The following is a 131519-nucleotide window of genomic DNA, read 5'->3' as shown; positions in this document are numbered from 1 at the left end:
GCAGTCTAAAATGATTCAAACCAAGAACATTATCCCTGGACTTCACCACATGGATCGCCTCCCACCTTGAATCATTCCCCTTGTGCGGCTTCGTGGTGGCGCTGCTCATGCTGCTGCAAGAGCTCTCATCACTAATGTCACTGCCAGTGCTCACACGGCACATGCTACTCTTCCCACTCTCAGTGAAATCAGCCCGTGTATTCATCGTCGCACTACCACTGGTCTTCCTCAAACTACTTGTCCCATCACTCACTTTAGCAGAAGCGAAGCCGTCACTCGTACTGCTCTTCTGAGATGTTTTCTTTTCCTTATTCCCATTGCTATCCATGTTCTCCTCCACTTTCAACTCCCCAGAACCCCCATCTAGGACCGGCGACACATCACCAGGAACTGAAGAGATGCCTGAAGAATCCTTGTCCATCAGAGAAGCTGGATACTCTTCCTGCTGGTGAGATGGCAGTAGCTTCTCTTTCATCACCTCAGCTCCAGGTTCTTGTCTGTCGTCTTTCCCTGACTCCTTTGCCTTTGCCGCTTGCCCGACCATGCTTGGGGAGACAGATTCAGCAGATAAGAACCGGGCAGGAGCAGATGATCAGAAACAGAGAAGTGCAGAATCGAACAGGCAGGTCAACACCACAAGCTCTCCACCTTCTCCAAGCATTCAGCGGTGTGGCAGCGCACCCCCAAACTCCTGATCTGAAAATCAATACGGCGCATTAGCAACAGAGTGAGTGAGGAGTATAAACTATAAACTTATGCAAGAATCAGAGGCTGAACAAGAAATAAAACGTGAAAACAGAAGAAATCAGCACAGAAGAACCGATCCGCAAGGAACAGTACAAGAAGAAAAGACGCATGGCCAGGAAACACACAGCAGATTCCTACGAAAAAAAGAGAAGAGGAACCTTTTCGGGATCCATGGCCAGGAAATCACCTTGCAGGTTCCCCCACAAGCTACGACCTCGCGCTGGACAACAGATCCAGCAGCGCCCCATAACGCCGCATCAACACTCCCCAAAAGGCCAAGCACTAGAACGAGGGCTCAAAAATCACAAGCCCCCACCCCCGCATTCCCCCACAAAAATAGGGCTGGGAGTGGGCCAGCGCCAGAGAGATTAGCAACAAAAGGGAAAAAAAATTTAGATATCCCCCAAAGCTAAACTAAAGCAGGAGCAGCACGGGCATTGCAACCTGGAACAGCTGCAAGCTCACAAGGCGCACAGCTCGCTGCTCCCCCTTTTCTCCCCCGGAAAAAGAAGAGGCAGGTATGATGGCGCACACCGGAATCATATGAGGCGGCAAGGCAACAGCACAGCACATCCGCATGTGGTGTGCTCCGGCCGCATCCGCGTCAGGACATGGGGGCACTAACTCCGGTGGCCAGTGAATGCGGCAGCGGGAGATTTATAAAGACGCGGGGAGGAGGAAGGAGGTGGATTGGATCTGGAAAGTGATGGCGATGCATTAAAGCAACAGATCAGGAATGGACATCCCCACCTGGGGAAAATGACACCTAGATGAATCAGTCAGTCAGTCAGTCAGCCGTCGAGCGGGAGAAGAGAGGTACCTCTGCTACGACCAAGAAGCGGCCATGGCGCTGCCGGTGCTGACCGCAGGCGGCGAGAGGTGAGAGATGGAGGCTCCTACAGGAGACTCACATGGCTGAGCCATTGCGACGGGAGGAGGCGGAGCCTAGCTGCATACTTCGGTGTGGGCGGCGCGAGACGGGACTGAGAGCGAGCACTCCGGTGATTGGTGTGGGGGCTTGGGGATTCAGGATGCGGAGTGCAAGGAGACAAAAGGGTGCGCGAGCCGCGAGGGTGGGGCGGGTCAAAGGCAAAGGTTGGTGGTAAAAGGATGGGCTTTTTGGGTGGATCGACAAAGCGGTTACTCACTAATCCTACTCTTATGGCGATGCGCTTGGGGAACCGCCGGGCGGAGCGTGCAGGGCGTGTGGGTGGGTCTCCCGTTGCCCGAGAGACTCGCGGCCAAGGCAACAACCGCAGGTCTGTGTGTGCTTGCGCTGGGAAAGAATCTGGCAGGTGGGGCATGACTCTCTTAGTATAGGTTCAGTCCTGCATGAAACATGAGAATTTTTAACTTTTTCCATTGAGAATTGAATTACTGGCAACTGAATTGGTTTCTAGAACAAAACTTAGTAGAAACTGTATTGGTTCAGACATTCTGCGATAGAAGAAAACTTTACCCAGAATATACCTACTTATTTTTGTCTCTGAGAACAACTACAGTTAAAGATTTCACATGTGCAAACCCGTATCAGTAGGAAATGTTCATTGTTCTATTGTTGGCAGACCAGAGTGAAGTTCGTGTGTTCTTTTGCCAGGAGCCGTGTAGCAATACCCAGGAGGTAATCACACAACTGGCTGGTCTGCACTCTGCAGTGCATGGCCGGCAGTTTCGGTAACGGAGGGATAAACAAGGGTGCCACCACCATTAGCGCTCGCTAATCTCGAACGCCCGAAAGCGGCCTTGGAATTACACCTCGAAATATCGAGCGGAGCGATCAAACCGATCGCCCTTGATTTTGGCGGTTCGGCTGATCTCGGTGCGGCTGCGCCGGTCTTGAGCTGGGCTAGCAGCAAAGCTAGAACCACGAGACCGAAATCATAGCCGCTGCGATCGAGGCCTTTCTCCCCAGCCTCGCACAAGAACAAAGCGACTTTTATGTGGTAATGCAGTTAGGACTCCCTTTCCCTTGCAACGCGAGATATTTTTCTTCGTGTCAAAACGCACGCACGGGGATGGATTCAGTTGATTCCTGTAGAATTCCTCATCACAGTCTCCGTCCTTTGTCAACTTTTATGTGATGCAGTTAGGCTTCAGGAAACACTGCAGATTCAGTTTCATTCATCATCAGAGATCAAATAATAGTCCGAAGGAAGACTGGCTGCGTCGACGTCCTCCATACCTCCATCGCTGTCCTGTCGTCCTCCCCGAGCATGGCAGCCGATCATGGCGCCCCCGGGCAGACAGCAACCTGAAACCTGCCAATCGGCCAGCACTACGGCGACACTCCAGGACACACGCCACCCCTTTTCCTCCGCCTTCCCCCCGGTCTCTCTCCCTGCCGCTGTAGCCTGCTGCCCGCCTAATCCCTTTCCGGCTACAAATTAATTCTTCCTCGACGTGGTCCATGCATGATTGGATGGATGGATGGATAGATAGATGCATATATACATCTACGCAGCTTGTCCCATGGAATCTTTCGAGCTAGCGCTAGGTCAGGCCAGTGTTAGTAGGTTACGCTGAGCGGCGCACTTGGCCGTTCCCCGGCGAGTCGCCGGCCCGGCCGGTCACTGTTTGCCGAGCAGTGCGCCACGCATTGCGCCAATGGTGCCTAGGCGCGTAGCAGCAGCGGTAGCCAAGGGCGTCGTCCCCGTCACGTTGTCCCAGACTCCCAGCGAGCCAGGCAGTCGACGGCGAGGCGGCCGGGCCGGCATAGACAAATGGCGAGCGACTTGTTTAGTGGCGATGGCAACAAAGCCTACGTTTGGAGCCATGGGCAGCGGCACATGGAGCCCCTCATGGCCAAAAGCTCCGCGCCCCCATTAAACTATCGCGCACTGTTTTGAAACTCTGGAACCGGCATGTGCATCTGCAGTGGTGGCGCAAACAGATTCCATTAAAAAAAAATTGGGCGAGCAAGCGAGGCAGATTGGGGTGTCTGTGACCTGGAGCTCCGATCGCGGCGGGGAGGCTGAGCCGGTGGCCGCGTGCGGAGTGGCAGCACGGCCGTCGTGTTCTTCGGCGAGAGGATGCGGAGCCTGGGATGGTGCTGGTGGATGAACGGCGCCACGCCGACGGCCGGACGGGGTGAGGTGACAACGGTCGCCTGCCGGAGGGGGATTATTATTTTGCTCCGGGAAAGCGACGACGGCGACGGGCAACGGGCTAGGCCGACCGAAGTGAGGTGATGATGGTGATTGTGCAGGTGTAAAAGACGCTCAAAGACAAAACCGCCAGCCTTTACCGGCCACCTGCAGGTAAAAAGCCGCAAAGACAGACGGACGATTAGCAAAAGATAATAAAGATGTTTATCTTCCACGCGTAACACGCATCAGCAGGAACAGAAGCTAAAACCCGGCAGCCGGAAGAGAAGAGCAGTTCGCCGCAGTTCGCACGGATGATCCAAATCCAGTCCGGGGAGGCAGGACGGGAGAGCAAAGAATTCCGGCAGCTTCAGCCTTCAGGAGCAGGGCAGCCGGGGTACCATCAGGTTGAGGTCGGTGCCACGCCACGCCGTGCGTTCCCCTGGCCCGATCGGAGGCGCAGGCGGCAGCGCGGCCTGGTGACCGACGGACACGACACCCTGCCGGCGACACGGGTGTTCGGCGATGACATGTCCCCGCTGTCGCTGCCCCCCTCCCGATCTCGCCGGACCCCGGTTGGGTTCACCTCACGTCGACCTTTTCTCAGTTCAGTTCCACGCCCTGCTGATACGCATCACATGCTGTCGATATGCAGCTGGTGGCAGTGTGGCGACTGGCACAGTTGCAGCTCACTGGCTCAGGTACACAAATCTCATGAGCTGGGGACGCTGGAGCAGGGGGATATGCAGGATATGGAGGCCAAAGATTGCCGGCAAATTAAAGGGCGATCTGCCGATCTCAATCTCACTTGGAAAAGCACTTTCGTTCGTTTGCCCGTAAAGCGAGACACCATTTTAGTCGTCAAAGTGTATCCAAAAGCATAAGCTTTGGCTATCTCCAACCGTCGTTCTCTATATCCTTCTCTATATCCGTCATTTACATACTTCTCTATAAGATTATCTCCTCTATATCTTATTTCTCTCTAACAACGTTCTCTAAATCTCGTTCTCTATACATTAAACCCTATATTAGAAACGTATTTTGTTCCAAATTTTTGTAAGTACGTATTTATCATACCTCAAATGCTATGGACATATTTTATTTTTATTTAATCCAGTGTTTAAAATGTAAAGAGAAAATAGAGAAGAGGAGAGAGAATCTCTATATATAGAGGAAACCTGTAGCGTTCTCTATTTTAGAGGACCATTTAGACAACGCTGCTGGAGGATATAGAGAACGGAATCTTCTCTATATATAGGGTAGAGAACTGTTTACAGGACATCGCTGGAGATAGCCTCGTCTCGAGGGTTGGTCAAAAATGAACGCTGGATCTAGTTTTTAGTAGCAGCTTTTTTTAAAAAAAATACTTTTTAGAGGCAGGTTTACAACATTCGTTTTAGAACCAAAAAAACTTTTGAGTTATTAGTGATTCTACAGATAAATGGAAAGAAAAATGGAAGGAATTTAAAGAAAGAAGCCCAGGCACACTAATCGAACTACTAAAACGGGCCGAGATCCCATGGCCCAGGGCTGCTAGTTTTTTTCAAGGCTTCATGCGCAGCCCATTGGTGTCCATTTCCTTCCCTCGAGTCGCCGGCGGGCGTGGAGGCGGCGGCGATGCTGCGGTCGGCGCTACGGCGGGGAGGGGCGGCCGCGCGGCAGGTTGCGTGGGAGGGGGGAGCCTCGCCGAGGGACCTCCTCCGGATGCGCGTGGCGGAGCGGGAGCGCTTCAGGCGGCGTCGGCGCGACCCGGGGCGCGACGAGTTCTTCGTGCCGACACCGGAGTCGCTGGCGTGGCTCGACACGGCCTCACTCCCCATGGTGCTTACCGCAGCCGCCGTGGCCCTCTTCACCAAGCTCCTCATGATGGTATCCCTCCGTGTCCTAGGCCTTTTAGCAGTACCTGGTTTATCCTAGCTAGGGTTGTCTTCTGTTGCAATTGCAACTACTGTGTATTTCCTTGAATACTTCAACATTACGCGAATCGTTTGGTGAATGCGCTAGTATAGCATGCATGATGGATCATGGCGCGCTGTGTAGAATCTTCAGATTGTTAGATTTGAGCATGTACAAATCTTGTAGGAACTAGAGAAATTTGTAACTGCTTGTTCTTACAATGGTCGTGTGAAACTACGGCAAATAAATAGTCTTGAAGAGGAATTGCGGGATTTTCCTCTGGTTTTCTATTTGCTTCTTAGGGTATAAAATGCTATCATCATGGGCCTGTGTAGATTTGTGTTATCCCAAGCATGACTTTGTGATGTTGAATCTGTTTGACATTTTTTTCCAATTCATCTTTTCTTCCCTTTCACATGGATGAATTCTACAACATTCCTATATAGTTTTATAGTTTCACATTCCTTACTAGTAGCTGCCTAATGTTTCGTGACACTATGTGTACATCCTTCTCGTGTAAAAACTAAATCATCAAGATTCAATAGTGTTGTTTTAAGTCAGGATTAATTTTTAACTATTGGCTACTGCATACTCTGTATCGCCATCAAAGAAGCATTTAAATTTGATGGGGGTTCTTGTACTGTTTGCTGGGGCATACAAATTATGTCATAAATCTTATTTGCTGTTTTGTGGGCAGGAACATGAATCTACAGATCAAGAGAGGAGAGAGCGCAAGATAAAGAATAGCCACCCTGATCAAGGAAAAGTAAGGATGCTGAGTCGTGAAGAATGGGAAGAGGTTCAAGAAGTCAGGCCAAGGACCCCATTTGAATCGAAATTAGCTCGTCCACATGCTCGTATAAGAACTGGGGAACCAGTGCGACTGGTTAGTATGCATATTTCTTATCAACATTTTGCAAAATGAAGTTTTGCAATGGTAATTCTTTTACAATTTATAGCATTCTCTATCTCTGATGTGTGCTAGTACTATTTTATGTTGATCCGCAGTAGACTGTATGTTCTACTTTTAATTACTTCCTGCCATAATAATTCCCAATATCTAGATATTCATGGGGTCCTCATATTGTTAAGTTCTGTACTACCTAACATTGACATGATACCAGACAATTTATTTTTATTTTTTTTAAAAAACCTAGCTTGAGAAAAAAATTGCAGATTAATAGAATCAGATGCATGAAATTTTCCATCACTGCTGGTGTGCATTTTTATGTTTTTGACCATCTCTTTCTCATAGTTTGTATTACTACTCATCTTTGTATCCCTGGCCTGTAGGAGGATGTCAAGGATTGGGCTACTGATGTAATAACAGATGCTTTTACCAGAGTAGAAGAAAGTACCAAGGGAAAATGATTCAGAAGAAACAGCCAGTTCATATGCTTTAATGTCTCCCTGAATGCATAGTTGACAAGGCTTTTAAAAATTTCTACTTCCTGTAAATGGTAACCTTGCTTATGCATTGTTGTGGCCATGTTGTAGAATAATATTTTCTGCACTACAGAAAGCTATATGAATATAGATTGGAATCAGTTTTCCGTGAGCAGTTAGTGTCTTAGTGACTTCTCTATTGGCCTGAAGCCTGAATAACAATGATTACAAGTTGTTGCCATTTTCCATGTGCTCACAACTAACTCTAACTTCAGATCATATAACCTCAATTCTTCTCTACTTTCCTGAAAAGGTGTACTGGTTCTGCTCACCCTTCCGCCCGCCCTACCCCCCTTCAGCCCCCTCGTAAGAACTGAGTTATATTTTAAGATAGAGGGCGTATTTTTTTTTTTGTAATTTTAGTTACTCAAACACTGCACAAATGTGATTGCCCAAATCTTTTTTCTCTTTCACTTTGAGCCCATCGACTGGATCTGGTCCAGATAAAACAACTACTATGTGTGATCAGGCTTCTTTAGGCCCCACACTGTTCGTGTTGAGTTGATTTGGGCTCTAGTACATGGAGATACATCAGCTACATCGACACGATCCCGTTCAGTATCACCCCAAAGTCTCCTGCACTTATCTGCGAATTGATCCCGGTCCTAGCTGCCGCTATCACTTACTTCACTTCCCAGCTCTCCTCTGCTCAGCTGCTGGTCTACGCAATCACGGCGGACTGTGATGGTGAGACAGTGACAGTAATAAGTAGTGGTCCGATTTAATTTATGGCGATCGAGATTACTTGACGTTAAGCGGGAACCTAGCTAGCAGCTATTACTCATACAAACGGGAACTGCTCTAGCATGGGCCTAAGTTGATGGTGATCGCAGGATTCGCCGGGCCCAACCAAAAATAATGCACGAGCTCTCAGCACGCACCGGACTAGCTAAAGGTAAGTTGTGTTGTGCATATCCAGAAATAAACACGAATGGACGTGTGCCGGGCGAACGATGAGGACGTATAAGGTTGCGTACGTTCAAGCTACTCAAACTCTACTTGCACGGACACTCCTCTTACTTTGGCTTATGAGAGTCTGCATACTCCTCTACCGGAGTATTGTTAGAGGAACGGAATCCACTGATTTGATTTGGATGAGTGGATAAGCCCAACGGAGAAAACCAACATACTTTTCTATTTCATAATTCCAAACAACCTCTCATACAACTTTCCTGCATTCTTCCAATTCTCTGTTTTGTCACTGCCTTAGTGCCTTCCTATCCTATTTCCACATTTTTTCCCCAAACAGACCCTCTTAACTGTTGTATAAGATTGTACAGCCAAAACTTCAATTTATTTTTAAAATTGATAACTTTTTCATAGACTTACTGAGGTCTATTCCTCGCGTGAGCGAGTGGGGGGCGACGCATCGTAGAAGACGCTCGCCCCCGCCGCTGGTCGTCTTCCTGATCTCTGACGGCTCCCGCCGACGGATCCCACCGCCCGTGCCCAGCTTCCGCACCCCACCCCGGTGCCTGGCCCACCGGTTGTCCAGCCGCCACCCCCGGCCGGCGGCTCCCCGCCGCCGACCGCCGCCCCGCAACCCGCCACCGCCACCGGTCTTTCCTACCGTCCCCAACTCTCTTTCTAAGTCCGGCGGACATCACATCTCCCAGTAGCCCCCCCCCCTCTCAACCCCGGCGGCCAATCACCACCACGAGTCGGAAGAGGAAGAAGAACAGTACCTTTTGCGATGCATGGCCCCCACTCGCTCGCACGATAAATAGACTTCCCGAACTTGCTCCTTCCATCCTAAATTATTAATCATTTTGACTTTTCTACATTCATAGATTTTGCTATCATATAGACATAACGTATATCTAGATGCATAGGAAAAAACTGTGTACCTAGAAAAGCTAAAATGACTAATAATTTGGGATGGAAGGAGTAGATAAGAACAAACTCTAACTACTTCCATTCTTAAATTCTTGACACCATTATCTTTCTTTTATCCAAGTTTGACCAACAATATTTACTTACTCAATTAGTTAAGTAAATAGGTGGCACTAGATCTATCATTAAATTAAATGTACTCTAGGTTTGACTTACATATTTATCAATTTGTATAATATTTATAGAAATGATCGAAAGCCAAATAAATAAAAACAATAATAATATCATATATTTAAAAGCAGAGGTAGCATGAAACTATACGTTTTGATGAGATCTATAACTTTATGGTTAAATTTTTTTGATCCTATGTCATTTACATTTCAAAATAGTTGACCAAAGTCTCTTAGACAAATAGAGTCAAAATGTATAAAACTCATCGCGCTAGTAATGAAGTGTGGATGGAATGGTGGCGAGGGGTTGGATTTGAAGCCTGAAAATTGCACATGTGAGATGCGACTATGTGTCCTGGGTCGCTAGCTTTAGGGGTGGCCTCTGCCACCGCTCACCTGCTCACCTCTGATTTGCCAAAAACATAATTATACTCAAATGAAACATGCTATATATTCCGAAACTGTCCAACCAAACCTGTCAATCTGTCATCATCCATGAAGACCACTAGACCAGGGTAGTTTTTCCACTTGGCTTCTCATAGGCTACTTTTGAACTGCAATAATAGACACGTCGATCGAACGGATCCGTGACCCGGCTGCTACGTGCTAAAATGCTATAATGAAGTGGACAAAACTGCTAACGTAGGAGATGTTTTGTTTGCGGTAGTTCTCTCTTCCACCTTTGGCCACTTCAATCTCGAGAAGCTAGCTATCTCGCCGCAACGCGACACTCAACAAGAAGCCAGAACGCGACATTGTTGGCGAGCTAGTAGCTCCCGAGACGGCAGTGAGATTCTGACGGCGACCTGTGCTGTGACTGTGATCAATTGGCTCTAGCTAGGGCGCTCGTAGTCGTAGTGCGAATGATCTACCATGGGTTATCGGACCAGGATCGGAGGACCCAATCAACGACGACTGCTGCTGCGAGAGTGGAAGGAACGACCCGCAACTCCGGCTGCTCACCTCAGCTGATGTTCCTCCGGTCACCGTCACCGCCGGCCGCGCGCCGCCTGCACGCTCCGTTGCGCACCCGCGGCCGAATCGGCGCACGAGACGAAGACGACTCCCAAGTCCCAACGATGGGTCGGATCCTTACGTGGACACTACCACCTCTGCCCCGATTGGTCGCTGGTACAGCGACAGGATCTCTGTAACAATTGGCCTTTCCCTGCCACCTATCGACCAATTATTACAGAGATCCACGTAGTAATAATATCAGAAAGGGCCGGGGTCACGCCGTGGCTCCGCCGGCGTTATAAACGCCAGTGCTCTACTACTCTCGCGTAGAGCCTCCTCATCAACCTATGCCGTTATGTAAAGATGACCATTCAAACCGTCGGGCACGGTCCGACACAAGCCCGGGCTGGTCCGGGCACGAATTGATCGGACCAGGCACGATACGATCATGCTAACGGGTCGTGCCGTATCGTCCGTCATGCCGTGTTCTTAGCCCAAGCACGAGCCCACAGGCTCATTCTCGTGCCGTGCCGACTCGGAAAGCACGAGACTCCGCTGTGCCAGTGCTGTCCGCCGCCCGCGCGCTCGATGGAGGCTGCTGCCCGCCGGCCGCTGCCGCGCCCACCAGCCGTGTGCCTGATGCCGCTGCCGCGTCTGCCGCGCCGCCCGCCCACCGGAGAAGGAAAGTGGGGATGGGAGCGTCGCCTGCCGTCTTCCCCTAACTATGTCGCCTATCTTGTTGTCGCAGCCCTACGCGCCGCCGTGGCCTGCTCGTCGTCTCCACCCCCAGCGCGCTTTCACCTTGCTTGCTGCGGCCGCCACCTGTGCGCCGCCACTTGCCTGCTTGCTGGGGTCGTCGCGTGATGGGAGGACAAGGCACTGTAGCAGCCAGCAGGAATCGGGAGGGTTGAGGGAAGCAGGGAGGTGGAGGATGAAGAAAAGCCGGCAGGGGACGTCCGTTAGTCATAAGGTTAGGAGCGATAGATAAGATTTGTTGTGTGTGTGTGTGGGGGGTGGGGGGGGGGGGGTAGGCCGGGCCACCGGGGTGCCTTATATATGGGTTGAAGTAGAGTAGAGTTAACAAGCTGTTTTGGACCAGACTCTAAAACTCGTGCCGGATCGGGCTGCCTGCCGTGCTATGGTGACGGCCCAAGCACGGCATAGAGTACCGGACCCTGTGCTTGGGCCGGGTTAAAAAATTATGCCTAGTGCTGGGGTGTTTTTAACACATATACCGTCACCTCAGTATCTCTAGACCGGCAGCTTGAGTGGTGGAAGGAGATGGAGACTTTTTAAAAAAAAAGGTTAAAAAAATTTAAATTTGAAAAAGGGGTGCCGGTTTGGAACAATTCGAAAAATAGGTACCTCCCGCCCGATCAACGGGCGGGAGGTAACATCCCGCCCATCCAACGGGCGGGGGGTCAAAAAAAAAGCGAACAGGCCCCTCTCCGGGGGCCTCTTCGTGAAAGAAAACTTTTCTTATTCGCGAAGAGTCCCCTGACGCGGCATCCCGCCCTCCCAACGGGCGGGAGGTTCCCCCAAGGAGCATCTCGCCCTCCCAAACCCCCCCTCCACTATTTAAGCCCCCCACCCACCCCTAATTCTCATAATATTCAGCAAAAATCAAAAAAAAAAAGAAAGGAGGGAGAGGAAGAGAGGAGAGGAGAGGAAGCGGCGAAGCCTTGTCCACGCGTCGGTTTGGAGGTATATTCTCGTTATAGTCGTATAATTATCAATTGTTTTTACGAATATTTGTTAGGGTAGTTATACGTAGAATAGTTTTCAGTATTTTCAATAGCTTATAGAAATATTTGTTAGGGTAGTTCTATTTTAAATAGTTTTTAGTATTTTCAATAGTTTGTAGATATATTTTTTAGGGTAGTTATATTTTGAATAGTTTTTATAGTTTCAGTAGTTTTCAGATATATTTCTTAGGGTAGTTATATTTTGAATAGTTTTTAGTAATTCAATAGTTTTTAGATATATTTCTTAGGGTAGTTATATTTTGAATACTTTTTAGTATTTTTAATAGTTTTTAGGAATATTTATTAGGGTAATTATATTTTGAATAGTTTTAGTAATTCAATATTTTTTAGTAATTCAATAGTTTTTAGATATATTTGTTAGGGTAGTTATATTTCGAATAGTTTTTAGCATTTTCAATTGTTTGTACGAATATGTGTTACGGTACTTATATTTTTCATGTAGATATGGCGCAGACACCGGAGCTCCTTGACGCGAACACTGACGAACGGCACAGGTCGTACCTGGCAGCGGTGGAGGGGCAGGAGCTTCACGAGTTGCGCCCTCGTGTTGCAAAGGAGTTGCTGCACCTGGACGACCGCTGGCTTGACAGGTGATACTTTGTATTTTTTTACGGAACTAATGTATAGCTTGTACGACAATTGTAACCACAATGCAAAATATACGGGTTACGTGAGGCTGGTTTGCTGCCACTCGCACGTATGCTTCAGGCCGGCGACGGCCAAGACGGTGGCGCCAAGAAGCGGATGCAGCTGGACCGCTCTCTACTTGCGGCGTTGGCGGACAGGTGGCGTCTGGAGACGCACACGTTCCACTTGCCGTGCGGGGAGATGGCCCCCACGTTGCAAGATCGATAACAATATTACTCTGCTTCCCATTACGTATGCAGATCGATCCGATCAACTTCGCGGAGGTCGAAGCTACATCTCAGATCACGTTGCTTGAACGTGGAGTACGTGTACCGGAGGCACAGTATAAAGACAGCTTGCGTAAGATTCAAGACAACTTGACGCGAGCGTTACGTGCACTGACGTGTCGCGGCAGAGACGACGTGGGGGCCTCCAGTTCATCTCATGCGTCAGCCCACGTGTACACAGCTGGCCCGTCGACCTCTGCAGCACTGCACGCAGCGTCTAGCGGTACTGCCGCTAGTTCAAGCTGTAAGTCCTTTATAATTACCATTTCGATCACCTTTGATTTACACGACTAATTTCGTTTGTTTTTATAGTCATGCATTCGACAGCAATGGGACCTCCTCCTGCAAGAATGGAGCCTCAGACGTTTGGCGCCTATACTCCAGGAACGTCTCTCCCGTCGGTTTCCACGCCAGCTACTCCGTACTCTCAGGGCTATACTCAGCATGCATGGTCGATGGGAGCTTCTGCACACGGTGGTCCATTCAGTGTGCCGGACTGGGACGACTGGGAGGGCAGCTCCGCCACTTGGTCGGAGTTGGTGGGCGGCGGCGCCGGGCCTGACATCATTGGTCCCTCCCAGACATATGACACTCCAGGTGCACAGTCTCAGGATGACCCGTTCACGCCTGCACCTCCTCCGCCTCGTCCTCACCGTGCTCCAGATGCATTTACGTACTCGGAGGACCACATACGCCGACGGGTTAGGACTAAGGGGGGAGGACGAAGAGAGCGCGAGGACCAGGACAAGCGGGATAGATACTCCTGATTCGGTGGACTTTTTATATTTAAACTGTTTTTGTATGATACTATTTTCTTTTTAATTGGTTGACATATCGTACTATCGTAATATTTGGATTGTACGTTGCAAAACGTTATCGTTTAACCATCTTCGTACGAGTTTTAGATATAGTAATTTTCTTCGTAAAATTGAATTAAAATTTTATATGTATACAAAAGAGTATGGCGAATAAATATTGTATTTGAAAAAATTCTGAATTTCAAATAGTTTGTAAACCATAAATTCCAACAAAACATAACAATTCCAACAAAATATAACAAAAATAATAAGCTGGGGGACCTCCCGCCCACTGGCCGGGTGGGATGCCTGCCTCAGGGACTTCTTCGCGAATAAGAAACTTTTCTTATTCGTGAAGAGGCCCTCGGGAGGGGCCTCGAAATATTTTTGGAACCTCCCGCCCGCTGGTTGGGCGGGAGGTCCCCGGCCCCACGCCTCCCGCCCGATCAACAGGCGGGAGGTACCCATTTTCCGAATTTTTCACATCCGGCTTCCTTTTCCGAAATTTTTTTATCTTTTTTTTGAAAAAGTCGAGAGATGGAGAGGCTGTTCGCCACGGAGAAGCTCGTGGGCCGGTCGCTGTACCGGTTCCACGCCGTCACGGTGTTCGCCGGGATATGCCTGGTGCTCTGCTACAGGGCGACGCACGTCCCGGCGGCCGGCGCGGGCAGGGCGGCTTGGCTGGGAATGCTGGCGGCGGAACTGTGGTTCGGCTTCTACTGGGTCATCACGCAGTCCGTGCGGTGGTGCCCCATTCGCCGCCGCACCTTCAAGGACAGGCTCGCCGCCAGGTCTGTGCTGCCGTATTACCCATTCGCTAGGCTCCTAGGCTTGCATATTATCATGTACTTTGGTCAGATCCTTTTGAATCCACCCCGAAAAAAATATTCGAGAAAGATAAAAGAAACTACCTCCAAAGATAAACGATACTATCTTCATCCTTAAATAATAAATGGCGTATAAGACAAGCTAATTAGTTTAAAAATGGACTAATTAGTTTGACATAAATATGCAGAAAATGAAGGGAGTACCTTTAACACTGTGCTATAGAGTACAAAAGTTTTGCAGCCACACAACTGGACAAGAGGATGCCAGGACGATTTGATGATATGCACACATCCATCAGATCAGGTTGGGTCCATGGTCTGGTACCACGAAGAGGCATCACAGCTCGTGTATGGCATGGCTGGCTGGGTGCTGCTGCACCAGATCTGACCAAAGTACTTGCCTTACCTCCTAAAACATCCCAAATAGCTCGTGTACTTGCCTTACCTCTCCATGGCAAAATAAGAATGGATGGCTGGCTAAGTTGAGCGCAAGAACTGGCCCAAATCATAGAGAACGAATGGTCTCTTTTAAATTAACATGTTGTTGCGCACAGCAATCTTTGATCTAGAAGAATGCTGAGGACCTGTTTGGATTCGGTGACTAAACTTTAGTTCTGTTACATCGGATGTTTAACACCAATTAAGATTATTAATGTAGACTAATTATAAAAATAATTACATAAATGGAGACTAATTCACAAGGCGAATCTATGAAGCCTAATTAATCTATCATTAGCATATGTTTACTGTAGCACAATATTACCAAATCATGGACTAATTAGGTTTAATGGATTATCTCGCGAATTAATCTTCATTTATACAATTAGTTTTATAATTAACCTATATTTAATACTCCTAATTAAAACCAAACATCCGATGTAACAGGCACTGGACCTAGGGATAATCCAAACACCTTACGTACTAGCCTCAGCATACTTACTATGTCAATGTCATCTGTAGCAGGTACGGAGAACGGCTACCCTGCGTGGACATCTTCGTCTGCAAAGCAGATCCGCAGTCGCAAGCCTCGTGATGGCCACGGTCCTCTCACTCATGGCGTGCAATTACCCACCTGGGAAACTGAACGTGTACCTCTCCGACGACGGGCCGGGGGCTCGATTCTCACTTTCTATGCTCTTTGGGAGACCTCCGCCTTCGCGAAGCACTGGCTTCCATTCTGCAAGAGATACAACATTGAGCCAAGGTCACCTGCCGCTTACTTTGCAGAGTCAGATAAGCCTCGTAATTCTAGATCCTTAGAAGAATGGTCGATCGTCAAGGTGTGCATGCATATTTCTCGAACATTGTTAGACGTAACACCAGTGGCCAGTGGAAAGATGCCTAATAAGCTGATGGATGCTATTATGTTCTTATGGGCAGGGCCTGTATGAAGAAATGACAGAGCGCATTGATTCCGCTGTTCGATCAGCTAGTGTTCCTGAAGAAATCAGAGAAAATCATAAAGGATTTTCTGAATGGAATACAGGAATTACCTCAAAAGATCACCAACCAATTGTTCAGGTACCTTTCATATCCTCCACATTGGAGTAAGTGTTTTCTCAAAGTTCTGGAGTCGAGAACTCCACAATGTTTGAGACTCCAAGCCCTAAATTCTTTGCTAGGTTCTGATAGATGGGAAAGACAGAGATGCAGTTGACAATGAAGGAAATGTACTACCTACACTGGTTTACGTGGCACGAGAGAAGAGGCCTCAGTACCACCATAACTTCAAAGCTGGGGCAATGAATGCTTTGGTACAGTTGCCAATCTCCATCACCTTTTAAACATACTTAACCAATACGTCATAAAACCCATGCTTCATATTGGAGAAAATACCCATACTTCAGATTGAGAAAATAAATTCTGATTTCATAAATCAGGAAGTTTCTAGTAATGACAAGACTAGCCAAAGATCCTGAACTAGAATTTGGCTGGGAGAAGTGGTTGTGCTTCCCCACCACCCAGTTTGAGAACTCATCAACTGAATTTGGGTTCCAATTTCTTTTGAATATGTTAACTTTCAAATTGAAATGCAGATAAGGGTGTCATCAGTGATAAGCAACAGCCCTATCATCTTGAATGTGGACTGCGATATGTATTCCAACAACAGCGATGCAATCAGAGATGCGCTGTGCTTCTTCCTTGATGAAGAAATGGGCCACAAGATCGCATTCGTGCAGCACCCTCAGAACTATACCAATATAGCCAAGAATAACATGTATGGCAACTCATTCAATGTTCTCAATCAGGTCCGCAGTTGCAACTTCAATACTGTTCTCTCATAGCAGTATATGCAAGCATCATACATGCAATGGCCCTAACACTACATTGCTACTGAATCTGCAGGTGGAGCTACGTGGTTTCGACGGTGTGGGTGGCCCGCTCTATATCGGCACTGGGTGCTTCCACAGAAGGGAGATCTTGTGTGGCAGGAGGTTCACCAATGACTATAAGGAAGTCTGGGACAGAGGAATGAAGGAAAAAAGAGAGCTGTCCATATATCAGACCGAAGAGAAAGCCAAGTCGTTAACAACCTGCACTTACGAACATAACACACAGTGGGGAAACGAGATTGGAGTGAAGTATGGTTTCCCGGTAGAAGATGTCATCACTGGGCTGGCAATACATTGCAGAGGATGGAAGTCGGTCTGCAACAACCCACCAAGGGCAGCGTTTATGGGTGTAGGTCCAACAACACTTGCACAGACAATCCTGCAACACAAGAGATGGAGCGAGGGTAACTTCTCGATCTTTCTTTCAAAGTACTGCCCCTTCATCTTTGGGAACGGAAGTATCAGCTTACAGCATCAAATGGCCTACTCAGTCTACGGTTTGTGGGCACCCAACTCACTCCCTACGCTGTACTATGCTGTCATCCCTTCACTGGGCCTTCTCAGAGGCACCCCCTGTTCCCTGAGGTATGCTAAACGATCAGTATCAATTTAGTTCCAAACGACTGAACTGAAACTAACATGATGCTCTTTACTTACCATCTAGATTATGAGTCCATGGATCATGCCTTTTATATATGTCGCAATTGCGAAGAATGTTTACAGCGCATACGAGGCGTTGTTCTACGGAGAGACACTAAGAGGATGGTGGAACGGACAGAGGATGTGGATGGACAGAAGAACAACCTCGTACCTCTACGGCACCATCGACACCGTCAGGAAGTTGTTGGGACTGTCAGAGATGGGGTTTGCAGTTTCACCAAAGGTAAGTGACGAAGAGGAGTCGAAAAGGTACGAGCAAGGAGTCATGGAGTTTGGAGCGTCGTCGCCAGAATACGTGATCATCGCAACCGTTGCATTGCTCAACCTTGCGTGCCTGGTGGGAGGGCTATGCAAAATCCTGACAAGTGGCGAGGCGTCGAGAGGATTCTTCCTCCAGGTCGTTCTGTGCGGGCTGCTAGTGATCATCAATGTCCCAGTCTATGAAGCAATGTTCATCAGGAAGGATGGAGGGAGCATGCCATTCTCAGTCACGCTAGTGTCCATTGGATTTGTGATGTTGGCCCTCTCTGTACCATTATTTTGAGGTCTAAATTTTTAAAAGGCGCAAATGAATAACGAATACTTTCTGTATTTAATCATAGGTCATCTGAACTTAATTTCTCTTATATTATACAAAATGAATACAAACGCAAAAAATGATTCTGCTTACTTTAGGAATTAAATGCTTTTCCAGCTGCCCTCTGTAAAAACGTACTAGAGCAGAGCAATCAGGATGTGTGTGGTACGTGTGGATCTGATGGTAGGCATGACGATTGACGACGCTGTACGTAAGCCTGTGGACAAAGACTACTTTATGTTGGTATAACCACAAGACTAATATAATCTGGCCTGCCCAGGAATAATGCGTTAGCTGAGCTGTCTGGGTGATCACCAAATAATGCACCCGAGACATGCATGCCGATAGAGTGAGGCTGGCGGGCACGACTCGGTAGTCCCCGGCTGCCGTAGCTCGGACGCGCACCTGTGGCGTCCGGCCGGAGTCGCATCTCGAAAGGCGACACGCAGACACCGAGCGAGGTCCACGGATCACGCGCGCAGCCGTGTCATCTTGGCCACTTTGGCTTATCTATTAGTGAGCGTCAGGGCTTAGGTAATCTCGGCTAGTCTGCCACCATGGTGCAATAATATAGGCGCGCGACGCAATCAAACAGATTTGCTAATCTTTATCTTTACCTATTTCTACACGTAACATTTTCATCTTATTTTTTATTAGTTTGATCTAACTTCCACTATCAATGTACGAGGCTTGATATATCCCGTATGCGAGTCGGACCAGCCCTCCGTTCACGACTTGATCACGTAAATCTCTACAAATTAACGTAGAAGCAACTATACGTATCCGATACCTATAGGTCTTTGTCCGTACCAACGCACATGCTATACGGTCTTTGTCCGTACCAACGCACATGCATATTTAATATTTACGTAGTGGCAGATATATTAGTATTGTTCCCTCATATTCGGAATAAGCTGCATCTAAGGCTGTTAAGCCTCTATCATAGGCTGCCTTTATTTTATTAATCACGGTTCGAGGGACGGAGTCAGTAAATAACAACACCGGTTAATTTCTAAAATAAATCCATAAAAATACGAGCACCTGTACCCAAATCGAGAACTCGAATCTGTATGGGTAGATTCTATCATAAGGAGTCTTATTAACTAACCTACGCTTAGTTTGCAACATAACTTGCATTTTATTGATGGTATATACTACCTCTTTTCAAATATATGGCATCATTGATTTTTTTATTCAATTAACTAATATTCTTCTATAAATAATTATGCAAATAGATAAATATACAAGTTTAACCTAAAGTACTCTTATAGTAGATCCAGTTATGATTAGAAGAGATAAACAATATGAAATATGTGTTAACCATGAATCTAGTAATTAACCATGAATCTAGTAACGTTAAATTATGTTATCAATACACGATGTTTTGAGTTACTATTAGAGACGCACGTGCCGCAGGCACGTGTATTGAAAACCTATTAAATATAAATTTTATATCTATAGAAAGTTTAGTAAATAATAATTTTATATTTTTCGTAAAGATGTTCATGTGGCGAGGATATACTTTTAAGAGAAATTTTAAACAAGAATATAGTAATTAATAATTTAGTATCACACAAATTAAAAATATTCGGTAATAAAAAAACTTAACACATACTATAATTATTTATATTCAACAATTTAGCACATGATTTTAAAAGATCTAGTAAAAAAACTTTATATTGATATATGAAAATACTTAATACAATGAACAGTAACAAAGAAATTTTGTAGCATTGAATTGAAATAAAGAAAAATATTCATGCTCCATGTATGTCTCCCATATATGCCAACATATACATTAGCAAATTTTATTAATGATTACATAATAATTATTCAAGCATTAATTATAGTGTTAATTAAGTTCCCGTAGTTGTTGATGTATTCATAGATATCGATCATAACCACTATAAGAGTAATCAACAATCAAAGAACAAATATTTCGAATATGGACAGAGCAGCAAATCCAATGGAAAGCAACATTAATTTTGTATTCCTGCCATTACAGGGGTTCTTCTCTTTATAGTAAGGAGAAAAATCCAATTTATTGCATACATGCTATTGTAACCCTCTCTCAAAAAGAAACATTTAAAGGAAAGTTAAATGCTCATACGTTGGTACAGGAAAAATAAATTTGTTGCATAATGCTATTACAATTCAGATTTATTTTACATGGTTACATGAATTGAATTAACTTATTACAATCTATCTCATAAAAAATATTTATTATCTATTCTCGCGCTATAAGTTCTATTCACGATCTTGCCCCTAATATGATCATCAACATTTACATCCTTTATTAGCTTGAAATGTTGCCTTATCACTGAGCTAATCATGCATTAAAACGTCAAAAAAAGAGAGTTGAGATTATCAATCCATACATCAAATTTGCACATGAAAGGCTAACTATCAACAAAACTATTTCAATGTAAGAGGTGATTCTTGTTATCATGAAAATGAAATCATGATCATAAAGCAAGAGTAAGCTATCAATTCCCTTAATTGAATTCTATTATGCATGCATAATGGAATATGGATCATGGAAGCAGGCATTTTGCCTTCCCTGACCAACCCAATCAGATCCTGCAAGATTGCTAGTAAAAATATCTCCGGTGTAAAATCAAATGGCGATATGGAAAAAACAATGCTAATATCTCTCAGATGGGATAAAAACACCAATCATATCTTACATATTTATGATTTAACTGCATCAAACTATAATAAACAAGAAACCTTAATATAAATAAGACAAATGCACCAACCAAGAAGTAATGCTAGAACCAAACTTCCAAGCAAAGATAAAATATCCGGAATCTGCTTGAAAATCTGTAAAATCATCTTATACTCACAAAGATTTAGGACATCAATGGAAAAGCACTTTTTGAAAAGAATGAGTCAGTTTGCCATAAACACTAAGTAATTCATTGAGGACCCGAGGAGAGACACTTCTGCTTCACGAGGGTGTGGATCACCATCACTGCATCTGCCTTCTTTGCCAACGATGCGGCCACATCCACTTGGGATGGGGTGGGCGTGTGGTGGCTATCGGCTCGCCCGGGATTGGGATGTGGGTGGATGTAAAATCTCAACCTGAAATTCATTATGAGAAGGAAGAGGAAGGAGACTGCACCTAACTGGTAGAGTGGTAGTAGGGAGGGGGCAATTCATGGTGGTGGTTCCTCCGTGCGGTGCTTGGCATCTCCACTGCTCGGGCGTGGCTCCATCTGTACGGAATGGGGCTGCTGACGTTGTGTCTTCTTTAGCGGAGAGGGCGGGGCGAACAGGGCAGGGAGGGGCAGGGAGAACGGGGAACGCCGATGATGATGATCAGGGAAACGTGGACGATGTGGGACGCTGGTGACCTAAGACATGATTTTAACGCCCTGATGAACACCACCTCCTTCCTAATCAACAACATAAAATTGCTATCACAACAAACATTGCAACATGGGCAGGATACAGACCTTGGCATTGGATGAGACGTCCTGTTGCTCTTGTGGCAGCAGATGCTTGGCACAGCTTTAGCCCACTTTAGATCGGCATAGATGGGTGCTACCTTGGAAGAAGAAATCAGATGATAGCAGCTTCTTGGCACGGCAACGGCAACAATAGGGTAAATGATTAACTATAGAGGTGTATGATTTTATAGGTGTGGTGATGGAAGGCAGGGAGACATCATGCTTTTGGAAAGGCTTCTTGCGGCAATCAGACCATCTGCAATTAGCCCCTTGATTGATTGATAGGGATATCTTGATTTAGTATGGAAAATATTTATACTACTAATTTATGCCCTTCCATTTATACTACTCTATTTCTATTTGTTTGTATGAGTGATTCATAAGTAAGGAAAGAAATATTCATAAGTAGAATTTGTGCATAAGGAAAGAAATATACGGGGATCAATTTTCTCTCTTAATTATGTGCGTCTTGATGTTGCAATTAGCCCTTGATTGATTAATAGGGATATCTTAATTTATTTAGTATGGAAAAAATTTATACTGCTTAATTTATGCCCCTCCATTTATACTACTCTATTTCATATTTATGCATAAGGAAAGAAATATGTGGGGATCAATTTTCTCCCTCAATTGTGCGTGTGAGGGTGCTCCATGCTATGGGTACACTGGATGGGTACGTAGAATGATTTGGTGAAAAAAAATTAGCTTTTGGGTGGAATCATTTTCCTTCTATCAAAAAAATGGGTCTCCGCCCTCTTTCGTCAAACCTCTAGAGCTGGCAAGTGGGACCTCCGTGAGAAGTACGGTGGGCCCAATTTTAGTGAGAAAGTGTTTTAATTATTTCAAATTTTATAGTATGGATATACAGTCAAAGGTAAAGGGATACGATTTACATGAAATTAGAAGGAATCTTAATAGAGCCATCGTCACCACAAGATTCAAAACAGTTTTCAAAAGTTAGTTTTAGGAGGCCGACAGGGCTTGAACTGTGCATTGTTTTCTCCAGCTATTGGTCGACGGTGCTTTATTATGATCGGTCCATTTCCTATGAGTGAAATGAAACTGCCGACGAAGATTTGCCGACCACATAAATCTGACGACTCATAAAAAATACAAGAAATCGTATCTGAGATTGGAGGGATATACTGAAATAGGTGGTGAAGAACACGCTCAGATCACAACGGATAATTCTTCTTGCATAGTTTCCCAACCACGGAGAATTCTCCGCCGCGCCTTGAGAACCCTCCGGGCGACTTGCGGCGCAACCCGGACCGCCTCAAGCGATCGACCACCTCGACCGTGGAAAGCTAGCTATACTGGACATTCACGTCGCACTTCTTGTGTCGACGTCGCTCGCTCTCTTGTGAGTTGTGACGACGGATCGGATGTGCATGCATGATCCGGTACCTGCCGCGCGCGGAAGGGCTCTCTGGGCGCTAGCCGCGAGCGCCCTAGCTATCACTAGTAGCTAGCTAGTCTAGTACTACTAGTCATCGTCGTCCGATCCAGCTACTTGATGCGTACATAAGGACAACGCTCATGGTCTATCTTTGGAGCAGGAGTAGATAACAACCACCCGGACGATGGATCGATTCAGAATCTTATTGACGGGGCGGGACTAAACGGCGGCTAACGCGCGCGTGACATTGCTGATAGAGATGCGGGGGCCATCGATCGATCACAAGAACCGAAGCACAGCGAGCGCTGGTCCATAGACGTTACACTCTCACGCACATGATGCAGCGGCGAAGCCAAGCATCCATGAGACCATGACGCCATCCTACAGCTCCATCGATCCCACAGGCCACAGCTTCAGGTAGCTGCTGCTGCTGCGAGAGGGTTGGTGATCGAATTAAAAGCTAGGCTACCAGCTGGCACGACCCGCAACGTACCCCTGCCGGCGGCCAGTGGTAGCTGCATGATGCTCATCGTCGGCCGTCGCCGCCGCCACTCGCGCGCGCACCCTGCCCCCGATCGATCGGAGGCGCACGAGACGAGTCGCGAGGCGACACCACCGAGACATGCAGGCAGAGACCACGCTTGCACGCAACCCGGTCATCTTGGCCGCAGTTCGTTCACCCATAGCCACCCCACCAACCACCACTGCGCGTGATCACGGGGGCACGCGCTGCCTGCGACTCCATCGGGTCGGGGACAAAGCTGCCACAGGGACACGATAGCTAGTGTCACTCCGTCTGTGGTGGCTGCAGGATGCGGCTACTTGCATGCTGCTGGATCTTTACTTGGAGTCGTGGACAGTGGACACCGTCCCTGCTGCGTCGGTTGATCGCTGGCTGGCCGCGGCCGGCCTGTGGTAATGGAGCAGGAATATTAATTGAGGACCCACGACTTGGCACCCCCAGCAAATTGGCATTGTGCTGCCTCGCTCATCATGACTGTCGCCGACGACGACGGCCATCCAATAGCGTCGCGCGGTAGTGTAGCAGCAGCAGCGAGGGTTGAGATATCTCACGTGCGCCTTCCCCTGCAGCGAGCAGCCAGTAGCCACTGGTCGCGACAAGCTACCAGCTTGTCGGTCTCAGCAGCGATCCTACACGATCGGCGAAAGGGCGTGGCGGGCTCGGAAAGGAAGTAGTGCTCGTAGTTTAGGAGGGGGTTGGAGATAAATTTAAAAACTTAATCTATATATGGTTTAAACTAAATTGTATAAAATATAATTTAGACCATGTTATTTAGATATGCAACTACGGTTTATCTAGTGTGAAACTCTTGTTCCAAAATAATTTTACAATCTACAACCAATCCTAACTTGAGCGACTCTAAGAATGTAAAGTATACAAGATGCAAAAAGAAATGCGAAAACGTAAAGAGGCAATGAGAGGAAGTAAACTCTTGACACGTGATTTATCCTATGGTATCGGTAGGCACTAAGCCATCTCTAGTCCACATTATTAAAACACTCACAAAGAGCATTGCTTTCCGGTCACCAAGTCTCTTTCAGAACTCCCCTTGACTTGCCATAAAAGCTCGGCCACTAAGGCTCAAGCCAAGTACCTAGTCATCTTGATGCCGCCTTCATTATGGAGCTTCCCACGAAGGAGGGTCTCCTCGTCCCCCGCACAAAGCCGTCGTCGCTGCTCCACACCAAACCGGAGGGTCGAAAACTTGCCGGCAAGTCACCAACACTCCAAAGCGCCGATATACCAAGATTACGGTGGTGGTTCACCAGGCCCGTACCTAAGATTTGGAGGCCCGGTGAGAGAATACCAAATGAGGACCCTATAATAAAAATATATAGATTACCAAAAGTTAAAGCACATACTCTATTATTAAATAACATATTTTCTACAATACTAAGAACCACAATAAGCATGTTTTTTTTTACAATACTAAGAAGTACAATGGGCATACTCCATCCATCCCAAAAATAAACTATTATAATATCCAGAAAATAAATTATCTTACCCTATGTAGAAAATGCATGTGTATGTAAAATATTGCACATAAATATGAGAAAATATGGTAATTTAACCTTGATGTTAATTTTTTTAGAATTTAATAATTTGTATTTTGGAACGGTGGAAGTAGACGCTAAAAAAGTAAAAGGATAATTATTCTTATTTATATCTTTTTAATTCCTACCAGTATCACACAGGGCCGCGAAGGGCGGCGAGCCGGGGAGCATCCGTCCCTGATTCAAACAGCTGTGCACGGGCTAAGGCGTGTGGCCTGTCCACCCATGGGCTAATTTGGTCTTTGAAACTTTGAAGAACGTGGCCCGGTGCAGTAGCTAATTCACCTACAAGCTAATTAACTACTACGTAACTAATAATTATTAACTAAATGGGGCCCTTCAAAATTGGAGGCCCGGTGCCGTAGCCCCACTTGCACCGTGCGATTGGTTCACTCTGAAACCATACACAAAGCACAACACTTTGCTCTCTCACCCTCTCTCTGGAGCTAAACTAGCACAAACACTCTCATAGCATCCGCTAAAGTCTATGGATTTGATCAATAAGCACTTGCATGGCTTGGAGAATTTCTTTAGAGTCTTATTGCTTCTCACGAACTTTAACAACCTCAAAATACCCGGGGTGAGGTCTTATATAGGCTAAGGATCCACCCCCAACTGTTGATACTTTTCCCTAAAAAGCTTAAAGCGTCGGTTTAGCTGGTCGTCATCGTCGGTTTATCCGGTCACTTTGAAATTGCGTGCTGGCCATTAATTTTCTTTCTGCCACGTCTTCTTTTGCCTGCGTCATTGCACCGACGCCTTCAACTGACGCACCGTCGGTTCAACCGGTGGTGATGACTTTTATTGAAGAAGCCATCTCCAACTTCAAAAATCATTCTGCAACATTGAAGTACCAATGCACCGACGCCTTCTTTTTTACCGTCAGTTCAACCGGTGTTTTTACCATCGGTTCAACTGGTGCTGAAGGTACTTTTGTCCAAACCTTTCTGGAGCTTCTGTGCACATCACAGAGTAATCTGATATTGCACCAACGTTTACTGTCCATAGCGTCGTTTAACCGGTGGTACTGAGTTTTCCTACACTTGATCGCCATTGCAGTTTCCAATGCACCGAATAGTTCAAATTCCATGCCGTCGGTTTAACCGTCGCATGTAATTATGCTGGACTATAACTTGGATACCTTGACAACGATTTGAATCATTGACTATGTATTGGACAACTCCATCCATACGACTCAGAAATCATACAAACTTGAGCTTATAAATTTATTAGTCCCATTAACTATATAGTCATCCAAATTACAATTATAATCTAATAAGGCCGTATTTTTACAGGGCCCACGCCGCTGCTCGGATCCACGGGCGCCGATGTTATATACGGGAGCAGCTACTGCTACTGCTCCACATCGACGGGTTCGAGAGAGAGAGAGAGAGAGAGAGAGAGAGAGAGAGAGAGAGAGAGAGAGAGAGAGAGAAATAGGGGGGGAGGAGATGGAGAGGCTGTTCGCCACCGAAAAGGCCGGGGGCAGGGCGCTGTACAAGCTCCACGCCGTCACGGTGTTCGCCGGGATATGCCTGGTGCTCTACTACAGGGCGACGCACGTCCCGGCGGCCGGCGCGGGCAGGGCGGCGTGGCTGGGGATGCTGGCGGCGGAGCTGTGGTTCGGCTTCTACTGGGTCATCACGCAGGCCGTGCGGTGGTGCCCCTTGCGACGCCGCGCCTTCAAGGACAGGCTCGCCGCCAGGTCTGTGCTGCTCTCCATGCATGTTGCCCATCCGCCGAGCTTTCCATGCATACGGCCCGTACTACCTAACATGCACCTTTGTTTGTATATATATCAATATATATGCATGTTCCTAATTGCTCTTCTGAAAGCAGATGTATTCATCAAGGTGCTAGAAGCTTGTGTCAACGCAGTATAGTACTTGCTCCGTTTCTTGATCGTTTTGGCAAAAATTATATGTATGTGATTTGTCAAAACGATCATTAATTTTGAACGGGGAGTAGCTCAGTGTATCTAGGTATAGCTAGCGGGCAACACGGCCCTGAGACGCTGGTGACCTTGCGCACGTGAGATTTTTTAAGAAAAAAAACGAACAGACAAGATATCTGCCTACTGTATCATTAAGAAGAAGAGCCCAGAAATGGAAAAATTACAAAAGTGCAGTGAATGAAAAAAAATTTACCGAACAAATAAAAAATTTGTCAGACGTTTATGTCCTGCAAGGGACCATGTACTGGCCTCTTAGTAGGTGAGAATTAAATAGCAGCTCGCCGTTGAATAATTTGTAGAGCATGCCAACAGCTGACATGGATCAAATATTTTCAAAGCACCAGGACCGGAGAAGTGAGAGGACGGGGTAGGGCGATTTGATGACATACACGTCGGATTTTGGTCCATTATTTAATTAGGCGATGGAAATCGCCGCAGCCTTTATGGTCTGGGCGCTGCTGCACCGTAGGCCATACAGGATCCCTTGACAACCTAATTAATCATGCACGAGGGTATTAGAGCATCTCTAACAGTGACCCTCAAATCAGACTCTCGAGTTCTTAAGTAAGAGCTCCCTCTAAAAATTAGAGCCAGCAGCGACCTCTAAATCTCACCCTCTTCTTTTAATCTGAAGGGTGGGACCTATAGAGGCTCTTTTGAAACCCTCTATGAATAAAATGAATAAAGGGTAGAGGAAGAGATTCGAAGATCTTCGTAAAATAAGAGATCTAGTAGAGGTTGTGCTGGGGTTTTAGTTTTTTTATTCCATCCAACAAATTTAAGATGAGAACTTATTTAGAGTATCTGATGGAGTTGCTCTTAGCCCCCTAAATTATATTGCAACAATCTATTATTTCAAATCATTTTATCTATCGTGCTCATGCCATCATTGAGATGGATGTAAACATGGTATCGGCACCAAGCATTAACATGAGTACCGTGCAATCTGGAGCAGGTATGGAGACCGGCTACCCTGCGTGGACATCCTCGTCTGCACCGCAGACCCGGAGTCGGAGCCGCCGAGCCTCGTCATGGCCACGGTCCTCTCGCTCATGGCGTACAACTACCCACCTGAGAAACTGAACGTGTACCTCTCCGACGACGGGGGCTCGATCCTCACTTTCTATGCGTTGTGGGAGACCTCCGCCTTCGCGAGGCGCTGGCTTCCATTCTGCAGAAGATACAACATCGAGCCACGGTCACCAGCCGCTTACTTTGCAGAGTCAGATGAGCCTAATGATCCGCGAGCCTTAGAAGAATGGTCATTCGTCAAGGTATGTGTGTCTTTCAAACATTGTCAGATGATGAAACAGTTGTGACCACCGCAACTGACATTCTTTTGAGCAGGACCTGTACGATGAAATGACGGAGCGAATTGATTCTGCTGTTAAGTCAGGCAAAGTTCCAGAAGAAATAAAAGTAAATCATAAAGGATTTTCTGAATGGAACACAGGGGGAACCTCAAATGATCACCAGCCAATTGTTCAGGTAGCTTTCCAATCCCCTGAACCGCAGCAAAGATTTTCATAATTTTTTATTTGAAGAACTTCACAGATATTGAGATTCCAGAGTACTAAATTTGCTCATTTCCCAGATCCTGATAGACGGGAAAGACAGAGGTGCAGTTGACAATGACGGAAATGTGCTACCAACACTGGTATACATGGCACGTGAGAAGAGGCCTCAGTACCACCATAACTTCAAAGCTGGGGCAATGAACGCTCTGGTACACTCGCTAATCTTTATCAATCCATCACCTATAACTTTACAAATATGTGTAAACTCTGCGCTTGACATTAGCTTATACTTGCGCGACAAGATTGTTGAAATACAAATTCTGATTTTCATAATAGTAGCCAAAAGGTCAGGACCAGCTATCATTTACATTTGAGAAAAGCATGACATGGAGTTCACCACAAGCCTTTTGTGGAAATAGATGTGAAATGTACACTTCAAATCTGTTGTTGCAGCATATATATATGGCTATTTGAGATAACCAATTCACGATTGACAGACACCACAGGGTTTGTATAAGGACTGCAAGAGTCTGACATTTCTCATAAACAAACTCGCAGTAATAAGTATCAAGCTCACTAAATACAAAGCGCACTCCATGAAAAAAAATGGCTTAACCACAATGCGTATTTCTAAGTTCCAGCTTTTCATTTGAAATGCAGATAAGGGTATCATCAGTGATAAGCAAAAGCCCTATCATCATGAATGTGGACTGTGATATGTATTCAAACAACAGTGATTCAATCCGAGAAGCACTGTGCTTCTTCCTGGATGAAGAAATGGGTCACAAGATTGCATTTGTGCAATACCCTCAGAACTATAACAATATCACCAAGAATAACATATATGGCAACTCCCTCAATGCCATCAATCAGGTCGGCAACATGAATTGTGATTTCAATACAGTTCTCCCACAGCAGAGTATGCAATCATTATGCATGTTGTGACGCTAACACTGCTACTGAATCTTAAGGTGGAGCTGGCTGGTATGGACACTTGGGGTGGGCCATTGTATATTGGCACTGGATGCTTCCACAGAAGGGAGACCCTATGCGGTAGGAGCTTCAACAAAGACTACAAGGAAGACTGGGACCAAGGAATTAAGACACAGCAGCGGATAGACCAGACTGAAGAGAAAGCGAAGTCATTAGCAACCTGCACCTATGAGCATAACACACAGTGGGGAAATGAGATTGGATTGAAATATGGTTGCCCAGTGGAAGATGTTATCACCGGACTGGCAATACATTGTAGAGGATGGGAGTCAGTCTACAACAACCCCCCAAGAGCAGCATTTGTTGGTGTAGCCCCAACAACAATGGCTCAGACAATACTTCAGCACAAGCGATGGAGCGAGGGTAATTTTTCAATTTTTCTCTCAAAGTACTGCCCCTTCTTCTTTGGACATGGAAAAATAAGGTTACCGCATCAAATGGGCTACTGCATATATGGTTTATGGGCACCCAACTCACTACCTACGCTATATTACGTTCTGATCCCTTCACTAGGCCTTCTCAAGGGCACCCCCTTGTTCCCTGAGGTATGTTACATGACAAGTCTTATTTCAGTTTCGTATGATCTACATTGACATTAACATGATTCCCTTATTTTATTTAGATTATGAGTCCATGGATCACGCCTTTCATATACATCACCGTTGTGAAGAATATTTACAGCCTATATGAGGCATTAACATCTGGAGATACATTGGGAGGATGGTGGAATGGACAGAGAATGTGGCTAGTTAAAAGAATAACCTCGTACCTTTATGGTGTCATCGACAACATCAGGAAGTTGTTAGGATTGTCAAAGATGGGGTTTGTCGTTTCACCAAAGGTAAGTGATGAAGATGAGTCGAAAAGGTATGAGCAAGAAATCATGGAATTTGGAACGTCTTCACCAGAATATGTGATCATTGCAACCATTGCATTACTCAACCTCGTGTGCCTAGTGGGAGGGCTAGGTCAAATCTTGACAAGTGGCCAGAATATGCTGTTGAATGGACTTTTCCTCCAGGTTGTTCTATGTGGGTTGCTTGTGATCATTAATATCCCAATCTATGAAGCAATGTTCCTCAGAAAGGACAGAGGGAGAATACCATTCTCAGTCACACTAGCTTCTGTTGGCTTTGTCATGATGGTCCTCTTTGTACCAATATTCTGAGGTCCCAAAAAGTCCATTCAATTGAGCTGCTTGTACCAATATTCTCAGTCACACTATCTACCTGAATATCTCTTGTATGATGTTACAAAAAATACACAATGCAAAATGGATACTTGTATTCTAGCACTGCTTTCAGCTGCATCGCGTAAAAGGGTAAGCTCTCAGCCAATTGAGCTGTCAGCTGTGTATAGTATGCATATGCGTGGATCAACGCTGGAATCCCCACAATGTGATATCATCTGCCATTCACTATAAATGTGCCTATGGCATGTATGGCAACGTCTGTCTATCTAACTATCTAAGTAACTCGAGACCAATTTGAGAAATGAAGACATGAAACTTACATGGATAGCTTGTTTGCTAACTGTTACTCCCCTCCTTTCCTGGCTGGGTTGTCTCTTTGCTGGACTGGGGTGAATTCCTTCGATACTTCTTTTCTCTTCTTTTATTTTTGAAGTTTCTATCTCATATTATTTTTTCGTCACTTGTGTCTTTTGTTTTATTCTTTTTCATTTTAGTGTGTTTCGTTGGGAATTTTTTGTTTTTCAATCATTTTGTTGTTAATTTAATTATTTAGGATTAAATTTTGTTGTTTAAGTGACATATTGGTTGTTCTCTGCCATTTTCTAAATATTTCAGTGACCTTAAGTTTTATTATTTAACAGTATGTTTTTTTATTCCACTAATAAGGAATATCTTCTATGTTACATATTTGAATTTTTCTAACATTTAAAACTCGTTCGTTCACCCTTTTTTTCCAATAATCAAATTGAATTTTTCTGTCATATATTTTATATGTTGCATGCTATACTTTGTATTATTTGGATGCTGAAAATCTTATTGTTCCGGTAGTTCAACTCAATTATTTTTTGTATTTTTTTTAAAAAAAGTGCCATGTTGCATCTTTCACATTTTGCAATATTTTCTATTTTTGACTTATTTCATTTATATTGTTGGGAAAGAAATAGACTGGATATTTCATTAAGCTTGTTTCCTTGCAGTAAATTATTGATTTATTTTGATACCAGTTTTGACTGAAAGAAACAATCAGAAAAGGACATGAATGCGCAAGTGGTGAAAATGATGAGACAAGGGCTTTGTAACTGCAGATGAGATCGATAAACAAGTGGTGGATCTTAGGTTGAATCTCAAACAGTGGACGTTACCTTCTTCACCATCGTTTTCATGTGCTAATGGTGAGTTGGTGACAGGCATCAGGAACCAACGATTCCTCCCATGGAATGAGGCAGCCAATGACGCTCATCGCAAGGCGACACTGAAGAGGCCAGAAGGTAGTAGCCAAACAGGCAAACATATGTACTCCGTGACTGGTCGCTTAGCTATATGTGCTGGTGCATACTGTCCTGCTATAATCCAATGAACCGGAAACAGTAGGATAGATAAGTTCAAAGAAAGCATAGATAAGTTTATTTCGTTCATGTATTGAGCAAAATATAAAATATATTATCACAAACATAAGATGGATCAAAAAGAAACACTAACCAGTCTTGTAGACAGTAGAAAATGCCGAAGGGAAGAAGTCCCAGCTTCATCTCAGAAGTTCCAACCCAGAAAATGGCCTAGCAGCTGCCATAACTGTTTGCCAGAAGGCTAATCTGATGTGTGTGAACGAGAATATGTGATATGTATGGATCAGCACTTAAGTGCCTCCAGTAGGATGAAACTCACTAAACATTGATAGCATGCTCCCCATAAATTCTCCAATCCTCAAACAAAAAGATTAGCCCTGCTTGCTAATTATTGAACAATCTTTTTTTAAAAAAGGAGAGAACATAAAAAGGGAAGTTAAGGTGATCATAATCAGATATGAACAGTATGTGACATATGGCTCACAAACAGTTTACAGGAGGTTGTGCAGCTTCTGCAGTGACAAGCAATATACACATGATTGTGTAAATATATGCAAAAAGCATGTGGCTATTCTTCAGCATCTCACTCCTCAATCACATCCCTCTGTAAATACTTTGGTGCATGCCTACATGCTGCATTTTAATTACTTGTTGGCTTGTTGCATAAAATCTTCTTTCACTCGAGAATTGGCTGTAAGGCCAAGCCAATTATCTTGATAGCATTCACTGGTAGCAATTACACAACCCGAATACATTAAAAAAATTGTTTAATCATTGCAAACAAGGAATGATATATAACTTCCATGCTGGTAATAAACCTTGTTATATCTGTTTGAGAAAAATAAACCTGGTTATACCCACAGTAGTGATGGTTACACTTGCCTGGTAGTGCCTATAAAATATAAATAATTTGCATTGCAATTTCTCTTCCTTTTTGTTTTTTGAGAATGCCATATTTCTAAATGTATGTGTGTTAGGCTACATTTGGATGCGAAGATTCATTTGGAAAATTCTTGTCACCGCAAAACTCTACCATCCGAGTCATGCTACATTAGGATCCAACTAAACAGACATGTGCAGGTGCAGACCATTCAGGGAAGTGAAGTTCCAGGTACCTTAGCTTGCAACATACATTATTATCGTACACATCAACAAAATTGAGTTTGTCAGGGAAGTTTCAGCATTCTTGTTCATGATTACACTAATCTGGTTGCTGTACAAGAAGCAATATCGCATGAATTTGACCATGCTTCTTTTTGTGAAGTCAAAGCACCATGCTTCTTAATGCAGACTGTAAGAGGAAAGCAAAATTTCAACACTACGTGATAAAAGGATAATGGAGGAGTGATTCAGTGCACTTTAACATTAGGGTAATACATGTGGTTCCTGGTTCAACATAATCTCACCTAGTTGTGGCCTTGTGGCACTCCTAGAATCTTAGAGCATTGACCGCACAAGACGAGCAGCAAATGCCCCATCCATAGAGTGCTTAGTTGGATTTGAGGAATAGAAACCTTCATCTGTAACAAATTCTGTAGGAACATATCCTCGTACACTTTGTATAGCAAATTCCTACAGCATAGCATAAACTAATTAATATCCAGATGTCACAAAAACATTATCAAAATACGATTTTTACTGGGCTATAAAAGATTACAAATCATTCCGTCGTCAATGTTGTAGACATGAATCATGATGCAGGAATTTCAGTTCTAAAAAAAAGAGTGGTAGAGCAAGTTCAATTGTGCACATTTTTTAAGAGTACTACATGTGCACAAAGAGCTATATCAGTTCATAGACCTGAAATACTAGGGCAAGAATGTAGTAGGAATACACAGCTCTCCTGCGTGTTCGAAAAAAATAGAATGTAGTAGGAATGGTTGGTTATTCAGAATTTCCAGTTACCAGACGAGGATCTTCAAGGGATAAAAGGAATTCAAAAGTTCCTTGTGCTATTGTTACTTGAGTGGAAAAACTATGCACAGACTTAATAATACCAACAGTCTCCAAATATTAAGGACAGACATATTTTTATAATTCAAGTTGAATATCGAGTTTATAACTTCAACTGAAAAATCCATGCTGGTTGTTATCAAGAAGTACCGGATGCCTCTGGACAAAAGTGGTAATCCTCTTTTCGTTTTCTTCAGGGTCAATCGAACATGTACTGTAGATTAGTATACCACCAGGCTTTACCAACCTGCAAGTAAAACAATTGTAACTTGTAAGTAACCTCAGCTGCTGTTCAGAAAAATATTCTTTCAATGTTGCTGTTGCAAGGAATCTCACTGTTGGAGTATATTGAGCCCATGTGTATAGAGGCCCGTAGAGGCCCATGTATATAACTACTATATCCTGTTTAGGGTTTGCAATGGGAAAATTACTGTTCATGGTATCGCCTGGGAACGCGAGCGCGCCACGGCCGACGCCCTCGCTCTCCGGGTCGCCGAGGCGGAGCGCTACCTCCGCATCTCCTCCGGCCAGCCCGTCGACGCTGAGCACGGCGCCTCCTCCTCCTTCCAGGCCCCGCCCGCTAGATCTGGAGCCCGGTACGACCCGACCGACCCCATGGTCGCCCAGCTCCACCTTCAGGCAGCCGGCGTCCAGAACATCAGGGCCCTGGTCTCCGTCCTCCTCGACCCCGCGTCCTCCTCCTACGGCCGCTGGCGGGACCAGGTCCTCCTCACCCTCCGCCGCTACACCCTCGACGACCACGTCCTCGTCGACTCGCCGATCGAGGCGCGGGACGTGGCGTGGCTGCGCCTGGACAGCGTCGCCATGTCCTGGATCTTCGGGACCATCTCCCTAGATCTTCAGGACCTCGTCAGGACCCACGGCGGCACTATGCGGCAGGCTTGGGTGGCGCTCGAGGGGCAGTTCCTAGCAACGCCGAGTACCGCGCCCTCCAGCTTGACGCCACTTTCCGCACCTTCGTCCAGGGGGACCTCTCCGTCGGTGAGTACTGCCGGCGGATGAAGAGCATGGCTGATGCTCTTCACGACCTCGGGGATCCGGTGTCCGATCGGGTCTTGGTGCTCAATGTCCTACGGGGCCTGAGCAGCACCTACGACCACCTGAAGGGCTGGATCGCCCGCCAGAGGCCCTTTCCCACCTTCCTGCAGGTCCGGGACGACCTCGCCCTTGAGGAGATCACCAGGGGTCTCGCGCCCGGATCCTCCTCACCAAACCCTGCCGCGCTCGTTGCTGCTCCACCGGCCTCCTCCGCTGCTCCTGCCACCTCCCTCCTTGGTGCTGCTCCCGCCGGGCAGACCGGAGGAGGGGGGGCCGTGGACGTCGCCGGCGACGGGGTGGTGGTGGTGGCACTGGTGGCCCTGCTCCTTGGGGTACCGGTACCGGTGGGGGCTGTCGGGGCGCGCCGACCCCGGCTCCCGCTCCTGCCCCTGCCCCTGGAGGTACGCCCTGGCCATCCTTTAGCAACCCATGGTCAGGGCGCATCTCGATATGGCCGTTCCAGGGTCCGGCAGGGGGGCTTCGTCCTCAGCTCCAGCCGGCAGCCATGTTCACTGGTGCTGCTCCACTCTTCGCGTTGTCCTGGACCCCGCCCGCTCAGCCCAGCCAGCGGCCGACCTGGCCTGGGGGGTGGGACCAGGCCGCTCTGGCACAGTCCTTTAGCACCATGGGACTGACGCAGCCGGCCAGCACTGAGTGGATCGCCGACTCGGGTGCCTCGTTCCACACCACTCCTAATGCCGGTATCCTCTCTTCTGTCCGACCCCCACACCCCTCTTGTCCTTCTTCTATCATGGTTGGTGATGGGTCTTGCCTTCCTGTCACCGCCGTGGGTTCTGCTCCTCGTCTTCCTAATGTTCTTGTTGCTCCTCGAATGATTCACTGTGACCTGTGGACATCTCCTGTACTCAGCATGTCTGGTTATAAATATTATCTGGTCATTGTCGATGATTTTTCTCATTACTCTTGGACTTTTCCTTTGCGCGCCAAGTCTGAGACCTTCCCCACCCTCCTCCACTTCTTTGCCTGGGTGTCCACTCAGTTCGGCCTCACAGTTAAGGCCGTCCAGTGTGACAACGGGCGGGAGTTCGATAACTCCACCTCCCGGTCCTTCTTCCTGTCTCGGGGTGTTCAGCTGCGTATGTCTTGTCCGTATACCTCTCCTCAGAACGGCAAGGCTGAGCGGATGATTCGCACGACGAACGACGTCGTGCGCACCCTTCTGATCCAGGCCTCTCTGCCCCCGCGCTTCTGGGCTGAGAGCCTCGACACCGCCACCTACCTGCTCAACCGTCTCCCGTCCACTGCTTCTCCTGCTCCCACTCCACACCACGCTCTCTTCGGTACCCATCCTCGCTACGACCACCTTCGGGTCTTCGGGTGTGCGTGTTACCCTAACACCTCCGCCACCGCTTCTCACAAGCTGGCGCCCCGCTCGACTCCTTGTGTGTTCCTCGGGTACTCCCCTGACCACAAGGGGTACCGATGCCTTGACCTCACCTCTCGCCGCGTTCTGATCTCCCGACACGTCGTCTTTGACGAGTTGGATTTCCCCTACTCTACCTCCTCTACACCTTCTCCTGACCCCGAGCTGGAGACTCTGTTTCCGACTGACCCGGTGGTTCAGCCACCGTTACCTGTCTGTCCTTTCCCTGCAGGTTTCCCCGGCACGCCGGCACCGTTTCCGGTGATCCCTGCTGCACCGAGCGCGGCCCCGGTGCCCACGGTCGCGCCACGCGCGGTCCCCGGACCTCCGGTCGTGCCGCGCGCGGACCCGGTGTCTCCCGCTGCGCCACGCGCGGCCCCGGTGCCTTCACGTGCACCTGCGCAGTACGCCCAGCCGGTGCAGGTGTACCGGCGTCGCTCGGCGCCGACACTGGCGCCGACACTGGAGCGCTACAAGGCTCGCTGGGTTCTCCGGGGGTTCACTCAGCGGCCTGGTGTGGACTATGATGAGACCTTCAGCCCAGTCGTGAAGCCTGCTACAGTGCGCACAGTCCTCTCGCTTGCGCTCTCGCGCTCTTGGCCTGTGCACCAACTGGACGTGAAGAATGCATTTCTTCACGGCACTCTGTTAGAGACTGTCTACTGCTCTCAGCCAGCGGGATTTGTGGATTCGAGTCGTCCGGATATAGTCTGCCGGCTCAACAAGTCTCTCTATGGACTAAAGCAGGCTCCTCGGGCTTGGTACTCTCGGTTCGCCACATTCTTGCTGACATTGGGGTTCACCGAGGCCAAGTCTGACACGTCTCTCTTCGTCTACCGCCGTGGGGATGAGACTTCCTATCTGCTGCTCTACGTTGATGACATTGTGCTCACAGCCTCTAGTCAGCAGTTGCTTCAGAGTGTCATCTCCTCTCTACAGCAGGAGTTTGCTATGAAGGATCTCGGTCAGCTCCACCACTTCTTGGGCGTCACTGTTGAGCCTCGCCCGTCTGGTCTTCTCATGCACCAGCGGCAGTACGCACTCGATATCCTGGAGCGGGCTGGGATGACTGATTGCAAGCCCTGCTCCACTCCTGTCGACACTCAGGCGAAGCTGTCCGCTGATCTGGGTGATCCGGTGGCTGATCCTACTGCCTTCCGGAGTCTGGCTAGTGCTTTGCAGTACCTCACCTTCACCAGGCCGGACCTCACCTACGCTGTCCAGCAGGTCTGTCTCCATATGCATGATCCCCGGGAGTCACACCTTGCTGCGCTGAAGCGTCTCCTCCGCTACGTCCGTGGCACTGTGGACCTCGGCCTGGTACTTCACCGCTCGTCCTCTGTTGAGCTAGTGGTCTACACCGACGCTGACTGGGCTGGCTGCCCGGACACTCGTCGCTCCACTTCCGGCTACGCCGTCTTCCTGGGCGGCAACCTGGTCTCCTGGTTGTCCAAGCGGCAGCCGGTTGTCTCTCGCTCCAGTGCCGAGGCGGAGTACCGGGCTGTCGCTAACGGCGTAGCGGAGGCGTCCTGGCTACGACAGCTCTTGGCGGAGCTCCACAGCCCGCTCGCCAAGAGCACGCTCGTCTACTGCGACAACGTCAGCGCCGTGTATCTCTCCACCAACCCCGTCCAGCATCAGCGGACGAAGCACGTGGAGATCGACCTACACTTCGTGCGTGACAGAGTCGCAATCGGCGATGTTCGGGTCCTCCATGTCCCGACTACCTCCCAGTTTGCTGACATCTTCACCAAGGGGCTGCCCTCCTCGACCTTCTCGGAGTTTCGATCCAGCCTCAACGTAGCCGGTGGCTAGTTGTGGCTGCGGGGGGTATTTGCTTTCTTGTTGCCCAGTCTTGAACACCGCTGCGCCGGTAGTTCAGACTGCGGGGGGGTGTTGGAGTATATTGAGCCCATGTGTATAGAGGCCCATGTATATAACTACTATACCTTGTTTAGGGTTTGCAATGGGAAAATTACTGTTCATCACTCACGTTGATGCCGAATCAAGAAGCTCGTCTTGTAAACATATCAATTCTTCCAAATCTTCAAACTGTCTATTCCAACGCAAGTCTGCCCTCTTAGGAACAATAAAAAAAATATAATGCAACAGCTTGTCATTCCAGATTCAGGTTAGTTCAACTGAACGCTGGAACGGTGAAATTCTGGAGAACTTGATGAAGAAAGGTACCTTGGAAAGGACTCCCAGCCCAGAGCACGGAGCATCCAACAATACTTTGTCGTATTTAGCTGTGGTTTCCTTCTGCAATATATTTCCACATGGGCAAAATTCCTTATCATACATGTGGAGAAATCATTAACCATAATAGTCAGTACTTTTTTTAACGAAAATAATAGTCACTAGCCATATTTCTAAAATATTTCCATTGGACAAGCATTACAAGGAAAATTTTCCTTTTTCCTCTTTTTTCTTTTCTGGATTAGCAACAGTGAACTTTCATGAGAACTTACAGCATATAGTTGAAGATCAGCATGGATGTCAGTGATCATGTCATCGAGACTGTGTTGCTTTGCTGCATCCATGAGTATTCTCAACCTACCTTTGTTTACATCTAGAGCCCTTATCTTCCCTGTATCAGAGTACACTATCATGATGATTCTCCAAGCTACTATCCATTTGAGACATGAAATTCAATCCACATGAAATTACAGAATGCGTTGGTTAAATAATGAATCCTGAAATGATTTTCAGAGCTCTATATACTTGATGTCGAATACAAGCATTAACAAATGTTAATTTTGGGGGAAGTCTCAAATACCATATGCCTGAAGCTGCATATGATCAGGCTATCAGCAGTAAGAAATGGAAAGTGATTCACGAATATTCACTCACATATTTTTCATTGTAATCATAAACATGCTAACGAAACACATTACAAATGAGATGGCAAACTAAAGAAGTATGAGATAGTAGCAAAACAAGTTTATTACAGTTTGCACCAGTTGAACATTGAAGCCCACTCTCCATTCCATTTTCTTACCTTGTCTTGACAATCGTGATGCCATGAACAGAGTCTTTCCGCCAGGGGCAGCACAGCAATCGATAATGGTATCCCCAGGTTGTGGATCGACCACAGAAACTACAAGACCTGAAATAGATCCTTCATGACTCAACAGAGGCTATCAATAACCTCCTCAAATGAAAATTACTATCACTCAGTCACTCTCAACTAAATGGATGTGATAAGAGAAGTTTAATAGCTTTGTAGAGCCATGAGCAATATTATTTGCTAAGGGCATCATTTAGTGCAGTAATCTCATTTTAGAGAACTAAGGTACATGGCTTAGTGAGCAAGAAATAACTATATAACTTGCCTGCGCTCTCATCTTGCACGGCACACATGCCATCTTTTAGTAATCCAGCTTGTAAGACTGCCTATACAGGGAAGAAATTAAGTTATCCAGTTATCAAACATAATTGGCAAAATCAAGAAGAAAACAAAAGGTAGATAACTTTATTAATGAAAAATGAAATCAAGGTAGATAACTTTGTTAATGAAAAATGAACTCAGTGGATTTCGTGATGGATAAATGACAAAATTGTGCTTCCTCCTTCAAGGAAAACAGTGAACCCATACGAGGAAAAAGGTTGCTTGCAAAAAATGGTGTTTATAGAGGAGATCAGTAGATCATGTTATTTTAACAAACAACACATGAAAGGTACCTAAAAAAAAGTAGAAAGAGCGATCTATTCAGCTTCCTTACCTGCATCCCTTCCCGAATGCGGACAAATTCATCCATAACTGACTCTTCATAATGAACCTACAAAAGATCATCCATCAGATTAGCTTGCAAAATTGTCGTAGAATTGACATTAACATGGATATGATACTATAAGTAGACTAACTAGCTCTATATCGGTATTCTCCCATGTGAATTAAAATGGAGTAGGCAAATGCTATCCATGAAGCACAAAAGGCACATGCGATACTCATTCAGTTATTTTGTGGTCCTGAGAAATTATATTTGAACCCACTCGCAATGGAACATGAAGTAATAAGATTAGTGAAAACACCTGTAAACTCTCCAATCGTTTTACAAGGTCAGCCCTCGTATAGCCTTTCGATGTGTTCACCCTATGAAGCAAAGTATATAAAGTTCAGTCAACAAGGCACAGATGCATGAACAGATCAGGTGGATTGCAGTACAGAACACCATTGGGTAAAACCTTAGACTGAAACGGGGATCACTGTTATTCCAATTCATCAATCTTTGAGCTTCATCTTTTCCATGGAATCGTATCCATCTTCTCACCATCCACTGCAGAGCAGAACAAATATTATAGTTTAAAATTTCTAACAGATAATTATCTTGTATGTATTGGTTTCCTGCAAAGATTTTTGAGATAGAAGGAACAAGCATGCTGAACACCCCATAGCTAGACTACTTCAGGCAATAGAGATATTGGTCGATAAAAAGAATTACTTAAAAAAAATGTGAGTATGCTAAGAACACAGCAAAATAGAAAAACATATAAAAGAAGATATATATTTCTTAAAAGTAGAGAAAACTTACAACAGGATGAGAATAAATTATGGAAAGAGCACGAGCCTGGGCACGATCATCACCTTCTATCTTTGGTAGAGGAAGAGAGTTTTTTTCCTGAATTATCATGAGAAACAAAACAATATGTTGCAACACTGTCCTATTGAGCAGGTTCATTAGATCAAGTCTACTGTCCATACCTTTAGCAATAGAAGTTTGCGCAGAATCGCATTCACCATGTTCCCAGCACCGGCCCTTAAAGCTACTTTAGCAAGCCTTACATTCTAACATTCGGAATTGCATGACAGATTGTCATATCGATGTTTTATAAAACAATGATAAGCATGTATACAATTGTCTGTTGAACATTAATATTAGTATAGTGACAAATATATAATATGCATCCCAAAAAAATGGACACAAAAAGGTCGAAAATTAGTTAATGAAGATGAGCAAAAAAGTGAATTGTTTTTAGAATATTGAAACAAGAACATGACCATAATGTTTCTTTAGATATGTTGAACATACTACATGTGATCGTTAATATAAAAAATGTAAGGGGGTGTTTGGTTCACTGGGGCTTATTTTAAGCCATGTCACATCGAATGTTTCGATGCCAATTAGAAAGACTAAACATAAGCTAATTATAAAACTAACTGCATAAGCCTAGGCTTGTTCACAAGACGAATCTATTAAGTCTAATTAATCCATGATTAGCACATGTTTACTATAGCATCATATGGGCTAATCACGGACTAATTAGGCTTAATAGATTCGTCTCGCGAATAAGCCTAGGGTTTTGGAATTTGTTTTGTCATTAGTTTATGTTTAATACTCCTAATTAGCATCCAAACATCTGACGTGACGGGGCTTAAAATAAGTACCAAACACCCCCTAAGTTGTGCAAAAAAGAAGTACAGACAACTTCAAAAGATTCCTTTCATCACTGTTATCCATGAACATATAATAGATATTGCGTACAGGAGAAGTGAAACAACTAAAGTTGGCATTTGATGTTTGAATGGGCGCAGAAAAGAATGTGCACAATTGGCCAATAGCATGTAGCCATCACCATATATCAACATCATGTATAATAAGTTCTCTGTTATGGAATCAATATGACAAGAACAATGCATTGTTAGCTTGTCATATTTGTGCTGTGGAACTTACATGGAACAGATAATACACTCTTTGACTGACAAAGAATCATTACTAACGATTAGATCAAACAACAGTAAAAGCTACACGAAGAGCTAACATAATTACAGATCATCGAAAAAGGAAAAAGGAAAAAGGAAAGAAAGAGAAATCAAAATACCTCATCGACAGCAGCATAAGCTGGTACATCAAGCTTGAGAATTTCAAAAAATCCAATTCGCAATATCTGAAATCACAAAGTGCTAACATTCTAAGGTTTTATAAGTGTGGAATTAACTACTGTAATGAGTATTCAACAAAGAGCAAGAGACTAAGAGAGACCTGCAGAAGCAGTGGCTCCATCTCCCTGAACACCTTCTCCTCACTACATAGTGACATGATAAGATAATCAAGGTAGCGCTTCCAACGCACAGTTCCAGCAACTATGACAGTAACCTAACAATGAAAGCATACGAGAGTGAGGTAGAAGCTTTGAACCCATTTGTACAGGCATATACAAGTCTTGAAACATATTTACAGGTCATTCTCACAACATGTTTATCGTCACAGTATCACACCCTATACATGCAAGCAGTAACAAGTTAAGATGCCAAAAAGACACGAGGACTGGTTAGCTATATGTTTGTCAAATATTAAAGGGATATATGGTTGCCATTCTACAATGCTTTGTTGTGGTAGTAGTGGTAGATAAATAATTTTAGTTTCCCAGCAATCCCAAAAAGTGTGTGTTTTTTGGGATAAATTAAAATCAGTCACCAGCAACATAATTCAATATGTCCAATGTGTAACTTCTATCAATCTTATAGTGTGTGCCTTTCAAACAAATAGAAATGTGTAAATAGAATCACCGATTCAACATGTGCAACATGAAACTTGTACCAGTCTTATATCCCTGTCCTCCAAATACCGTGTGCTGAAACCTAGTGTCCTCTCCACATACCCCATCTCATTATCTCCAGAATCATTTGCTTTCTCATTCAAAAGGTCAACAAATGCCTTCCCCTTCTCAATTCTTAGCAACCTCACCGCTGCAACTGCTTTGGTGACATGATAAATTAATGACTAAAAGAAACCACCAATAAATTATATCATCGCTTAGATTTTTATGAGAAAACTACTTGTGAATAGCAAAATTTGAGAACTGTGACAGTAACTTTTTACCCGCTCTATGATGAGAGACCTCCAAATTAATAAGTGGATCCTTACGCCTCCCTAAGAGGGAAAAACATATATTTAAACTATACAAGTGAGTAACTAAGTTAATAGGTATTCAAATAGCACTCTTTACCTGCTCTTTTAGTTGAAACTGCAGGGCCAAGCTTTGGAACTCTAGTGATTCCTAAAAAATATTTGAAGATTTGGATTGGTAGTTAGAATCACATAGCAATTAAGCACAGTAAATCCTTTGTTGAGCACAGGTAATATCCTTTCTGAGAACAGGTTTTTTCCCTTGTTTCACGGCAAGTCGATCAAAAAACATGCCTCCAAGCACTATGAAACAAAAAGAAACATTTCACGAGGCACAGGTGCTTGAGGGGTTTTCATAAAGTAAGTTTAAAGCACAAGAACTAGCAAGATCTTACTGCAGCAGTCCCAGAAAGACACTCATAACTCCAGGAACACAAACTCCTTGGCTCAATAGTGTGATATATCTCAAGATGTCACTTTCAAGTTTCAAAATTATATAAGAACATGTAGTAGGAAATGAGATATTTGAAAATGTAGCCGGATTAAGATCATGGTAGTGGTAAACAACCTTACAGTTACCACATGAGAAGTCTAAAGGCAGTCAAACTCAATAGTCAACAACAAAGTAGGTATAAGCATATTCTAACTATCTACACGCATTCAATATTATGGAACAAACATTTTAAAATAATTGTCACAGATATTCCAGATGCATTAATGTTTCACCGAAGGAAATGCATAAGTAGATACAGCAAATTTATTGCAATATTGAATCATTCAAATCGGTGAAAATTACATTGGATAGGAATATGCTTCGAATTTGATCCTCATTCCTTTACTGCCTCATTTCAGACATGCATTACTGCGTAATAATTGGTTAATCAGCCAATCAAACCTTATTCTCAACACAACCACGGTGGTCGTCAACACTTTTTACCTGATCGGCGAGGCGCGACCCCAGTACTGCCGTGCTTCCGCACCGCGCTCCTCCCTTCCAATAAAAGGGGGAAATCTTACACGGACTGAGATGAACAAGCCGGACGGTCCAAATTAACCAACCAAATAGAAGCGGCAAGTCTGTCTCCCCACTTACCTCCTCCAGGCGGAGACGCCTCAAGGCTACGCCTCGAAACCCCGCTCCTCCCTTTCAAAAATCCAACCCAAAAAAAAATCCCCAATGGTCAAGCTACACGAGCGCTCGTAGTTAACCAAACAACGTACGATTCGCGGGAATTCGAATTACCGTCTGCACCGGGTCTCCTGCGGGCGGCACCGGAATCCGCAGCGAGGAGCACGGGGGAGCGCACGGAAGCGCGCGGGCGGAACAGCGAGGCGGCGGGCGCCACCCCCTCCATGTGCTGGGGTTTTGCGAGTTGGCGCGGCTGGGCTGTGGGGAGGATGCGACGAGCGGAGGACGAGACGACAGACGAGGGGGTTAACGAAGGCGTGGCGCTGACGATAGAAATGCTGATGCACCGAGGAGAGGAGATAAAGATAATACGAAGGTTGATTCGGGCCGGCCTTCTCTTCACAGAAGCCCATATGCGAGTCGCTCACTAAGGCCTTATTATTGCCGGTTCCTAAAAGGATTATTGGTTTTTCAAAAAAAAACTTATTTGTTGTCTCAAAACGAAGGACGAGTTTTGCATAGGGACTCGCTTTCACTGATGTAAAAAAAGAAGTTGTCTACGGCCAACACCTGGACGCTCCTCACAAATCACAATAGCCTCGTGGAACAGAATAACGTAGTCTCCGATTGCATCGCCATGGCTGCCCCTGAAGCACACACAGAACTGACTCATGGCCCTTATTGGACTCGGATACTCGATAACAGGACTCCACTTAGACACCCCTACTTGCCACGGACTGAAAACACACGACGAACAGACGAGACCTGGACCCGCTGAAACCATTGGCCCTCAGCTAACTTGAACAGCATCCTGCTTCGGCCTTCCTGCTGCTGGTTCCATCTGCTCACCATCCAGTGGTGAAACGATTGCACGGCTCCGCGAGCTGTCCAGCGTGATGTACCCGTTCTGGATCATCCACTGCATGCTCCAATGGTGGTTCACGTTCTTGAGCATCCAGTACGCCCACCCAAAGGTCGCTCGCCCGTAGACGTCCTGCTGCACCTGCGCGAACCTCTGGTAGTCCCTTTTACTCGCTCCTCGCACGTTCCACTCGGCGACCCACTCCCCTGCAAAATCACATAGAAATCGCATCGCGCGAGAGGAAGAGAATCATCGAAGGCGATCGATCGAGCTCTCTAGACTCTTCGTGATCGTGGCGAATAAATTAAGAAAAAAAAGGACACTGCCACCGAGAGCTTACGCACCCACGAACGTGAGAGGGCGGCCGTTCCGCCTCGTGACGGCCGCGAGGTCGGAGGATCGGTTCTTCCTCACGAAGTCGATGTTCTCATCGGCGGTGAGGCCATCGAACTCGTCGCTGAAGAGGTTGTAGTAGTGCACGTCGAGGACGGCGCGGGTGAAGCGCCCGGCGAACCGGAGGAGCTCGGTCGCGTCGGCGGAGAGCCTGGCCGGCATGACCACGTACGCCGTCCGCGTGTGCCGCCGCACGGCGTCGTAGCCGTCCCGGTAGTACTTCGTCAGGCTGGGCAGGGTCGCGCCCGGCGGCAGCGGCGAGTTGAGCAGCGACACCGCCAGGAGACTGGGACTCTTCGCGTACCTGCGCATCGACAACGAAGGTGGCAAAAGAGATTCATGCGTGGAGTTTCGTATATTAATTAATGGATTGTTCAGTTTTAATGCGAGAATGGAAGATGAGTTTATTATGATTTGTATGATGCAAGATGACCTTGACGCGAGGAAGTCGATGACTTGCACGGTTTGGGCTATGTTTTCATCCGTGGTGCCCCACTCTTGCGAGCCGTCTCTGGTTGCGCTGTGCTCGTAGGGGTTTTGGGCCCCCGGTGCAGCGTGCAGGTCCACAATGACATCCAAGTTGTACTTCCTGTGCATGGACACAATTTAATTAAGGAGCAAATGAGAAAATTTGGTTGATACATATGTGTGCTCCTTGTTCAACTGAAATCCGGAGAGACGTGCATGATACTTTCTCTGCCCAGCGGAATGCATTATCAAGGGCCTGGAGAGATCCTCCGACGAAAGGACGAGGAGGGTGCGGGTCGCTGGCAATCCACCACCCAACTGGGATTCTCACCGCGGTCAGTCCGCTTGATGCGTTGAAACTGAAGTCGCTCTCGGTTATGAATGTGCGCCAGTGAGTCTGCAAAACAAACTACAAAGTTCAAAACTGGCCTGAAAGCTAAGCTAGCGACCAGCAACACGTAATCAATTATCCATGTAGCCTTCACATGTGTTTTTTTGTTTGAAAAAAAAATAAGAGTTTCTAAAGGGTAAACAGGGCAGCCACTCTACGCAATCACTTAAATTTATGAAGCAAACTGTGTAACATCAATGGATGCGCAAGCTGCCAAAGATGAAAGATTCAGGGTGTGTTCGTTTCGTAGGGTCTAAAGTTTAGAGGTGTCACATCAAAGAGAATCTTATCATTTAGAAGTATTAAATAAAGTCTAATTACAAAACTAATTGCAGAACCACAGGGCTAATTCGCGAGACGAATCTAACGACGTATATTAGTCTATGATTAGCGGATGATTACTGTAGCATCACTGTGGCAAATTATGGATTAATTAGGCTCATTAAATTTGTCTCGCGAATTAGCACCCATCTGTGCAAAAAGATTTATAAACAGATTTTATTTAATCCTTCTAAATAGCAAGATTCTCTTTGATGTGACGGGTCTAAACTTTAGAGGGGAGGAAACGAACACACCCTCAGATAAATTTATAGAAGCGCGCTAGTAGCACTTTTCCATCGAACAGAACAGGTGGAAACTGACATAAGAGCGCTCTGATTTCTTACCCTGAGCACCTGTCTCGCCTTTCTTATGCCATAGCCATTGCATAACTGAGGGCCTGTTTAGTTCCTTCCGCAAAAACGCAAAAAACCTGTAAACGCAAAGATGCTAAAGGAATCTTGCTAATTTGAAATACTAAATGAAGTCTATTTACAAAACTTTTTGCATGGATGGGCTGTAAATCGCGAGACGAATCTAATGAGCCTACTTAATCCATGTTTTGCAACAGTGATGCTACAGTAACCATCCGCTAATTATTGCTTAATCATGGATTAATTAGCATCATTAGATTCGTCTCGTGATTTACAACCCATCCATGCAAAAAATTTTGTAAATAGACTTCATTTAGTACTTCAAATTGGTAAGATTCTTTTGAAAAAAAGTTTTTGCGTTTCCGCGTCCTGATCTAAACAGGCCCTGATACTCCCCTTCTAGATGGGCAACACTGTTTGTCACAAAAACTGATGGGTCATCGTCACCCCAGTTTGTGTCTTCACTGTGGTCGGCTGTCACCGATTCCATGGTCTTTGCCTGACAGCACAGGAAAAATCAACACTATATTGTCAAGCACAGACCTATATATTTTAATTCTGACTGTTAGATGTGCTTCTTTGAAAGTTTAGACGATTGTAATTCTGACTGTCTTAATTCCTTAATGATGCACAAGCAGCTTGTGTAATTTCGTTGTTGATAAGCAATGAAATTCGGGGCCCGACCCCGCGTAGAAAAAGCAGCTTGGGTCAATTATTATGTACCTGCAAGAAGAGCCCGTTTGGCGCCCTGATGCGCACCCGGTTCTTGTCGCCGTCCCGGCGCACGAGCTGGAACGTCTCCGACGGCCCCGGCGTGGTGGCCGTCGCGACGACTCTGCCGGCGCTGTCGACGCCCACGAACTGGTTGCCGAACACGCGGAAGTTGAACGTGGTCTCATTGATCCTCCATAGCTGCATGGACGATCGTCGGGAGCTAATAAACGTGATGAATATGTACAATGCAAGTTTGGTTTAAGGCGAAACTGGCTGTGTGTATGTGACGGCGCTGATGCACATTTCAGACGACCCATCAACTGACCTTGAAGGTCTCCCAGCCGGACGGCTGCTCCCGGTCGGCGACGATGGCGGCGCCGCCGCCCTGGTCGGCGGCGAGGTACCTGTTCCGGGCCACGGACTTGAACTGGAGCTGGGTGCCATCCTACACAAAGGCGCACGCACGTTCCACGGGGTGCCCATTCATGATTAAACAGTTTTTTTTTACACAGGTACTACATCGAAGTTATTACGTACAAGGAGGTCGCTGTTGGGGATGCCATCGAAGAGCGACGGCTTGATCCAGCCCTCCGTCACGAGCCAGCCGCCGAGGCTCACCGCCCGGACCCGCGGCCGCCGCGCCGCCCCTGCCTCCGCCAGCGTCCTCCTGGCGTCGGCGGCAGATTGGAGGAGGACCCACGACGAGCAGATGACGAGGAGGAGGAGGAGCGGGAGTAGTCTCATGGTCATGGTGACGACTAGGATGGCCACTAAACTAACCAATCAGCTCGCTGCGGCGGAGCGTGGCCATGCATAGCCCACTATATATAAAGACGCGCGCGCGCGCGGAGGAGCGAGCCCGGCCACAAGCAAGCCTGTAAGGATTAACGAGCATACCAAGCACACCGTGCTTTGCTGGCCGGCTGCTTATCCTTGATCGCGTTGGGTAGAGCAGGGATCATGCTGAGTAGACCCGACCGGCGACCGGAGTGGCAGGCACTGTTCTGACGTGTCCATGATGAGCGCATGAGGCCCTTTTTCTCATGCGCGTGTCCGGTGGCCGGATCGCGGGCTGCATGCCACCCCAGGCATCAGGGACGGTAAAGCTCCCATGCATGGTATTGATTGGTTCTCTTCCGTTTGTAGGCAACAGGCATACCTGACGGCACGGGTAGAAAGTTGCTAAACTAATGTGCAATGGTGTACTCTTGAGACTGATGGTGTGGCAGTTACCACGGCTGAAGAGGCTACGGCGCTGCATGCGCATACGGCATACATACGGAGTGTGTGTGTGTGTGTATACGACTACTGCAGGAGCCTGTGGAGTAGCGCCGAGTAAGACGTATACTGACGGTGCGTTCGGTTTGCGTCACATGATCTAGAATTATCCGATGCGCTAAGAAAAGGAGCCGTAAAATATTTACTGATGATTCGCATTGGGGCCGGAATGCCGGATACATGGATGATTCGAGATGCACCTGCCGTGGAACAGCGCGTCAGAAAAGGCTCAGGCGGGAGGGCTCTAGAGAGCGAATCTGGCAGCCATCATATCGTGGGCAGATGTGCTCGTCGGGGCTTCCAACGCCGGTGGGTTGGTTGGATGGTCGTGCGCCCAGTCCTGCCGGAAATGGCGGCAGCTGCGCGGCACAAGTCATCCGACTGTTCATCAGCAGTCCATCCTCCACACAACACCTCCCTCCCAGGTGTCCATGTCTAGAACACTCACCTACCCCTCCGTCTCGCTTTTGCTGCTCCCCAGTCCCCACATTGGCGTGTTTCACGCGCATGGCACGGCGTGAGCTGTGTGTGTGTGTGTGTTTTTTTTTTTGCTTTCAAGACGTGGTAAGTTCTCCTTGCTCTACAGATTATTGCGTTACTTCTACTGGATCCGGAGGATCAGGCGGAGAACGGGGAGAAATTTGAGGAAGAGCAGCAACAACTCGGACGGAAACAGGAACGGAACGGGTTTCGGATTCTGTTACTCGACGGCTCGTTCAGTTATAACGGCGAGAAATTTATACACGCCGTGCACCGGCTCACAGGCCGCACCTCCACACCTTCGTGGGCTTCTATTACAATGGCCCAAGGCCCAACAACTCACTCTCGCGTTTTTACCTTCGAATGGGAGAAGGTTGATCTCCATAAAATTCAAGGGAAAATTGGACCATACCACTAAAAGAATCCACATTTAAATATCTATCATTAAAAGATTCAACTTGAGATATTTACCATCAAAAGATGACAACGTTATAGCTATCTATCATTCTGTTTGTCTCCGTTACTGTGATAGCTAACTTTTAATTTTTTTTACCGAGAAATTACCAAGTTCCAATTTTATCCATGTGCCAAAGATGTTCCCTATCCTTCAGAGTGGCACGTTTCCCCGGCAGCTTGATGAGGGCGATCTCGGCGGCTGAGATGGCTTTCTTGGTGTCCGCGCCCGCCCTCCCGGGCGTCCCATGGCGGCGGACCCAGCAAGGAGGTGGAGCGGTCAATCGACATGCTGTGCTGGTGCCGCGGCCTCGGGGGCAGGGTCGCCGCCAGATGCGGATGCGCCGAGGGTTCCGGCGGCTCGGGGAGCGTGCCGCTGTTTTAGGGTCCCTTTACTTGGGCGTTCTGTATCCGATTCGCGTCCAGAACGCGAAAATCCGAACCAAACGGGTTCACGACGCGCAGCGATTTTGGTGAAGCAGCCGCGTTTCCCAGTTCACGGAGAGAATCGCCCCGTACCCCGATTTCACTGCGTTTCGGATGAAATTACCCGCAATGCCATCGGTTATGTGAGTATCGGTTCGCGTTTTCTTTTCCCCGCCGGCCGCGCCGCCCCCGGCCGCGGCGCCCCCGCCCCGTCCGCGTCCGCCCCGCCCCCGCCTCGCCCCCGGCCGCCCCGCCTCCGTCCGCGGCCGCCCCGCCCCGCCCCGTTCGCGGCCGCGCTGCCCCTACGCCGCCCCCGGCCGTCCGCGGCCGCGCCGCCCCTGCGCCGCCCCCGGCCGCGGCCGCCCCGCCCCCGCCCCGCCCCCGTCCGCGGCCGCCCCGCCCCCGTCCGCGGCCGCGCCGCCCCTGCGCCGCCCCCGGCCGTCCGCGGCCGCGCTGCCCCCGGCCGCCCCGCCTCCGGCCGACCCTCAAAACGAGTTCCCCTCGCGGACCTAGTGCTCCCCCACCACCCCTCGCCGCCGGCCGAGCCTCCCATCGCCGGAATTTGAAGCTCCTCCGGTGCGCAGCTGTGCTCAAGGACCACATTGCAAAGATCAAAATCTTTTCAGGGTTCTCGGTACATAAAGTCAGGGACCTAGTTGTAATTAAAAACTGTATAGAGTTGTATAGAACTGCAACCTGTAAATTCGTTTAAAATTCAAATCATAAAAATACAACGTAAAATGTATGGAGTCTCTCTACGAGCTTATTGGTTAGTTTTAAAATAAAATTTGTTCTAAAATAAATAATAGTTTTGCATATTGCTACTTAAGTACGTATAAACATTAATACTCAACTCAGGGACATAATAGGGGCGTAACAGACATTTGTATCTAGAATCCACAGTTGACAGCTGTTTCGTCAAATAGCTTTCAGCTTTCTCACAGCTGGCTTTCTCACAGCTGGCAGCTCACAGCTGATTTTCCACAGCTGCCAGCTGAAATCAGATTCTCAGAAATCCACCGCTCAACCAAAAGTACCTTAGAGGAACGTCTCAAACATCTAGCTCTCGCCCGCGCTGCCGCCCTGTCCTCATCCTTGTCGTCGTCCTCCTCATCTTCGTCATCGGCCCCGCAGGCCTCCCAGATGACGCCGAGGTCGGCTTCGAAGGTGAGGTCGTCGGGGAGCTTGCCGTCAATGTTATCCGTGACGTACCTGCAGCATGCTCCCTAGCGGCGCACTCCCCAACAGCGGTGGCCATGTCTTCCATCTCTCTCGCATCTCAGGCAGGGTTGCAGCATGGAAGCTCGTGGGAAGGTATGGTACAAGCAAGGATAGTTTGGAAGGTTGGAAGCTGACTACCTCAGTGGGGGTACGGGGGACGGGGGGAGGGGGAGTGCTCCATGGAGGAGATCGACAGGGGGGGAGAGAGGAGACCATGCTTTGGAATCTTGAAGCGCGTGCAGTGCGGAGAGAGAGGGAGACCGAGCTGGGAAGCTCCGGGAGGCTAGCAAGGTGCGGGCCTAGGATTTGAAGTATGGGTATTCAAAAATTTGAAAGGATAAATTTTTTATAGCCAAAAGTACAGATTAATAGCACATAACTAGTATCAAAATAATAAAACTGTATTATAACTTGAAAATGTTTGCTAATTTATAAATATTCACAAATTGGGACCACAAATTCACAAGGATGCACAAGTGGCTCGTCTTAGATGCTGAAGACGTCAATTCGATCGGAATTGAAAACGGACGTAGTGCGAAGGTAGAGAGGCAGAGCGGCAGCGCGTGCCGTCCGTTGGGGCGCTGGCCACGTACTGGCGCTCGAGTGGCTCGACCGCCGCTATCGGCACTCGGCGCGCTACTACTTGAGCCCCTGCGGGCTGCGGCGGTGCGTGCGCACGGTCGAGCGCGCTTGGCTTCCGACGACCGTACTCCGCTGCCGCCTGCTCTACCGCCGGCCGCTAGCGCTAGGGTTTGGAGGATGAGGTTGCGAGGAAGGAAGGGCGACTAGGGGAGTTCGTGAGTGCCGAGTCTAGCGTTGAGGATAGGAACTGGCGAGTTTGGGCAAGTTAGGCCATTTGGGCCGTCAGGGAGAGAGGGGAAGATGGGCCTCGTCCTCACCCTTCGCGAGCCCATCCACGCTCGGCACCAACGAGCACCTGAGGCCCGGCACTGAGGTTGGTGTCCGCACGAGGACCGCGACGCTGAAGACCGGGGAGGTTCTCGTGTTCTGGCTTAGGGCGATGATCGTGTCGCCCGTCCATGGAGGCTACGAGATCGTCTACGACGGCAACTGGCCGCCCGGTGACCCCTACGGCACCGTCCACGTCCCGCGCCAACACGTCAGGATGATCAAGCCCTCGCCGTCGCCAACGACTCTGCCGCCGTCCCTGCCTCCGTACAGCGCCCCCAGCTCGTCCGCCTCCGACACCACCGCCACCGTGGCCGCCGCGTGGAAGAAGGAGATGCGGCAAGCGCCGAGGCCGACTACCGGGGGGAAGAGCCTGCGCCTCATCCGCAGCCTCTTGCCGGAGATGGAGAACCAGGTCCGGGCTGCCTTGCCGAGATACTAGCTGCTGCTCGATTCCGCCGGATCCGTTGCTTGTTCGTTCATGAACAGTCTCTGTGTTTTGTCTGATAGTTCATGAATTGTCTCGAGTCTCAAGCAATCATATGTTATTTGGCTGGGACAACAAATTTTCAGTATGGTTAGTGTAAGTCCTGTTAACTTTCTAATGATTTATATGTATGTTCGAATGACTAATTGTAAACGTTCTGGCAGAGATCATCAACCGGTTGATTTGTTTGAGCGTTTCTCATATTCTTCTTGCTTCCCTGTTATCTGAATTCTGAAACATGCGATTAGGCAGTTGGATGTGCTGGTTGGGATTTATCATGAGGTGATCTGCAGGTATTGTTGATCTAGCATTCGTCGCTTCTTTTACGGAGAGATTACTGTACATAGCTATCTCCATTTTTTCTGATGCTTGATTTTGATCAAATAAGTCAAGAGTCGTGCTGTTGCTGCAGTCATGAACCTGCCATTTTCTCAGTTTTGCTTAAAGTATCTGAAATTATCCAGTTATTCGTCTCAAAAATATTTCTGCTATTTGATCAAAGACTTCAGCTCTTCGGCTCTTGCCGAGAGAAAGAGCTGGTCACTGGCTCACTCTGCTGTTGAATTCTTGACAGGTACTAAACCCAAACCAAACAAGCTGAAACAAACATGGCCTTTTAAATTCTGAAAGGTGCCAACTACAAGTCTCCCTCTTTTAAGTTTTAACGACAGGCCCTAGCGAGAAAGGTGGTGTTAAACCAAGAATCTCAAAATGATCGTAAGGTGAGAGTATCGGTTTCATCCTGCAAAGAGTTTTAGCCAATTGTGATTCAGTTACTATTCTATCTGCATTAACCTGAATTCTGAAAGGGAAGGCCTTGGTCTACGGTCTACAGTGGCTGAGGAAAAGAGCATTCGTTTCTTAGCGTCTCTCTATCTCATCGTTGCCACAGTACTGGCACAGCATGCTGCACACCCACAAGGCCACAAGCCACAAGGGAACAACGGCACAGCTCACCCAAAGCATTTCAGTTATTACTACTAAGTAGTCAGCAGAGTTAATACAACGTCGTGTCACACTTGTTCCATTTGACCTGACCACGTCACATTGCGCCGGCTAGGGCCAGGTCACGAGACAGACGGAGCAGAGGCGGTGCAGACGCGAGGTGGCGATGGCGGCGTCCTCCTCTCAGGGGGGCGGCGGCGAGCTCATCCTGGCGGCCCCTCACGGCCGGCCGATCACCGCCTACGACGCGCTCACGGGCGACGTCGTGGCCGAGTTCCCGGCCGCCAACACGCCGCGGCACGGCCTCGCTGCCGCCACGGGTCCCGGCACGGCGTTCGTCGCGGCGTCCCACGTCTGCCCGGCCACGGGCGCCGGGTCGATCCGCCTGCTCCAGTGGTGGTCCCCGGCGCCCGCGCGCGAGCTGCCGGTCCCCGAGCCCGTCGCGGCGCCCTACGGCTCCCACCTCCTGGCCGGCGGCGGGTCCGGATGCGTGCACGCGCTCGCGCTCCCGTCCGGCGCCGTCGCTAGCTCGTTCCGCGCCCACGGTGCTGGCGCCGTCTCCTGCCTCGCCCTCAACGACGACGGCTCGCTCCTCGTGTCCGGCGGCGACGACGGCGGGGTGGCCGTGTTCCCGCTCATCCGCGTCCTGGACGTCGACGACGCGAGCGGCGCTTCGCCCGCCGCCGACCCCGCTATCTACCGCGTCGACGCGTACGTCGCGCCCGTGACCAGCGTCGTGTGCGGGCGCGGGGGGTGCAACGCCGTCGTCGCCTCGGCCTCCGCGGACGGCACGTGCAAGGTTTGGAGGCTGGCGGACGGCGCCCACCTCCGGACCCTCGCGCTCCCGTGCGCCGCGCTCTCCCTCGCGCTGGACCCCACGAGCTCCAGCCTCTACGCCGGCTGCTCAGACGGCCGCTTCCACGTCGTGTCCCTCAACTCCCCGGGCACGAACGCCTTGACGGCCACAACCTCGCACGCGAGCGACGACAGCGCCAGCGCCGCGGCGCTCGTCGCGGTGTCCCTGGCCAACGGGTGCAGGAACCTGGTGTCGTGCTCCGAGGACGGCGAGGTGAGGGTGTGGGACCTGACCCGCGGGCTGCTCCTCGCCAACGCCTTCTGGGCCAGCGGCGCGGTCGGCGGCGTGCTGGTGGTCAGGAGGGTGCCCGGCGAGCTGGCCAGGGGCGGCGGCGAGCGGTTCAGGCTCCGCGACGGCGTGGCGTGGACGAGGACCCGCGAGCTGGCGGAGATGGGCCGGCTGCTGCGCGCGGAGGAGGAAACGGCGACGTCCGTGGAGCTGATCGAGATGAACGCCGGCGTCTACAGGAGGTGCCTCCGGCTGCTGCTCCGGGAGGTCACGACCGTGGCCAACGGCGGCCGCCGCGGTGGCGTCAAAGACGGCAATGCCAGTGACTGATCATGGAAGAAGATGTCGGTAGATTTTCGCGATCCGTCGAGATTCGGATTACCTAATAAGCAAGTCTGTAACTGAACTCGGTGCCTTCAAATTTTGCCACTGAATGCTTACTGCAACTTTGCGTATCAGGAACGAGTTTCAGCAGTGTTTCATCGTTGTATACATCAAAACTAAAGAAACTATGCAGACCTATATGCCTGTGAGATACCCCACGCAACAGTTCCTACACGCGGCTGCTGCCTGCCTGCTGATCAATGCGCCAACCGATGACGCAAGAATCGCATCACCACGCTCAGCAAGCACGGGCACGCAGGTGGCATGCGCGCATCCGGCCCTGATCCACCTACAGCACCGAAACCACGGCCGAGCGCGGCGCGCGACCGCTGCTGCGTGCGTGCACGCATGGGCCATGGCGCCGCGCGCACGCTTAGGCTTAGCCATAGCCTGGCCGCGCCGCGAGCGCGACGTGCACGAGCGCATCCGCAGCGCCTGCAGCCAGGCGGCCATCGCGCGCGGACCCCTCCCGCCCCCCAGACTGAATTTACAGCCGGAGTTAACGCGCGCCTGCCCTGCCCTGCTCTGCTCGGCCTCTCCCCGTCGCCGTCCCCCGATATGGGGCGCTGCCGCGGCGCGGCCGCAGGGCCACGTTCTCGGCGCCGTTTCGGGGCGGCCCCGAAGTAAACACGCCTCCCGCGTTCCAGGCCGCAGCAGAGAAGCAGCGCCCCCGTGGCTCACCGGCCCGGCGCGCGCGGCGCTTATTTGAGCTGCGAGCGTTTCGCAAGCACGAAGCCACCTCGCTTCCAGTAGCTACAGGAGCCTCACGCCCACCACCCTCGCACACCGCTGACACGCACGCGCGCAAGCGAGGGCATGGGAGTCCTGCTCTGCAGTCACCACGCTTCGTTCTCCTCCTCGCCGCGAAGCTAAGCAACTCCGTCCGCACTTTTCTGATTCGGGGGCAACGGAAACCATGGCGGTCGGCTCGGGAGATCCTAGATGGATTGGCACCGAGGCGGACGGCGTCTCTGATTGCTTCGTTTTCTCGGTCTGCAGGGTTCGCGGCAAGGGGGGCGCCGGGTCCGCCCCCGGTCATGGTGAACGATGGAGTGGGCCGCGAGAGTGATGACAGAAGAGAGAGAGCACAACCCAGCACCAGCGAGGAAAAAGCCTCGCTTCTGCGAGGGCCGTGTGCTCTCTGCTCTCACTGTCATCGCCGTCCGGCCACCCAGCCATGACCTCTCTGCTGTGCCCATGCAACTTTCTTCTTCTCGTGGGTTGGTTGGTTCAACGTAACGCATTCTGTGGTTGTTATGTTTCATGTGCACTACTTGCCGCGTGCAGGTGGCGCTGTTGGTTGCTCGGCCGGCGGCGAAGATTCTGCCAGGGATTAGGACGAGCTCCGCGGGACCAGTGAGCAGCGGCACACGGCGGTGGTTCTACCCGAACGCGCGGCGGCGATCATGGAGGCGAGCGCCGACGTGCTGTGCGCCGGCTGGCCATCCTCAAGGGCATCCTCCCTCGTCCTCGACCTGCTGCGCCTGCATCCAGCCGTTGTCACGGGCCTCGTCTTCGTCTTTGCATGGGAAGCCATGGCCGCCTCATCGCCGGAAGCCAGATGTGCTGCGTCGCAACTTCCAAGGCGCACGAACGCCACACACCAATTAACTTCTGGGGGGATACAATTTTTTGACTGCAATATTCTCATGAGTCGCAACTCGTAACATACTCTGTGTTCCATATTGTAAACACTCGTTCCTTTTCCTTCTAGAGAATATATCCAGTCCCATTATTCAGTAAGAAAGCTTTGCTTCCTTGATCCAACCCGATTCAACATTCCAAGATGTCGTTTCTTCGAGTATAAAACTAGCACATATTTCTTCTTTCGTGTTTAAAATTACTTCATGGCATTGCATGCTACAGAGTCTGGACAGAATGCACACACACACACACACACACAAGTAGCTTTACTACTACCATGCTGCTCCTTTGAGCACAGTGCCCAGACAAGAATGCTACTCTTACCAACGAACAGATTATCTCCTTGCACAAAGAATAGTGCAACCGAAACAAAGTCTTTTGTGAACAAATAAAACTATGTACAACAACGATTGTTGCCGCAATTGCCTGATAATACGAGAATCTTCTTCTACATAGTTAAAACGAGTGAATGGTGCGATCAGCTTATACACATGCTGCTGACAGAAAGCCAAGTGGCGATGCTGAAGAAAGACAGCAGCATATAACCAACAGTTCGTCAAATGGAAATTCATCTGGAACCCCCTTTTTTTCTAAAAAAAAAGAAACTCATCTGAAACCACGTTGCGGAATATGGACTGGACAAACTGCAAAGGAAACAACAATGTAAGTGGTAGCAACTTGCAGAGCAAAGTTAATCGACTGGGATATTGATGGATGGGAGATTACTTTCAGATAGGTTAGAGGAGCATTTTTGTGAAAAGATTTTTCTATGGTCCAAAGCATAATTGGATAGTAAGATTTTTTCCAAGTTCTCTCCCCTGCAAATCAGAGACGAAGACCATGTCATTAGCAGCCTTAAGGGAAAATGAGAAGTATAGTCAAGTAAAAAAAGCAGTAAAGAGATGCCTCCATTTTCTCAGTTACATCAGAGTGATGATCAATTCATTTATGCAAAGAGAATCATCCCAGGGCCTCCCCTCACGTTGAGCTCAACAGGAAGGCAAGTGCAATTTATGTAAACTTTGCAAGATGGCAAAAAGGAAGCTGTGGCTCCTGAGCTTTGCCATGCCGAATAAAGCATCACATCAACATAACATATTTAAAGAACAGCAGCTAGGTTAATAGGGGATTCTGTAATTGTAAGGTAGAGTGGTAGACACAAACCGAGCCCATGATGGAATCAATTTCCTTCTCCGTCTTGATTCTTCTTTAAGTTCAAAATCATCATCCTCATCATCAGAATCTTTATATGGAGTCATAATGTAAGACTACAAAAGTTCAACAAACCACGGAGCAGAGAATTCGTAATTAGAACCTTTGTCAACACTGAAGTGAAATAATACTATTAAATGAATAAAAATAACCAATTTTGGCCATCTACATCATTTTCCCGTCCAAAAATTAAGGTGCAGTCTGTGCATTCCAGCATTTTGCACAGTTTCTAAGATCTATGGCCTCAGTTAAAAAAATATTCAGTGCACCCAAGACTTATTTTAAGATGTTGTAAGCAATCCGTTGAATTTGATATGATTAGTCTAAAAAACCTACATGCTTCTTAGGTATTTACAGGCAAGCCCCTCAACCCCCCCCCCCCCCCACCACAAAAAAAAAGATGGAGTTACATAAATCTATAGAACATACCTCTTCAAGACTCTGGGGGATACTTTCCTGAGATTGAGATCCAAAACTTGCAGGTCTCTCATCAGCTGCCACAACCTTTTCATTGTTGCTTTTAGTGGCCTTACCTCCAAGACTTGTCATTTCATCAGGTTTCACTTGGCCTTTCACTGATTCAGCCAAATTCTTCTGCAATGACTAAAATACATCATGACAAATATATATCTTAAATAATACTTGGATAGAGATCAAGCATATAGCTTTTACTCACAAAAGCTTTTGGGTGAGCATCTTTCTCACTGTTGGCGTGCCTTCTTTCCATAGGCTGCTTCTGTTGTTTTCGAGCTTCTTCAACACATTTCCTTTTTCTCTCCTTTTCCCTTCTTTCCTCCTCATCCCTCTGCCTCTTTCTAGTTGCGACATCAGCATCTCTTTTCTTCTTTTCTTCCTCTTCCTGTTTTTGCTTTAATTCTTTCTCTTGCTTCAGTTTCTCACGCTCTAGTTTTGCAGCTGCTTTGCGCATTTCACGCTCATTTCGTTTCTTTTCTTCAAGACGTTTTGCAGCTTCAGCTGCCTCAAGTGCCTTCACTCTAACATCCTTTTTCACTACAAGACAGAAAGTCATTTGTAGAGGCCTTTTGTGAGTACCACTCAAACAAATACTTGTGACTCAAAGGATCATTTGCCAAATAGATTTAGCAATTAAATAAATATTAAATAGTGCAAGTAAACAAATAAGACTTACCACATGTTGCTGCGTTTTGCGCCTTTTGTTTTACAAGAGGTATAAAAGATGCCACATTAGCAACAATATTGCTAGGCTTAGAGGGTTTGCCAGTATTTGTATCACTCATGTGTCTTGCTTCTGTCTTGCTTAATCTCTTACGGAGAGAATGAGACATTTTCCCTCCTTTCTTTACTAAAGAAGCATAACTTTCTTTGGGCTTCTTGTTATCACCATCATTCCTCAGACCTGGATGATGATTGAGTTCACTGCTGCAACTTTCTGTGGTGAAATCTGTGTCACTTGTATCCATGATACCTATGGAACAAGCCGCAGAATTCCCAGTGTTTTGACATAATCCAGTGATATCCTGAAGTACTTTTCTGCCAGATTGCCTCTGGGTACCTGCAGATCCAGGTAATATGTCTTGGTACTCATTTTCTTCTGCAATGTCACTGTCTTCATCAATTCGGAAGCACGAAAGCTCAGGAATTGAACCCATATGCTCGGAAACAGATCCATTTTTTCCTGAAAGTTTCCCTAGACTATACTTTTCAACTGCAGGGGTCAATGGATTTTCACTACTCTCCTGTTTGTCGCTATCATTTGAAGAACACGAGGCTACAACATCAGAGGTAAAAAAGGAACCATTATGTCCCAATCCACATGGACCATAAATATCTGTTATTCTTCCATCAATACTTTCATTGCTTTGTTTTTCATCATCATCAGATGAATAGTTTGCAGCTTTCCCTGACATAGTTGCCAATAGCTGACGCATGCCACTCAGACTGTTCATCTTATACTTCTTGGAGATATCAGAACTAAAGGGACCAAATTGTCTGGAATCATGAAGGCCCTCAAATGTCCTTTCTTCAGTAGTTGGACTGTCAAATGGAACAGAAAAGTCAAAGCTCTCGAATTGGGGCATTGTATCATTACAGTCCACAGATTCATCATCCATTTGTCTTGGTATAGAGGAATCAGATAGCAAACGTCCTGTTAGATCTTCACTTCTAAGTTTCCTATCTTCTATGCCAGAGCCATAACTTAATTTCTCATGAGCCAATACAATTGGAGCAGATGCCTGTTTACCATGTTCTTCCGATCCATAACTCGGAAATGTATCAGTGCTGGCATAATTTTCTGGATTTACTATCACACTCTCAGACAATATTTCATCCATCTGAAGAGACAGTTGCTGATGTTCCACACTGGAAGTAGAAACACTTAGGCCCTCACCTCGTAAGTAAGGATTTTCCTGCCAACAAAGAAGAAAGGTTGTCAACGCTCTGGAATTCACTAACACATTCAGAAAACAGTAAGTTAGATTTCAGACTGAACATTGCAAAACTCAACCATCTAAAAATGTAACAAATGAAACTCAGCTACTCAATAAGGCAACAAGACTAACAATATCTTTAAGAATTAATCACGAACCAAATTTCCACTTAGATAAAACTGAAATCATCCAATTCTCTAAACATGCACTTGGGTAATCCGAAGTATTGTCTTTTAGATTGACATTTTTCACAATTTCAGAATGGAAGAGTTGTAACACTTGCTGAACACATACCTCCTGGATGCAGAGTTCCATGTTATCATGTGCAATATTACAGCTGCTAGGCAAAGGAGTTGTCGCGACATCCAAAATATTTTGTAACTGTGCTTGACAGTTTTGGAGGTCCATTTCTTCAACTGCAATCTTGCTGCTGATACCGCAACCAAAATGAGGTGATAAAGCCTTCACACTAGAAGACTTACAGAGGGCAAGCTCAGATAGGCTGGACCTATTTCGTAATGTGGGAAAAGAATTCCTATTTTGTTGAACATCACTTGCAACTGATATCTCGCAGCTCATGGTATCATTCTTTGTCCCAGACTTGAGAGGCATGAACTCACCAGATCCTGAACTCCTTAAGAAGTAACGACCTGAAGGTCGTGATTTCCCTGAGAAATTTTCTGCGGTTACCACATGGGTGTCAACGACATCATGGTGGTTCAGAGACAATGGCTTTGTGTTATAAGAACTGGGAAGCGCAATGTCTTGGCATTTTATTCGTTTTCTCTTGGATGACGTACCCTCATTTATCTGAACACCATCTGCAACTGACCTCTTCTGAGCACTTCCTCTATCCTCCTGTTGCTTATTGCTCTTCTCGCATGATTCTGAAGTACATGCAGACTTTCTTTTCTCAACATTCTCGGCTGTGCATGAATTAGCATTTATTTGCACATCATCCTCAGCATGAGGGGTCTCTTGTTCTTTTCCTGAAAGATCGCAAGTTATGTAAGAATATATCAGAGTGCCATTTGCTAGAAAAAAGAAGGATGATGATTTACAAGGAGGAATCACGATACCTTGTCGCAGGCTTTCAATGCATTTTTCTGACAAAACCACACTGTTCCTTTCTGTTCCATGCATCTCGCTGGTTCTTTGAGATGAATTATTGGGCATAACTTTCAGAACCACAGACTCGTTGTTTCTGTTATCAGCAGAACCACCATATGATTTGCTGATCTGAGCATCATCATCCAACCTTCCTGAATAACAGTTGACCAAGTCAGATACTGGGTTTGCTTTGAGCATCTCATTTTCCATGTCCAGAGGACGATGGCCTAATGGAATTGCGGCATCCGGAATAGTCCCATTCAATTCCAAAGATGATCTGACTGATAAATATGGTTCCTGAGAAAGCTCATTATCTGCAGACCTAAACTTATTCACAGCAGCGCAACCAGTGGAATGTTTGTCATTGCTTTGCATTCTATAAGATAAGAGGCTTGATTGACAAACATCATTGGAACTAAAATTTTGAGGTGGAAGCAGCTCTAGGTTTAAAGCAGACCTGCCTTGGGAGCATTGGTTATTTCTGTCATTTATTCGCAAATTTGAAAGCTGTCCATGCCCTTCCTCCCTTAACAAACTGTTTGGTGATGTTCCTGATGATGCATGAGCCCCAAACCTTGAGTCAGCTAGCTTGGTAGGTAGCTGCAAAGGTCCACTGTATGGAGGTGAGAAATGAGAATTTGAACTCTGCAGTTTTTCAGTATCCTCAATAGCCTGCAATGTATCATTTTCAAGCAGCGGGTTGACCACAGAACAAGGCCTTTGAGAACAGTTGGTTTCATAACTATTTGATCTATCCATTTCAAGAGGTCGGCTGACTCTGGGACATGCTCTTCCCAAAGAATTGGTTTCAGGAATATGCCCGGTATCCTTTTGAAGCAATGGTTCAGCGATAGAATCCGGTGCTTCAGCAGGGCACGTCAGAGATGGTTTCTTATTTGGAGAATGCATATCAGTGGGCTCAGGATGGCCACATTCTAAAGCATATTTGTGATGATGCTCCACTGGTGCACCATCAGGGTTCAAGTGTCCCCACCTAACATGATCAAGCAACAACCTGCCCACAGAATAAGGTCCCTGAGAACTGGTAGAAGATGGGTTTTCACTCGAAGGAATTCTACCAAGGTGGTCACCTTCAACACCAGATTCCTGTTGCTGGCCTGTTCGTTCACTGGTATCATTCATACAAACTGATTCAACGCCATCAAAATGAAGTTTTTTTGGCTCAATCAACATGTGAATTTCAGGAACTCGGTGGCACACACTATCTGCAACGCTTGGCTTAGAGAGATCTGGAACACTCAATGGATCTCTAACAGAAGGTTTGTTATTGACCCCGACATCGCTATCAGAAGAGATAATTTTGCTCTCTACAATCTGTGGCTGGAAACCATCTGATTGAACTCGTTCATTTTCAAGATTGTCATCACACTTCAAGAAGTAAATTGACCTCCCATGAATGGCACAAAAACCACTACCCTGACCTGGAGCTGATGACGTTGTTTCAGCATTGTTTGCAACATCATCACATGGTATGGATGATGATGATGCATTTGCTCTGGTTGACCCCAAAGTCCCAAGGTCAGACTTATGCATACCATCAAGGCTTCCACTCTTTGCATCCTGATCCTTTCCATGTAGGCGATCTTCAATATGCCTTTGCCTTGACCTGGAACGCTGAATCCTTGAAAACATTTTGGCTGCAGTACAAGTCTCAGAAATGTCCTGGTTAGGTGAAGTCTGATCTTGCTGCTCCTCTTCATGTTGGCTAGTATCCAGAACAGTACAATTAGTGTCTGGGTACGCACATCCATTTGGAACCTCCGAATTTCTGGACAAAGTGCTAGGAACAGCTAGAGGCAGGAAGACAGTCCTATTGACTGCTGGTGTTGTAATATGTCTTCCAGTGAGAACAATTGGTTTGCCATTCAGCTCTGCACATAAATGGACTACTTCAGTATATGAATAAAAAGAAAGATGATAGCAGCGCATAAAAGGATAACATGAAACAATTTTTACAGCAAAATGGTTAGATATGACATACAAACATTCAACAATGATTCAGGTACTTATGCAACCTTAAGGTAGTCCAACATTTCAAAAAGAACAAACAGAATGCAATTGTTTTATTTCTTTCATTTAATTGCAAAGTTGAATCATTGAAATTTCAGTATACTGCAACAACAAACTATGGCATGTATATTTAGCTATGTTATTGTTCTGATATAGTCATGACAGCAGGAAACATTCTGTAAAACTAAGTAATCCCCAACCACATTGTTTTCCTCAGGCAATTACCGCCCCATGATTGTTTTGACACCACACTAACACCGCACCTTAAAATTTCTCCGATTTAACAAATGAGTTAGCCAAATCAATCCTCCACAAAATGCTAGCACTAGAAACAAATTCCAGTTTGCGACAACCAGCTGTAGGGCAATCTAAGCTCAAATCACCACTAACCACCAACCCTTCCAGTCGAAGTACGCAATCTCTATCCGAATCGAAATCAGCCCCAATCGGCCAAGCCAATCCACCCCGCTCCGCTCACGAACCACCCGAATCCGACGGCACCGACGTGGGGACGGAGGAGAAAGGGAGGGGGAGGAGGAGGAGCGCACCTTGGGGCAGGGTGGCGGAAGGGAGAAGCCATTCCGGGGGCCTGTGGCCGGCGGCGAGGAGGCGGCAGGCGAGGGTCTGGGAGTAGGAGTCGACCTGCTGCTGCACCTGAGCTGCCAGCCAGTCCCCGCGCTCGAAGGCCTGCATGAACAGCTGCTCCATGGCTGACCGGCTCGGCTCTCGCGGAGGTCGCTGCGTGGCCGCCTAGGGTTTGGGCATGGAGGTGGGAGAGGAACGGCTAATGCCGCGGTGTGGAGACGGTGGCGGAGGGCTCCAAAATTTTGAATCGGGGCAGGAGGGCGGCCGGGGCCAGATCGGGTGGGGAGGGGGGCGGTGAGGTCACCTCCCAGAGGAGGAGGAGCGGCGATTACCGCTTCGGGGCGGGGTAAGTGATCCGACGGCCTGGATGCCTTGATCTGTCTCGCTGTGTCTTGAGCCGCGCGTGAGGACGTCAGGTGGGTCCGTCCGCCCGTTGAGTGGGTCCCACCTGCCAGTGACGCGACCCGACAAAGGCTTTTCGTTTGCCACTTCCCCCCCTCCTGCTCATTCCCCCGCCACCCCGCCCACCATTGCTGCGGACGGACCCCACCGTCCTCATCCTGCTTGCTCATCGGCCGCCCTAATCTCGGTCTAGCCATGGAGCCCGCCGGGGTCGCGGAGCGCCTCCACAACAAGACGTTTCTCATCACGGGCGCCACCGGATTCATCGCAAAACGTAGCGGCGAAATCCTGATGCTTTTAGTGTGTTCGAGGAGTCCAGTGATTGGATCTTGATGCTTTGTTGGGTTATGAGATGCAGTCCTTGTAGAGAAGATCCTGCGGCTGCAGCCTCCGGTGAAGATGCTGTACCTCCTGGTGCGCGCCGGCGACCAGGCTTCTGCAACGGAGCGCATCCGCTCCGAGGTCGCCTTCTTCTCTGCGCTGCTCTTTGCGAATATTTCATACGGTCTTTTTTGAGTTAGTTGAGTGATTGATTAAATTTTGATCCAGTCCGCCTTTGTTTCCTCGGTCATGTTGCTTGCAATGTCAGATTATGCAACTTCAGATATTTCGATCTTTGCGAGAGAAGTATCAAAAGCATTTCAGTTCATGGTTCTGGGACAAGGTTTACCCTGTGGCAGGAGATGTCGCATTGAAGAATTTGGGTATAGGAGATGTTGCACTTGCTAAAGATATATTGAAAGAAACAGACATCATCATTCATATGGCTGCGACAGTTAACTTCAGGGAAAGGTTAGAAACGTTGTGGCTGTAATTTCCATTTATCTGTGAAAAGATTAGTCTATGATGCTCACGTTGTTGCCCCTAATCATAAGTGCAGATATGACAAAGTGTTGGCGATAAACACTATGGGTGTAAAGCATATTATCGAAATCGCATCACAATGCGCAAATCTAGAGCTCCTCCTCTTTGGGTCAACTGGTGAGATCTGAAGTTGGCATCAGCTCACTTAAATCCAACAAAAAGGAATTCTTCCTAAATGAGAGAAGTGTTTTCCCAATTCCAGCTTATGTTAATGGAAAGGAATCAGGGATCATGCTGGAGAAGCCACTTCACCAGTACAAGAGCTATGATGGCCAATCAGATTTAGATATTTCAGAAGAATTGGGCATTGGCAGAGGCGAAGCACAAGGAGTTAGTTTGCAAGAATGCTTCAGAAGATACTATAAGATGCACCATGAAGACGATTGGTACACAAAGGTTTCACATCTGAACTCGATTCATCACCTGCACAATTGAGTCTTGAGAGTTTCACTTTAATACAGATACATCATCAGGATTCAGGAATGATCTTGCGAAATCTCTACATGATGTCTAAACAGGGCTCGCAAGTTTGGATGGATGAGTACCTATGTTTTCACAAAGGCAATGAGTGAGATGCTAGCATATGAACAGATATTGCGGCTCCCAATTGCCATAATCCGCCGAACATCCACGACAAGCACATGGAAAGAGCCTTTTCCTGGATGGATAGAAGGAATCAAGTCAGTTTCGTCAGTATCCTGAACCATTTGTTCTCACTATTGCCTCAATAACTTCCATTCTATAATCATTGGCAACTCACTTTGAAATACTGTGTGAATTTGGTGCAGAACAATTGACACATGGATTACAAATTATGGTAAGGGGCATCTGAAAGTTCTTCCTGGAGATGTCACAACTGTCATAGACATTGTACGATACATCCTTCCTGTATTTAGCATAAATAATTGAATTGCAGAGGAAACTCCAGATGATTTGTTCTAACAAGTGCAAGTCACTAGATATTACTATCATTTTTGTGTATGGCTTGCAGGTACCTGCAGACACTGTGGTCAATGCAACGCTTTGCATTATCAGTTACCACACTCGAGCTCAATCGGGCTTGATCTATCACATTGGTTCTTCCATGCGTAACCCACTTGAGATAGTTGAGCTGTTACATACAATGTTCAGATACTTCACAGAAATGGTTTATCGGTGCAAAGGGAGAGGTAATCAAGGTGAACCAGCTGATTGTGCCAGCAACAATGGACAGCTTCTATGAGCACATGGACAGACACTACAAGGTGCCTTTGCAGGTTAGTTTTTAATAGAGTAAAGTGCACCATCCCTAAACATGTTTGAGGGTGTCACAGATCCCCAAACTATTAGTTTACAGATCTTAGTCCCTAAATTTACTAAGTGGTTTACTCAAGTCAAAATCTCTCTAATTGGTGTTGATCCGCCCACATGGCATCCATGTCATCCAAATTTTCCCACTCATCATTTATCATATTGTTGTTGGTACCCACACAACAACCAATGAAAAAAAAATAAAAATTACACTATGACCAACATGCCATTCCTAACATCTTTGTCCCTATTGTCTCTCTCATGACAATCGGGATGACTGCTCCAAGTCGATGACAAAGGGCCCTGTAGTGGAGGGACTGGAGGGAGGGAGGGAAAGAGATTGGCGTGCCATATAGGCAAATATGTGATAATTACTGGTATTTGGACACAATTAACAAGTTTAGGGTTACTGGGTTAGGAGACCTAGATCTGCAAATTAATTGTTCGGAGACCAAGATGACATCTGCGTACAAGTTTGAGGACCGCCGGTGCACTTTACTCTTAAATATAACTTTGACATTGAACTTTGTGGTTATTTTCTCATAAAGTGTGTCACTATTTTTGGTTGCAGGATATGGAACGTTGTGGGTTATCAACCGCTGACGACCATGACAGATACAACCATCTCAAGACAGAGTACCATTTCACAGTGGCCATTGCAGAATTGTTCCGGCCAGGCACATTCTTCAAGAGGAGGTAAGGTAGAAGTAACTCCAAGAAGGATACTTCGAAGTATTTTAATCAAGATGTTCCCATTTTCTACCTTCTCTTGCAGGTTTGATGACTCTAACATGCAGAGGCTTATCACGATGATGAACGACAGAGACAGAGAACTGATTCCATGTGATACCAAGTTCATCAATTGGGAGAAGTACCTCATGGAAATCCACATCCCCAGTGTCATGGACTATGAATCCAGGGAAGCCACAAGGGCTAGGCTTTAGAAGACTACAGATTCAGAAGGTCAGTGTCTAAGAACTAAAGCTTCTCTAAAAGTCCACAGAATTTCCATTTGATACTAATCATGTCTAGTTGCAAAAGCCACCATGCTAGAACTCCATTTGTCAGGAATCCGCTGTATTGGTGTGCAAAAGTTACTATGGTACAGTAATCTTGGGTAGCCTTTTGAACCGTTGGATTGGATAACAAACAAGCTGAGGATGAACAATGTAATAATTGAGAACGATATATCAGTCCTAACCTATAACCACTAATACCATGACTATTCTTAATGCTGCTACCAATACTCAATCAGTCAGAGTAGATATTAATCAATTGGATCAGATTTAAGCGAGCACCCTAACCAAAGTGGTGGACACCCCATCCTGATAGTTTAATCATCTTGCGTACAGATTTCTCAATGCAATACATGATCCAGTCTTGAGTAGTATAAACCACATAGCAGCGATTCACAGGTCGACGTGGGATTATAGCAAATGTAGTACTGTACTAGCTACATACACAATGCTTACCATGGTACTATATCATTTGTTAATGTGCGCGATCACTTTACAGATAAGCATCACCATTGATGGAAAGTAAAGTATATTCAAGACATGCCAAAAGCATCTCGTGTGTGATCAACGATTACGGGAGATGATATTCCGCAAGATCCTCCGTTGCATATTGAAAGGGGAAAGACCAAAATGGTACAGCAGGGGGTGACTACTTAAATGCTCGAATCCGCTATCCATGGACAGTGCCGCTGTATAAAAACTCCCTCGTTTCTGTACGCATGCATGAAGAGGTGTTGGATGGAAGCTGGCATTGATCAAGCTCGCACATGCACATGGCATGCACTCTGCGAAAAAGTTTGATTGTATTGAGTTATGCTGGTCTCTTGGACCAGATGAATGCATACTCCATATGAATCTGTGTGTTCACATATTCCTGTTCTTAAAATATTTATGACGCGTAGAACATGCAAATTAGTTCATTTTAAACTAATTAGTTTGTTTAAATGTCATATATTTAAGTACGGAGGTAGTAGTACTTCGTAACAATGTCGATGATAGTTCTTAATCTGCCTTGAACTCTGAACACTTTTGATCAGATGTTTTTTTTAGAGGAAGGGAACGGTGTCTACTGGGAAGCATGGCATTAGATTGAAAACATAGCAGCGCCGATCTCAAAACTTATGAATGCTTTCAACAATCAAATGTTCAATTTTATTTCATCACATCAGAAATCAGAAATCAGCCAGCAGTGGCCTGGAGGCTGGATATACATGGAACGAACCCAAGCGTCAGGGTGGCATTTCCACACTAACAGACTGCTCACTTCTGCTGCGCGACAACCAAAAGAAAAACGCGAGCAAACACACATGCAGGATGTTGAACGCTTGAACAAGGCGTCGTGCTCGTTCCATCTTAACCATCAACGCGTCAATGGAACGGGGGCGCCGCGCGTGCTCTCCCTAGGGGCGCGCGTCGGGCGCCGGGTCGGCCGACATGCCGAGGGCGGGTTCGGGTTCGGGGTCGACCCCGACCGCGCCGTCGAGCACCCTGGTTCCCGGGACGTACTCCGCGCCCTGCGCGGCGGCCAGCGGCGGCGCCACCGCTGCGGCGGCCAGCAGGAGGACCACGAGGGCGAGCGCGCGAGACATGTGCATCTTGTCTTGATGCCCAGCGGACGACGGCGTCGTGCGTGGTGATCGGACTGGTGGTGCGTCTGGGGTAGCTCGAATTGGCTATGGCGAGGAAGCAGAGGGCTATAAATATATATACACGCCAGGAGCAGGGAGCGGAGGCGCGAGCGCGAGGCGAGGCGATTTGTCCGGCGATCCGATGGGTGGGTGAGTGCCTGGGTGGACCTGTGCCGGGGGTGCTGGCTGGGCCATGTTTCTCGCAGCACTACAAAATTGGCAAATCGCTTGGCCATGTTTCTCGCTGGCTGAAGGATAAAGCATCCATGCGTCGCGCGCTGTGGTCGATGTTGAGAGTTACCCGTACTCCAGTAGAACTTTGGAGTGGCAGATGAAATGCTGAGCTGTTGAGAGATTATTCCCGGTTTCCCCTGATCCCCATGGGGAATAGTAGAACTAGTGAAAGTAGGCACTAAAAACCTTTTTTGTCAACTGTTTGTGAGATATACATATGATGTTATTCAGAGGAACGTTCTGGATGCGATGGATTTTGACATAGTCGACATTTGTATCTGGTTGGATGGATATCAGGATAAGATTTTGAAATAAAATGTCCGACTTTTCATCTCTGTCGGGATTCAGCGCCATTTCCTGCAAAACCGATTATGCTATATTCAGATGTGTTCAAGTGACTTGAAAGGAAGCCTAGATTCAGTGCCATTTCCTACAAAACCGATTATGTTGTATTGTTGCAGAACAACCTTCTTCAATCTGCATGTTCTCCAATTTCTAAAAATTGCTGATGATCTAGAAATGATGTTGCCAGACTTAGGAAGCGCGAATAAAAGTTCATATTAAGGCGGGATAAAACTCTTCAGCATTTATTTCCTTCACACATTCGGCCTTGGTTTGATGTTGACCCCCAAGCTTAAGGTCACCCTTGAGTGTGTCACAACATTGCAGACGCCACTAGGAAAATAGCGTGCTGAAGGGATCGGTCCTAGAGTGATTTCATTGTTCAAGGCTGCATTTTTTCAGTTATCGCCCTGGCTCAATGACATTCTTGCTTGTGAACGATAGCTCAATTACACAACTGTAATCTGAACACCCTGAAGCCCTCAGTGGCTTGTGATTGCAAAGTTCCGGAAAACAACGTCGAAACAATTTCTGAATCAAATGCACGTACGTTGATCTGTAAAGCCGTAAACAAATGCGAGATAACGTGTGTTGTTGTACATACTAGTACAAAGTAACAGAGGAAATGCGTAAAATTAGCTTCATTATCCATACATGTACACTAATTGCATGCCATATCAGTTGCTCAGAAACACAGAAATGATCGAACAGTAATTATTAGGCACTACGAACATACAAGGAAAGAAAGAACTGATTCAAAGGACGACCATCCTAGCAGGCCGCCCTACACATTTTTATCGTTTACAAAACCAAATCCAGCGACTGATCTTGATTCCCTTCCATGCCCTGTTCCAAATTACCGGATCATTGGCTCCGACCGCGAACCATGTAATTCACTTCAGTGCGAATCGTCGCCGTCGTCGGAGTCGTCGGAGAGCCCGGCGATGCCCTCGGGGCCAGGGGCGGCCGCCGGCCCGCTCTCGGCAGCTGGCCCGTCGGCGGTGGACGCGGCCGGCGCGTCAGCGGACTCTGCCAGTGGCGCCACGGCCATGGCGACGAAGAGGAGCGCGACGAGGGCGAAGGCGACGCGAGCGCGAGCCATGGGTGCCTGGTATCGGGTTGATGATGGCTAGGTGGTGGTGATCTGGCTTATGCGCGCGGCGAGGTGGGCGCTGGTGTCACTGCACTTGTTGTGGTGACGGGAGGGAGGAGGCGGCGAGGACAGGTTTATATGCTTGCCGGAGGCGGGGCTATTTTTGGGCGGGGCTACCCGTGGCCGTGGCCGGACACCGCTCGCCGCGCGTGGCCTTTGAGGCGTGGCGCCTCCGCGACTGGCCTTTGAGGTTCTTCAAGTGTTGTCCGAACCTTCTCTCTTTTTTTTTTGAGAATACGAACCTTGGTTTTTTCTTTCTTTGCTTCTTTTTTCATTTTTGCCGAAACCGACCCGTGGGTATTTCAGGTTGGCGCAAAATTAGCATTTCTTGGTCCGACTTTGCTTAGAAGTAGATAAAACTAAAATTTAGCCCTTTATGTCTAAATTTTAGCTCGTTAAACTTAACCCTATCTGCTTGATACCTGAGCTAAACTTTTATCGTACTAAGAAAAGTTACTTATACCTTTATACCACGCACGCGCTGCGAGAAGATAACGTTGAGAAGGATTTTGATATTTTACCAATCTACTGCTAGAAGTTAGCCCTCATTAGCTGGGCAAAATTTTCATACAGGTTATAAAAAGCAATAAAGTTCAAGCTTGGTGAATGGCTTTCTTGAACTCGAGTCACAATGTGAGATGTGAATTTAGAAAGTTGACCAAATATATAGATATCTGATAAATATCTATTATAGTTAGCACAACACGTGTCTTGCATTTTCAGCTTGCAATGGCTCCATACAAAATGTCTAGACAACGATATGGGATTTATTATCATGTGCTACACGTGGTATGCTGAAGTACGGTTGTAACACAAACACGCTCCTATGAGTACTTCGCTTATCACACGCTCAGAAATTAGTATTTGATTTATTACAACGATGACACAAATAGTAGACACCACTATGACCATGCACATCACTCTCTGTGAATGCGCCTTTTACCACACATCCAAAAATAAGCCGTTAAAAACACGCATATACATGTATTTTGTGCGCGCCATAATTTAATTAACTCTAATGGGGTGGAGTTGTACGCTCAACCTCCTTACATACAACACCGTAGGTGTGGGGCTACGAGCTGTGCGGGAGAAAGACGTTGCTGCAATTACACCTGTATCCCTTTATGGTTTTGTTTTATCACTAAAAAATAGCATTTACATTTCACATACATATAATGTCCCCGCAATGTCTTGTTCTACCTTTTTTTTTATAATAATCTTGCTCAACCTTCTAAAGGTAGATCAGGTGCACTATCATCTCCCTTGCTACACTTCGGATCAAATGGTTCAATTTGTGTCATATTTGTATTCAAATTATGATATATATATACCATAACAAGTGGAATGCCAAGGCAAATCCAAATATGCTGGCAACAATACACATTGGTGAAAAAATGCTGCATTAATGTTTTAATAACATCAAAATTTGGGCGAACAACTGATAACCACTGGACTAGATTTGTTGGATACACATCCATAGGAGGTGGTGCAAATGGAGAATATTGTGGCAGAGGACTTGAGAATAAGATCACGCGGAGCGGGAGGGGGGGGGGGGAGCATATTGGAGACAGGACTGACTAACTGATGCCTCCATTTCGCTGGAGCTCGTCAATATAGCGCAATACACCTATTCACTTCTCCGCCAACAATTATCCTCCAACCATTTAGTGAAATGTTGCACTTTTGTGTTATTCTTATTATCTTGCCTCTAAGGTTCATGTTACTGTTAAACCAAGTCGTAACCTACAATCTAATGTTATGTTTTCAATGAAATTCTATATGTTGACAATTGTCTCATGTACTTGTTAGCAAGTTTTTCGCATTGAGCTAGGAGTGGCTCAAGGCAAAATGTTGACATAGTTGTATAGGATCAATGTTCACGAGGTGAATCACGAAGACCTATAAAGCTTAATCTTCTGCAAGTGGCACTGAGGCACTTCTTCCATTCCATAAAAAAGTGAATCCTAATATTTGAAAAAAGAATCATAAAAAATGCAATTCTATAAATTGGATCTCAACTACCAGCCTAATTGAGTGGTTGGATTTGATTTGCATGTTAAAATAACTTTATGTGGCCGACAAATAAGAATACGAGAGTCTTTTCAGACTACCACTGATTTATTTAGAAAAAAAGTAGAATTCCACGCTTTATGGACGAAGGGAGTACAATGGTAGCACGAAGTGTAGAGCATTTAAGATCAAGGTATAGAAATAATTGCACAGCCTAATGTTATCAACTATTACAATTATTTAAAAATATAAATTATGAAAATATCACACAACTCAAAACACCATTAAGAAAAAGAAGTAAGAAATAGATGAAAGAAAAACACATATTCATATAGGACGATCATACTAACAGACCGCCCCACCCTACGAATTATTACTGTCTTGTACTCGAATCCAATCCGGCGATCACTGCCTGTTTCCATCCCGCTTCAAATCAAGTGGATCGTTTCAAGAAACCACTTGATTAGCTACTGGAGTCGTCCGAGTCTCCGAGACCGTCGATGCCCTCGGGGCCCGGGGCGGCGGCCGGGCTGGAGCTGTCCGGCCCATCCGCGGCCGGCGCGTCCGCCGACTCCGCCGCCTCGACGGCGAGCGGCGCCACCACGAAGGCTGCGAGGAGGAGCATCCCCACCAGGAAGAGCGCTGCGCGAGCCATCGGCGACCGGCGTGTGCGTGCTCCTCGGCTTGGCTAGCTGGCGCTCACACTCCTTGCGTTGCGCGCGTGCTGCTTTTGCTGCTGATCGGCGTGGCGAAGACGGGTCCCCGGCCCGAGCTTTATGTACGGGAAGGCGGCGGCCATTTTTAGGCGGCGCTGCGTCCACGGCGGCCGTTGGCCTCTGGTTTCCTCGGCGGTGGCGCGCGCTTGCAGGTGCCCGAAACGAGCGCGGCTACGAGCAGGTGGTGCGCTTGCAGAGTTGCAGTAGCACGGTCGGGCGCAACGGGTGGTTCGTGCTGACTGGCTGAGCGATGGTTTAGTTGGTTACCGCCGACTGGTCAGCCGGTGCCGTTGACCGCCGTGGTTTTCGGCTGGGACCGGGCCTAGGCCTACGTGGCAGCCTGCCAGGTTCTTGTGTGGGTGCAGGGCGAAAGCTGAGCCCAGCCAGATTCGCCATCATCGACTAAGTCACTGACACAAGATTGGTTTCGGTCATTCGCCCGCCGTGCTGCGAGCGGACTGACAGTCCAAAGTACTTTCCTGCACCGAAAGTTGTTTGGGCTGTGCTTGGAAGCCCCAGTTGGCGGTGTCAGCACTGGAGGCCCACCGTTCCGTCGTCGGTGGAGAGCTCTTCTCACTCACTCACTCTTTCGGTGTCCCGTCGCAGAAGATTGGGCCGAAATGGAAGCGCATGCGTGCCATCTGTTCGCAGCAGTGGCGCCACGATCGACCTCGCTTTGTTTGTCGTCCTGGGCAAACACCAAACAGTTATTTTACTGCTACTACACTCCAAGTACTTTTTTTGTTACTGGTAGCCGAGCTTCTCATGTGTGGCTTGCGTTGTTTGACCTGCGATGAGTGCCAAACGGCATCCACCGACAACTGGAGTTGCAAGAAATGAATGCGCAGACCGCAGAGGCGGCACTCGGTTCGGAGCAAAGGATCCGGCGATGGAATTGTTTATGGGCTCTGGAGGAGACCGGCAGAACAGGTTCAGATTTTGTAAGGGAGATTTGACCGAGAAGTTTTACAAGCTGGCAACGATGGTAACCTTAAGTTCTCTCACAAACGTTGCGCCGGGAGGAACCACCAGAGATGCTTTTGACAAAACCAGCAATTCAGCATCCATATTGCATTAGTCAGAACAAGAAAAAAAGAAACAGAGTGCTCCTGATGAACACTTGAGCATCACTCTAGCGGAGCACATCTACCAAAAAACAAGGACAAAAATTCTAAAATGAAGCACAAATATGTAAGCACGCATACACTATTTCCTTCCAAGAAAGAAGCGCAAATCTCGCAAGCACACCTACGCCATCACACCCACCAAGATCACACGCCAATGGATGAACACCGAAACCAAAAATAACACAAAAAGGAGAGCCCCTCGATCGATCGCTAAGCCAACGCGGAGGCCGCGGCCACGGCCGCCAACGCGGCGGCGAGCCACCACCGGACGCACGGCGCGCGGCCCGCCGCAGCGCTCTTCTTGGCGTCCTTCTTCTGGTCCACCGGAGCAGAGTCATCCGCGTCCGGCCCGGGCGCGTCGGCCACGGCGGGGGCCGGGTGGCGCGCGGCCTTGCCGGCCGCCTTCGGCGCGTCCGCGGCGGGGGCGGGCGCGGGCGCCGGCGTCGGCGCCGGCGCGGGCTTGAAGAGCTCGACGGGCTGGACGACGGCGTCGATGACGTAGATGGCGAGCGGGTCCTTGTCCAGCGCGGTGGACTTGACCCGCGCGGGGGCGCCGGCGGACGCCGCGGTCTTGATGGTGACGACGTCGCCCTGGTTCTGCAGCGTGAAGTTGTAGTTCTTGGCGGCGCCGTCGGTGGCGAGCGTGTTCATGGGCCCGTTGTTGGACTTGAGGCTCCCCAGCGAGTAGTGCACCGGCACGGCATGGAACAGCAGCAGCTCGGCCTTCTCGTCCGCGGTGAGGTTCTTGTACCTGGGCAGGAACGCCTTGACGGCGTCGTTGGAGGGGCAGAACACCGTCATGCCGCCCTCCACGGCCGATTGGTACGTGGACGCCGCGTCGGGGGACGCCGCGATCAGGTCCGCGAACGCCTTGCACCCGCCCTTGGCCATCTCCGCCGTCACGTTCGGCGGCGGAGGCGGAGGCGCGGCGGGAGCCTTCGCCACTGCTGCTGCCGCCGCCGCCGCCGCCGTCGTTGTGACGGCCGCGAGGGCGAGGAGGAGGAGCGCGTCGGCGAGTCGGGGGCGGCGCATTTTGCCGGGGCGGGGCGTGGAGCGCGGTGGGTTGCGTGCGCGTGGGAGTGAGTGAGGGGAGTGGTAGCAGGATGGCCACTGGCGTGCACTTAGCACGGTATGTCCGCGCGGCGCCCCTGGACTTTCAACCTAATTGCAAGGCCTGCCATTTTCGAAAAAATTTTCTTGCCCTGTATAATTGGCTGATTGCTCCTCCGAACAGTCTTCTTTGTCCTATCTATCACCGTTGCCCTTTTCTCCTCCACCTCGGCTTGTCTTCACAAGTTCTCAAGTTCATCACTCCATCCAGATCTCGTGCCGCGTCGTGTGTTTGGTTGGATTTTTAGTGGAGAGGCAACCAACGACTTGCTAGTCTATAGCATCGGCTCCCACTCTCAGCACCTACTTGTTCGGGCTTGTACACGTAGTTTTTGTCCATTTATTCACCTATCTGTGCTTGGTCGTAGAGAGAGAGAGAGAGAGGGGCTTCTTTTCTAGCATGCCAAGAGCAATCGAGAAGAATGATGACTGGGGCGTAAACGGTGAGCAGCGGGCCCACAACGGGCCAAACAAAATCCGCACGCCTACTAATTGCGCCCTGCTACTGCTGTGTCCTATGACCACCAGAATAGTACTAACCATATCCCACAGCATTGATCGTGAAAAGATTATACGGACGGAGGGTGCACACCCGGCCTCTGCCGATCCCCATAGGCTGGCTGGTGGCGCTGGCAATGATTTGCCCGGGGACAGGGCCGCAGGGGTATTGTGGGCAAACAGTTTGTTAGCTGCTCATGCCCCAGATCTTACTTTCACTTTCACCAGCAAGCGTCCTGACCGTGTTTACCACTGCCGCCTCCAGACTGTGCTTTGGAAGGCGCTTTTTACCTGATGGGAGACTGCTTTTTGCTAAGGTAGCGTAGCGTGGAGGGAGGTCGCGGCTAGGGAGACGAAGACCGAGGCATCCGTCGTTCGTCATCGCATCGCATGGCGTCAAAAGATCGTCTACATCTGGTCCAGGGGCTTTTCTCAACTAACTGCCACCGACGGCCCGACCGTCACCGAACTTACAGTTGGCGTGCAACACAGCAGAGAGAAGCTACCTGTATTGCATCCAGTCACTTCAGCAGTTCAGCTCGGCACGCATGTGCTGTGTGTACCTTCTCGCTAATTGTATGTAAGCGTGTTGCCGGCGTGCCGTCTTAACGAAACGTCGGGCTTTCAGGTCTCAGCCGGACCGGACGTACGTCTCTTGTTTTGAAAAATCTTGTGCGCACCGGGTGGCGCCAGCCCAGTTCGGTCGGCAGCAGAAATGCAGGGCCGCTGGGCGGTGCAAAGTGCACGTGCCGGCGTCGCTTTCCGCCGGATCCCCCCGCGCCGGGGTAAGCTCTAAGCTGAGCCGCTAGCTAAAGCCCAAAAAGCCCCGGATCCGATGCTGCCTCGGGCCTCCGTGCACGGCGGACCCAGCCAGCCAGGCGGATGTGGTCTTGGGGCGAACAGCGACGGCCCGATCGTCCCATCCGTCGGCCGTGCCGGCCTCCAGTTGCCACGGAGTACTCCTTCCGTCTAAGAAAAAATATAATTATAGAATCCGTACCGGTCAAAACGAGTTCAAATTTGATAAAATTACAGTAAATAGTATTAGCGCTTATATCTCCAAATAAACTTATTATAAAATATATTTTATAACTAATCTAATGGTATTTATTTTGTATTATGAATGTTATTATTTTCTTATATAATTTTAGTCAAAATTCAAACTGCTTGACTTATCGAAAAACCTTTTATGGACGAAAAACCTTTTGTGGACAAAGGGAACAAGCACGTGAGGCCGTGAGGGGCCATCGTGGCCATGCAATTTGGCTCAGTAGTCCAATGCAAATTCGGGGAGGCTCTACATCGCCTAGGCTACCAATCTTATATCCATCACCTGAAGAAAAAATTTCTCCGGAGGATTAGCTCTAATTCAACCCAATAGACTGTTTTGGCCCACAAGTACATTTTCTTTCACACCTACACAACGGCTCGCTCCCCGTCATTCCGTAGATGGCTCCTGATTATTATGCATGCATGTATGCTACGTGCTATTGATTCCATAGATTTCTCTTCATTTAGCATGCATGCTATTGATTCGGTAGATGGCTGTTGACTATATTATGCATGCACGCATGCAGCCTATGCTCGGTCATCGGAGCAGTTTTTTCTTCTCTTTCGTTTTCTTTATTCCTTTTATTCCTTTCCTTCATTGTTTTCTTTTTATTTTTCTATTTTTTATTTTTTCTTCTAAGCCTGCATATATAAAATATTTTTCCTTTCTCCTTGTACTTATACTTATTTTCCTTTTATATTCTTATCTTGATTTTTCTTTTGTTTTTTAAACTAGTTTCTACTTCTTTTTCATAATTTGTATGATTAGTATTCATTTTTATGATTTGCATGTTATTAGATATATATATTTGATTGGATTATCAGCCATGTAAACTACTTATTCGCAATTGAAAGACATCTAGTCTCCTAAGTGGGTTTTGGTGATAAATGACAAAGCACATGTATATTTAATCGTGTTATCAAGCATGTGTGCAGGTGCTAAGGGGTGACTGAGCAAAGCATATAGCGAAGCATGAACCCTAAAAAAGGATATGAAAAGCGGCGTTCTCAAGTGTACTAAAAGACTAGATTTTATTTTTGAAATTGAGTACAGGAACGCCGTACTATCAAGAGGAACTTTAATCCTCAAGCGTAGACATGGTAGCTGTGCTCAAGAGAACCTACAAAAACCATAAGAGGCAATCCTACCACTTAAAAAGGGACTAAATGTGAAATTCACTATCTAACCCAGAGTGTCCGGGTTCCAGTCCGGAATGTCCGGACAGAGTGTCCGGAGTATCCGGACGTATACCCGGAGTCTCCGGGTTACTGTTACCGGTCCGCAAAACACTCTGGTCCGGAGTCTCCGGACACCCATGTCCGGAGAATATCCGGACATATACCCAGAGTTTCCGGTTATCGCTCTCCCAACGGCTAGTTTCTGGGTGAGGGGGTATAAATACCCCCATACCCCCTCTCATTCCCTTGATCTTGCTCATTTTCGACCAGAACAGCCTAAAAGCTAAAGAGAGCCCTCTCACTCCCCATTTGCTCCATTCTTGAGTGATTCTCTTAGCGGATTGAAGTGAGATTGTTGCAAGAGCTAAGATTGTGCAAGTAAGTCTTGATTCCATCTCTTGAGCACATCACCCAAGTCTAGCCCGTGGATTCTAGTTTATTACTCTTGGAGCTTCAAGCTCCTATACGGCTAGGCGTCACTTGTGATTGCGTGATTGAGTTGTGAGCATCACAGCAAGTTTGTAATCATTATTCCTTTCCAAGGAATTCATAGTAAGTGACCCTTGGGTTTGAGCGTTGGTCTCACCCTTGGGAGAGGAGCATAGGGGTTCTTGAGCACCGTCTCTTGAATTCTTCCTCAACGGAGACGTAGCTCCTTTGGAAGTGAACTTCGGGAAATAAATTCTATGTCATTCTTGCAATTCTAGCTTGTTTTGTGGTTGTTTGCTTGTGAGACTAAATTTTTAGGGTTTGAGGGCGATCTACTATTACACAAGTCTCAGGAGTAAGACAATTGGTGAGAAACACTCCAAAGGTACCACTAGTTCCTCTAAATTTACTGGATCTAATTTAGAGCATCATTATCTTTGTTTTTGTATAGTTTGTTTCATACCCGGATAGTCCGGACACTATCTCCGGAAACTCCGGACTCAATATCCGGAGTATCCGGATATCTGTGTTACTAACCGTGTTCAAAGTATTTTTAAGTTGCAGATTAGCCTATTCACCCCCTCTCTAGGCATCTTAAGGTCCTTTCAGCAATGAAGAATGATAAATTATAATACAAAATTACTTGTTCACATTTAAAAGTGAGTCATACTCATTGTGTACTAATTTATTTGTATTGTAGATTCATAAATTGCTGTATGAAATGATTTATTTTTTTTATATGCTAATTTGTTTAGCACGTGTATATATGCTTATAAGAATATTTTTTTATGATGTAGATGTATTTATTCTTCACGTAAAATTATTTTTCTGCGTGTAACTAATTTATTCGCAATGCTAAATGTGGGGAGCTTTCTGGCTTGCAGTGCCTGGCCTGTTCATACTAACTAACAGTCATGATATTCTCTTAAAATTCCCTTGATTCATCGAGGGTTTTTGGGCTCCTCAACTTCGACTAGAAAGAACTTTCAACCGCGGGATACTTAACGCGTTAGCTACAGCACTGCACGGGTCGAGTCGCACAGCACCTAGTATCCATCGTTTACGGCTAGTGCTCCTAAGATCATAGAAGCAATGCTGCAGAAAAAGAAGATTTGTTGTAATGTACCCAAGGTAAGATGAAGTAGTGAGCTGGGCGGGCATGCAAGGAGTAATTAAATCTAAAAACCAGCCACCCCTAATTTCTCGTATTTAGTCAAGTTAGAGCCTCTATTTCTTCTTACAAACAGAATTGGCTTGTTATTTTTAATGGAATGAAATAGTAATTCGCTTTTCTTAACAATAGGACCTGGAGATTTCTTGGTTCATCATGCCAACCTCCAGTTGAATTAATTTAATTAATTCATATATTTTTCTGTAACAAAAACGATTAACTATTAACCAAATAAGCTATGTCAATGGTAATTCAATGCGATTGTTATAAGACCCTGGGCTCATAGCATAGGTGGAAGATCCATCCAATTTTCTTTCTAGATTTTTTTGTTCAAAGAAAAGACGCCTAAAAATTATTCTGAGAACCTACTCTTGGTATCTTTTACCATATTCACTTTCCCTCCTAACCGTGGCTTTCGGGGGAAGAGCGCCCCTTGAGTAGGAATGGGAGCGACTTCCTTCACCTCTTTCCTTTTCCTTTAGCTCGTGGGTTGGCAGAGGGGAGTACCGACCAATCACCTATGCGCTATCCATGGGGCTACCGTAGAAAACACTGTATTCGAAGATGGTGATGGTGCAAATACCTTCCGTGCAAAATTTTGAATGGTGATTTAGGCGGGGGTTTCCGAGGAATCCAAATAACCCTTTTCACTATTATTTTATAAAGCTTCAAATAACCAGGTCTCTTCAAATAAGGCCCGGGAACGGATTCACCGCCGTATGGCTGATCGGCGATTACTAGCGATTCCTGCTTCATGCAGACAAGTTGCAGCCTGCAATCCGAACTGAGGACGGGTTTTTGGAGTTAGCTTACCCTCGCGAGATCACGACCCTTTGTCCCGGGGCACACTGAGCAAGTACGAAAAATTGGCCCCGCGGAGCTTTCAAAAAGAAAAGCAAGGACCACTACGGGAGTTCGAACCACGGACTGGAGGTAGTAGAACGTGATCCGCACCAGTCCCCGAAGGTTTTTTTCCCTATCTCGCCCCATCATCGTACCCAGTCCTGCTATCGGCTCAGCTCTATCTATTCATCTCTTTTTTTTACATGGATATTTTTTTTCACTCTTGTTCATAGATCTTGAAAGCGGATCAATAGAAATTTCTCAAAGGATCTATCTATAAACTTGACAACCAGTCAATGCCTAAAATAAGATCACAACCTTGTACGAAATGATTAGTCTTTAAAAAGAAGGAACGGCCATTTTGACGAATGAGAGATCCTATAAAATGAAGAGCGTTGCTTCTAGGCAAACATCCTGGCTGTCTTTGCACCCCCATCTCCTTTATCACTGAGCAGTCATTTAGGGGCCTTAGCTTGTGACAATGTAAGTGCCACTTATGTTTGCGCCAACCCCATGTTCTTCTCGTATGAAGCGCATTGCCATTGACGACTCGTTGCTGGAACCGAGAGCACTAGCGATTACTTTCTTTCTGACCTTCAGCCGAGAAATTCCGTACCTTCCACCAACTTCTTTTGGGGCGGTATAGGAAAGGAATGGATCAATAGTAACTTCGCAGCAGGAAGAGTAAGGCGCTCCGCGGTGGTGAGGTCTCGGAGAAGCTGCTGTTCGTGTGCAAGAGCGAGCAGCACAGAAGGAGGTAGTGTCCATACACTTACTAGCTAATACTGGATCGTCAAAGATCTGATTCTATTTAATAATACCTTCTGTCTCTCACAATGTTGAGTGCTCAGATTAGTTCCCTCCAAGCCCTGCCCAGCCCTACAATAAAGAGCAGCCAGCCCGACGTTTTTATGCGAGTGCCCCATGAAGAGATTTTCAATTGGGTAGATTAAGCCTAACCTGTGAAAATCCGGCGCGGCGAAGCGAGCGCTTTTAGCTGTTTCGCTTGCTTCTTTCTTATTGTGGTGGCTAGGCTATTCCTTTCACACCGCTGGCAAATTCCACCATTTCTCCTGCTTGAATCTCGTTCAATCCGTAAACACGTGCAATCCTATCTCCAACTGAGACCGGGTCGACCAGGTCAGGCCCAATCATGAGTGAATAGAAAATCGAAAACGTACATAGCTGTTCCAGCGGAATGTCGTCTGAAAGATATTATTTTAAGCACGAAAAGAAGAAAAGAAAAAGGGTGCGAAGCAAAATAGAAAGGATACGACTTTCTATTGTTGGCAGAGGCAAATAGAGCTCTTGCACATTTTCGTTAATCCATGAACAGAATCTAGGTATGTAGACACATGGATCCATACATCTCGATCGTCGACTTTCATCGAATACGGCTTTCCACAAAATTCTATAGGGATCTATGAGATCGAGTATGGAATTCTGCACTTGAGCTATCGACAGGCTCTCTTCTTTATTATCTACGATAAAAGTAAAGTGAGGATCCAATCTGGAAAAGGGCTAAGAGAATCAAAGTTGACAATGCTTTTGGATTTCCTTTTTGATCAATGATAACTGCTGCATTGTCATCATAGCGTATTGTTATACCATCTTCACAGTCTCTTGCTCCTATTAAGCTCAGCCTTAGTAGAAGTGGGCAGCGGCACTGGGTGGACGGTCTATCCGCCCTTAAGTGTCTACCAATTTCACCATGGCGGCTAACTTCAAATAATAGTTAACTTAAAAGAATAATAGTTATTTTCTCGCGAATCGTCGAGACTGGGAGAGGCCATAGAATCAAAATTAGGTTAGGGGGATAAAAAGTCAACCTCCAAAGGAAGGAACCTATTTTTCTAGGAAGGGTTTAACCAACCCCAGACGAATCCTCGGTTTCGGCAATACCAACCTTTCCTTTCACTGTAGATGTCAGGATTATATAGAATCCTTTATATATATATAAATCATAGCCCCGAGAAGAATGATTAGGGTCATATTCGATCCTTTCCACAATGCCAATAGACGAAGTGCTTCGTTTTTTTCACTGCAATCGCTTCGATCCACCCCCTACACCTCGAAATAGGAATCAACAATAGAAAAACTTTGTGAGAAATTAGCCCTTTCCTGATTGGTATCAGGGTTGGGAAGAATGGTTAGGTTACCGGCTTGCTTGCTTCCTGCTCTTGCCTCTCTGGCTGCCCTAACTATTTGACCCGCTTGCCTTGCTACCCGATACGTGTCTGCTCCGACCAACCGTTACAGAGGATTTTTCCTCCGTTCAATATATAATGATGGAGGTCTCCTTTTTTCTTTCTTTAGAGTTTTCTATATGCACAATTTCTCAATGTTTCGATGAGAATTTCTTGACTTTCCATATATGGAAAGAGATAGACTATAAAGCCCCCTTGAGGGGGTTTGGGGGTAGGCGGTAGTTCTTCCATTCCGTAAAGTAGTAGGTTGATCAACACCGAAGATCAAAATAGCGAGTTGATCAACCATTCCACTTGTTTTGGAGGGGGGTTCGCGACCACGTGACTGGGCTTTTTGAAAGAATGTTTTGTTCCTGTTGTTTCTCTTGGATTCCTCTCAAAGAAGAATCGCTATTTTGATCTTCGGTGTTGATCAACCTACTACTTTGCGGAATGGAAGAACTACCGCCTACCCCCAAACCCCCTCAAGGGGGCTTAGGTTTTTAAACCTTTCTTTCTAAAGTAAGAAATATGCTAATTTGATTAATATTAGGAAATCAAATGAGTGAGTTTATGCTTCCTCTTCCTTTCTTTGAATGAACGTTGTCAAGGCGCGAACCAACTGGGAGTAGCATCGGTTATTTCCGTTATTGCTGTAGTAGCATCAGTTATTGCTCAAGTTACGAATGACCCAATCTATCTATGGCAACCACCCCTACTTTTAGTAGATAGAGATGCGCACCTAGAAAAGACGGATGAAAGAGAACCTACCCTTCTGACTTCTTCTCTTGTCTGTCCTTTACGCAAAGCGATCTACGGTCTCAACAAGCCCCGCTAGCATCGGTTTTTGAAGTTCAGCATAACAGTTCCGTCTATCTCTTTATTATGAAAGATCAAGTTGGCCCATTCTGCCATACATAAGTACCCCCTTTTTTGGCTGAGTAGGATTCGACAATTGCTGAGTAGGATTCGACAATGGCGGCGCGAAGGAGGCTCGAGGGTTTGTTAAGGAAGGCGGCTTGGGCTCCTGAAGGAGGGAAAACGAAAGGCATTTTCTGGTCTCCCCTTCGCTTGGGGGTGCTTGTGGTGGTGGTGGTGGGGGGGGTGTGCCACGACGAAACAAGGGAATGAAAGGTCGCTTTGCGTTGGATGCTCTTTACCCTCCCCAGACATGGATTTGGATTCTTATCTATTCCGCGGAGATCGGGCTTACTCTAAGCCATCTATCTATCCTTTCAAACAATGCGCGTGTTGAATTGCTCAGGGATCATAGCAGGGAGCGACTACTACAGTATCGGCCTCCTGACCCCGTAGGGTTAGGCTCGCCAGCCGACTGATAGCAGCCAGATGTCCGCCTTCTTGTACTCCCCCTCCGGCCTCAGTTCGGATTGCAGGCTGCAACTCACCTGCATGAAGCAGGAATCGCTAGTAATCGCCCCTAACGTTAGTGGAAAGAGTAAGATAAGAAAGATTAAGAGTGGTAGCCCACAGACCAAATATGAGAAGTGATCTTCTTTTTGCATATAAATATTCAATCTCACTAAAGAAAAATGTAGGCCGTCTAATTCTCCGGAAAGGATTAGTTGAAATCCCCTAATTGTTTCTGCAAGACAAAATTGTTTGAAGCACGCATAGAACCGGAAGCGCCCCTTATTTCAAAGAGAGGAGGACGGGATATTCACATTTAATTTGATGGTCAGAGGCGACCGGAAGATAACTTCGATTCGCCCGGCCAACAGGCGGGCGGCGGGCTTATCTTGTGTGACAACACTACAGAGCGAGTAGCTCTTCTAGTCCTGAGCTTTAAGAGGTTACCGTTCAAAACAAGGTAGGTCTATATGAGCCAATTGCAATTGCGCATACACGAATTAGGAAGGAGTTTTTTTGGTAAGCAGGATTATCATAAGTCTATGGTGTGCTAGGCCCAGCTGTGGACTCAGACCTCTCACAACAAAAAAAAAAAGAAAAAGCAAATGAATCCGAATATAACCAATCTGTCGCCTTTGATGACTCGTTGACAGCGGCTTTGTCAAGTGAATAGAAAGAGCTGCTCGTCAAGCAAGGGATGGTCGATCGAAGGGATTGCTTTCAGCAGCGCCCTTTTTTTTGCGGGTACAAGAGTCCTCTCACTACCAACCAGCAGACATGCCTAACCACTTTATTGAGTTTCCTTGCCGGGCTGCTCTTTCCTTGTGCTTATTTCGCTTTAGGGGGTTGGTTTACAGGGACTACTTTTATAACTTCTTGGTATACCCATATTGTTCGCTTGTAGATTAAATTTGTTCGGTGATGTTGATTCATTTGTGCGCAATATTCATTTTCCATTATTATTCTATACAATCAAATGTTCGCCATGTTTAATATTTTTATTCGTAGTACATTATTTTTTGTTCGTAGAAATAATTATTTATTGGTGTTGTTAAAATATTTGTTCCCACTAGCGGAAATTAATTATTTAGTACTAAAAATGTATTTTTAAAAAATATCGTGCAAACATAGTTAAATATAGTTTTATTTTGAAGATCTTGTCATAAGAAAGATAATGATGCAATCTAAATTTAATTTGGATGCTCGGTTTAATAGTGTAGTTTTTTTAGTTTTGAATTTGCATGCATACAAATGACACCAGCACTTTTATCTAATTATGCATATATATATACATATTCTTTCATATTTAGCTCGCAACATACACAACAGTCATAACTAGCAAACGGACCGATCCAAAATACCGACCCAAAATAATATCTGGTGACTATCCTGGAACCCGTGCGCTTCAGGTGACGGTTCGCTTGAAGTGATGAATAACCGCGCTCATGCAAATGGCCCCGAGCTTCCGGCGTGCCCCACCGGCCATGGCCTGCCGCGCGCGAGCCGGGAGGGCCATGATTAGACGCACGCCTACGGGCTACGGCGGCGGGCTGTCAAAGGCTGCGGAAAGCCAGCCATGCCTCCGCAGGCAAGCAAAGCAGATGCAGTAACAGTGACGCTCGGGGTCAGGAACTGGAGCGAATCACCGCGAGGTGGAATCGGAACGGTGCCCGCTCCAGGCCGGCCGCGGGCGGCGGCGGCGGCGGAGGAGAGTACGTGACGTGCTCGCCATGCCCTGCCATGTCGGTCTGGATGGGACGGACAGGGTCCTCCGCAGGAAGCAGGATGGTCCCGCGACATGGTACTTTAGGGTGCACTAATACTTCTTAATAATATAAAGATTCTGGTACGATGTGACAAATAGATTTTATTAATATTTTTAAATAGTAAGATTTTCTTTTGATGTAATATGATTAAATTTGGGTGCGTTGGTTTACTATGGTCTAAAGTTTAGAGGTGTCACATCAAAGAGAATCTTATCATTTAGAAATATTAAATAAAGTCTAATTACAAAGCTAATTGCAGAACCTCAGGGCTAATTCACGAGACGAATCTAATGAGGTATATTAGTCTATAATTAGCGGATGATTACTGTAGCATCACTGTAGCAAATTATGGATTAATTAGGCTCATTAAATTTGTCTCGCGAATTAGCACCCATCTATGTAAAAAGTTTTATAAACAGATTTTATTTAATACTTCTAAATAGCAAGATTCTCTTTGATGTGACGGATCTAAACTTTAGAGGGAGGAAACGAAAGAACCAAACAGGTGCAATACTAGTTCACTGTGAGGAGGTGGCCGCTGTGCAGCGTAGGACAACTGGACAAGGACAAACACTCGAGATCCGAGATGCTTCGGCAGCGGCGGTGGAAACTTGCAGGCGACGACGAGCGCCACGCCGTGGGCTGCCTGGGACAGAATCCTGCTCGTAAAAATTAACATCGCTCATCGCAGTTTTCCAGCGGTCGGTAACAGTCGTTAGCGCACGTAGCTGCACACGGTTCCATGGTCCAGTCACGTGGCTCCATGGTTCCTTGCGGCCCTTTAGCAGGTAGTATCGGCCTAGATACCGGAGGGAGGAGGCCCTTTGACCAATGACCTCTCCGGTCCAGCCCTTTTATGGAAAGCTGGAGTCCTGCTGTTGCTGAGGTTACCGGAGGCCCATACATGACCCATGCAAATATGAGGCATTGCGCAGTGTGTCTCTCCTCCCCTCTGTTCTAGGCAACTTTCACATCGCATGGTCATTGTTAAATGCGATTCTCAAAAAAAAAAGATCGTTGTTAAATGCGACATAGAACAGAACCACAGATGCAAATCCATTCTCACTGGTATATACTCATCCATCCATGCTCGAGGTACAAATGACCAAATCTCGTTTACGTGCCCTCGTTTGGAGCAAATCACTGAATCAGCACACGCATGACGCTCTTGCAAAGCAGACATGATCCGATCGGGAGGAACCGCCCAAACGAACACAGCCGTCGCGGTTCCCCCACGAGATGAGAATTGAGATGCGTCGTCTGCATCGCTCGCCGCGCATGCGCACGGCTGCGTGCCCTCCGTCCGTCCCCCGAGCTCCACCGTACCCCCAGGCGCCTCCGTCGATCGCGCGGGAGCCTGATCAGGAAGCAGCCACGGCGCAGACGGTCGCGAAGACGACGGCAGCCACGAGGCTGCGGCGGGTGGGGGCGATCGTGCTCGCACCGCTGTCCTCGACGTCGGCCGAGGGGCCGGCAGCCGGCGCGGGGGCCTTGGAGACGGCCGTCGCCGTGCTGGCCGGACTTTCCTCGATGTCCGGGCCGGCCGACGAGGCCTCGCTGCCGGCCGCCCCCTCGGGCGCGAGCACCTCCTCGTCCAACACGTCGTAGTCTCCGGAGGATGGGGCGGCGGCCATCTCCTCGGAGGACGGGCTGGTGGCCTCGGCCTCCGGGGCGCCGGCTGGGGCCTCCTCCGGCGACTCGCTGATCGCGAAGAAGGGAGCATAGGCCGGTGCCATGGTTGGCGCGTAGTCCAGAGGTGGAGCGGCTATAGAGGGCCCCTCGAATTCCGGGTATTCCTCCGGGTCTTCCTCCGGCGACTCGTCGATCCCGAAGGGCGAAAAGGCCGGTGCCATCGCGGGCGCTTCTCCTTCTTCTTCCTCCTCCTCATCTTCTTCTTCCTTTTCTTCTTCCTCCTCCTCCTCCTCCTCCAGGGAGGCTTCGGCAGGGGCGTTCGCGCCGGGGGCTGGTGCCATGGTCGGCCCCTCAGCCCCCTCTTCCTCCGGGGAAGCGGTGGCAGGGGAGTTAGCGCCGTACGGCGCCGGCGCCTTGGCGGGGGACAGCCGCCAGAGGGTATCCATCTCCATGGTATGAAGTGAACCGGCATTATCAGGTGCCCCGGCGGGTGCCTTCGACGGCGACGGCGACGACGACTCGGACGACGCCTCCGGCGAGGGGCCTGGCGCCTGCACGTGGACGCCGACAGCCGTCGCAATGACGGCGAGGAGAATTGCGGCGAGCGCGGGGGCGGGGGCCATGGCGCAACGTCTCTTGGGGCTTAGCTGTTCAATCGACCGGCCGGAGCAAGGGAAGCTGCGGGCGTGTGACCGTGGTTAGTTCGACGGAGTGATGCGGAGGCGGTGACCGACTGACCGCGGTGCAACTATACGCGGGGCGAGAGAGACGGAGGTGGCGCCCCTATCTTTGGCACGGCAGCAGGTGCCACCACCTGGCACCGTGCCATGCGGTGGCGCGCAGAGCTCCGTTCGCATCGGCGCTTTTGGGATGTTGGTCGAATCAGGCGGCGCGCGCGCTCAGAAACATAGAACCGCATTTTAAAAAATATAATATAATTGAACTTTAAAGTGCATTGATATCTAAATGTAGGCCCCGTTTAGATCGCTTCCAAATTCCAAATTTTTACACTCTCTCTCCATCACATCAATTTTAGGACACATGCATGGAGCAGTAAATGTATGTAAAAAAAATAACTAATTGCACAGTTTAATTGTACATCACGAGACGAATCTTTTAAGCCTAGTTAGTCCATAATTAGATAAAATTTGTCAAATACAAACGAAAGTGCTACTGTATCAAAAAATTCCAAATGTTATAAAAACTTGCAATCTAAACACCCCCGTAGTTTCACAAAAGTGTGTTCTTATATGTTTTTCAAATATTATGCAATCAAAAGAATAGTTGAAGTTGCGTTTGAAAGGCTGCGAGGTTGCGTAGCCTGCGTTGATATCCAAAAGGTTTTTGTGACCAGAGGAAGTTGGAAGTACCTCATTTGGTTTGTCAGGTCTTCAGCCTGTGTATCGACTTGTGTTCGTATTAAAGCATTGACCAAATTTAGTACTTGCTCAGAATCAGAATCAGTTTACCATTGAAGTAGACTGTTTATAGAGAAACGAAAGGCCAGATTGCAAGTTGTATGTGCAGTATGGGCGACAGAAAACAAGAACTTCTGGGTCATCGAGACGAGCCGAACCATCTTGTAATAAGTTCACTACTAAAAAAGTACACAATGCCATCTATAGGAGGTTCAGTCGCGTACACCACGGTTCATAGCGTTACAGGTTACAGCAAGCTTAGAGGCGGCGGGCAATCAGATCCAGAATGAGAGAACACAGACACCAATCCTCTGCAATGCAAGGCCCTGAGCGAGCACTATCAGCTGGGACGTGCGCCACCGGCAAAATACACCGATCAGCAGGGGGTATCAATAAGTTGCTCCTTTGGTTACGCGGCGGTTCAGTCTGGTCAGAGTACAAAGGCCTGAAGTCTTAGTCTTGCCTCGGTTACTGCTTCCAGGAACTCATCGGTAGGGTTCTCTTTCGCAGCAGCTAGAGCCGAGACATAGGCCGAGATTTCCTGCTCCATCTTCTCAGCGTCAATATCACCAACCTCGTCCTGCCGCATATCAATAGGAGCGGCATGTAAGAATTTAGAAAGAAAACACAAATATGTGCAAGCTTTAACCAGCCTACGGTACGCTAGTACAATAAAGAAAATTGGTATTATGCTAAAGACAGAAACAGAACACCAGCAAGGGAAAGAAAACTTACATCAAGTTGAACTGGCTCACATTCCAAAGATAAATCGTCAGTTCTATCCCTAGGAGAAGGGGCTCGGTCATTCTCTGTTATTTTCCTGAACAACTTCATGAGAGCAGAAACTTCGGCATCCATTGAGGCTACATCGACTTGGAGTTCTTCCACCTTCTCATTTGACACCTTTGCCTGCCACTCTAACTTTTCTATTGCTGCCTGCTTCTCTGCTAGCATGATCTACAATACATAAATGTTGCACAAGTTGTTACCACAGTTTTGCTATTAAAGATGTGATTTCAGTGAGCACTTTTAGTTCTAGCATATAAATAAATGTTGGAGAATGTAGATGCAGGCGATATATAGTGTGACCGAAACACGCACAAGTACAAAAGACAGAAAAACATCAAATATATTACATATCTCAATGGACAGAGGTGTTCGGTCATGAATAACAGGATCACTTATTTTAAATCTGTCACTTAGCAATAAATATTCAGGTGACACTGCAGGATGCTTAAGGAGAGAAATGATCTAATGACTAACGGAACATGTCTTTTCTAAGAATATAATTATGAATGGAGCCCTTTTCTTCTTTGAATATGGAATGGCTAAACCCATGAAACAACTGTGAATGTCAGGCAACACTGCAACAGTATAGATAAACCCTCAAACTGTAGCACCATAAGTTTCTTTCTTTAGTGCAGTTCAACATGAATCATGAAGTGATAATGCAAGGCTGGACTAACTGCTGTGGATCATCATGGGTTTATGAAAGATGAAAGATTGTGTACATCTAATGGGAAAAAATTTCAGCATCACTATTAAAATTAGTCCTCAATTCCGCTGCATAGTCTTCTACTATCGACAGTGAACAATGCCAAAAAGAAAATCACAATTGTTGATTCTGTCCCATCAAAGTAATTACAATAACTTAAAGTAAAAATGTTGAAACTGTACAACAAGGTACTAAACAACCTTCTTGAAACTATAAAGACAATAATGCAGTAGTTATGGTGGTGCTTTCTTGACTGGAAGAGCTCCAAAGGCAACAATATATTGAATGAATGTAGTGCAACACAAAAAAAAATGAACAAATTCTAATTCACCTTTGTACCATGCAGCTCCGAACCAGCACATTGGATCAGCAATTCCTTCTCGGAGAGCTGGCTCCTCAGCCCATCTACGGCTTCATTCGCAGAACTAGTTCGGCTGATCAAGTTCTCCGCGGATCTCAGAGCTTCTTCCTTCTCGAGCAACTCCCTTTGCAGGCCACTAACTTGCTCCTGCAGAGCAGCAACCTCTTCTCTCCGCTTCTGTGCTTGATCCACTTGCGGCCGCTTCTTGGCAGGCGTGGCTCTGGTTGGCCTTACAGCCTTGGGGGGGTCAGGCACCTGCACATGGAGATGTTGGTAGAGAGATCAGCAACAACCAGTAGTACCACAGTAGCATGCCTGCATTTCTGGTAACCGCTATGGGCACTATTGAAGGATAATTCCCCACTCCAGTTCATCAATGCACTGCCCAGTGCCCACTCACCACAGCTTCTGTATCACTACCTGGTACCCAAAATAAAAAAGATTCGAACTTTGAACACAAGAACCCCACTAACTACCAACAAAACGAACACCTGATCCCAAAAGCTAGAAAAGCGCGGCGAAAGTTGCAGATATTTCGATATGGGCTTGCAAAACCGCACCTTCTTGGTGTGATTTGGAGTTGCGGTGTACGATATCGAAGACAGCCGTCTGCATCAGGAAACGAGGAACGAACAGCTGAAGTTCAAAAAGATTCAAAACGAAATGGCGGTGGAAATGCAGATTGAGGGAAGGGAGACCTGGAGGAGGGAGCCGAGGACGCGAGGCCGCCTCGGGTCCTCGTCCTTGGGGTGGGGCCGGCCGGCTTCTCGGCCATCTTCTCCGGCGGGGGCAGCGGCGGCGGCGAGGGGAGCACGGCCTCTCAGGTGGTCGGGGTACGGGAGTGGTGGACCGATTCTATCCAGCACTGTCGTGGACCCGTGAAATGGCCGGATGCGCTTACAACACTACCACTAACTGGCTAGTGGGCCCATGGTATGGTTAAGTAGTACGCCTATCAGCAGGTTTTTGTAATTTTTATTGTTTTATAAAAGAAACTACCTTGTTTGGATAAGAAATCAAAGGACGAATGTTTTTCAGTGGGGTCGGCACCCAAATCCCTTTGTATGAGCTGCGGGGTCCAAATTTGTTAGTTAGCTGAGCTGAATTTTGACTATAAAGTGTTTCAGAGTTGGGAGTTTGGTTTGAATCAAAATTATACTTCAGAAAAATATATAAATCCAAACTGAATTAAACTTCATTTTTATCTTAATTAGTCTGATGAACTGATCAGCCTTGATAGCTATTTCTCTTGGCGAAGGCCAGGCTGGCTTGTTGAATGGGTAAAGTGTATTAAGGGTTTTAAAACACTTTTCTTGGCCTCTCACCTAAGTCTACAAATCTCTCAAAGTGATCAAGTGAGGAACTAAATCCTTTAACCTTTTAGTTTAGAAAAAAGGTTCTTCGACCTTTTAAGTGGTTCACAAGTGAGAACATCGATTCATCGTCAGACCTAAAAAGAATATAGAGTGCACCACTTAAAAAGTTTTGAGGATCGATATCCTTACTTTGAAAGTTTGCAAAAGTCTATTATATGGCCCTTTTTATTTTTCCATCAGTGTCTTGTTAGCCGGAAAAATATGAATTAATCCCCCGCGTCAACCAAATGTGAGCTAAGGTGATGCCATCAAAATGCAGCAAGTAGCCTACGTGCCACGTCTAGATGGGTTAAAGTTGAGTGTTAAACTTTACTACCTATTAGTACTCGTAATATAAGTATATAATTTTGCTAAAGTTTTTAAGTCTTAGATAAAGTTTAGTCCACCCTATTAGCACTTTTATTTGGATGAATTAGTACTAAAGTTTAGCACTTTGAATATTAACACTTGGATCAACACATCCTCTAAGTCTACATAAAGTTAGGACAATCTTCCACTCGAATGACATGTCTTTGTGTTTCGTATGTTCGAACCGGGTCATCACTTCCCGCTACAGTTGTGACCTTCATCGAAGCCTCGGGCAACTGAGATATGGTAAACACATTGCTACGCTTCAGCAGCGGAGTCAGCTGCCACCTGCCGTGATGAAATGGCGTGCTTAGTTGGTTGCTGACTTGATCCGCACACCTGATCGACGATCGATTCTCACTAATGTTGCCGGCGACCTCTCCGCAGCGGGTTGGCAACATCACCGCGACCTTCAGAACGCGACACACTAGCCATTAGCCAGAGCCAGCGGGCCTGCTGAAGAGTCGGGCGGGACGCTCGGGCTGTCGCTGACGTGAACCGCGCCGCGCCGCCCGACGCGAATCGCTCCCCGACACGGCGCACGTCGCGGCAGTGCGGTGCGGGGGCGGCGCCCTGAGCCCTGACACCGACCCGGCGTCGTCCCTGGCGCGGCGCGCGGGACGCCCCCCGTCGCCGTCGGGAATCGAGAGGCGTCGCCGTCGGGAATCAAGGCGCTGTCGGCGCCCGCCGCGGCCCGGAATTTCGAAGCGCCCCCGCGACGCCGACGTCCAACCGAACGGAGGAGGACCAGGTTCCGCCAGCCCCCCGCACGTCCGGTCCATACCACCCCGATCGACGCCGTACCGTACGTGCGTGCCAAACAAAACTGCCAACCACTCGACGTGCGCGATCGCGCGGCGGCATCATTGGCGCCGCCGCGACTGCGCGTGTACGAGCACGCGAGCCGGGCGGCCAGCCCTGAACCAGCCTACTCGCCGTCGCCGGAACCTCGGCCGAGGATGCACGACACGATCGATCGATTTCACGCCGCCGTTGCTCCGGGACTATACCATAGTATACAGCAAGTTTTCTGCGTATTATATGAGGATAAGTGGCGACCCAACTAGAACGTGATCGTCGATCGATGGTGGCTTAGCGATAATACTAGTTTAACGTTCGCGAGAACCGGCGCGACACGCTCGGCTTGGCCGGCTTTAGAATATGGGAACATGTCAGGTGCAAACCAGGGCGTCCGTGCAAACCCGTGCAAACCAACTAACAAAAGTCACAAAAAATTCTTAAAAAAATTATGTATATACTTCATAGACTATTGTACCACTGTATAAAATTTCAAGTTCAAATTCATCATATATTAAGAGATAAAAAAAGAGAGAGTTTTAAGAGTTTTCTCTTTTATTTATCTCTCAGAAGTTTCTCTTTTTTTATTTCTTAACATATGATGAATTTGAACTTAGTAGTCTATGAAGTATATACATAATTTTTTTAAGAATTTTTTGCGACTTTTGTTAGTTGATTTACATGGAGTTTGCACGAACACCCTAATTTGCACCTGATATATTGCCTTAGAATATGCCTCCTACTTGCAACGAGCAGGAGTCCCCAGCCGTCGTGCTCTCCTTGCAACTGTTCTTGTGATTTTCCATATGGCCTCGAGAGCACCATGATTAAGCTCATAACAAGCACAGAGTCGTGCAGATCCCAGCTAGGTGCCTAGGTATCCCATGTCAGCCTTTAGATTGGAGTAAAAATGGCGATTAAAACCAGCAGAACACTAGTAATAAAAGAAAAGAACTAGAGGGGTAGAGATCGCTACAGTGGACTCATGCGGGGTTGAGGAACAGCGCATGGCTCGCGCGTCCTGATGGTTGATCGGTTAACTTAAGCCATGGCGCGCTCATGGGCTCACGGCAGGTTGAGGAACAGCGCCGGGTCGGTGTCGGCGAACGCGCCGGTGCTCCAGTAGGACCCCAGGTCGCATCCCGACGGCCACTCGAAGTGGTTCGGGTCAGGAGGCAGCTCCTTCCCAACGCCGCTGCCAACGTCCGCGAGCCCGACCTCGGGCGCCGTGGACGTGTCCGTGAAACCGCTGACGGCCGCCGGGGGCGCCGTCGGCTTCTCCGTGGCGGCAACCGTCGATGCGGGGCCCGGCGCGGCCGGCTTCTCCGCGGCGGCAACCGTCGCTGCGGCTACCGTCTCCGGCGCGGGCGTCGGCGCGGTGTTCGCGACGCTGGTGATGGTGGCGGCGGGGGCGTCCGTGCCGGGGGCGGGGTCGGGGGCCGGGGCCGGGGAGACGCGGCGGCGCTTGGAGTTCTTCGACCGCTTCGTGCTCCTGGTCGCGCTGGCGGGCGAGGGTGGGGCCGGCGACGAGGACGACGACGAGGAGCTCTTGCGGGTGCCGCCGCCGACGGGGACGTTGCGCAGGGAGCCGCCCTTGGTCCAGTAGCGGCGGCACGACCTGCAGAAGTGGCGCGGCTGCGACGTGTTGTAGTTGTTGTAGTAGCAGAACTTGGTGTCCCGCGACTCGCACCGCGGGCACGGGTCGCCGGCGGGCGCAGGCGCAGGCTCCTCCGCCTCCGCCGCTGGCACCGGCGCCGGGTATCCCTTCGGCCTGCGGAGGTCGACGCCCGCGAACGGCGGCGCGGGCCGGCGCCCGGGCTCCTGCATGCGCGCGCAGCGGCGTGGGACACCGGAGCGCGCACGCGATCGGAGCGAGCGACGCAGGTGCTGCCGACGAGCAGAGCTAGCTAGCTGGCCGGCCTAGGCGCGTAGCCGGCGTGTGGATCGGAGCGGGCGGATGACGTTGTGTTTCGGCTGGCCAGCGGTGGTGGTCGCTCTCGGGTTTATGGGGCACCGGCGCCCGGGTCGGTGGAGCAGGTCCGGTGGTGAAACCTCATGACGGGCTCTGGCTTTCTTACCGCCGCCGGGGCCGACGCGTCAGCGGCAGGCTCGTGTCCGCGCGCTCGGTGCGGCCGGTCAAGTGGCGGGCGCGCATCGAGCGGCGCGGCGGCGCGGTACGTGGGGGAGATGAGGTGGGGTGTGATGTGTGAACTGTGGAGTTGGTCAGGCTGGCGCGGGCGCGCCAGTGCGCACGCGTCACCGTACAGCTCCTTGACCGCGGCACAGTGGCGACCCGCGGGACAGGGCAGCAGGAACCGCCGAGAATTTGTACTGTGCCGGGCGGTGCCGTGCGCGTCCGTGGCGCGCGCACGGGCACGGCGGGGCCATGCCGCCAGCGACCCGCGACCGTGACCCACGGCTGCCTGCCCGGCTGCCCTCCTCCGCTGGTCTACCCCCTTAACCTACCGTGCCGTACCAACTCGCCCTCGCGATAACTGCATCGTGGACCAGCGCCGGCGCGGCACGATGCCTGCCCGGCTGCCCCCGGGCCCGCCCGTCGGTGGACTGGAGCTGAACTGCGGCGAGTCAGCTACAGGTGCTGCGAGAGAAGTTAGGTTCTGGCGGCCGCGAGCGGGACCATCGGCCCATTCGCTCGGTGGGGGCCGTGCGGGTGCTCGTCGCCATGGGCAAGGGTGTCGGCGGATATCGGCCGCCGCCGTAGGGGACCTCGGCAGCCTCGACGCGGGACGGCATGGCGAAGCAATCTGCGATCTGCCACTAGGCCAGCGCATTTGTTCAGCGTTCAAGCCTCGTGCGGATGAAAGGATCGATGCGCGAAGTTGAGAGGGGTACTGTGCGTAGTGACCAGTGAGGCAGCGCCGGGCGACGGAGGAAGGGTGGCCACCGCGCCGACGGCCGGTGGGGCCCGAAGTTAGGCGCGGGGGTGGTGGAGCGCATGTGACGCGATCGTGCGGATGAAAGGATCGATGCGCGATGGTTGTCTGATCACTGGTTTAGGCTAATCACAATGGGAGGTTTTATATGACTGTTTCCAAGAATGTCACGTCAGTTTAGAGGATGAAAGAAACACCATGCCACAATGGAGAGTTTCATTTCACTGTTTCCAAAGCTAACCAGTGTAATTAAATGCCAGTTAGCCTCATGATCTAGTGTGGCATGTATATTTGTAGCCATACAATAGAACAATAATTTTCGATGTGCTGCCATACATAAATTGAAACGAACATTTGATAAATAAAGATAGCAAAATCATTTAGATAAGCTTTATATATATTACATATAATATTTATAAGTAGGTAGATACTTTTTAGGCCGGGTGCTGGCGCGAGTGAGATGGGCCTGAGCGGTCAAGCAGCGCGTGTGGCGGGAACCGGCGCTACACGGGCATGTTCCTTCGTGCCGTCGTACGCGTCTCTACCGCTTTGGCCGGCTAGCTTGGCAGAAGGATGGCACGAAACCTTATTTCGACACCTGCAGCTGCAATTGTATGTCAATATAACAATGTTAAGCTTAGATGTCTCACTATGGCAAAGGGATGCGGAAGAGACAAGAGACGAGTATGAAAAAGTAGATTATGTTATTTGTGTAACAGAAGGCATCCTATTCCTATATTTTCTTACTAAGATTCTGTTTAAATCAAAGTTGCTAATGGATAAAAGTGCTAAATTTTAGCACTAGCGTATTCAAATATGAGTGCTAATGAGGTGGATTAAACTTTAATCAAGACTTAAAAATCTTTAGTTTAGCATGTGTACGAGTGCTAGCACTCGCTCCAAACCGGCCCTAAGTTATAATGACTAAAAGACGATATTAAACAATACTATCATAGTCATAATATGCTCTAATTTCATAATCCAGAAATATCAACTAAGTGACACTACATTTGCGAACGTAAAGTAAATATAAACAAGCAAATGACGTAATCATATTTTTTAGGATCATATATGGGTCTTTTTATTATTTTTTTAAGATGGTTTTTGAATTTGGACGCCTAAACCTGATCAAAACCCCACCAGGCCCAGCCCACTCCGCCCGCAGCAAACTTTTGCAGCAGCAAAACCAAACAAACCGGGCGGCGGGCGCGATGCTCCGCCGGCGGCCGCGGCCCGCCGCGTTCCTCCGCCTCTTCGCCACCTCCTGCCGCCGTAGCTCCCTCCACCCCTCGCAGCCGCAGCTCCCGAACCCTGCCGCTCTCCCGCCGCCGCCGGTGGCGAAGAAGGTCCCATTTACCGTGTCGGCGCACGGGAGGTCGTGGAGTGACCCGTACCACTGGATGCGCGATACCTCCGACCCGGACCTCGCCGCCCTCCTCGCCGCAGAGAACGCCTATGCCGACGCCTTCGTCGTCTCGGCCGGCGGTGGCGGCCTCCGCGCGCGCCTCGCCGCCGAGATGCGCGCCCGGCTGCCCCCTTCCGCCGCCACACCGCCTCAGCCGTGGGGCCCTTGGTTCGTATCTCGCTGCCTCGTTGCTCCGTAGATTGGAATGTGTTGACGCGGTTTTCTAAATTGTGGCGATTTCATTGCGTTATTCTAGTCCTGTGATCTCTGAGCTTGTGTATCTAGTCTAGTTATGGTTTGTCACGTATCCGTCGAGATGAGATTTTGCACTTCGACCGTTTGATTAGTCCACTAGCTACATATAGGTTAGAGTTTTGCGATTCTGATGTACAAAATGCTTGGTGAGTGTTGGCAGTTCGAGTACTAAGATGATATGTTTATAATTTTACACAACCACAACTCGAATGGAATGCTCTGTATCTTGTCCAAAATACTTGGACCGGGGGGGGGGGGGTTCTCTTTCTCTCTATGCATTTAATTGAAATTGTTTTTATGTATTTATTTTTATTTTTGAAAATAAGTGACAACAAAAAATAACATAGTGGGAGTGTGGGACAAGTAGTTGTATACTATGTTTGGTTCCGACTGGTGCAATATTTATAATACAAGATTTAATGGTACAATACGTTTATAATACAATGTATATGTAGTTCTACTTTCACAAAATAATTCCAGAGGTAAACCTTAGAGCATATAACTAGTTTTTCGGATCCAGGTTGTATTATCAGTATATTCCAGAGGGAAAGGAATACCCTGTTTTATCTAGGAAGTTGAAGCCCTCTCGTGGTATAGCACAAGCTCTGCTGGATTACCTTTCTGGTTCAGAGAAGGAGCAAGTGTTGCTTGACTGGAACGAGGTTGCAGAAAAAAATGGTAGGTGCTAAATTTAAGTGGTATGGATTTCTACACATGCTTAACAATCAAGATCTTGATCTAATCTCCTGTTCCACCTCTGTTTAATTTATTTTGCTCATGCAGTTAATGTTTGAACATTGGCTTTTTTGCTCCTTTTTTGATAATGGAAAAAATATATTCAGCTTCTGCACCCCATGATTATCTGCTACTGTTTACTATTTTTCAAAATGAAGATGTTTGTTGCTTGGCTGTGTAAATTTATAGATGTTTGTTGCTTGGCTGTGTAAATTTATTATTTTGTAATTTTGCATGTTATATGCAGGTTATGTGCACATTGGGAGTTGTCGAATCTCTCCAGATCATAGGTTCCTTGCATATACAGTTGATACATCTGGGGGTGAACTATTTTCCCTTGAAGTAAAAGATCTTCAATCTGAACATGTCATCTTTAGCTCACCAGACAAAGGAATAGTTAGTTTAGCATGGGCTCGCAACAGTGGAAGTTTGTTTTACACTGTCTGCGATGAGACTCTACGTCCTAACCAGTAATTTCCCTTCCACCAAAGGTGCTACATATTCTAGTATTATGAAGCTTGAACAGTTTTTAATCATTTTCTGTTTTTGATATGCTAACATGTGACAGAGTTTTCTGTAAAAAGTTACAATCGGATGAAGCAGGGTTTCTAGTTTTCACAGAGGAAGATGTTAACTGCTGCGTAGATATTACAAGCACAAAAGATTTTAAGTATATGACTGTCAATTCTAACACAAGGACATCATCTGAGGTATGTTTCCTTTTAAGCCTTTTCTCTGATTCCAAATGCACTTTGCACCATTGATCTTCTGCCCTTTTGCATAGATTTTTTCTTATATTTTGCTTGTATGCCTGCAGGTTTTTGTGATGGAATCTGATAATGTAAGAGAGGGCTTATGGCCTATACGGAAACGAGCTGATAAGGTTCAGTACTTTTTGGAGCACCACAACGGGTTCTTTTACATCCTTACCAATGCTCCTGTAAATGACACTGAAATGACTACTGAAGGCTACTATCTGGCCAGGTGTCAGGCTGAAAAGTCATTGGTGGATAGGTGGCAGGTGTGTCTCTTTACTGTGGTTTGAAGGTGATTAGCTTCCACTTTGGAATTTGAACATGCATTCATAGAGCTGGAACACGAAATAGAAATGTAGGCAGCACTTATTACTTTAGTAGTGTTAAGATATTTTTTTTTTGGAGCATTGATATCTTTAAGGGAAATTGCAAAGCCCACCTGCAAGCTAGGGGGGTTTCCAAGCACTGGGGAATCTGAAAATACATAGAACTTGTTGGCGTCAGACTATAAGGAATTCAGATGTAGGAGGGTATTTGAAAACCCCCTGATTTTCAGGTGTCTTTTATTCAATTTTCCCCATATTTAATATCAAAAGATGCTGATCACATCCGCCTTTGAAGGACACAAGTTCATTATAATTCTCTCTCTCATGGGTAAATCATTGTTGTAAACTGTAAGCTGTTTTTTTATTTAGGCAATACTGTCTGAAATTAGTGGTCATAATCTTTTCCTAAGTTGGTGATTGTATGCCTATTTCTAGATAGTGATGTTCCCTGGCTCGGACTGCACCATTCAGGATATGGATATTTTTCATGGTAATTTAGTTCTCTTTCTTCAAAAGAACGGAACTCCTCTTTTTTGCTCCATCAATATGCCAATAGATGTTGATGTCCAGGTATATTTTCTTTGCCTTGTATCATTTGTAATGTTGTTTGTTTGTAGTGAGATATAACTCATAGATGTTTGATGTGCACCTCTATATTATAGACTATAAAGCATCTGTTGCAAGCATTGACTTATATGATACTGTAACTTTATTAACTACAGTTGTGGATTATAAAATGTACTCCCTCCAGTCAGATAACACTTATCATGTTGGTTGGAATGACGTCTTTATCTGACCGGGGAGTATTTGATTTTTGTTATAGGGACTAATCATTCTTTTTGTTGTTTCTATGTTTGTCACTTCCGAGCCTTCTTAGAGAAATGAGATTGATTTAATATCTTTATGGATCCTGCAGGAGCCAAAGGAACTTAATGATCTCAACCCATGGTATTTGCCAATACCATCAAACATGTGCAGTATTATTCCGGGGTCCAACAATGATTTCATGTCATCTACTTATCGTCTGGTTGTTTCATCGCCTGTGGTACAGCTTTTATCTATGTGAAAGTGTTTTTCTTATAATACTTTCATTCCAGATAGTACTAGCTGTCCTTTACTTGAGTTCCAGTATCCAATGCTTTCGTTTAACACTATTAGAGCTTAGAGTCGAGTAATTCCATTGTACCACTGATGGTGATGTTCGGCTTCACTTACCGTACAATTGGACGTATTTCACAAAACTGTACAGCTAAAATACTTTTCCATCATATTAAATGATCTTCTTATTGTTTGATTAACCAACATATCGTGCAGTACGGACTTGCATGTTAATTAAGTTTGTTTCCTATAAATCTGTAAATTTGTGTGCCTCAGATTCCAGACTTAACCGTGGACTACGATTTGAGAAAAAGGACTTTCACCATTCTTCATCAAGAGGAAGTAACTAGCCTGTCTGCAAATCTAGGCACCGTGGGCAAATCCAATGTTTCAAGCATCCAACAAAACCTGCAGCTTGTTGAAACTTCACAAAGTTGGAGTGATCTTTCCAAGCTATATTCATGTAAAAGGATCGAAGTTATATCACATGATGGTGTTTTGATACCATTAGTCATTCTGTATTCACGAGAAGCACATCGTTATGGAGAATCACCTGGGATCTTATATGGCTATGGAGCTTATGGAGAAGATTTGGACAAAAGTTGGTGTTCAGAGAGGTTAAGTCTCCTCTCTCGAGGTTGGGTTCTTGCATTTGCAGATGTTAGGTATGTTCAGCTTATAAAGCTGCAGTGACTACTGTCCCCACCATCTTTCAGAATTTTATATGAAGATTATTTGACAAGCAGCCTAGCACTGCAATATATCTGGCCAGGAGGTGCTGCAAGCCACTATAAGAAAAATATCAGGCTGCATTAATCCACTGAATCTTGGGAGCACACGAATTTTAACCTTTAGTTTCTGTTAAAGACATTATTTGCTAGCTTATTGAGATTTATGGTGCTCCATCTTGGGCAAAAATAATGTTGATTTACTGTCCTGGCATATATAGTTCCTCATCCAACAATCCCTTATTACAGTGACATTGGCCAGATTTCTGAAACTAGTTGTTTTGTAGTCATGAAATTCTTGTTTTTTTTTGGTCCAAAGTTGCTTGGAGGTCTGAACAGCCACATGTAATTTGGCTTAGCTGGCAAGGTCTACGTGGCATGATACAAAGCTGCTGATAGTCAGGAATGCTCTGCAATATGAACAGAAGACTATTTTTTGCCTTCTTTTTCCACTGTCATAATTCTTGTTTATATTGATAATTCTGATTTTATGAGAGGCACTAAATTCTTGAGCCCAATCATGTAGGGGTGGAGGAGATTTATCATGGCACCAGGCAGGAACCAAAGCTAACAAGATAAATTCAATTCAAGATTTTGCTGCATGCGGTATGCATCTCATCAAGGAAGGCTTGGTTCAACAAAATCGTCTTTGTGCTATAGGATCAAGTGCTGGCGGTCTGCTAGTGGGCGCAGTCATTAATATGCTTCCAGACTTATTTTCTGCTGCAGTTCTCAAGGTAAATCAATCAGCTCAGTTAGACAGGCAAATTCTTGGGCAAGTAAATGGATTCATTTCACACTGGTTTGCTGTCCCTACTTATGCTTCTGGTAATAATCATTTTGTTTGGGTTTTGTTTTATCATTAACCTGTATTTGTATTGAAACAGGTCCCTTTTCTAGATATCTGCAACACAATGTTGGATCCTACTTTACCTCTCACTCTCTTGGACTATGAAGAGTTCGGTGACCCTAATATCCCAGCTGAATTTGAGGCGATCTGCAGTTATTCTCCTTACGATAACTTGTCACCTGGTGTATGCTATCCACCAGTCCTGGTGACTGCCTCGTTTAATGATACAAGGTTTTCCCCTAGTATATCCATTCTTTTTCAGACTTGATGGATCATCTGTATATATTTGTTCCATGTTAACTGTTAGCTCACGTTTTTTTACTTATTTTTCCCCTTCGTGTCAGTTTTCTTGTCAGTTCTTCATTTCCTTCTTGGTTTGACAGGGTAGGGATTTGGGAAGCTGCGAAGTGGGTTGCAAAAGTGAGAGATATCACATGCACATCCTGTTCCCAGTCAGTTATTCTCAAAACTAATATGCAAAGTGGCCATTTTGGTGAGGGTGGGCGCTTCATGCACTGTGATGAGACAGCCTATGATTATGCATTTCTCATGAAGGCCTTGCAGTTGGATAACATAACTACAGCTTAATGGTCCCATGCCTGAGGCTTTCCATGGAACAGATTTTGTGCGACTGAGTGCAAAACTGACGTAATTACCTTTTGTGATCTGTGTCGTAGTGGACAAGATTGCACCTCATAATTGTTGATAAAGAGCTCGCATTGGAAAGTGACGCACCCTTGAAGTGTCTTTTGGCTTTTAATAGACAAGTTGTGGATTTCTGAACTGCCGATTATCAACTTGTTCTTTCAAAATACCACGCCTGGATGCTGCTCACCAGCAGTGCCAAGATGAAGTGCTCATCAGTTAAGGTTAGTAACCTGGACTCTAGGAGTACTTGACACAATTGCATTAGAACAAATAATTCTCACTAGAGCAGTGGAAACATGGTATCTGGCATACTGAGTCTAGGAATCTTACAACATGATTTTTTCATGCACTATAGCTCGCATGAAATCAGTTTTTTCCCCTGCAGAAACAAATCATCATGAAAATGGTCGAGTAGGCATGTTGCTCTGTTATGGCACGCGTTTCTAGCTGAGATCCTGATGGTGTTAGATATGGAGCTATTGGGAAAGAATAAATGGTTCAGCATGGATGTTGATTTTGACTTCCTACTTCGTGGACCAGGTTAGTGCATTTTGCTTTCTTCTCTTTGGCTCATCTGACAGATGATATGCTGTTTTTTAAACTATACTTAAACAAAGATCAGGTTACATGTCTCATTCTTGTGCACATTTTTTATGGTGTAATCGCTCTCATCTTCTTGCTATGCAACGTATGTCCAGTGCAACATTATAAATTAAGTGATGACTTGTTAAAATGTATTGAGCTCATTTCTCAGAGTTTGTCCTCGCCATGGTTTCTTTCGTTCTTTTCTTGTGAGCATCCTAATCACCCTTTCTATCATACATGTGTCCACATTGTCCAATGCAGCAAAATAAAGCAAATGATGACTATTTGAAACGTACTGGGCACATTTCTCCATGATATCCTATTTTAAGATTGCACTTTCTATGTGTTTCAATTATTTAGGCTTGTAGTGCACGGTGCTTGCACCAATAAGTACCATTTGGTGCATATGGGTCCGTGATATAAACAACTGTCATACACTCATACCTAGAATATTCTAGAGCTAACAAACCCCAAGGATAAGTCGTGGAGTTCAGTGTGTCCTTGTTTCTGTCAATACGCATTACCAGGTTCTACTGTACGGATTCGATTATTGTTGCTCTGATATCCTTTTCACCTCCTATCACTCAGCTGTTTCCAAGTTCCAAACCATGTTACAGATGTGGTTATACCAGCCACCTGTACATAGTGGTGAAAGTTAATCTAGAAAAAATTACCTGGATCTGATTGCTGGCTGGTGTTCCAAATCAATCCTAGCTTTGTTGGAGGATTAAAAAGAAAAACTTCGTTGGAGGATCCGATGACTGGCCTCTGAATCTGATTGCCTCTGGTTTGCCAGTGCTGGTCTACCGGTATCCTTCGCTTGGCCTCATGATTTTATCATGCACTCATGATCACACCTGATTTCATGGTTCGTCTCTTTAGGAAGCGTTCAGTTGGTTACCATAGCCATCCTTAAGTACCAACCGGCATGAGGTTATGCTACCTCAACTTTACATAGTCCACAGATAGGACGTGCTATTATGCCACTATGGTTAGGGATGGCCACGACCACGAGACCTTGGTGTTGGTGGTTGTTGATTTTACGATGACTAGGCAAATATGCCCATGCCCATGCGTTGCTACGGACAAAGATTGTATAAGTTGGATCAAATTAAAAAATTAAGATGGAAACACTACGTGCTTTAGAAATAGGTAAAGATATGCTGGGCGGCGCATCCCATGGCAATAGATTTTGCATTGGCCGTCAAACGGAAGTGTTGTGTGGTGTGGTTGGTCGATGGGATTAGCTACTTTGCTTCTCGTTCGCGCCTGCTTTCAGTTCTAGCTCCGCAGGCGGTGGTGTAACGGTATCATAGGGCAACCGATTGCTTGGTGGAGACGCCGGCGGCGTGCGTTGGTTATGGTTGCTATCACGATCCGCGAGGTCTATGATGCGATTATTGCATCACCCATTGGAGCGCGTGGTGATTATTCTGTTGCTGTGGTTTACTTGCACCGAACGGTTGTCGGTGTTGATGAACAGGTGGTATTGATAGACCGATATACTGTATAATTTTAGTCGCGAGTGGAAGTAAGCAGCCTAACGTACGTCGGTATGGACGGACACGAGTGGAAGTAAGCAGCCTAACGTACGTCTCTATGGACGGACACGGACAGACAGTGGTCTTTACTCTTCTTCTCAGAAACAGTACAATTTCTTGTAGAACCCTTGTTCCAGTGTTCAGAGAACTAGGAGGAACAATTGCTGTTAAGATTTCAGTTGGAGAGGGTTAACAAAGGACAGGTAGAGAGACGCTGTCCAGTTCAGATGCACTCCATGCCGTTTGTTGCCTTGCGATGTCAGGTTGTGTCTAGACGAACTGTAAGCAGGTTCAGACGTTCGCTAGAAGTCTTTACATGTTTGATATTTCCATCTTTGTTTTGCAACCGGGCATCCTTTAAACCTTATATGCCAACTGTGACGATGCGTGCGCTATGTGAATATAACAATGATAAAATGTGGCAAGCAAACAGATGATTTTTCTGTTGCTGATGATACCACAATCTTACCATTATTGCTTCACCCCAATGTCAGTTTGATAGCACGACAAAATTGCTGCCATTGTGAGAAGGATCATTTTGGTTTGGCGAGCAAACCCACTTACGGATGCGATCAAAATTTAGCAACTGAAATCTTGCTACAATTTGTTTTGGACCAAACAGACCTCACGTCTACAAGCAATGCCTGATATGAGGGACTACTCTTGGCCGTTTTCAAGTTGAAGACGAGGCAGGCCTTCAGCCTCTCTTTGTGACGCTTCTCCATCTTGAGGCCCACGTCGTCGATCCTGAAAATCCTGGCCGTTCAATCTTCGTGGCTTCATCCATGGGCGCTGGTGTGGCCTTGTGGTGGGTTCCATGCGCCAGCACCGAAGAAGCCCCACAGACATTCCGGCTGTCACCCACTTTCTTTTCCCTTTCTCATTTGACTTTGGGGCCCGCCTATTCTCATCAGCAAGTAATAAGAACATTCTGACGTGTGGTCATAGCCTAGCCACCAGTCAGCCAGTCACCCATGGTAGGTGACATTGTTTTCGTTGATTCATCCTCCGATGGCAAATTTATATGTAGATTTGTCTTAAGTCAGTTCTTTAAATCAGTTTTTTTTCACACAGTGTACATGAATCCACCTATATGGATATATGCGTTTGCACATATCTTACCTCTATGAGCGTCACCAAAAAGATATCTTACCTCTATGAGTATCACCAAAAAGACGGGACCACTAGATTATCACTGTTGACTGGGCATGCTGCCTGTTTATTTTTAGAAGGGAAAATAGCCGATTTCATCCTTAAACTATCGCGTTTGGCTCAATTTCATCTCTTAACTGTGAAAATGTCCAAATCGATCCTCGAACCATCCAAACAGGCACAATTTCGTCCTTCCCAGTCAGCTAGAGCTACCATTTTGCCTCTGTTTTCTCCTTCTCCCTAAGGCGGCTGCACAGGAGTTGTAGCTCGATGCTCTAACCATGCAGCTCCCCTTGCTTGACTGCACCCAGTGCTACATGCTACTATTCGCAGACTCTACTAATCTGGTAAGGTCCTGCTTAGTTCCCAGACCGTAAACGCAAAAAAACGAAGGAATCTTTCTAATTTGAAGTACTAAATGAAGTCTATTTATAAAAATTTTTGCATGGATGGGCTGTAAATCGCGAGACGAATCTAATGAACCTACTTAATCCATATTTTGCAACAGTGATGCTACAGTAACCATCCGCTAATTATTGCTTAATCATGGATTAATTAGCATCATTAGATTCGTCTCGCGATTTACAACCCACCTGTGCAAAAAGTTTTATAAATAAACTTAATTTAGTACTTCAAATTGGCAAGATTCTTTTGAAAAAAGTTTTTTTTGCATTTAGACACAACCAACTAAACAGCCCCTAAGTTGCGAGGCCGCTGACCTCGATGTACTCGCCAAGCCCGACGAGCAAGCCTCACCTGAATGGCCAGCGAGCTGCTTGGTGGGGCGCCGAGCTACTGCTCCTGTGCAGCCGCCATGGAGAGCAGGAGAAAAGAGACGGTGCTACTTTAATAAGAAAGAAAAATAGAGGTAAAATGATCTATTTAATTAAATTGAAGCTCTAGCTGATTGGGAAGGATGAAATTAAGCCGGTTTGGATGGTTTGAGGACCGATTTAGACGTTTTCATAGTTGAACGATAAAATTGAGCCGATGTTAAAAGGTTTAACATACCGCATTTATTGATACTAATAGCCAATGTTAAAAGGTTTAACATAGGATAGACATGTATTTATACTTGTGATTAGACGAAGTAGATGACTTTTAAGGACCGCTATGGCTCTATGCGTGCTTAAGGCAAATCGGAGGCTTGGTGCACCCTGTCCATATTCATTATTCCTCTGACATCCGGGTCCCGCACGTTAGTTTACCCTCACGGTTCATAGCCCCTGCCCTCGCTGACCGCACGGACAGGCTCCGTGTCCCCGTGCGTGTACAAATAAGCCAACCTGGGCGGCCACACGGGCGCGACTTGACACGCGCCTCCTCCTCGCCGCCGGTAGCCATCCCAGCCCCCCCACGGCGACGCGGGCACGTCACCGTTCGCCGCCCAGCGCGCGCACGCAGGTTTCGGCAAGGAGCCAAGAACCATAAAGACAGGCAATACGCCGAGACGGCGCTAAGCTCTGCTCACGGGGGATCGCGAGAGCCTCCAAAATTCAGGTGGCCTAGCGCCTAGAACTCCAGGAGCGTCGTGCCTCGGATGAGATGGGCGGCGGCGGCGGTAAGGCCGAGAAGGCGCGGCGGTCTTCGGCGCGGGTGAGGCTGTGGGTGGCGCGCGCCAGCACCGTGCTGCTCTGGACGTGCGTCGTCCACCTCGCGGCCTACCGGGAGCAGTGGGCGCCCAGCGTGCTCACCAGGTGGCCCGGCTGCCCCACCCAGCCGCACGGCGTGCAACTCCGGTCGGAGGCGGTTGCTACGGCGGACGGCGGCCAGAGGGAGGCAGCGCGCTCTATGGCGCTTCCGCCCAAAAGTAAATTACTTGCTTCTTGGTTTCCGGAATATTTGCGAATCAGAGGCTTCCCTTCTTTCTCTGGTTAGGAATATTTGAACTTTCTTCTTTCTGTCATTCCCTTTTGAACATCAACTTCTCCTTTCTTATTGGGGGAAAAAGATTCTATTCCCAACTCCTCCCGAAAAACAGATCAATAAGTTCGAATTGTTCAGTTTTCCAGCTTTTGTTGTAGTGTATTTGATATGCTGTTTCTGTGCAAAAGTCTCTGGGGTTATTTCCAGTCCAATTCAATTCTGTTTTCGTTTTGTCTAGTCACCGACCAATTTGTCATGTATTTTCATGAATTATTCGATAAATTATACCAAGACCCAGTGGTAGCATGGCCAGTCGTTTAATTTGTTCTATACTGCGTTCAGGAATTTACAAAAACAATGGCTATCTGATGGTCTCCTGCAATGGTGGGCTTAACCAGATGCGAGCAGCTGTAAGTACTGGGTATCAAAATCTTAATGCAGCTATCAGAGAGTTATATTCTGAAGTTCCGCACTTGTTAAAATGTCTGCATATCAAAGTTTAATATTTATGAATCTTTGCAGTTGTTAAAATACTGAAACTTAAAGCCAATTTCTCATGGTTCCACTTTCTTCTTCCTTTTTTTGGTCAAACAGATTTGTGATATGGTGACGATTGCAAGGTATCTGAATGTCACTCTTATCGTACCAGAGCTAGATAAAGCTTCATTTTGGGCTGATCCTAGGTGATAATTTCTTTCTTCATTCACTGCAATTCACTTTCAGTTGTATTGTCGTCAATTTATTCTGTTACTTCATTTACAGTGATTTCCAAGATATATTTGACATGGACTACTTCATAGCATCACTAAGAGACGAGGTCCGTATTCTGAGACAACTGCCACCAAGGTTGAAAAGAAGAGTTGAAATGGGATTTCTTCGGTCCATGCCACCCGTCAGTTGGTCTGACATCTCCTATTACCATCATCAGGTTTGATTGCATCTTCCTTTCTTCGCTAATGCAACATCATGAGCTGAAACTATATCCGAAACCAGGTGAAGATTGTAAGTGTTTATTTGGGGAAAAACAGATTCTACCTCTGATAAGGAAGTACAAGGTTCTTCACCTGAACAGGACAGATGCTCGCCTTGCAAATAATGGCTTACCCATGGAGATTCAGAAACTAAGGTGTCGTGTCAATTATGATGCATTGAGATTTACCCCCGAAATAGAAATGCTGGGCAGGCGTCTGGTTCAAGCTCTCCGTCGAAATGGACCCTTTGTAGTTCTTCACTTGCGGTATGAGATGGACATGCTCGCCTTCTCTGGATGCACACATGGTTGCAGCAACAAGGAGGCTGAAGAGCTCACGAAAATGAGGTATTACATCATCCCCCAAAATTTTCTCGAGTGCTTTTGTGATCTACTGTAAAGAAAAATACTAATTGTATTTTGAACTCGGAAGATATGCCTACCCGTGGTGGAAGGAGAAAGTGATCGACTCTGATGCGAAGAGGAAAGACGGGCTCTGTCCTTTAACACCAGAGGAGACTGCGTTGGTATTGCAGGCACTGGGCATTGACCGCAGCTATCAAATTTACATTGCCGCAGGTGAAATATACGGCGGACAAAGAAGAATGGCTGCCCTTACCTCTGCTTATCCCAATGTGGTCAGTTTTCAGCATCTTTAATCGTAGTACTTCATTCTTATGATTCAGTTGCTAAAACATTTACTATTGGTGCTGATCAGGTTAGAAAAGAGACACTACTACCTTCAGATATCAGTCTTTTCCAGAACCATTCTTCCCAGATGGCAGCACTAGATTATATGGTATCCTTGGAGAGTGATATTTTCATCCCCACTTATGACGGTAACATGGCAAAAGTTGTAGAAGGTCATCGCAGGTACTTTATCACAACCTACCAGTAATTTTTCTGCAATAAATAAACTCACATGCATGGTCATCCCGACAAGTGGACACTGTGCTTGACAATTCTGCCAAATTATGTTTAAGCAATTTTCCTTCATGTTATGACCTTTTTCCTTAGCTATGTTGTACTACACTATCACATAGTAACATAAACAAATGTCAGGATCCTTGTAATAATAGAATGTTGGGCTGGGAGTATGACGCTGTGTATGTAATAGTTATTTTCATAACGTGAAACTGAAATGACATGATCTTTTGTCATAATAAACATGTTAGTCACTTTTCAACTGCTAATGCGATCATGTCTTACTCCCCTTATGAGCACAGATACATGGGGTTCAAGAAGACGGTACTCCTAGATCGGAAGCTCATTGTGGGGCTCGTTGACCAGTACAGAAACGGCACACTGAGCTGGACTGATTTCTCCTCCGCTGTCAAGGCGTCACATACCAGCCGCATGGGCGAACCGTCCAGGAGGCAGGCAATTCCTGACAAACCCAAGGAAGAGGACTACTTCTATGCGAACCCACACGAGTGTCTGCACCAACCTGACGATCTGTCAGCCTTGTGATACCCGCAGTACTCGGGCGGCCTTTCAGAGCTCAGAACCACAGCACCTTAGGCAGGATTGGCAAGGACTATACTTCAGATTGGATTGGCAATAAACGGAGGCCCCGTTTGTTCTGACGAACAGACCTATGAGAGATAAAAGGGCCTCCTTCACTTAGGGGATTCTTAGACACAGATTGATGACGTGATTCACTGATTCTTTTTCTTTGTCCAAATAAACTGTTTTTTTGTAATTGTTTGTACAGAAAGAGATAGCAAAAATTGTGATTTTGTCCCTGTTACAGTATTGATCTTCCTTGTGACGATGCAAATACATACCGATGAAGTTCTTCCGGAGTGCAATTTGGCATTTGTTCCTGAAGTGCACTGCAATTCTCCTCCTGACCCTTTAAAAAAAAAATCTCCTCCGGCGTCTTCCTAAAATGCATAGCAATATCTGTACATGGACTTTAACCCACACTACTTTAGGACTTTTTTTTGTTCCATGTTGACCTGAAGCTTGATAACTCCAGAAGCTAAGCTTCTCAAGGGGAGTGGATGACAAGTACATGAACGAATATGCGACGCGAGTTCGGCGAGTTGCTGGCATCGGAACTTGGAAGCCGTCGTCGTCTTCCTGAAGCCACGCAGCAACCGGAGCAGTACGCCTTAGGAGTCGAGCCACCGGTCCCTCTGCAAGCAACGGCGCACGTGCAGCGCAGCGGCGCGTACTCGTACACGCGCCGTCGTCAACCGATCATTCATCACTCGTACCATTAAACAAGAAACTCGTGGGTGCGCAGCAGCGTTGCACTCGTGCGACGAACGGCGAGACCTTGTGTGTGCTAGAATCTGAACGCGGCCAACTCGTGGATCAGGTTGCCATCCCACGGGATCCGCGCCGGATGGGGGCCGGGCGCAGTGAGATGGTGGTGGGCGGCGGCGTGCGCCGGAGCCGCGCATTTTTGTTTTCTTTCCCGTAGTGCCGTTGGATCGCGCGATCGTGACGGGGTTCGCATGCGCCGAGTCGCTGGGCCTGGCTTCTCGGAGGCTTCGAATCTGGAGTTCGGATTTGTCGCTTTAGTTAACCACCACCACCAGATAGCAAAGGTCGCCTCTCTCTCTCTCTCTCTCTCTCTCTCTCTCTCTCTCTCAGGCGTGCTGCGTCCACAGTCCACCAAATCCAACCAGCTGGCATTAGTGCTCACTAATCAACAGCCCGGTGTAATGCATTATTAGTGACGGATTGCATGATCGCACTAGGACAGTGCGTGTGGACTATAATAAGGAGTTGGTTCAGCACCACGCCACAGCGAATGAGCCAAGTCAGCCACACGGCGTCTAGACAAGCCCTGGCTCCCACCGGAGAGTGACCGCGCGTCTCGTACGTTGCCGTGCTTCTGCTTGTCCTCATCCGGCTACACGGATCGACCATCGCTGGGTCACCGTGCCGCCTGCTTTCCCAACGCGGGCGAAGCGTCAGCGCGTCGCGTAGTCAACGCGGCACGCTCGCGCCTGCTTCAACGGACGTGCCCGGTCGGTAGATGGCGGTGGCGGTGCCAGCACGGTTCCGCGATCGTATCTCGGACTCGATCTCCCCCGCCGCCGCCGTCAACCGTCGTAACGTCCGGCGACCATCAGGCCACGCCACCCCCACCGACCTGCAACCGCCGGTGCCGCCCACCCGCCGGCGACGACAAGCCCGGGCCACAGTTTCTGGAGGCATTTCGCCGCCACGCCCCGCGTGACGGATAAGTAGCCCACAGCTCCCAGCTGGTGCCCGCGGTTGTGTGCAACCACGTCAAGCACGGGCGCGCGAAGACGGGGCCGAAGGGGGAAGCCCGCGCCGGCTCCGGTGACCAGGAGGGCAAACATGGCTTCAGGAGCTGGGGACGACTCAACAAGTTTGCATTGCACTGAGCCACTGACCGTGGGAGAAACAAGAACGCGAGACGATTAGTTCACTGAGACGGGGCAACGACACCCTGCAGTGTACTCCCAAGAGAACGAACAACTTGACTAACAGCTAGTCTGGTACAGCTGTTGGAGATATCTTACAGGTTACTACAAAGCCTACAGCATAAGATTTGTCAAGGGTGGGGAAGCTTCTCATATGAATGGAAGCCTGTGTACAAGAGCGGCTTCACAATCCGCGATGGAAGCTCCAGGGTTTTTAGTTTTCTCTAAGTAAACAATGGACTAAAGAGGGCGGCGGGAGCGATCGAATCAAAGAATGCAACCGGGGGACCTCGTTCGTCACGGAGCCTGTCACAGCTAGCATAATTTACAACCAATCCAAGAGCCTCCCGTTGGCTGGGAAGGAAAGAATGATCAATCGGGTCCGGGAGCAAGGCCAGGACCATCATCAGCTGTTGCCCGGTTTATGCCGCTTTGCTGCATGAGAGGGGTCTTCAGCGCCACCACCCAACATAGCCAGCTGCTGACCTATTTCGTTGCTAGATGCTGGGTCCGTTGGTGCCTACACAGAATTGAAGTGCCGTGTCAAAACATGAACCAGTGTTAAATGGTGGAGACGAAAATGATCAAGTTTCAGATGCCTATGTGATAATCAACACTGAGCTTCCAAGGTTTGCATAGAACACTTGCCTAGTATCTATCAGTACTAAGCATGCACACACTTCCATCATCAACAAGCACGCACATATTTTCATTGTAACGAAGCCATGAAATATTTATCATCCCAAACTAGAAATGGTTGAACAAACGATTGAACTACTTCAGTTTGCTGGCATGCTATCTTTTAAATGAGTATCTGTGCATATGGTGGAGGTACTATACCTTGGAGGGTACACCAGCAGCAGGTCTCTTGACAGCTCGCTTGCCCAGGTTGATCTGCACAGAGATGCTGGCTTGGGACAAATCTACACCTGAGCTTTGAAGGGCATGAGTCAACGAATTAAGTAACCTGTTATGAACAAAAGAAAACAAGTAATGTATCAACATACTTTCATTTTTGGCAAAGATAACAAATTTCTTAGTTGCCACACAATTTCTCTGAACTCAACATCCTGAGAGAACCTAAGTACAAATGAAATAACAAGAATAAATTTCAGGTGGGCAAAACTACTGCTGGGGCCACTCAAGGAAAAATGACTAACAACAAAAAAAAACTATGAGATATTGACATTAAGGACCAAAAATACTTAGGTAGGAAAAACATCAGTAACAGAGAAGTGATATTCTTTGTGACTCACTCTTGGGAATACTGACTGGACACACTGATCGTTCCTTCATCGATTGCCAACTGCTGGTTGTTAAGCATTTGACTGTTCACTGCACAATCATCCACAGGGGATGGACCTGTCCATTGGGGTTGGGACTGAGATAAAACATTATCTGCGTATAAAGAAAGACTCATAAGTAAGTGCTGCTTCTAGTCTCAGAAAGCACCTCAGAGAATAATGCAGGATCACAGGTGGATCATTGATCGTACTTGTAATATTTGCCGGAGTTTCTGTTGATCTGTAGCACAAGCTAGCCATGCGATCAGTTTCAGTCTGATCCTGTGCCCCTGATGCAGCTGCAGATGTCACCATGTTGTGATTATCATCGAGTTTCCCAGTGAAATTAGATCCAGGGGAGGATCCATTTCTCATGAAATGTGAAGGGTCAGGCAGGGAATCTCCTGGGATTTGTCCTTTACTCTGCAGCACAAAAATAAGTATTCATAAGATGTTTGTCGGAAAAATTCAATATAATCTCAGAGATTCGATAGGGCAAATGCATTATTAGCAGCAAACACTTGCCTGCGCATTTTTCCAGAATGATCGAAAATACATATTTGACTGCAAAATGTAAAACTACGCTCAGACACAGACAACCAAGAATTGACTGTTCCTTTTCCTAACAGCAGTAACAAGTAATGCAGCTTTAGAGCAAGAAGAAATTACCCATGGAAGCAGCTTTGCATTTTCTTGGTTCCATTCTGGGAATGTTGCCTCGTACTTTTGTACTTTCTCTTGCAAAAACCGTATATATTCGATAACCTGCATTAGAAAGGATGGCAAGAAAGAACCATGTTATCAACTGAGAAAGATTACGCCAACAAAATTGGAAGGTGTTCAAAACCTTACCTCCAAGAGAAATGTTGCTTTATCTCTCTTTTGATCATTGTGTGGCAACAGCTCCCTAAGTATCTGGAACCTGTAGGAATGATGTGGAGTAAAAGAAAAAAAAATCCATACAAAAGTCAAAACTTATTTCCGTGCATAGAATTGATCATAAAATTACAACAGCTAATCACCTATCATTGATTTTGCTGCGTCTGCGCTGCTCTGTGGCCGAGTGTTTTGATCGTGTTGTGTTTGGCCGCTGATCTGTACCACCATCACTGCAGCTTCCGCCCTTCCTGTCCACCCTTACTGTCAACTCTGTACACAAACACCATCATAAGTCCGAGATAGCATAGAAAATGATGTGTAAGCCCTTTTTTACTCGTCTTAAAATAAATTATAGTTGTGCCGCTTCTTTTTATGCAGTATTTTTTTTTTATTTGAGTGCCCTACCATGGTTTTGTTATGGCAAGGGATACACAACAGAATCCATGATCATGCTGGGATGCCATTATGCAAAGGGAAAGAATTATGGGATATGACCAAGTTTGCCTAACTGTAACACATGCTCCCTCAGGAAGAACGAGGGAGAAAAGGACCGTTCAAAAAAACTCTTGTCCGCCTCCACCTCCAGCTGGAGTTGGAGAAAGAAGACTAAGCAATGCAAAAATCTCAGCAGCCCTAGGATGTGAATGATCCCCTGCATGGAAGGAGTGCATCTCTCCGTTGATATCAATGGAGCTGCACCCTGTTGCCTTGCTAACACCCCTCTCTCTCATGGTGAGCCTGACACCAGCAACATGGCTCCACATTCCCGCAGATGCATACAAGTTTGCAAGCTGCACATAATGCCCTGCATTGGAACGCTCCAGCTCAAAAATGTGCTGCGCGGCACACTCAGCCAGCGCCATGTCTGAGTGTCCATGCATCTTGCAACCGTGAAGCAAGGCACCCCACACACTCATCTCTGGCTTGATGGGCATGTCCATTATAAAGTGGTAAGCCCTGTCAAGATGACCAGCACGAGCAAGCAGGTCCACCATGCAAGCATAGTGCTGGTGCCGGGGCTCGATCCCATAGTCATGTTTCATGGAATGGAAGTAGCTCCACCCTTTCTCCACAGCACCACCATGGTTGCAAGCTGAAAGGAGGCCCAGGAATGTCACATCATTTGGTTTCACCCCAGCACGCTTCATGTCCTCAAACAGGGTAACGGCCTCCTTTACATGGCCATGCACCCCGTAACCACCAATAAGTGCACTCCAAACGACCACATCCCGCTCCCTCACATGCATCCGTTCAAAGACTGTATGTGCACGGTCAATGCTCCCTGCCTTGGAATACATGTCAATCAGTGCTGTATTAACAAGCACATCATCCTTATACTCGCTGCCTCGGACATAGTCCTCCATCCATTCCGCAAGTTCGACGGAACCAAGCTGAGCACAAGCCAGGATCACCGACCGTAAGGTAACAGAGTCAGGTGTCATGTTCCTCGCAACCTTCCTCATCTGCTTGAAAAGTTGCACCGCCTCATTGGCAAGGCCATTCTTAGAATAACCTGATATCATAGCATTCCAAAGGATCACATTCACCCGTGGGATTGGCACCCTGTCGAAGAGTGCCCTTGCAGACATAATGCACCCAAACTTGGCATACATGGATGTCAGCGTGATCACCACATCTAGTTCATTGTCAAAGCCACTCTTGACAACTAAGGAATGAGCTGCTGTGGCACCAGGCAAGTCATCAAGCTCCATATACGCTTTAAGGACAGTTACTAGCAACACGAAGTCAGGGCACACCTCACTGTGCATCATTGATGCAAAATGATGGAGCCCCTGCAAGGGGTGGCCATTCTGCACAAGACCCGATATTAGCGAAGTCCAAGAGACGACATCCCGGTCGCACATTCCCTCAAATACTTGGCGCGCGCTCCAGGCGTCGCCACATGCAAAGTACATGGCGATGAGCGTGTTGTCCAGGAAACGAGCATCCACCGCATGTGCGGCAACGCGTAGTGCATGGGCATGCGCTGCACGGCCAGGGGCGGACTTCAGGACATCAGCGATGGCAGGGGCGGGCGGCAGGAATGCCGGGTGGCGCGCGCGGAGAGCCAGGTAGTGGCCAAGCGCGAGGGAAGGCAGGCCGAGGCGATAGGCGAGGCGCGCGGCAGCGTGGAGGAGTTGCGGGGTCGGGTGGGGAATTCCGTCGAGCAGGTGGCGAGCGAGCGGGCGGAAGCAGGGGGAGGGGCGCACGCGGCATGCGGCGCGAAGCAGCGCGAGCGCGGCGATTGCGGGCGAGCCGCGGAGGCGGCCGGAGACAAGGAGGTGAGCATGAAGCTGGTGGACGTGGGCCGGCTGCCACTGCGAGCCGGCGCCTGGCGCCGTCAGCGCGTGCGAACTCATCCCTTCCACACTACCTGTCCTCTTCCTCACCGTCAACTCTGGTAGACCAACACGGAACACTACACCCGGTGAGTACAAGAATGGTGCGTTCTCGAAAACAATTTTTTTAAAAAGAACGGGTGGGGAAATCGTCAAAATTCCAGAAAAATTACATGTTCCCATGAACCCAGGACTGACAAGCAACAAAGATGAACGAATTTCTCATAGATTTAGCGGAATTGGGGTAGTATACCTTTGAGCGAGGAGGAGACCTCGCGGCGGGCGGCGAGGCCGTCGTCGTCGTCGAACCCCGCGCCGCCGCTGGATCTGGAGCCCGACTCCATGACCCCGCCTCCTCCGCCGCGCCCCTTCCTATCCGGCGGCGCCTGATGCTGCTGCGGCGGCGGCTGCCTGGCCTGCCCGGCGCCGGCGAAGGGGAGCGCCCACTGCAGCTGGTGCCCTGCGGGGTGGAGGCCACAACACAACAAAAGCGCCCGCCTTTAGCTTTAGCCTTTCTTTTCCCAACAGCTGCCCAAGGATTGCGCAGGCGGAAGGCGTGCGGCCCCACATGCCGGTGGCGTGGTGGGGCGGGCGGGGTGGCAGCTAGCTAGGCGCCCGGCGTGGATGTAGCCGGCGGCTCGGCCAGCAGTGGGCCGGGCCCGGCGGCCGAGCACCTGGAGCTCACGTGTGTGGGCCGCGCGATGGGACGCGACACCAGAGAGAGAGAGAGAGAGAGAGGCTTGCAGGGCAACATGGGCCCGGCTTGCTGGCCGGTGTATATGCACGAGGCCCGTCCGGCCGTCTCTCTCTCTCTGCATTCTTGACGCTTCTCTCTCTCTAACGCACTGTTGAGACACACACGTAAACCCCGCGTGCACGAGTAACCAACACCACACGGCCACACGCACGCGCGACAGCGCCGGCGTGTCCGTGCGCGTTGCGCATGGGCGCACGCTACGACCAGCTATACGAAACCGTGCCACTACTACTGTGGGGTGGGTGTGCGACCGGGAGGTGCTGCAGTGTGTGGCTCGTGCATGCATGCACGCGGCAGGACAAAGTTGAGTCGTGTCGTGAACGCACCTCGCGCGGCCGGCAGGAGCGCTGCCGCGGGCTGGCCCCAGAGCACGAGCGGCGGCTCCGCCTTGACGACGGCAGCGGACGCCGGCGGCGCGACCGAGACGGGCGCGGGGCAGATGCTGAACGTGCCGACGCCGCCGGGCGGGGGCAGCGCGTGCTGCTCGGCGGCAGCGGCGGTCACCGGCTGGTGGCGGTGCCTGCTTTCCGCGCCGGAGGTGGCGGCGGGCAGCGACGGCGACGGCTCCGGCGGCGGCGCTCCCGGCTTCTCCAGAGGCTGCAGGAAGTCGTGCGTCTTCAGGAAGAAACTACTACCTGCATGCAGTAGCTTTTCACCTCATCAGCGCTGCAGCAGTAGCTAGTACTAGTACAAGCGACACGATCGATGGGTAATGATACCCGTCCGGCTAATCATGATTAGGCGGAAGCCCGTGGGTGGCCGGGTGGGCCCCGGCCAGATGGGATGGAAGGCCGTCGACGGCTCCTTGCGTCCAACCCACACGTGATCCGCCGTTGCTTTTGCTTGTCGCTTCTTATCGCCGGCCAGCTTAGTTTGCACGAAAATTCATTTTATTTAAACCCCAATCGCCACACGTCGGAGCGAGTAGCTGCTTAATTAATTAATTAACTAGTTGCAGCTAGGCTTGCTTCTTTTTCCTCCCGCCGGCGCCGGTTGATCCCCGCAGGAACAGCTAGCCGAATTGTGCAACCCCCTCAGTTCCTCGCAGATCTACCTACCAGCTACCACTACCGCGGAGCTCGAGCAAGTAGAATTTGCCATGAGAGAGTTGCCAAGAGAGAGAGAGAGGTGCATGCAGACCTTGAGAGGGAGGAAGTGGCTTGGAGTCGTGGAGCTGGAGAGGAGAGTCCTTATTAGCTGCGGCGGTGGTGGCGGTGTACAGCGAGAGGAAGTCGTGCTCGTGCGTCGCCGCCTTGTTCCCTGCAAGAGCTCACGCATGCAGAAAAAGAAAAGAAAAGGCTATAGCTGAATTCGGCGATCGATGTGCATCCACCAGGCAATGTTTCGAGAGAGAGAGGAACGACACAAAAGGAAGCCATGGTAACCATGTGTGTGTGTGTGCTTGCAGCAAGCGTACCTTGGATGCCCATAATCGTCGCCCGGCGTCAATCGCAGCGCCGCCTCGCCATGGACGCCGGCTCCTCGCGCGCCGAGCAATAATTCTCCTCAGCTAGCACCGCGCCACCGACGACGTCGGTCGTCCACCGGACGAAGCCGCCTGTGCAACAAGCCCCTCGGATCGGACGGAGAGCTCTCTCTGGCTCTCACGTGACATACGTGAGAGGCGTTTCTCTCTCTAGCTACTCGCTTCTTCTCTCTCTCCTAGCCTCTCCGTCCCTCTCCGACCGACCTTGCTTCGCCTTCTCCCCTTCCTCGCCTTCTCTACCAGCAGCTATGGGCCGGCTGCTCGCGGGGACGCTTTATACGGCGCGGCGCCCGTCAGCTGACCACGCCCGCACCAGACACCACACACCCGGCTCCCTTCGCCGCGCACGCGAGGGGGGCGGGCCGAGGCGGCGGTTAGGCCCGGGCGCGCACGTGCCGCCCCGGTTAATCCACCCCACCCGCCGCGCCGCTGCTCTCTGCCAAAGCGCCGGGCTTCCGGGGTTAATCCCGAGGCGGGCGGGGTCACGCACGCGGGTTAATTAGGGCGATTGGATGGGTGGCCGTGGCCCGACGCGGGGTCACGTGACGGTTGGGGCGCGCGGGGCCCGCGAGGCACATGAGGCCGGGAATTGCGGGCATCCCGCGGACGGAGACGCCCCCCCGGGTCATGTGCTCCAGATTCGGCCAGGCCGCTCCGGTCTCCGGCCCCGTTCCCACCCACGCCGCGCCCGCCTCCGGTCCTCGTTCCGCCCGGGGAGGCGCCGTCCTCCATCGGGAAATAGATAAGAGGGACGACGGATCATGCTTCCACGCGAGAACCAGAACGAGATCGCTCGATGCGGCTGCGACCGGTGACAGAAGTTACCTCGGCTCCCTAACAAACTTTGTGTACGAAAGGAAGAATCGCTTGGGAGAGGCGCGACCACGCCACCTCCTTGTGGTTTACTGCTCTGCCCTTTGGCCTTTTCTGCCTTTTGGTTCTCGCTGAGCTCCGAGCTTTACCCCAGGCTTTATCTTTCTATCCTGTCGCTCCGCGGTAAACCGGGTCGGTGAAACCGATCACCGGGGCAAAGTAAAACCCCTGGGTGCTCAGTGCGCTCACCCAACACTCGCAGACCGCTTCACGTGGCGCCTACGGGACAAAATGCGCCGTATCTAGTCGCTTTTTTACCGCGCGAGAAAAAGAAGACCAGGATATGATCCATGTCCTTGGCCGACCGCTCGCTTCCCGGGGAGCTCACCGCACGCACGTGGCCCGCCGCACCGATCGCCCGGCTCCCCCACTCCAGTCCCGCGCGCGCGGCGGCACGTAAACTCCACGTCTCCTCGAAGGGCCGGCACCAAGCACCGTATTCGCAGCGGACGCACGTCAGCACGCCATGATCCAATTCCTGATCCACACACAGAGGAGGGAGGAGACAGTCTGCCCCGCTGCTAGCGACGCAACGCAACGCAAGGTTCACGTCCCCGTAGTTGGCGCGCGCACGCCGAGGGAGCTGGCCGCGGAGCGCGCGCGCGCGTGGTGGGGGCGTGGCCGTGTCGCGCGCGGGCGCGCTCTTCTCGGGGATTGGCGTGTGGCCTGCCCGCCTGCCTCGCTTGGTGCCGTAGCGTAGGCAGGTAGCTCTCGTGATCGCGTGCTCGCGACCTCGGGCGGCCGCACGCGGCGGCGCCGGGAGTCGCTGCGGCGCCCAGAGTCCACGCGCGCACCCGGCGGGCGCGCGTGCTGATGCTGGGAGGGAAAAGGCGCGCAGGATCGATCGGGGCCAGCTGCAGCCTGCAGGCAGCCGTCGCGTCTGTCTCCCGTGTCGCGTGCGCCGGATGGGCGGGGCCGCCGGGATGAATTTGAGGCAGGGTGGCCATGGCCGCACGGAGCTCCAGCTCCAACCGCCGCCGCTGCAGCAGCAGCAAATTTCACTGGAAAGATGCTAGATGTACATGGCTGGCGAGTTGAATCCCGCTAAAACGTGGACTTATCCCCGTAGCTTTGTCGCAAATGCGCCGCGTCAATGGATTCTAGATAGCTAATGTGTCACCTATCTATAAACTAGACTGTACACTCGACGTCGACGCGCGTGTCCCTTCGCCACTCGTCGCGATCCGGATGGACGACGCTGACCGGGCGTGCGCCGAAGCTCGGTTGTTTTCCCAGACGGACAAATCGGAACACGTGCGACGAGGTGGTTGCTTCCTAGTGGGTGCCGGCCGGCCTAACTCCCCTCGAAAAGTTTAAGGAACGGTGCTGTGCCTGAAACACATGCTTCGCTTGCTTTTGCTCCCCGGGTGGTGCCTGCAATTGACTACCTACTGCACTCCAAACGCTTCGGCCCTACGCCTGTATTTCTTCGCTCGAAATGGTTGCTGGTGTTTCTTTCTCTTTTGGTCAGCCAGCTATCGAGAGAGAGAGAGAGAGAGAGAGAGAGAGGGGGGGGGGAGACCAGTCAGCAGCGTATGGTCACGTACGACGACCGATCGGCGGAGCACGAGCCCGTGGGGCCGGGGGACAAGCGCCCGTGCGCGTGTGCAGACCGCCCGGCGGGGTGGCCCGGCCACGCACTACGCCGCCGGCCGGCCCGCCCGCCCGCTCCCACCCGTCACGTCCAGACGCAAACAACAGCCGCGCCGCGCGGCCGCCGGGAGATCGACGGGGCGGCCGCGGCCGGGCGGGGCCCTGCCGCCGGCCGCCGCTCGCCCCCCTCCCCGTCGCCTCCGCGCGGGGGACCAGTTCTGGAATCGCTGCGGCGCGGGATCAGGGATCACAGGGCCGGCTCACGTGCGTGCCCTGACACGCGCGCACGTGCCAACAGTGGCGGCACGTACTGCTGCGGTCGCGGCCTGCGGGATCTGAAAAGGAGCCAGCGCCGCGGGCGAGGGGCGCGCGGCTGCGAATGGATCAGCACCGGGCGGGCAGGGCCGATACCCGGTAGGCCATGCCGGCATGCATGCATCTCTGGTCTCTGCGATCTGCAGGGAGGTGGAGCCTCCCTGCCCGTTGCCGTGCGTGCTGAGGATCGATAAAGCCGGCTCGATAATCCAGCGGCCAAAAAGCTAGGCAAACGTGCACCAACCACAACTGCGCCGCCCGGGCCCACCGGTCCTCCTGATGAGCTCGTGACACATTGTGGTTAGTAGCGGCAGTGATGCAAGAAAGCAGCTGCAAATCTGAAGACCAGAGTGCATCAAAAATCAACAAACAAAAAAAAAACTGAAGACCGGAGGAGCCAGTGGCAACTACTATAGCCATGTACAAAGCCTCGTGCTTGCGTGTGCGTAGTGATACAGTGGAATGCCGATAGACCCAGCTTCAGGATCGTAATCTGAGCGAGGAAGAACGATCATGGCCGGTCGACAGCAGCATCTCCGTGTCAGGCAAAGGGCGTCGCGCTAATGATTTCCGCTAAACCTTAGCCGTACGCCGACCACCGAGCCATATCTATGGCGAGCAGCGGCCAGAGCAAATCGTTGCAACTTTTGCATGAGTTGTCATGTCGAAGTTTGTTGTATAATATACCCATGCATGGGCACGTATATATATCTCGCTTATAGAATTGGGTCGGTGGAGCTTTAGATCCATGCGCCATCATGCGTGCACGCCGCAGCCAGCATGCACGCAGCATCCCCCCATGTGTGCACCGGTCGCCGCTTTCTCCTTCTCTCTTTTATCCGCTCCCTACTTATTGTAAAATCGAACGTGTAGACACGTCTAGGTCTTGTTCACTCGTCGTTTTCTTTCTCTTTTTTTTTTCTCATTTTCCCCTCTTGTTACCAGCGAATATCCGTATCTACTGGAAAGAAAAGAAAATTACCATCGAGCACAGACGAACCCATCTATCTATCATGCTGGCTGCTTATAGAGAAGTTCTTTCTATGCCACTAGAATCTATAGCAGTACCTTCTATGCCATCAAAAATTATAGCATCCCTTCATTGCCATCTTTGTGTGCCATTACCGTTACATCGCCGTTAGTTTGCTGTTAATAACAGTTCTTGCCGACCAACAGCTCTTGCGGACGCGTCCACGCTCACTTGGCGCGTTACGGAGGGTGCTCCGGGATGCCGGAAGCCTGAGCGTTGCGCTGGCGACTGTGCCGCGCTAATGGCAAGCGTGACGCCGTGGTGGCCGGGGTCGGGGCGGGTCCGCGGAGGAGACGGTGCTGACAGTAGAACTAACGGCAAGAGCGCATAAGGACAGTAAAACTAAAATTAATGGCAATGTAGGGATGTTCTAATTTTTGATGGTACAGAAGGGATAGGTATTTTCAATAGCATAAAAGGAATTTTCTCCTACTTATATGCTAGCGCAGCACCCCAGCCCCTAGTTAGCTAGCTAGGCTAACAAAGCGACACAGCAAAAAGTCAGAAAGAGCGGTGCAGGAATAATTAATCACGCGATTTTATATTTAGGTAAAGTAATTAGCCCGGCTTGTGCCAGAGAGGAAGATTCCTTGCCACAATTAAAAAGCAGAGAAAAGCTTACGCCTAAGCCTGAGTTTTTTAAAACGGGTTTACCGCCGTTCGCTTTTGGACATTCCCTCTGCTCTGCGGTCTGCGCAGGGGCCTTCTCTTTCTTTAAGGAATCAGCTCAGGGATCAGTAAATAAATCAGGATTAGTTTAACTAAGCTTGTGGGGTTGGATCCCGCGGGTTGCCGCGTGTGCTCGTGAGAGCATGCGAGGGTTTTGATTAGGGCGAGCGGCTCAGTTTTGTTCTGCTCGTGAGCGACTGGCTGGCTCCGGGCCGGGTCACGCACGTGAGGGACCCTGCCGGCCCACGCGGGCCGGGCCATGTGGCCAACTCACGGCCGGTGGCCCGGCGGGCCCCACCGCGAGAGGGAATTCGATACGGGCTTCCCTTTTGCGCTGCGAATCGCACGGGAGCCATCGTCGTCGGCATATACTCCCAAACAAATCGTTCTCGGATGGAAAGGCGTTTCGAATTCCACGGCACGGGCTCGTGCGTACGGCTGGGATCTGTCCAGAAGAGAAATGGCGACGTCGTTATGGTTTTGGGTGGCTGGGATATGCCCAGAAGAGAAGCCGTGAGTCGCGCCGCGCCGTTGAGCAGGACCGTGCAAATTTTTTGGCCGAGAAAACGTCACACCCTGGGTGATATCTTTGAGATGCGCTGAAACCAATCCGAGTTTGCTCAACCACGATCACAAGACGCTGTGGCTGGGAACCAGCAGGAGACGGCGGGCAGTGACACGGAAAGCGATGGGGCAGCGGAGGCGAGAAACCGGCACGTGAGACGCTCCGGGTTTCTTCTCTTCTCTCTCTCTCTCTCAGTCCTGTGCCGGTCCTCCTGGTGTGGTGGCCGGAAGCCGGGGCCGCCTTCCGCCAGTCACGCGACGGGCCCCGGGCGCGTCGCGCGGGCCCTCTCACGTGAGGCAGCCAGCCCCCTGGCCACCAGCGTGGCAGCGCACGGCGGCAATGGCAAGGACTGTTAGTTCGTTCCTTGCACACAGAGACAGAGGAGAACCCAGCGCCGGCCCGGCTACAGGTGCGTTGCAACGGAGTCCGGCCTGGGAGCTTTGGGAGCTCACTGCTGCTGCACTGCACCTTGCAACGCGAGATCGTGCGCCGTGGAGGGTGCCACCGTGCCAACCCGCTCCGCCGACACACGGAAGCATCGCGATTAGCGCGCCGGCGCGTACGGTGCTAACCACATTATTGAAACCGCGCCCGGACGACGCCCTGATCGAGATATCGGATGTCGCCTCGTGCCGGGAGTATGCTATTCTGCGCTCCAGTCTCTCTCTCTCTCTCTCAGCAGTAGCACTGTAGCAGTAGCAATACAGACGTGGTCTCTGGTTGGGCTTTAATCGGCCCGAAGGTTCGGCCTCTTGGGCTCTCTCTCTCTCTGGTTATCAGAGAGACAGATACGTCAATGCCATCCTGAAACTTCAGAAGAGCTAGCCAGGGGGAGAGATCAAACCAGACGCGACTGCTGCCGCGCCACCCGCCAACGCCGAGCCGTCGTTGCCGAGTTAAGTTCTAGCCAGATCCCTGCCACGTGTGGCAGAACGCCAGCCCCACGTCACTAGAGTCCCACGTGCAGACGTCTGAATGAATGAGCGCCTCCATTCGCAACGAGGCTCACGTTCCAGAGAGAAATCGCGGCGCGATCATGCCACAGACTCTGACATTAGGTGAGAGTGGCTGCGCCCATATCTCATGTCTTCTCTCTCTCTCTCTCTCTCTCTCTCTCTCTCTCTCTCTCTCTCTCTCTCTCTCTCTCTCTCTCTTACCCACCATCCCGTGTTCCTGATGGAGGCGATATATAAACAGTCAACGTGCTAGCTTACAAATTAAATCGCGCTGGGTTCCTAGCAAGCTAAAAGCTAACTAACCATCACAGTACTGGGCTACTGGGCTACTGGGACTGGCCATGTCGTCCTCTCTTCTTGCCGGCGGCACCACGAAGACCACCGCCACCAGATCGCTGTTTGCTCTGGTGCTTCGCGCGTGGAGCCTGTGCGTGCTCCTCGTCGCGACCGCCGCGCTCCTCCTCGTCTCCCCCGCGGCCGTCGTGATCCTCCTCCCCGCCGCGTGCATGGCTGCCTCTGCCTGCCTCCTCTGCGCGACCGCAGCTCGGATCCTCCTGCCCTTCTTCGTGCCGCTGGCCGATCAGCAGGCACGCGATGAGCCCCGGAGCGGCGTGCCCGAACTCTGGAAGGAAGACTGCGTCGAGGTCGACCGCGCCGAGGCGCCAGGCGGCGGCTTCGACGACGACGACGCTTCCTCCGCGGAAGAGGGGCCCCGGGGGGAACGGCACGAGCAAGAACGCCGCCTGGGTTTCAGCTCCTCCGACCAAGAGTCCAGCAGCGATGATCCTTGCGACGAGGAACGACGTCGCCGGTTTTACTTCGTGGACACAGGCAGCTACTACAGAACCGTGAGCATTTCTGACCCTGTTTTAACACTTTTACTGTGATAGGTTTGTTGTCAATCCGTGGTTTTCTTACTGATCATGTGCGTGCAGTTTTACGATCTACTAGCTTTCTGGAGAAGTATGGAGAGAGAGGCGACCAGAGGGGGTGTAAGAAATGCTCAATATATAAGGTGAAAATGGACTTTGATATGATGGGCTGAATATTGTACGTTGCGTTGGCTGGTTTCTGAAAGATATGGGCCGCAAAGTGTAGCGGGCTGGTCCGGTAGAGAAAGAACTAAAGTCTGCAAGGTGTAAAATATGTTTCTTCTTTTTGTTTCCGACCTTGCCTTCGGCCCTACTGTACTAGTTTGGCACTTGATGGAAAAGTGGATGTAAAATGTAAAATCTGTAGATCAATCGTACGCACGCTCCCCCGGTTCCCTGCACCAGTGCTCTTAGGTATTCCCTCTGTTTCAAATTATAATTTATTTTAGCAAATCGAGATACATAGATTTTGCTATTACTATACACCTAGACAGTACAATGTGTCTAGATACGAAGTAAAATTCATATATATAGATTTACCAAAACGATACACAATTTGGAACAGAAGTATCACTCTCCAGAGTCATGGCCAAACGTGCTAGCCACCACCATTTCCAATGTAGGAATAAAGTCGAGTTTGCTTGCTTCGTCTACCTCCCTGATTCATGCCAAGCGACTTATACCGGCAACAGGAGGGAACATGGCTGCAGCTATTGTCGTAGCAGGCTTCATCAGCAAGTGGGAACCCACATTTAGCCGGCCTTCAAGGCTCTTCAACCAAACCAAACAAGCAGGCGCAGCGCGTTCGTTCGCCAGCGGCAGTTTTGCCAGACGAATGGCGAGGTGATCCATCCAAATCACGCCCCGGGTGCACGCCAATCCCTAGAGCGAGCCTGCCCATCCAGATGCATGAACACCGCTCGGCCGATGCCCGGCTCCCGCGGTCGCCGCGGCACAGTTTGGTGGCCCGATCCCCATCCTTTGCAACTGCCGGTCCGTGAGAAGGGTGTACGTGGCGCGGCACCCCACGTGACGGCCGGTCGGTCGGCCGCGCTGCGGGGGGTCCGGGGCGCGCGCGGCCGCCGGCCATCGTCGCAACGGCGCACCTAACGTCATGCCGCGCACGCGATTGGGACCGGCCCGGCCGGCCGGCAAGCTCGAGCTCTTATCCTAAACCACCCGTCGCGCGCGTCTGCATCGTCCACGGCCCATGTGGTCGATTGCACGCGAGTGATTAGTGTAAGGATGGCCTGCCGCGCTCTGATGAGGACTACTGGGTTAGAGAGAGCTGAAAACTGGTTTAGCGGCGACGTAGACCACACTGAAAGCGCTACGGGTGCGCGGTGGCGACGGGATTCGATCGCCTTTGAAAAGGGCTTGAGCTGTCGGAGAAGGACCGACCAACACATGCTTATCGGGACACCGGCCGGCTCCAGCCCGAGCGCAGGCAAATTCACCGGTGGTGCCCGTCTCTCTTGCCTTGATTTCACTCCCGGGGTGTGGGGGGGGGGGGGGGGGGGGGTCCTGCTGTGCCTTTCTTGCGCGCAGCTTCCAGTGAGGTTCCCCAACTGATGATGCTGTGAGAGCCTGGGATACATGCACTGCGCACCGGCCGTGGCACCGTGCGCCTGCCGCGGACCTGCGGCGCCGATGGGAGCCAGGGGAACATGTGGCTGGCTGGTGGTCTCGGCCGGCGCGTTTAAAACACGCGCGGCCAGTGCGGTACGCTTCGCGCGTGAAAAATAAAGACGCGCTCGTGGCTCGCTCACTGTACGCATCCACCGGCCAATGCAGGAGTACTCCTTAGCCCGTAGAGGCGGAAAAAGTTTACATAACTCAGAGTTCAATTATGAAACTAGGTATTAAGCATCCTAAACTATTTAAAACTATTTAAATAACCCCCTAGATGACGGTTTCGAAGGGTGGTTTCGCTTAGATGGGATGCTTAGATGGGATGCTGACATGGATAAACTTGCATACGTGGCATGCATAAATTTATCTACACAGTATAACAAAATACTTTGAAACCAAATACTTGTGCCTTCTATTTTCAACACATTTGCTCTCTCTTTGTATGATGTGGATGACCCACATGTTATTCGTTAAGTCACTGCTATATCAGCATCCATGTAAGGCGCCACATCATCAAAACTACCCTTTAAAATCGCCTAAGGGGTTATTTGAACAGTTTTGAATAGTTCCAGATGTTTAATATCCGATTTTATAGTTTATGGGGTTAAGTACACAAACCCTAATACTTTGAGGGGCTATGTAGACTTTTTTTCCTGTAGAGGCACCGATCGAGAGGCGGACGGACACCGAGCGATGGTTATGGGACCCAGCTACTGTCCTGTCGTGGAGCGTAGATAAAATCTATCGGCCGGCCGGGTTTTTCAAGCAGCTTATTAGACCAGTCTCAGTGCACAGTTTTATAGTACAATTATTAATATTAGAAACTAGCTAACTGTGCTAGATAAGTTTTATGGTGTTGAACCTCCTCTCACATTATATGAAACCCCCTCGTTCTCTCCTCGCCATGTCAATAAAATTAATGATATAATATTGAATTTAATGCCATACAATTCTCCGTGAAACCCCGTTAAAACTAGCTACCCTTAGTTCCGCGATCTCAGCCGTGATGAAATCACAATCAGTTTCATCGTACTACGGCTGTTTCGTTTGAGAAGGGGCTGAGTGAAAATGACGCTCCCCTCCCCTCCTGTCGCGCGCTGGCGAGCCGAACGTGCCGGCTAGGGCTGGAAAAAAAGCTCGCGGCTCGAAGCTCGGCACGGGCTCGGAGCGGCTCGGCTCGGCTCGGAGCGGCTCGCGAGCCTGGAACGAGCCGAGCCGAGCCTCTTTTCTGGGCTCGCAAAAATGCCGAGCCGAGCCGAGCCGGCTCGCTCCGGCTCGCGAGCCGGCTCGCGAGCTGAGGCCAAACCTCCAAGTGCCCAACCCAGCAGCCAGCCCAAAAGGTCAAAGCCCATTAGGCATTAGCTAAACGTCTAAACCCTAACTTCCCTTCCCATTTCCCAATCTGTGATGCAATAAAAGTTGTTAAACACTTTATGCATTTTTTTTCTTGCTGTTAAACACTTGATGTCTTGATCCGTGAATCTGTGATGCAATAAAAGTTGTGGCTCGCGAGCTGGCTCGAGCCGGCTCGCGAGCCGATAACGAGCCGAGCCGAGCCTCTTCCACCAGCTCGTGAAATTACCGAGCCGAGCCAGGCTCGGCTCGCTAGATGACCGAGCCAAGGCGAGCCGAGCCGAGCCTGGCTCGGCTCGGCTCGTTTCCAGCCCTAGAACTGCCGGCGACCCCAATCCTATGTCCTATCCCTTGCTTCCGACGCGGACACTGGAGCGGCACATGCGCCTAGGGGCATCGCCCCCGCCCGCACGGCAACCAGAAATCCCCCGCCACCGGTCGCCCACCCGCTGCCGAGCCCGGGTCTCGCGAACCCTCCGTGTCCTCCTCGCGCCCCCGTACAAGCCCGATCCCACCCGCAGGCCGCCAGCGCGCGGCACCTCGGTCGCCTAGGCATGATGAGTACCCACACGTGCCGTGCACTCTCTCTCCCTCAAGGTAGCCGGCACGTCGTCCTCGTCCCCGCCTCGGCACATGCGCGCACGACGCTTTGGTTGCTTGCCTGCTGCCGTGCGCCCGTGCCCGCCGGCGCCGCTGCCTGCTCGCCCCATCGAAAGCTCAAGCTTCCGTTTCGTTGCGGTTGCGCGAGCGCAAAGCTGATTCTGCGTTCGCTCGCTAGGAGCGATCGATGCAAACACGCGCCCGCGGACTGCGCACGCATGTGCGCTCGCGTCCAAGACGTGGGGCCGTGGGATCTATTTTCCTTTTGCCATTTTTTTCTTTATTCAATCTTTTTTATATTGTTATTATTGCTTAAGTTGTTGCTTACGTGTGTATTGTTTATGTCTGTAAATTATGTGTGTAAATTACGTGTATAAGTTAGCTAACAACATTTTTAAGGAAGTTGTGATAAGAGTTACATGTATAAATTACATATGACATGAAAGTTGTGACACAAAATTATCCAGTGAGAACATGTTGTAGGTATATAGTGTGTATGTCGTAAAAAGTTGTGCTATAAAATTTTTCCGTAAGAAGAAGTTATCAATAAGAAGTTACGTGTCTAAGTTATATATATAAATTATGATATTCCAAAAATCGAAAGTTGCAGGAATTAAAACTTTCTAAAATTGAAAAGTTTGGGAAGGCACGGTGACGGTCGGAAATCGCTCGCGCGCCGCGAATTAACAGTTCCCTTGCGCGAGGGGATAACGAACCGCACCAAACCGAGCGCTGCTGCGTAAGCATGTCCCCGGGAGGGTTAGCGCGAGAGCCGCGGGATATCTTTGTTTACGGAGG

At 48.4% G+C, this 131519-nt stretch overlaps 14 protein-coding genes and 2 pseudogenes across 35 annotated transcripts in view; 7 read left to right on the top strand and 9 right to left on the bottom strand.

Annotated features, from left to right (window-relative positions):
- The window catches only part of LOC112880004 (serine/threonine-protein kinase D6PK-like), a 3875-nt gene extending 1987 nt beyond the window's left edge, over nucleotides 1-1888 (bottom strand). Inside the window, exons 1-2 of one of the 5 annotated variants that reach the window (XM_025944443.1) lie at nucleotides 1568-1888; nucleotides 1-696 (exon numbers count right to left, since the gene is read on the bottom strand). The exon at nucleotides 1-696 is cut by the window's left edge and continues 301 nt beyond it. In XM_025944443.1, the coding sequence (XP_025800228.1) occupies nucleotides 1-544 (544 nt within the window). In that variant the 5' untranslated portion in view covers nucleotides 545-696; nucleotides 1568-1888. Of the gene's footprint in view, nucleotides 697-905; nucleotides 1117-1281; nucleotides 1398-1567 lie in introns of those variants that run through there. The other 4 variants (XM_025944445.1, XM_025944446.1, XM_025944444.1 and 1 more) reach the window with 4 other exon arrangements.
- Nucleotides 1889-5374: 3486 nt separating this feature from the next.
- On the top strand, nucleotides 5375-7140 carry LOC112881123. Its single transcript, XM_025945825.1, is given in 3 exon segments — nucleotides 5375-5699; nucleotides 6424-6563; nucleotides 7020-7140. Coding segments are annotated over 3 exon segments (513 nt in total). The 5' UTR covers nucleotides 5375-5447.
- A 4233-nt stretch (nucleotides 7141-11373) lies between these two features.
- On the top strand, nucleotides 11374-18071 carry LOC112882115 (annotated as a pseudogene).
- An 8256-nt stretch (nucleotides 18072-26327) lies between these two features.
- Nucleotides 26328-30817, top strand: LOC112881420 (cellulose synthase-like protein E6). The gene is made up of 7 exons (XM_025946087.1): nucleotides 26328-26641; nucleotides 27846-28164; nucleotides 28238-28378; nucleotides 28485-28616; nucleotides 29068-29280; nucleotides 29379-29945; nucleotides 30023-30817. The coding sequence occupies exons 1-7, from the start codon at nucleotides 26388-26390 to the stop codon at nucleotides 30566-30568; spliced, it is 2172 nt and encodes a 723-aa protein (XP_025801872.1). The 5' UTR covers nucleotides 26328-26387; the 3' UTR covers nucleotides 30569-30817.
- An 823-nt stretch (nucleotides 30818-31640) lies between these two features.
- On the bottom strand, nucleotides 31641-44655 carry LOC112881421 (probable ribosomal RNA small subunit methyltransferase B). 5 transcript variants are annotated; one of them, XR_003226474.1, is made up of 22 exons: nucleotides 44429-44655; nucleotides 44279-44329; nucleotides 44123-44176; nucleotides 43286-43336; nucleotides 43159-43209; nucleotides 42877-43034; nucleotides 42319-42432; nucleotides 42158-42223; nucleotides 41040-41123; nucleotides 40870-40956; nucleotides 40523-40614; nucleotides 40370-40430; nucleotides 40060-40116; nucleotides 39670-39730; nucleotides 39336-39443; nucleotides 38806-38924; nucleotides 38525-38596; nucleotides 38328-38413; nucleotides 34042-34138; nucleotides 33345-33510; nucleotides 32072-32184; nucleotides 31641-31935 (listed from the first exon to the last, which is right to left on the bottom strand). XR_003226474.1 is itself a non-coding variant. In XM_025946089.1 (21 exons), the coding sequence occupies exons 1-20, from the start codon at nucleotides 44538-44540 to the stop codon at nucleotides 33376-33378; spliced, it is 1716 nt and encodes a 571-aa protein (XP_025801874.1). In that variant the 5' UTR covers nucleotides 44541-44655; the 3' UTR covers nucleotides 32191-32664; nucleotides 33345-33375. The 5 variants fall into 5 exon arrangements, 4 of the variants coding, with proteins under 4 accessions (XP_025801874.1, XP_025801873.1, XP_025801875.1 ...); XM_025946089.1 differs by lacking the exons at nucleotides 31641-31935; nucleotides 32072-32184 and adding an exon at nucleotides 32191-32664; XM_025946088.1 differs by lacking the exons at nucleotides 31641-31935; nucleotides 32072-32184 and adding an exon at nucleotides 32996-33229.
- Nucleotides 44656-44927: 272 nt separating this feature from the next.
- Nucleotides 44928-48584, bottom strand: LOC112881122 (probable glucan 1,3-beta-glucosidase A). The gene is made up of 9 exons (XM_025945824.1): nucleotides 48372-48584; nucleotides 48160-48279; nucleotides 47844-48032; nucleotides 47505-47619; nucleotides 47094-47137; nucleotides 46261-46434; nucleotides 46003-46154; nucleotides 45521-45873; nucleotides 44928-45382 (listed from the first exon to the last, which is right to left on the bottom strand). Exons 1-9 carry the CDS (start codon nucleotides 48582-48584, stop codon nucleotides 45105-45107), a joined length of 1638 nt encoding a protein of 545 aa, XP_025801609.1. The 3' UTR covers nucleotides 44928-45104.
- A 5615-nt stretch (nucleotides 48585-54199) lies between these two features.
- On the top strand, nucleotides 54200-55447 carry LOC112881121 (protein ROOT INITIATION DEFECTIVE 3-like). The gene has a single exon (XM_025945823.1). It carries the CDS (start codon nucleotides 54200-54202, stop codon nucleotides 55445-55447), a length of 1248 nt encoding a protein of 415 aa, XP_025801608.1.
- A 2016-nt stretch (nucleotides 55448-57463) lies between these two features.
- LOC112879721 lies at nucleotides 57464-64648 on the bottom strand. 2 transcript variants are annotated; one of them, XM_025944096.1, is made up of 9 exons: nucleotides 64458-64648; nucleotides 61848-63770; nucleotides 61063-61757; nucleotides 59508-60747; nucleotides 59034-59368; nucleotides 58787-58960; nucleotides 58310-58413; nucleotides 57872-57963; nucleotides 57464-57789 (listed from the first exon to the last, which is right to left on the bottom strand). In XM_025944096.1, exons 1-9 carry the CDS (start codon nucleotides 64615-64617, stop codon nucleotides 57752-57754), a joined length of 4761 nt encoding a protein of 1586 aa, XP_025799881.1. In that variant the 5' UTR covers nucleotides 64618-64648; the 3' UTR covers nucleotides 57464-57751. The 2 variants fall into 2 exon arrangements, with proteins under 2 accessions (XP_025799881.1, XP_025799882.1); XM_025944097.1 differs by having other exon boundaries at nucleotides 58787-58951.
- Nucleotides 64649-65038: 390 nt separating this feature from the next.
- On the top strand, nucleotides 65039-69102 carry LOC112882186 (annotated as a pseudogene).
- A 6085-nt stretch (nucleotides 69103-75187) lies between these two features.
- On the bottom strand, nucleotides 75188-76309 carry LOC112882766 (fasciclin-like arabinogalactan protein 1). The gene has a single exon (XM_025947912.1). The coding sequence runs from the start codon at nucleotides 76306-76308 to the stop codon at nucleotides 75487-75489; it is 822 nt and encodes a 273-aa protein (XP_025803697.1). The 5' UTR covers nucleotide 76309; the 3' UTR covers nucleotides 75188-75486.
- An 11928-nt stretch (nucleotides 76310-88237) lies between these two features.
- LOC112881120 (skin secretory protein xP2-like) lies at nucleotides 88238-88729 on the bottom strand. The gene has a single exon (XM_025945822.1). The coding sequence runs from the start codon at nucleotides 88727-88729 to the stop codon at nucleotides 88238-88240; it is 492 nt and encodes a 163-aa protein (XP_025801607.1).
- A 1339-nt stretch (nucleotides 88730-90068) lies between these two features.
- On the bottom strand, nucleotides 90069-92659 carry LOC112882126 (protein MICROTUBULE BINDING PROTEIN 2C-like). Its single transcript, XM_025947116.1, has 5 exons — nucleotides 92481-92659; nucleotides 92343-92391; nucleotides 91753-92037; nucleotides 90662-90883; nucleotides 90069-90506 (listed from the first exon to the last, which is right to left on the bottom strand). The coding sequence occupies exons 1-5, from the start codon at nucleotides 92555-92557 to the stop codon at nucleotides 90357-90359; spliced, it is 783 nt and encodes a 260-aa protein (XP_025802901.1). The 5' UTR covers nucleotides 92558-92659; the 3' UTR covers nucleotides 90069-90356.
- Nucleotides 92660-95174: 2515 nt separating this feature from the next.
- LOC112881935 (dof zinc finger protein MNB1A-like) lies at nucleotides 95175-96568 on the bottom strand. Its single transcript, XM_025946869.1, has one exon. The coding sequence runs from the start codon at nucleotides 96129-96131 to the stop codon at nucleotides 95370-95372; it is 762 nt and encodes a 253-aa protein (XP_025802654.1). The 5' UTR covers nucleotides 96132-96568; the 3' UTR covers nucleotides 95175-95369.
- A 1800-nt stretch (nucleotides 96569-98368) lies between these two features.
- LOC112880705 (protease 2) lies at nucleotides 98369-104219 on the top strand. Its single transcript, XM_025945448.1, has 11 exons — nucleotides 98369-98771; nucleotides 99379-99536; nucleotides 99841-100063; nucleotides 100162-100303; nucleotides 100411-100614; nucleotides 101110-101244; nucleotides 101591-101719; nucleotides 102049-102437; nucleotides 103027-103237; nucleotides 103388-103581; nucleotides 103734-104219. Exons 1-11 carry the CDS (start codon nucleotides 98410-98412, stop codon nucleotides 103936-103938), a joined length of 2352 nt encoding a protein of 783 aa, XP_025801233.1. The 5' UTR covers nucleotides 98369-98409; the 3' UTR covers nucleotides 103939-104219.
- A 4352-nt stretch (nucleotides 104220-108571) lies between these two features.
- Nucleotides 108572-111652, top strand: LOC112880706 (O-fucosyltransferase 34-like). Its single transcript, XM_025945449.1, has 8 exons — nucleotides 108572-109086; nucleotides 109485-109552; nucleotides 109737-109825; nucleotides 109905-110070; nucleotides 110171-110460; nucleotides 110546-110750; nucleotides 110831-110985; nucleotides 111339-111652. Exons 1-8 carry the CDS (start codon nucleotides 108822-108824, stop codon nucleotides 111580-111582), a joined length of 1482 nt encoding a protein of 493 aa, XP_025801234.1. The 5' UTR covers nucleotides 108572-108821; the 3' UTR covers nucleotides 111583-111652.
- A 1846-nt stretch (nucleotides 111653-113498) lies between these two features.
- On the bottom strand, nucleotides 113499-121028 carry LOC112881450 (pentatricopeptide repeat-containing protein At3g12770-like). Of its 13 annotated transcripts, none has more exons than XM_025946147.1 (12): nucleotides 120195-120679; nucleotides 119918-120037; nucleotides 119104-119412; nucleotides 118274-118480; nucleotides 115825-115951; nucleotides 115655-115724; nucleotides 115472-115567; nucleotides 115328-115366; nucleotides 115015-115225; nucleotides 114776-114917; nucleotides 114360-114486; nucleotides 113499-114039 (listed from the first exon to the last, which is right to left on the bottom strand). In XM_025946147.1, exons 1-12 carry the CDS (start codon nucleotides 120205-120207, stop codon nucleotides 113926-113928), a joined length of 1575 nt encoding a protein of 524 aa, XP_025801932.1. In that variant the 5' UTR covers nucleotides 120208-120679; the 3' UTR covers nucleotides 113499-113925. The 13 variants fall into 13 exon arrangements, 12 of the variants coding, with proteins under 12 accessions (XP_025801932.1, XP_025801926.1, XP_025801927.1 ...); XM_025946141.1 differs by lacking the exon at nucleotides 120195-120679 and adding an exon at nucleotides 119497-119644 and having other exon boundaries at nucleotides 119918-120076; XM_025946142.1 differs by lacking the exon at nucleotides 120195-120679 and adding an exon at nucleotides 119497-119644 and having other exon boundaries at nucleotides 114776-114881; nucleotides 119918-120076.
- Nucleotides 121029-131519: the final 10491 nt, after the last annotated feature.

The sequence above is a fragment of the Panicum hallii genome, chromosome 2 (assembly GCF_002211085.1).
Source record: "Panicum hallii strain FIL2 chromosome 2, PHallii_v3.1, whole genome shotgun sequence".
In the NCBI taxonomy this organism is placed as follows: Eukaryota; Viridiplantae; Streptophyta; class Magnoliopsida; order Poales; family Poaceae; genus Panicum; species Panicum hallii.
Note: the sequence above shows the minus strand (reverse complement) of the source record. Positions and strands in the feature narration are given on the sequence as shown.

Coding starts and splice junctions, on each gene's coding strand:
- LOC112881420 (XM_025946087.1), top strand. CDS start 26,388: ATGGAGAGGCTGTTCGCCACCGAAAAGGCCGGGGGCAGGGCGCTGTAC. Junction 28,617..29,067: donor CTGGGGCAATGAACGCTCTG/GTACACTCGCTA, acceptor TTTGAAATGCAG/ATAAGGGTATCATCAGTGAT. Junction 29,946..30,022: donor GCACCCCCTTGTTCCCTGAG/GTATGTTACATG, acceptor TATTTTATTTAG/ATTATGAGTCCATGGATCAC.
- LOC112881421 (XM_025946089.1), bottom strand. CDS start 44,540: ATGGAGGGGGTGGCGCCCGCCGCCTCGCTGTTCCGCCCGCGCGCTTCC. Junction 44,177..44,278: donor GGCGTCTCCGCCTGGAGGAG/GTAAGTGGGGAG, acceptor TTTTATTGGAAG/GGAGGAGCGCGGTGCGGAAG. Junction 39,444..39,669: donor CGTGCAAGATGAGAGCGCAG/GCAAGTTATATA, acceptor GATCTATTTCAG/GTCTTGTAGTTTCTGTGGTC.
- LOC112881122 (XM_025945824.1), bottom strand. CDS start 48,584: ATGACCATGAGACTACTCCCGCTCCTCCTCCTCCTCGTCATCTGCTCG. Junction 48,280..48,371: donor TCCCCAACAGCGACCTCCTT/GTACGTAATAAC, acceptor GCCTTTGTGTAG/GATGGCACCCAGCTCCAGTT. Junction 46,155..46,260: donor CATTCCGCTGGGCAGAGAAA/GTATCATGCACG, acceptor ATGCACAGGAAG/TACAACTTGGATGTCATTGT.
- LOC112881121 (XM_025945823.1), top strand. CDS start 54,200: ATGGCGGCGTCCTCCTCTCAGGGGGGCGGCGGCGAGCTCATCCTGGCG.
- LOC112879721 (XM_025944096.1), bottom strand. CDS start 64,617: ATGGAGCAGCTGTTCATGCAGGCCTTCGAGCGCGGGGACTGGCTGGCA. Junction 57,964..58,309: donor TTGATTCCATCATGGGCTCG/GTTTGTGTCTAC, acceptor TCTGATTTGCAG/GGGAGAGAACTTGGAAAAAA. Junction 57,790..57,871: donor CTCCTCTAACCTATCTGAAA/GTAATCTCCCAT, acceptor TTTCCTTTGCAG/TTTGTCCAGTCCATATTCCG.
- LOC112882766 (XM_025947912.1), bottom strand. CDS start 76,308: ATGCGCCGCCCCCGACTCGCCGACGCGCTCCTCCTCCTCGCCCTCGCG.
- LOC112881120 (XM_025945822.1), bottom strand. CDS start 88,729: ATGGCACCGGCCTTTTCGCCCTTCGGGATCGACGAGTCGCCGGAGGAA.
- LOC112882126 (XM_025947116.1), bottom strand. CDS start 92,557: ATGGCCGAGAAGCCGGCCGGCCCCACCCCAAGGACGAGGACCCGAGGC. Junction 92,038..92,342: donor CTCCAAATCACACCAAGAAG/GTGCGGTTTTGC, acceptor CTCCATGTGCAG/GTGCCTGACCCCCCCAAGGC. Junction 90,507..90,661: donor GTGAGCCAGTTCAACTTGAT/GTAAGTTTTCTT, acceptor GATATGCGGCAG/GACGAGGTTGGTGATATTGA.
- LOC112881935 (XM_025946869.1), bottom strand. CDS start 96,131: ATGCAGGAGCCCGGGCGCCGGCCCGCGCCGCCGTTCGCGGGCGTCGAC.
- LOC112880705 (XM_025945448.1), top strand. CDS start 98,410: ATGCTCCGCCGGCGGCCGCGGCCCGCCGCGTTCCTCCGCCTCTTCGCC. Junction 101,720..102,048: donor TGGTTGTTTCATCGCCTGTG/GTACAGCTTTTA, acceptor TGTGTGCCTCAG/ATTCCAGACTTAACCGTGGA. Junction 103,582..103,733: donor GCCTCGTTTAATGATACAAG/GTTTTCCCCTAG, acceptor TTGGTTTGACAG/GGTAGGGATTTGGGAAGCTG.
- LOC112880706 (XM_025945449.1), top strand. CDS start 108,822: ATGGGCGGCGGCGGCGGTAAGGCCGAGAAGGCGCGGCGGTCTTCGGCG. Junction 109,087..109,484: donor TATGGCGCTTCCGCCCAAAA/GTAAATTACTTG, acceptor TACTGCGTTCAG/GAATTTACAAAAACAATGGC. Junction 109,826..109,904: donor TCATTTTGGGCTGATCCTAG/GTGATAATTTCT, acceptor CTTCATTTACAG/TGATTTCCAAGATATATTTG.
- LOC112881450 (XM_025946136.1), bottom strand. CDS start 120,055: ATGCGTGAGCTCTTGCAGGGAACAAGGCGGCGACGCACGAGCACGACT. Junction 119,645..119,917: donor GCCACTTCCTCCCTCTCAAG/GTCTGCATGCAC, acceptor GTGCAAACTAAG/CTGGCCGGCGATAAGAAGCG. Junction 118,080..118,273: donor GGTCTCCTCCTCGCTCAAAG/GTATACTACCCC, acceptor TTGGTCTACCAG/AGTTGACGGTGAGGAAGAGG.